This window comes from Taudactylus pleione, unplaced genomic scaffold (genome assembly GCF_031769625.1).
Source record: "Taudactylus pleione unplaced genomic scaffold, aTauple2 ptg000016l, whole genome shotgun sequence".
Taxonomy (NCBI): domain Eukaryota; kingdom Metazoa; phylum Chordata; class Amphibia; order Anura; family Myobatrachidae; genus Taudactylus; species Taudactylus pleione.
In genome coordinates this window covers 419,951-541,846 of record NW_028284418.1, presented here as the reverse complement: position 1 = coordinate 541,846, position 121,896 = coordinate 419,951, and the positions used below count along the sequence as shown (strand labels likewise).

General features: G+C 43.7%; 1 protein-coding gene across 4 annotated transcripts; it reads right to left on the bottom strand.

Moving 5' to 3' along the window:
* Positions 1 to 1,224: 1,224 nt before the first annotated feature.
* On the bottom strand, positions 1,225 to 110,716 carry ENDOV (endonuclease V). Of its 4 annotated transcripts, XR_015878432.1 has the most exons (9): positions 110,564 to 110,716; positions 104,406 to 104,577; positions 94,936 to 95,070; positions 80,990 to 81,029; positions 68,329 to 68,441; positions 65,083 to 65,151; positions 64,607 to 64,735; positions 47,905 to 48,168; positions 3,551 to 3,628 (listed from the first exon to the last, which is right to left on the bottom strand). XR_015878432.1 is itself a non-coding variant. In XM_088472817.1 (8 exons), exons 1-8 carry the CDS (start codon positions 110,617 to 110,619, stop codon positions 3,542 to 3,544), a joined length of 801 nt encoding a protein of 266 aa, XP_088328943.1. In that variant the 5' UTR covers positions 110,620 to 110,716; the 3' UTR covers positions 1,225 to 3,541. The 4 variants fall into 4 exon arrangements, 3 of the variants coding, with proteins under 3 accessions (XP_088328943.1, XP_088328935.1, XP_088328951.1); XM_088472817.1 differs by lacking the exon at positions 47,905 to 48,168 and having other exon boundaries at positions 1,225 to 3,628; XM_088472809.1 differs by lacking the exons at positions 3,551 to 3,628; positions 47,905 to 48,168 and adding an exon at positions 25,464 to 25,640.
* Between the last annotated feature and the right edge of the window lie 11,180 nt (positions 110,717 to 121,896).

The following is a 121,896-nucleotide window of genomic DNA, read 5'->3' as shown; positions in this document are numbered from 1 at the left end:
TAAATAGGCCCCTAAGACCTAATCTGTGCAGTATTTTAGGAGAAAAACTGAAAAATTTAAATACTGAACTATTTTGCCATCATGGTTCATTTAAATATTGTAAAATGTTAGGTTTTATTGGTCCTTTTGAAAAAAAATCTGAGTGATTTATTTGTTATCATAAGATTGACTATAACCTAAATCCAGGGCCCTACAGTGTGTTCAAAACATTTGTGGTGTTGGGAGTATTAACACATTGCAGTTTTTAATAACATTGGCAGTATATCGATTTTGCCAGTTTTATTTCTAGGGGCCGCATAGGTTAGTTGCTCTGGGGACCCCACAAATATTAATTCAGCCCTGATTTCTAAGAAAACAGTTAGCTTCATGGATTCCTGACTGCTTGTGAGATATGCAAAGTAAGTAATTTCCTTGTGGGTTAGGTACGGGATCCGGCAGTCGGGATGGCGGCGGTCAGAATACAGACAGCGGCATCCCGATGCCTAAAGGTAAGTAGCCTAGCACCAACCCACCTTTCCCGCAGCCTAAATCTAACCCTCCTCCCCCCGCAAGGAACCCTAACTCACTCCTCGCAGGGTAACCCTCCCCCTAGTGCTTAACCCTAACCCTTCCTCTAACCCTAATACATACCATTGGGATGCCGGCTTTTGGAATTCTGATGCCAGGATTACGACTGCTATAGGGATTCCGGTGGCGGTATTCTGAGCACCAGCATCCCGACCGCTGAGATAGTAACTATATCCCTTTACTTGTGTATGCTGTCCCCATGCTTCACAATGGTGGCCCCAGAGGAAGTGCTAGGTTGTAATTACCAGAGTTGTATTTTATGAAAAAAATCCTGTATTCACAAGCAAATCTAGATCTAGTAAGAGTGGTAGAGCATGGGTTTACATGCACTTCCATAGGCTTGGATGTCTGACAACACATACTATACATATAAATTGTTTTGTACAATAAATTACTAAAGAATTGTAAAAAAACCAATAATAAATGTGTGTATATAAGATATAAATTTCAAATATTTTTACTCTGTTGAGCCCAAAATATAGACAAAAACTATGCATATATTGTAGTTATTGTTAAATTTTGACTTCATGTAAATAGTGTAGGAGAAAAAAATCACAAAAGTACTTTTCATACACTCCAATTATTCTGATAAATGTAAAAAATATTTATTTGGTAAAAATAAAAGTACAAAAATTGAGATCTATATGTCCGGAATAACAATACAAAATGTGTTTGGGTAAAAAGAAAAAAAAATTGATATGGTCTATTATCGGTGCAAATGATGCAATAAAAACTAAAAAGTAACGTCACATTTTAAAAAATAATAAAAAAATGTTTGTAAAAATGAATCCCCATGTGCTTAACTGAATTTTGATAGTCCCTCCCTTGGACTTCCTCCCCGTTTTCTACGCTGCTGACACATTAAGGGCAATTCATTTTAGTGCAATGCTGAATAGCTCCTGGAAGGCGATCCTGGAGCTTATCAATTTACTGAGCTGTTACGTCCATCTAGAACCACTTAAGGCCTGTATTCAATTTGAGCCAAAAAGCCGTTTTCACGTGTTTTTGGCGGAAACTTTTCGCCAATGACGTCATTTTCGCCTGTTTTGACTTTCTTCCATATTCAATTTGAAAGACTTTCTGTCTAGGCGGAAAGTCAATGCAATGTAATAGGCGGAAAAGTTTCGCCTATGAATAGGAGGTGGAAAAAAGTGCAGAATTGAGGTTTTGGGGTGCAACGTTGTGGGAACCCCCGTGCAGCCTTCAGACTCCCCCAAAGGTAAACTGAGTCAAATTTTTTAAAAAAAAACACTTAAGAACACCCCAAAAAAATTACTTTGAATTTGGGGGCGTGAAAAAAAATGTTGGGGGACAAAGTTAAAAACTAGCGAACTTGACTCTGGGGGGGTCCCCAAGTATGCCCCAAGTTTTTTTTGATTGCAGGGGCTTGTGGCAGGTGGATTTTTCATGATTTTTCAACTTAACTTTAACAACTTTTAAATATGCTGGCCCCCATTTTCAAGTACCCCAAATTTGCTGGGATAAGTTATTTTATGCAAAAAAACCTCCTGAATACTATTCTGCACCACTTATACAAAGACGCTATTTAGCAGCTATTGAGCCTGTTTAAAAATACCAAATACCTTCAGCAAGCCAAATCGGGGGGTACCATAGCTAACCCCATGTTAGAGCATATTTTGGGGGGTGTCAGGCTGATTTCCCCAAATCTGACAGTACTTTCCGCCTGTTCAAGTTTTGCTGGGTCCCGTTTTCGCGTACTTTCAAATTGAATACGGGGTAAAGCGGGCACGCGCGCAATACTTTTCCGCCTACAAAACACGCGATGTAGGCGAAAAGTCTGGGAGGCGGAAAAGTATTGCGGGTCCGCTCAAATTGAATATGGCTCTAAGTCGGAGAATGACGATTACCGTGCCTTAAGCTGGGTGTTTGGTCTAGCTAACCGGCATTCTCTGACTAGAATGCCAGCTGGGAGGCTGTTAGCACCACGGTAAACTAGAAAACAGCATCACGGCTGGCCCTTAAGTCAGATTTCGGCTCACACCTCAGGAGAGTGCGAACAGAAATCCTCTAGTCAGACTAAACAGCGCAGTTAATATAATAGCTCTGGGAACTCCTTCCCGGGGCTATTCAGCATCGTGTTGAATTGAATCGCCCCCATAGATTAAAAGTGGCCCCCACAAAAGAAGGCCTAATTGGCAAAATATGCTGCAGTCTAGTGTTTGACATAACTAGCATGATAAATATTGAGGCTGGGACTTTCAATTGTAATTACCTTGGCAGCCTGAATGGTATCAGGATGCAGGGTGCAAAGAAAAGGGTCGACAATGTCTAGGTCGACATCAGATGGTTGACAGTCAGTAGGGCGACAAGGACAAAGGTCGACGGGTTTGAATGGTCAACACAAAAATGGTCGACATATGATTTTTTCCCCCAACATTTTTAAGGTTGGGGTTAGGCACTTGGGGGAGGATTAGGCTGCCTGATGGGATGGTTAGGTTTAGGCACCAGGGGTGGGTTAGGCTTAGGCACTAGGGAAAGGGTTAGGTTTAGGGTTAGGATTAGGCTTAAAATACAAAAAAAAGTGTTAACCTTTTTTGTGTCGACCATATGCGTCAAACATTTGTTCCTGTCGACCTTTTGCACTGTCAACCTTTTGTCAGTCATCCTGTTGACCATTTGGTGTAGACCTATGTATTGTCGACCTTATAGATCACACCCGCCTGACTTGGTTTAATGATTTGGCAGGAGGCAGAGCTGACACTTTACTCCAGAGTAACCTGTCATATTTATCAGGCCTTGCTTTCATCAAAGGTGTCCAACAGTAAGGAGTTCCATGGAAGGAACCACCACAAACCAGCTAAGGGGTGGGGTAATCAGGCTAGATAAAATGTTCTCTCTCATGTAAACAGGACTTTGGACAAAAACATATTTTTGCTAACTACATAGTGCATTAGTAATATTGTAGTAAAGGAAAAAATAAAGCTAGAGAACATTGTGACAGGTCAACTTTAATTTAAGAAGAGCAGTTATTGGGCTGTGTAGGTTGAGTCTTGTGTTTGCTGGTAATTTTAGCGCAGAATTCCCTTGACCGTATATCAGCCTATAAATAAAAAACAAACAAATTAGTGGACAAGAAAACTGAGATAATATATATTCAATTCAATTACATTCATATATGATTGAACATGTTTTATATTGTCAGCAGATTCCACAACCTGTACCTGCTATAATATACTTAGAGAAGTCATCATGTACATCGTTATTTGTATAACTGCGCACAGATATACAAGATCACATAGGCACACAGGGTATATGTTACCGTATTCATCTGCTCTGGTTTTATGGCATATGACAGAATTTTAAGATGTGCAATTATCAATGTAAATAACTGATGCCATCACCCAGAGCTGCCTACTTTCATATTAAGCTCTATCACCCATTCAGTTTTATTATCAGACATTTGCTAATAATTAGAGCTCATTGTCATGGACCTCCAGCCGATCTCTCCAGATACGCCAATCTGAGAATTGCCGCCCGTGACTTTTACAAGTTAACTCAGCACGCGTGGTTAAATACCTGAAAGCTGCCATCAGCAAAAGTAACTTTGATGCTTCAGCATAATGTGAGCTTTTGCTGTCACCTGCATACACGCTTAGAACAATAGGTAACGTGGGCCAAGTTTAGGCCTTGGGTCATAAAAACACAGTTCCAGAACTAGAATTAATGTTTTAATTCAAGAATACCTACAAAGCTTAGTTACAAAAAGTTACAAGATTATAAATAACATTTAATAAAAGGTTGCACACAAAGTTACTTATAATTTCAGAAATAAAATAAAATGGAACAAACAAACCACACTTTTGTCTTAAGTGATTTGTGGGACAGGTCAGCCCCTAGTGACGAACTCTGATTCAATCTGTACCACACGATAGCCCCTCAGAAATGAACACTGACCCAGAAGGCGGTTACAGTTTTATGCCTGTTTCTCCAGGCAGCTCTGGGTCACTCCCCTCTCTTGGGGTAGTTTAACCCTTCCATTCCTTAGGTGACTGAAACATAAGGTTTCTTGGTCAATTGAGCAGGGGATAGTTCATTTAATTAATCATTTCTCACTCCATCCTGTTTGGAGCTCAGAGATTAGGTCTGTGTCCACAGAACTGGACACTTCTTACAGCTGGCTAGGGGAAAGATTTGAAACCTCGCTGGTCGGTCTGTCTCTCCTCGGCCTGTAAGCCTGACACCCTGTGGGGTTATAACCAGACTCCACTCTTTGATTACTGCTTCAAGTGAGGAAACCACAGACATTAACAACTTATTTTTTCAGAGCCTGGTCAAATGGCTGGTAATTTCCAGGGTCATCTATCTTATGTGAAATATACACGTTGACACAATTATAACCAGGAACGCAATTATAAGCAAGAACGCAGAACTTCCTAACCTCTCTTCACTCTAGGTTCAAAGGCTTGTCACCCTTCACACACGAGTAACATTACAACCAAGTCAACAAAAGGGCAAGTTACATGTTTATACCAATTACGTATCCTGAGCAGTTATGCCCATGCGGACGCAAAAATCCATCTTTTCGCGACACTCATTATGTATTTAAGGGCAGAATTAGAGTTGCACACTAGTTTGTTTGAGTGATGGATTAGGCAGCAGAGCAAACTAGGCAATTCCAAGTCATACACATCTCAGTCCCATCTCCAACCATCATGTTCCTTATACAATGACTAGATGAAAACACTCCCATTGACTGGTCCCTATGTCACCTGTGGTTCCCCAGATGGTCATTGTAATAGCGTTGTGACCAGAGTTGGATAGAGAGTAATGACGTTTGGGAAAAGGAAGCACAGTGGTGAAGGTGGGAAAAAAGATGACATGTGGAAATGCACACACACATATTTATGTATCTATATAAATGAAATGTAAATCAAACTTGTTTGTCCCTCCAACCTCTGTAGCCTGTAAATTCTAGTTTGGTGTTTGAGCCTTTATAGTTCCTTTAGTTTGGTATAGTAAATACTGTATATAGAACCATTTTGTTTGCCAGAAGCACATATAGAATAAAAGTTGTTCAGGACAAAGTTGATTCTGCGAGAAATCTATGTACAAGAACATAGGCGGCATAAACCGGTCATGTGATTGTGGAGCTGTCTGGTTCTTAGACATATCTTGAATTGAATGGCACAACACTTTTCAGGTCAGGGATAGGGTATAAGTCATTGTATGCCTTTATCTTCCAGTATTAAGAGAGAAAAGGAATTTGGTAGCGCTTTGAAGCACTCCGCTTGTCACTGTTAATTTAATTAATGACTCCATTCATGTCACAGTGCTTTATCTAGACGGGAGTTGCATCTTCATTACTCTAATTCACAGAATAAAGACAGAGGAGCATGAAATAATCATTACAGAGATATACGCTGAATGGATAATTTAGATCACAAAGCAAACAAGATTTGTTAGAACAAAAGTTATAGAACACAAAATGAAATCTCGTATGAAGTCCCAGGGTGGAAGGACAGAGAGCAACATTTACTGTATCTGTTCAAGTCAAATAATCTAGATCAAAGGATTTAGTGGATGGTTAACACCTTAAGGGGGGTATCCATTTAGCGATACTTGCAGGCGATTGCACGATAATTACGTCGTTATCATGCAATCGCTTGCAAATCGCACATGTATTGGGCACATTTAGGTCGTAAACGACCAGCAATGCGCGTGCACGCTGGTTGTTTCCGACATCTATCATCGCCCGTACATGCTGGTCAACCTGATGATCACGTCAGGTTCAGTATGTACGGGGATGATGGATGTCCCTACACTGAACGACTGAACGTTCAGTGTAGGCACATCACAAACATAGAAACGACAGTACGAGTACAATGTCATAATCCTGCTGTCGTTTCTATGTCTGTGAATGGATAGGCACCTTTACATTATTACACAAAGCTCAGTGACAAGGCACTGTATTGCTGGAGCTCTCACCTCTAGTCCATACCTCCCTTGCCTACATCTGGGTGCCTCCTCAGATTCACTTTTCATCTTTATAGCTACTGCCCATTCCCATCCTAAGGGGCCTATTTAGCAAGGATTTTTTCATACATTTGCTTGGTACTGATGGCACAATGCAGGAGACTTCCCAGAAATCTCTTGACTTTGGGCCTGATTCCGCATTGCACGTTTGTCGATGTTTTGATTAGGATATACAGACTCTGAACCTGATGCTGATATTTCCTTATGCAATTTGCGCGGCATAAATGATTTAAATTCACACTGCACATACCCACAATGCATGCATATGCGCCAATACAGACTTTTGTGTATCTGCCTCTTGTGCCTCCTTATGTCTGCAGAGGTGGAGGGGGAGAGGGAAGGGCAAACGCTGGCTGAGTAAAGCTGCATCGCACAAATCTGGCTAGTGTGCTTTTTTTTTCCCCGAGTAATTTAGTGACCAACTCGGCATCAGGCCTTGATCACAGTGCTGGGATCACAAATGCAGCAGGGGGTGTCATGGGGTGTCATACACCTCCTGCTATATTTGCATATTAGCAAGATGGGAATAGCAAAGCTGCCCGTGTGCAGCTTTGCAATTCCGTCCGATGCTGCATCCCCCCCAGAGTGCTAAGTAGCACTGCAGATCGCAGTCCCCATTATTATATATGGGGACTATAATCTCAGCCCTATGTACCAAACTCCAAAAAGTTTTTCAGAGTTTGCCCCCGTTAGTTTCCACCATCTTCAGATACTACCCAATGATCATTGATATTAACCATTATTGCTTAGAATCAGTAAAGGTAGAATCCTTGAGTTTGCAAAAAACTGCTGAAGCTAGGAATGGTAATTAATCATCAGATACTATTCTGTATTATGTACACAGCAACAGAACCGGTTTACATAGAAATCAATGTATTCACACTTATTTTCTGGATTATAATAGATGATTCATGGCTTGAATCAAAGTTGAATTTAAGCCGCTTTAAAACAGGGCAATCCCGCATCTACACTTGTACTAATGCACTCAGTCTACCAACTAACTGTGTGGATTTGAGGGTCTGTGGGGGGAGTTAGGCAGAGTGTGGGATAAGCTAGGTACCACAGCGCAATACTCGTGTCAAACAGATCATTTTCGGCCGCTCAGTCTGGTTATTGCACAGCACCCATTGAAGTGCGAATGCACCAAGCCCCCTCTGCAATCCCATACACATACTTTCAGGGATCACAGTGTGATTGACAGGAAGGCACCAATTTGGGGTAGGAAAGGGGGGAGTGGTCAGCAAAACGCAGGCGCGTCTTGCCATTTTGGGTACGGGTCTCAGAAAACATCTGCGAACTTTAGATGGCTCCAGCATCTCAGTCCAGGCGCCCATGCTGCATGACCATAAGGTTACACACATGGGCAATTTTCGGAGAACCTGCGTATGGGCTGCAAATGTGTATGCAGCTGTGGAGATGTGTGGGAGTCTCAGTACTGTTAGGGTAGGGTGCTAATTTACAAACAATCAAACCTCAGCAGTTTATGAAACGGTACCTGCGATTGCAACACAGTACATCTCTGAATCAGGCTCCCTATGTGCACTGGGCATCGGATGTTCTCAGGATCGTTTCATCTCTCAGAAAAAACAATATTGTGGATTGATCTCATATTTGTCAGGTGTCTGACTAGCTTCTGGCACATTAATGTGCCTACTTATTATGTCACTACATGCACAAATGAGATTATTTAAATAACATAAAATGGTGGAGAGGATGCAATTAAGGGAGAGTTCACTGACTTGAAGGTTGAACAGCATTTGTATCCCCGTATAAGGACTTTGGTTCACCATGTGGGTTTTGAATCTTACAGTTACAGAAAAGCACATTTCCACATACACTACGACCAATGCAATAAAAACAAACATTAACAAGAAAAAAAACAACAACATAAGTAATAAAGTCAGTGTCAGGGTCCCTTCACTATCACCAATAACCCTTCCACAGTGAGGGGTTAACATAAGTCATAGATGAACAGGGACAGATTGATTTTCTTGAGGCACTTCCAAGGACTGGATGCACCTCGGTAAGTGCTTGGCTGTTATAGGTGCACATTTGTATAGGAAACATCGCCGTGGTCACATATTTTCAGCCTTATTGTGTTTTCATTATTCTATTTTTTTTTCATTAATTCAGAAGACAAGATTCAAGTGTTTTTGTTAATATTTGATTTCTGCTTTTATCAAAATGAAGGAAGCCTGTCCAATGTATACAATGTTGGCTCACTTACAATTAGGCATACTAATTTAATCACTAGTGCAGAAACATGAATGCACAAATTCACTAAAATAGATGTTTATTCTTAAAGGCTAATTCCAGGCAGAAGCTCCAGATACAGCTGTTTAGCTGGTCACATGGGGAACTTCAGTCTATATAGGCTTAGGTTACCACCAGGAAGAGATGGTGCTACAAAAGCTGGGGACCGGGACAGAGGAGAGGAGGTCCCGGGATCCCCCAGTGTTCTGACTAACAGGTCCATGGTTTGCTGCCATGTGGGCCAAAGAGTATTAGAAGTAGGGAGAGTCCCCATACAGTACCTGCATGTAGAAAAAGGGGGATTGCTGTAATAAAGAGACTGTTGTGAAGCCAGATGCCATAAATAGAGGAGGTGGAGCCCTCATACATACAAGTGCCCATGAAAGGAGGAGGGAAAAGCCCGTGGAGAAGAACCATAGATAGAGGAGAAAGTGGTTCAAATTAGTGTGATCCTTGGAGGGGTTAAGAGAACAGAGAGATGTCAAAGTAAAAGACTGAAAGCAACCATTGAAGAGAGTGTCGGAGTCCATTTGAAAAGCCATCCCTGCAGAGAAGGGGTGTTCCTGTGGTTGAGTGTATACTAGTGAGAGTGTTAAAGATGTGTGGAAGAATTATAACCCGAAATGAGATATGTTTTACCAATGTAAGGAGTGTTTTTACCTGGAGCCTGCATGTATCAAAGGCACAAGAGAGAGTCTGGAAGAGAGCCTGCCTTAAGAACTGTGCAGGAGAGGTAGGGTGCAAATGCTGTAACCTTATTCATAATGAATACCTAAGACATGTGAAGGAGGAGAGGAAGGTATGCATATACTGTAACCATGTTCATGCTGAGCATCTCTGCAGGAGGAGACAGGAGCAATATATATTCACTTTAGTAACTGAAACTTAATCATTGTTCTGGAGGGGAGGAGGCATGTAAATAAAGAGATTTATTTTGCAATACAAAGATGGTCTGGTGCCCAACGTATTGTGATATCTTATGCACTGCACCACCATGCAACACACCTGTGTTTACATCGATGTAATGGGATCGGTATGAAATACAGCCGGACCGGAAGACCAGCACCAGTGAAGATCCCGACAGCTCCAAAGGTAAGTGTTAACTATCCTTACCCCCCCTAACCCTCCTTTAGGGGTGCATAACCCTAACCCCCCTCTAAGTGCCTAAACCTAACCCCCCCTTCCCTGCAACCAAAACCTAAGTCTCCCAGGGGGGGGGTGCCTAACCCTAACCTCCACTCGGGGGTGCCTAACCCTAACGCCCCCTTCCCCTAGCCTGAACCTAACCCACCGGGTGGGTGCCTACCCCTAAGTCCCCCCCGGGAGCCCTAAAACCTAAACCTCCCCCCCGCCCGGCTTACCATCATTCGGTACGTTGGGCGTCGGGCTCCCGGCGTAGGTCTAATATCAGGCGTCGGGATTTTGACGCCTGTCATTAGTACCTTGCCGGGATTTGACAGTCGGGAAGCCGGCGGTCGGCATTTTGACCTTCGGCTCCTGACTGCATCCCAACGTAATATGTACCTGCATGAATGGGAGCCCCCTAGTCACTTATGTTTACACCCAATAACTATCTGTTCTCGGGGAGGAAGGTAAGGATGGTGCATACAGGTGGGTCGCTGGCTGGATACAGCCCCAGCAGTGGTCTGGAAACATCCAGATGGAAGAGACTGATGAGGGGGGGCACAAATCCTGTGTGGCCGGCACCGGGAAACAAAAAGGTAGAAGAGATGCAATTAAAGCGTGAGGCTCTGGATAGCCCCTCCTTGCCTCCCTGGGTACAGAACACTGAAGCCAGGCAGTTCAGACCCACCGTGCACACTTCTCCTAGCATACCATGCAGCCGGCTCCATACGGGGCCCTAGTGTGATGGGGCACGGGCTCCTGCGGAGACTGTCAACTGGAAGAGGCTGTGCAGGATCCTCCTCTCGTGGGACACCAATGTCTCTTGGGCCGGTCTTGTCTCTCCACAACTGGTTACATTAACATGCAGTTCACACTCCTCCAGCTAACCAGAGCCTGGCCCCACCCTGGCCATGCTAGGCAAGGCGTGTTACAGTCAATCGCTGCACCATTGTCCTAACGTGGTGTCATGAGGTCACTAGACACAGGAGACAATTGTCACCCTCCCCTTGTGGTTCCTGGGGAAGCCTTCCACCCAGGCTGCTCGGCGCTACAGCCAGCCAATTAGGAGACGGGATGGGAGGGGCCATCTGGCAGCAGAGAGGGGAGGGCAGGGGAGACAGAGCAATAGCTGTCTGGTTGCTGTCACTCAAAGTAATGTGAGGCCTATAGGCTCTGCCCCCCCAGATTACACAATGAGCTGCTGCTGGAAGAAGCCCAGTAAGTTATCTCTGTAATGGCTTCCTGATGAGAAGAATGGATTGGTGTGTGTGTGTATAGCCAATGTTACTCGGAGGATCTTAAGGAACATTTCAGAGAAAACCCGATCAAAATCAGTTCAGTAGTTCTCGCGAACATACATACAAATTAAGTTTATATTATATGTATACAGTGTTTAAAGTGGTCCTAGAGAAGTGGTGGAACCCCAACCCTTGGCATTTCTTTTATAAAGGGACACAGCGTGCCTATAACATGCGCCGAAAAAAGGGGGTGTGATCTCAAAAGGGACATGGTCACACAATAGTATTCCCAATTCAAATTACGCCACACAGTAGCACAATCTTATCCACATTACACCACATAGTAGTGTCCTTTATTCATGTTATGACACATAGTAGTGCCCCTTTTACACAAAGCCCACAGTAGTAGTGCCCCTAATACACATAATGCCGATAGTAGTGCCCCTTATACACAATGCCCACAGTAGTAGTGCCCCATATACACATAAAGCCAACAGTAGTAGTGCCCCTTATTCAATTCCCACAGCAGTAGTGCCCCTTATGCAATACCCACTGTAGTGGTGCCCCTTATGCAGAGCCCCCAGTAGCGGTGCCCCATATACAGTGCCCCAGTAGTAGTGCCCCTTATGCAGTGCCTCCAGTAGCGGTGCCCCATATGCAGTGCCCCAGTAGTAGTGCCTCTTATGCAGTGCCCACAGTGGTAGTGCCCCTTATGCAGTGCCCCCAGTAGTAGTGCTCCTTAGGCAGTGCCCCTATGCAATGCCCCCAGTGTTAGTGCCCTAAGCAGTAGTGCTCCCAGTAGTAATGCCCCTATAGTAATGCTCCCTGTAGTAGTGCCCCCGATAGTAATGTCCCCAGTAGTAGTGCCCTCTGTAGTAAGGCCCCCAATAGTAATGCCCTCTGCAGTAGAGCCGTTTGCACAAAAAAACCCAAAACACAATACTTACCTTAAACCCCGCTACTGCGTCCGCCCGACAGGCTGCTCCTCGGAACTATGGGAGAGACGTCATGACGTCTCTCCCTTAGTGCACACTGCGGGAGCCGGAGCTCAGGAGCCTCTCTGAGGCGGCACAGGTTCCGTCTCTAAATAGAAGTGACGGAACGCAGTTCCGTCCATGTTCCGGCCCACTTTAACCCCTGTATGTATATTTCTTTATATGATATGCACAAAAGTGTGTGTGTCTGTCCTTTATGCACGGCCAAAGTTTTGTACCTAGCTCCACCAAATTTGGCAGGGTGGTGTAGTTGGACCAGGATTAGGTTTTTGCCTAGGTTTGAACTTTGTCAGGACAACACACTGTCACACAGTCCCATAAAATAGGGACACTCGTAGATTACACAAGTTCTGTGGCTGAGGGGCCGGCTTCATACACATATTGTCACACTCTGGCAGGCTCATGAGCAGCTCAGCACTCAATACATTTGACTCGATACATTCAGACAGCATAATCAATCCACAATCTTTGATCCTGGCAAAGATTAACATATGGAGATTATAAACAGCAGAGGAGATTGATTGCAGACACACTGGGCCTGATTCAGAGCCGGACGCTATTTGCGGTCATTCGTCCAGAAAATATGTCTGAACGAGCGAACAAAACTTGCGGTCGTTTTTTGGAAAAACACACCCCCTGGCCGCTCGCATCCTACGTCATGTCCGCTATTTATTAGATTAATCGAGTACATCGACCAGCGTATGAACTGCTCGCTATTCTTGTGGTTGGTTTTTGCTACCACAATTTTGCGAGCAGTTCTGACTATAAAATAACCCAGTGACGTGGTCAATGACGCTGCTGTATTAATTATGCACACCCTTAAAATGCCCGTTTTGACCTTTAAGCACGCCTGCGTTCGGATCTCCACTCCCCGTTTTCAAGCACCTTCCCCAGTTACCACCCACATACGCCTCATTCTGTCACTCAAAATAGCAGGCATTCGCTATTTAGCGAACAAAGGATTTTCGGTCGCACTGAATGGTTCGCGCATGCGTATTAAAATCTGTACGCATGCGCAGTTGGGCAAACATCGCTCGGAGTGAACGAGCGGCCGCTTACGAGCGGCTCTGAATCAGGCCCACAGTGTCACTGTGGACGGGCCCCTTCTGTCCAGGATTGTGACTCCAGTCCCGGCATTCCCCCGATGGCAGTCCTGCTAGACATAGTACTCAATGTTAGTCTGCAGACTGATCTCAGGGGATGATTCAGCTGCAGAGACACTGGCAGTGATCACGCAAATTCCCGATGATCGATAGCATATGCGTCCGCAGCTGAATAACCCCCTCTACTCTGCAGTGATATCTGAAACTCAAGTTATTTTGGAGGCTATACTGATTTCTGTCCTGTAAGTCAGTCTGCTCCTGATATACCCCATTCCAAACGATATGAGCATACACTGCCTGCACTGTCATTTACTCCTAATTTACATAGTTATCTAGGTTATAGGCGAGGACAATGTAAAAAAATGGAGGCTGCAGGTGTACTTCAGGGTCCAGTCTACAACCCAGGCAACACCGGGTATCCCTAGTAAATAAATAACAATAAATACGTTTAGGAAAGAGGTAGGAGGGAAGGAGGCGGAAAACAGAAAAATGTTTGAAAAGAGTAAGCTGGGGTACACATTAGGCGACATATTGGACAATTTGTCATTTTGAGGCAAATTGGAACCTCATATCGTTCTCATCGCATAGTGTGTATGCTCAATTTCACGTTCGCGTGCATTGTTCATCACATCTTCACATGATGTGCTGAATGTCAGATGGGAAGATGTCATGAACAATGTGGTGCACATCATGCAGTATGTACGCTCAGCCAGAAGACCACATGATATATTGGTCCAATCTTTCCTCTGAAGACATCACCTGAACTGCCAGTGATCTACATGATGATTGCATAGTGTGTACAGGAGAAAAGATTAATTGGATCCAATCCTTTAATATGATATGTTGTGCCATCGTTTTGGAAAATTGCATAGTGTGAATGCTCTATATTGTGTGTTCTGGGATGAAGGGAAATTGGAATGACCATTGCGTCTTTTAGAGCTTGTTTTGATGTGTACCCGGCCTTACTATACCTATTATAAGTGCTGATTTTTCTTACTGTCATAAGCTGACATAAGGCCCCCACACACGATACGATATTTGAAACGATTTGGCCGTTTCCGATCGATTGGAACAACCTATCATTTAAAAAGTGCCATTTGTGGGGATGACCACGATCCAGTGCTCGCTCCCGCGGGTCGTTCGTCGTGGTCGTTATCTTTACAACAATCAGAAAGATCTCGACTTGTCGTTCACGATATGCCACACATCGTTTCTGTGCGTATGCACACGGAATGATGTGATGGCCAACACAGATGCATGTAGCATCTATATGTCAATTACACAGATGCAGGCACGGACCCGTGCTACATGCATCTGTGTGTAGTTGACACAGAAGCACGGACGGGATCAGTAACTGTGCTTCTGTGTTAAAAAAATTATACCTGTTAAAAAAAATTTAAGAAAAATTCCGATCGTAGTGATGCCGGGCGCCGCGAGCAGACAGCCGCGGGTGGGAGGGTTAGGTTTAGGACTCCCGGGGGGGACCTAGGGTTAGGCACCCCCCTGGGAGGGTTAGGGTCAGGCTAGGGGGAGGGAGGGTTAGGCACCCCTGGGGGGGACTTAGGGTTAGGCACCCCCCCGGGGGACTTAGGTTTAGGCAGCGGGGAAGGGGGTGGTTAGGGTTAGGCACTTAGAGGGGGGATTAGGGTTAGGCACTTGGGGGGGAACTTAGGGTTAGGCACCCCTAAGGAGGGTTAGGGAGGTTAGGTTAGTAGATACTCACCTATCCACGATCGGGATTTCCAGCGCTGTCGGGCTTCCGCTGCTCCGAACTCTGCTCATGTCGGGCTGCTGCTGTCGGGAATCCATGCTGCCGGCGTTATTTCATACCGATTCCATTTTCAATATCCCTCTATTATAAATTCTCAAGGTATTTAATATCCTCGTCAGGTCTATCGTTATAAACCTGGGTATTATATAGTACTCCTGCTTAAGTTCTATGGAAGTATTTATATTATTAATAAAGTCATTCATATATTAACCAATTTGTGGTATTCTTCCTAGGTAATTCTTATAGCAGGTATACCCAATGTTATATATGGTATATTTTCAGTATCCCTCTATTGTTGGCTCATATAGATATTACCAGTATAATTCTGAAAGGAATATATTATTCAATCAGGTATTTAGTATCCTCATCAGATGTCTGATCTGTTTTATTTACTATTCAGAATAAAACTGGCTTATAGTGATATGAGTATCCTCTTCAGATATCAAATCTATTATTATACACCTGAGTATATTTCAGTATTTCTGCAGTGATTCTTTAGAAGTGCTTATATCATTAAAGTCACTGAGGTATTAAATATGTTACTGACACCTTAAATATTTTTGGATCAGCCTTATATCACAATAAATATAATCAAATAATATGATATATTTATTTAATGCAGTAGCCCTCTGTTATTCTATATATTGATTAGGATTTATCCAAGTGCTTCTGGGAGAAATATGCAGATCATTCAACTATACAGTATTACATATAAGCTGCGCCCCCATCAGGTGTTATAGAGGTTACAGCCATTATATGATCATGTAGAGTATAGCTCTCCGCTTGGAGTGGGGCTAACTTCAACTAGCATGAGGGATCTATCAAAGTTCAAGGTATGGATAGTGCGATTAGCAGGTATAAATAACATAACAACAACACATAGACATATTAGCAAATGGTAGGCAGCGCCGCGTGAGCGACGCGGCGTTTCGCTAAGAAGCTTTTTCAAGGTAAGCCGAGCTGAATTACAGACCTCCCTTAAATACCTACAAACATATTGTGTCACCAATCAGGTATCTGACGCATCCATATGCACCAATCATTACTACCTATGCTCTCTAGTTCCGCCTCCCTCCCTGGATTGACATTGTGCCCACGTGTCCTGGGGCTGATGACGTCATCATGAGGGATCCTAATGGATCTTAGATACATAGATACAGTCTAAGTCTGGTGTAATCAAACGCCGAGTCACATTCGTTGTACATTATTATTTATTGGTGGAACTTCGTGATACACAGCACTATTTGAAGGGTATTAATACATGTAAGTGTGATATTAAACCTCCTTCTTTATTACTCAAGCGAATGACAATAAATTCGGATAGATCCCATAAGTCACATGATCAACGCTAGTACTAGAGTCTATCCAGGATTTATAATAGATAACAGATAAGACAATGAAATCTAGGCTGGATGATCATACCTACACAAAAATGCTCTCATTATAGTCATAAATTCTATATTAACAGACAATAATAAACAGTAATTTAGAAATTTATAATTCCAATATCCCACAGTACTACTACACCAAATGTAAATATACAAGTTAGGATAAATAATGTGTAAATATAAAAGTAATTACATAACCTATACTAAATAATAAAAAATATATATAATATAAAAATAAAAAAATGTTTTTAAATAAAAAATATACTATATGAAAATTACAGTAATACATGATAATACATACATTAAATTCATGTGAAAATTCTATAATAATATCAAAATATAGCACATTAGATGGTGATAAGTGAATGTAATTTATTATCCACAATAAAGTGGATTAAAATAAGTAGTGAATAGTGACGTGTCTATATTCAGTTATGAAAGTGAAATACACTTAATTCATGATAAGTGAATAAAAATAATATCTAAATGTGTGAAAAAAATATGAAAAAAATATTATATATTGTTATGAAATATTAAAACACAAAAAAAATTAATAGTGATGTATTGTAATATATAAATATTACATTAAGTAAAAAAAAGCAAAATAAATTAAAAAAAACGCGTAATTCGTGCAAAACTAAAACATAAAAATATAAAAAAGTGTGAAAAAAAACAAAAACTGTAAAAAGTGTGCATTGGATTGTGACAATATCATAGATATAGTATATCAATATAAAGACTATAAAGACATTAAAATAATAATATGATAAATAAAAATGTAGCATAGCTAGATAACTCTGCATGATTATACCATGTATATAGTATCATAGAATTATTAGTATAAAATATTAAATGATGTAAATAGCCCTTTGGATATTCCTAAGGAAGAGAGATATATAATTAACCCAAAAGGACACATATTCTCTCCATTTAGACCTTCATTGAGACCATAAGGACATGTAATTTTATTCTAGTGAATAAATAATACAAAATAAAAAAATATAAAACAATGAATAATTTTTTTTTATTTTTAATAAAAAATAATAATAAAAAGAACAACTAAATTACTCCACATTATTGTACCATATATAAATTACAAAAAGACCATTTTGATAGGATGTTTGATGATATAAATTGCCTTTTAAATGTTCCTAGGGGAGAAAATTCATATTTGATTAACCCAAAAAGGACACGTAACTATTCTCTACATTTAGACCTTTCGGTGTAAGAGTGTCCATAAGAAAGATGAATTTGGTCTCCTGTTGCAGGAGTTCACGATCCACATCACCACCTCTGATGTTCAAGTTAATTTTCTTCATCCCAAAGGCTGCTAGGCCCTTCGGGTTGCTCTCATGGTATTTGAAAAAGTGCCTAGCCACTGGTGTCAAGGATTTGAACATCCGTCTGTCTCTTTCCACATTCCTTATACTCCCTATATGTTCTAGGAGTCTTTTCTTAAGAGGCCTCTTGGTCTTACCGATGTAATTCTTACAACATGGGCATTGTAAGTTGTAAATAATTCCTATTGAGTTACAGTTGATATGCTCCTTAATGTGCCAGGTTTTATTGTATCTGTCTCGGAAACTGGTAGTGGTGGCCATAATTGAGCAAGCTTTACAAGTACCACATTTTCTGGATCCTTTTTTCAAGAATAATTGTTTTTCCGGGGATTCTAGATGGCTTCGGACTAAGATATCTCTAAGGTTTTTAGATCGTCTCCAGCTCATCTGAATTCTATCTCCAATTATCTTTGCTAGATCTTGATCAGTATGTAATACATAGAGATGTTTGTGTAATATTTCTTGAATGCTTCTCCATTCATGACAAAAACTCCAAATGAATCTTACGCATTCCTCTTCTTTTACTCTCTTCCTTGGAGTTAGGAGTTGTTCTCTCGTATACATCTTGGTGTCCTTATATGCTTTTCTGATCATTCTTCCACTATATCCTCGAGCTTTCAACCTAGTACTTAAGAGCAATTCCGTTTCATGCGTAAGAATTCTCCTTTTGGTAATCCTACAGGTGGAAAATGTGAGCTCTTATTATGTAAGATGCTATTTGTAGAGTTTTTTTTGCAAAATAGATCTGAGGAGATGTGTCAATCCTTTTCAATTATCAGTGAGACATCAAGAAAATTAATTCGCTCTTTATTTGCTTCAAAGGTGAGTTTCAAGTTAAGAATACTAGAATTGAGTTGAGACAGAAATTTTTCAAAGAGTTGTATATCACCCTCCCAGATTATGAGATCATCGATATATCTCAGCCATAATAAGATATGGTCGGTATAGAAATCATTCTGATCGTTAAAGACATGTTCCCTCTCCCACCACCCCAGGTACAGGTTAGCATATGTAGGGGCACACGTAGTCTCCATTGCAGTCCCCCATACCTGGAGATAAAAGTTATTACAAACAAAATAATTTTTAGTGAGAACAAAACGCAAAAGTGAGATGAGGAAACGGTTGAATTCACTACTGCTATTCATGCTTAAGAAGTACTCTACAGCATGGATTCCATATTCATGGTTAATGCTCGTGTAGAGACTCTCTACATCACAGGTAATGAGCCAAGAGTCAGTATTCAGGAATATATCCTGAATCCTGCTTAATACATCAGGAGTATCCCTTATATAGGATGGTAATTGTAGGACATGCTTCCTGAGATGATGGTCCAAAAATTTACTTGCATTTTCAGTTAAACTGCCCATCCCGGAGACAATAGGTCTACCGGGTGGGTCAGTCTCATTCTTGTGGATCTTAGGCAGTAAATATAGAGTAGGAGTTTTAGGGTTCTCTGTTTTAAGGAAATCATAATACTTTCTGGTTATGATTTCACTATCCTTAGCCCCTTCTATAATATTATATGATTCCAAAAAATCTCTCGTGGGGTTAAAAACCATTTTTTATAGCAGGATTTGTCCTCCAATTGTCGGTTAAGTTCTTTCAAATATTTATCCCGAGGCCATAGGACAATATTTCCCCCTTTATCCGAAGGCTTGATGATTGTATCATCCCATTCCTGCATCTATTTTAAAGCCTGTCTCTCTCCTCTATTCAAGTTGTTATCATAATCTTTAATTCTTGTTCTATTATTCTGCAAAGAATCTAGATCTTTACTCACTAAGTCAATGAAAACCTTCACCGGTGGACAGATGGAAATATCTGGCATACATGAGGACTTTTTTTTTAGGGGACTTGGTGGAACAACCAGGGATTCTTGTAGAATTGGAGTACTATCTGAATTGATAGATTGTTGTAAAGATTCCTCTTCCAATTCTTCCAGAATGGAGATTGCATGTAGATCTTCTTGTGAGAAGGCTTCGGTGACAGGTGTCATATGTTTCCCTTTAGTCATGAAGAATTTTTTAGCAACAATTTTCTAGCAAAAAGATTAACATCTTTTTCAAATTCAAACCTATTAAAAGATGTTGTAGGTGAAAAGGATAATCCTTTATTAAGGATTTCAATTTGTGATGGTGTAAGGTTTCTGCTTGTTAGATTTATGATCCTTAGCGCATCTTCTATTTCCTGTATCAACGATGGTCCCGGGGTTCTTCCCCCCATTCTCGAAATCCTCTTTTTCTTTGCCCTTCTGGTTTTCTTGAACTTAATCCTATATTGTGCCGGGTTTCTCTGGGAGTCACCCCTAAAAAATCAATCTGTCGTCTATATAAAGGAAATCGTTCACCGGTGGATTCATTCTCAGAAGAATCTAAATCTGAAGTAGTATAGTTGGATCTACTTTCTGGTGTTCTTTTTCTTATATGACTTCATCTGTAGACCGTATTAGACAGAAAATCACTTTTGTCTCTTTGTAATTTAGATTTCTTTCTATTAATAATTTCTTGTTCAATTTTTTACACTTCCAATCTATATTTATCAGATGTTTTTTGGAAGATTTTCAAAATTCTTCAGTTTAGTACTCAGTATAGAGATTTCTTGTGAGTATTTATTCAAAAGTATTTCATCATGTTTTATCAGTATATTTATTAAATTCAATGAGCAAGATGTGAGGGTTTACTAATATGACTATGTGTTGTTGTTATATTATTTATACCTGCTAATGGCACTATCCATACCTTGAACTTGGATAGATCCCTCATGTTAGTTGAAGTTAGCCCCACTCCAAGCGGAGAGCTATACTCTACATGATCATATAATGGCTTTAACCTCTATAACACCTGCTGGGGGCACAACTTATATGTAATACTGTATAGTTGAATGATCTGCATATTTCTCCCAGAAGCACTTGGATAAATCCTAATTAATATATACAATACCAGAGGGCTACTGCATTAAATAAATATATCATATTATTTGATTATATTTATTGTGATATAAGGCTGATCCAAAAATATTTAAGGTGTCAGTAACATATTTAATACCTCAGTGACTTTAATGATATAAGCACTTCTAAAGAATCTCTTTTTAAATCACATTCTTATTTCTTTTCACATTATCTATCTGTATTTTATATTTATTTTCGCTATTTTGTCTTGATAAGTTATTAGAACCTTATTATTATTTATCAATAAAAGTTAAGTTTTAAGATATATACTAGCTCAGTGCACCATTCTAAGACATTTCCTCTTTCTCTCTTCTTTTCTTGCTGTAATTTCAATATCATGTCTATGGTAGCACCCCCTTGACCACATTATTATTTTAAGGGGTTATTACTGTCTCCAAACTTGGGAGACGTACATATCCTGTGCGACTGGAAAACCTATATCTATTAAGAACCAGCCCTGGTTGCCAAAATACAGGGGACAAATGACGTAGGGGCCCCCTGTATTCAGCACAACCAGCACTGGGCTCTTAGCCGCTCCTGGAAATACAGGGGAAAAAATGCGTAGGGTTCCCCTGTAAATTCCAGAGCCAGTACCAAACTTTTTCTAGGGGGGGTAATACCACAGCCAGGGGAGCCCTTTCACCGGGTCCCCCAGCCAAAGAATTACCCTGATCGCTAGTCAGCCCAGGCCGGGGATCCCAGATCCCCCCCCCAATAAAGGGGTCCCCTCCTCCATGGCACCCTAAGCCTAGGCTGATAGCCCGGGGCTATCCCCGGCACCCCTGGAGTGGTGGGTGCAGGTTGGTAGTGTATAGTGTGGTGCAAGTAAAGAGTTAAATATATTGTCTTTTCCTGTGGAACTACAGATCCCAGCAAACCTTCCTCCGCATGCTGGTACTTTGAGAACCACAAGTACCAGCATGTGGGCATTACGGGCCCGCTGGTACCTGTAGTATCACAGCAAAAGAAATATAAAAAAAACCCACAAGACACACACACTGTTGCAAGTAATAGTTTATTAAAACATACATGCACACACACATGTACACTCACTATCTCACAAACTCACCTATGTATCCCTGTAGCCAATCACGTCCTCCTCTCCAGTAGAATCCATAGGGTACCTGTAAAGAAAATCCATACTCACCTCTTCTAATGTGTAGATTGCGTCCTCTTTGTTCCAAGAAGGCATCCCCGGTCTTGGCAACATAAAAAACTAAAATACCCGGACCCGCGAACTAAGTACCGTCCTCTAAGGATGGTACTTCCCGAATAACTGCTCCGCTGCAGAATTTCACTATAGAAATCCTTGTGCTGATCGCTTACTGGCTGAGAGAGGCGAGCCTTCCGCCTCTTAGCCAATGAGCGGTGCCCATCATTGACTTCAATGGTGAGAACCGCAGAGGTAACTTAAGGTTACTTTGGCGGTTCCCACCAGTGACTTCAATGGTGGGAACCGCTCATTGGCTGAGAGGCATAAGGCTTGCCTCTATCAGCTAATGAGCACTCAGCACCGGGATTTCTATAGTGAAATCCCACGGCGGAGCGGTAATTCGGAAAGTATTTCGAACGAAGAGGACGCGATCTACGCATAGGAGGTGAGTATGGATTTTTTATTACAGGGACCCCATGGATTCCTACTGGACAAGGGGACATGATGGCTTCAGGGATACATAGGTGAGTTTCATTCAGGCCCGCTCGCGAGCACATGACGCTCACATGCGGGTCGATGGTACCCAAATGCGCATGCGCACGACGGAGGGAGCTCCGTCGTGCGCATGTGTGAGATCCGGATAGCGACAGCCAAGCTGTCGCTCCGGGTCTTCGCACCAAAGGGAGCGTGCGGTCGATGGTGAGTGACAGCACGCCCTCTTTGGTGGGGGCGTGGCTGCCAGACAGAGGCGTTCCCATGGGAATGCCTACCGTCTGGGTCCGGCCCCACTGACATCACTAGTGATGTCAGTGGGAGTGATTTTGGTTCTGATTTGACTCCAGGGCTTTCGGTCACCGAGACCCTACCGCAGGGTCTCGTCGCAAGCCCGATGGTCGCGATGGTCTTTACCATCGCAACCATCATCATGGACGCTCGCATAAGCTATGCGAGCGTCCAAGAGGCCGCTCCATTTTTAAGTAGGAGGGCCCTGATTCAGAGCGAGCGCTCTGGTCAGAGCGTCCGGCTCTGAATCAGGCCCACTGTGCAAAGCGGACCTCGGACGAGCTGAAACTCCTCCCACCTCCTGTTCATCATTCTGAGGTCGATCCGGATTGGCTCCTGCGTCTATGTCCTTCTGCTGTGAACGCTGCCCCGATGCCGGTGATAGCGTTTCAAGTGTTTCTGGTTCTGGCATTGTCTCCTGTAATTCAGTCGAGTATCCAGTCCTCCTGTCTGTCTTGTATACCTGCTGTTTGCATCATATGGGCGTCACGGTTCGCATACCATCTACTTGCAATTTGTGTCATCCAGGCGGCACGGTCTGCACTCTAGCGTTCTCAGTACGCAAGCCAGCGTACTCGCGCTTGTGTCAACCCAGCGGCACAGGCCGCACTCCAGCATCCTAAGTACGCAAGCCAGCGTTCTCACGCTTGTTTCAACCCGGCGGCACAGGCAGTACGCTAGCCAGCGTACTCGCGCTTGTGTCAACCCTACAGCACAGGTCGCACTCCAGCATCCGTAGTACGCAAGCCAGCGCACTCATGCCTGTGTCAACCCGGTGGCACAGGTCACACTTCAGTTTCAGCCAGCCAAGGCACTTCCAGCCCTCAAAGCTGCTACATGGCCCAAAGGCCGCAGATCATCTTAAGGCCCACAGGTCACAGCCAGCCAAGGCACTTCCAGCCCTCAAGTCTGCTGAACGGCTCAAAGGCCCATCACATTTTACTGGCCACAGGCCACAGCCAGCCAAGTCATCTCAGCTCTTAAAGCTGCTCCACGGCCGCATCTAGCCAAGACCATACCAGCCCTCAAGGCTGTTGCGGGACTAATACAATATTAAGTCGTATCTGAGGCTTAACATACAGTGTGTGTGTTCTGTGGTTTATTAATATTGCTTTTGCTGTGGAACTACAGGTACCAGCAGGCCCGTAATGCCCCGCATGCTGGTACTTGTGGTTCTCCAAGTACCAGCATGTTGGGGAGGCTTGCTGGGACCTGTAGTTCCAAAGCAAAAGACAATCTTTTTAACTGTTTACTTGCACCACACTATACACTATCAAGCCGGCACCCACCGCTCCAGGGGTGCCTGGGATAGCTCTGGGCTATCAGCCTAGGCCTTTATTATGGGGGTCCCCAGCTCCCCAGCCTTGACTGACTAGCGGTCAGGGGTAATGCTTTGGCTGGGGGACCCGGTGAATGGGCTCCCCTGGCTGTGGCTTTCCCCCTCCGCTAGAAAAAGTTTGGTGCTGGTTCTGGAATTTACAAGGGAAACCTATGCATTTTTTCACCTGTATTTCCAGAACCAGGACTAGCTCAAAGCCCTACGTTGTTTGTCCCCTGTATTTTGGCAACCAGTACTGGCTTTGATTAGCCCAGTGCTGGTTGTGCTTAATACAGGGAGCTCCTACGTTGTATGTCCCCTGTATGTAGCACAACCAGCCCTGGGTCTCCAAAGCCTGGTGCTGGTTATTATTTTTATTTTTTTTTGGGGGGGGGGGGGGGGCACGTTTTTTTTTTTAATAATTTATTTTATTTTACACAGGTTTTCATTTTTTTTACAAATATTTGTTTTGCTGTGTACAGGATAAGAATAGCACGCTTTGGTTACTGTCTCGGGCAGTAGAATGGTAAGGTACAAGTTAAGATTTAATGTAATGCAGTATTTGAAGTACCATAGCAATGTATTATGTCCAGCAGCCTGAACATGTAGAGAGATGAACTTCCTTATGTCAGTCATGAGGGCACTCATGTTGATGCATCTGCCAAACAGCCAAGTATGCCTGGAGATTTTACTGAAATGTTGGCAATTATGACAGCGGTGCATAAATCTAGGCTGTAGTTGTACTCAGATATTGGCAGTAGAATGAAAACATAATAACTTTGCACTTGGGCAAATCATGTTACAATGCAAGAGGTGCAGATACATTATTTATGCATGCAGGGTAAATACTAGCTGCTGTTGTATGTAGCCCACAATTGCTGGACAGCTTTATTGTTAAGGCAGGTATCCACTAGACGATATGCTCCATGAGCGATATCGTCTAGTGTTTCTAGTGATGTGCTCAATGTCATTAACGACATTGAGCACCCACACTGAATGATATATCGTTCAGTGACGTCACCCTCCCTCATCCCCGTACTTGCAGAACCTAACAATATCATCAGGTTGCCCTGCAAGTACGGGCAATGAAAGATGCCATCAACAACCAGCGGGAATCGCTGGTCATTGACGGCATATACAGGGCACGATATTGCAGACGATGAACGTGTAGTGGATATGTGCCTTTACACTGTAAATTAGATGTCAGCTTGGACACACCCCTCCCAAATCTAAATCTCTCTGCACATGTTACATCTGCCCACCTGCAGGGCAGCATGGTTTTACCAAGATGCACAGTTATATGCTTTTTTTTTTAGCTTTGCTCCAAATTATGAATATTATCGCTCCCCTTGTGTAGGAATAATATTGTAGCCCAACAAAGGCTTATTATTTTTTTATACTGGAAAACCTACCATATTAAGGGGCTGATTCTGAGTGGCACCCAAAGTGGCAATAGGCAGCCACGAAAGCCTGATGGTAATACAAGTATCCGTATACGCAAGTGGAAGCCAGTGCCGCCCACTGATTTTACAACCGTCATTATTGGTATCTGCACCTGCACCAGGTCCGTGCTCGGTGCAAGCGATACGACTGAAACACTGGATGTTCTTGTTCTTTTACTTGTTCAGGATTATAGGAGAAATCATGTGGCAGTCCTGTACAGCTCTGTTGAAAAGATAGGATCTTAAACTGCAAGTCAGGGTCTCAGATCAATAAACCATTTTAATAGAGTACAAAATGCACTTTTACTAGCTGTAAAACTGGACTGCATGACATTGCCATCTGTTTTACAAACCAATGCACATTAATGATGTTTATAAAGAACATAAAAATATAATTACCCTTCAATTGGCTGCTGTAGTGTTTTGGCATTTCTCAATAGAAATGGGAACATGGAAAGCTACTTGCCAGAAAGTCTTCTCTCTCAGTGGCACCTATTTCTTTTCCAGCAGTGATGGAAGTAGAATGACTCTACGGCTAAATGCTAGTATCATTTTCCCATTACCTCAGTTATTATTCTTCTGAGCTCTAGGGGTTCATATGGATCACGGGACTTGTATTTCTGACAGAATGTTCATTGCACAGATTCAAATTACTTATTCTACTCATCACCTACACCCAGTGGAGACAGCCATATTGTGGGTTCAAATAATATTGAACCTACAACTGACCATGAACTAGTGACATAATTAAGGTACACTGTGCCTAATGCCTCAGTGATGTCACTAGCTCTTAGTAAACTGATTGCCGCATTTTCATAAAAATGGTTAGACTTGCTAAATGACTGGTTCCCACGAGTTTAGGTGACTGATACACTTTAAGATGTGAGTGTCAGGGGCGTATCTATAATGAGTGCAGGGTGTGCGGGCACACGGGCCCCTGGGACCAGGGGGGCCCGCACCGCATGCCCTGCACCCATAGTATTACTTACCTCTCCGGAATCCCACGTTGGAGCGGGGGTCCGGGCCAGGCCATTTTCCCGTGACCTGCACATACTCTATAGACTGGGTGCACTCTAGTGCCCAGAGTCTATAACTCTGGCGCTGGCCGCGCACAGCTCAGTGCGCTGCCGGCCACCGGACAGAGAGGAGGGGGCCCACGTCGGAGACTGCACACGGGCCCCCTCCTCTCTAGAAACACCCCTGGTGAGTGTGTTCAGGTGCTAAAGGTTAGGCTGCACAGATTGCCCTGTAAACTTAGCTTGAGGTAGTTTGTGAAGATTGTTCTGGATCCTGTTGCTTTCTGTTGTCTTCCTTGGATGATCTAAGTTTTTTTCTATCATTAAGGGGCACAATTATCATTCAACATTTGCGGTGTGTTCCCGAAAACAGACATTTTCAGAGGATAGCCGCAAATATTAAGTATCCTAATAATGTATTATGGAGGGATCGCACCAGATATTTCCAATATCTGCTGCTGTCCCTCAATTTCCGCCGTCACCGCAACTCCCATAGGCTTCTATAGGGGACGCGATGCTGTCAGATATATTAAGTTCCGGAATGCGAAGATGGCATAAGCCACTGTAGCTACACATCGCAAATCTCATGCGCAGGTTCCCCGGCACAGAAGTGAAGTGACCGTTAACGCTCATATGGTGCCCAGATCGCAGTGGAAATCGATAAATGGGCCACTAAAAGTGAAACACACTATTGAACATACAAAAGTGATCACTTAAGGGTGGATGGCTTTGAAAGCAGTACAAAAGATTTTTAAGTTTATTGCTTTCCATGATTGTTTCAGTGGTGTGACAAGCATTCAGTCGGCTTCTAACCGTAGAGGCTGCTGTATTGTAGAATGTCCGTAACGTAGACTTTGGTTCTTTTGTTCAGGGCTTCTAATGTACAGTTATTTGTTTCAAAGCTTCGAGTGAGGCGGAGGTCTAGTTCAAGATCCCACTGTGAATTTAGCCTTCCGGCAGTAGTGTAACCAGAAATTCTGGGTACCCTCCACTTAAAGCCACACCCCAGCACCATAACCAAAACTACATCCCAACTAAGTCCTGGTCCTTCCAAAGACATTACCAAAACCTTTTTTATCATGAAAAATTAACATGCACACGGACTGAATAGAACTTAAAGCAGAGGTGCATTAAGACATGAGGGGTCCCACATGCAAATATTTGGTTCCACTCCACCCTGAAAATGTCTAATGTGCTGAAGGTAACAAAGACCCAGACACAGCTACATTTTGTTCATGCACCATATTCTTTGGCTACATGGTGCCATCGCCATATATCTGAAGAAATGAACCGCTGGGTAAGACCGTGCAGTGGGAAGCAAACAAACTATTCAGCTTTATGGGCTGCTTTTATAGTTATGCTTTAGTAGTGTAAAATGACATTTATCCTTGCCTGGATAATAACATTTATTATGTATAATGTCTGGAGTTTTTGTTGTATGAGGTTAGTGTACAGTACTATGTAAAGCCGCGTATCCACTTGCCGACAATGAAGAACTGAATGATAACAATATCATTATCGTTCATTATACTATGCAGTGCTCACACTGAATGATATGTCGTCTAGTGCAGGCACCCTCCCTCATCCCCAGACATGCTCAACCTGATGATATCGGTAGGTTGACCGTCATGTTCGGGCAATGAGCGATGCTGAAGACGACCAGCGGGAGCGCGCATCGCTGGTCGTTGCCAGCATATCTACTGCACGATTAATGAACAACCAAATGATGTCGTTATCGTCCAATCATCCATTTATATCGGCAAGCGGATACGTGGCTTAAGATGCTAGAGAGAGAATCCCACAGAGAATAAATTTATATAAACTAAATAAATATTGTGAAGATTAACCCAAAACTAAACAATCTGGGGAAGCTACTTAACTGTTCAGTAGCACAGAGTAACGTTTGGTAGATTGCAGTGGCGGAACTTGTGAGTGGTAGGCCTAGGTGCAAAAATATGCTCTAGGTCCCACACTGTTCACAATATAGCACACGGTAGTATGCCACGTGATCACCAAACAATACAGACAGCATCCTAGAGTCTAATAATAATCTGTGCCCCCTTTAATCAAATAATAATATTATGTGTCCCCTTTAAAGTCACCAGTGCCTTATGTCAGCAGCACTGCTAGAAAGCTCCACAGATGGTTCTGCTGGCAGAGGGTGATAGGCAAAGGGTGACGGGGAGAAGCAGAGGATGACAGGGAGCTCAACAGGGAGGTACAAGAGGTATACTTGTACCAGGCCTGGCCACAGGGAGGTACAAGAGGTACACCTGTACCAGGCCCTGGAACCTCGGATGGGCCCAAAACACTAAGGTGCCACCAACCGCCGATATTTTGTAAAGACATATTACATTTAGAACCGCGCTGGCTATCGGCGCAATAATGAGAAAAAAATGAAACTTAAGCAAACCCCCAACTCCCGGTTACTCCCCACAAGTCAATAAGTGCGCATGCACAAAAATCAATGATGGTGCGGTGCCTGTGTAATTATGTGAGGTGTTGGCGCTTCTCTCTATCCCTGCCTCCTTGGATCCAGCTGCGGCCACCTAGCAGAAGCAGAGCAAGCACCACTGCACAGTGCACCACCATCAAATTATTCACATACACAGCACAGCAGCTGTGACAGATCATGTGAGTGTGTTTATTCAATTTCCATTGGCAGCTGCATCACCTTAGTAAAAGTTATTAAATCAACTCCCATACCACACGTGATACACATGGTCATGCAGAAAATAAAGATATAAGTATGTAACATAATCAATTGGTTTATTATTGCCTGCATTGCTAGCCTTTGTCATGCTTTGAGAGAAATAATGTCCATAATATATGTAAATTATTATGTCTTATATTTGGTGTTACATTTTTTAGCATACAGCCCGGGGTGGTTTGCATTGGTGAGGGGGTGGGGACAGAGACATCAATGTACGAGACCCAGAGATTTCTGTTGCCGGCCCAGACAGGGAGTGGATGACGGGGAGGCAGACGGTGACTTGAAGAGGTAGACAGGAAGAGACAGAGGGTGACCTGCAGTCTGGGCAACAGTGGGTCACTAATCAAAGGCTCTCTCCACCCACATGTAGCACTCTTGAGATCATCTCAGCGAGTCCCCAGCAGGCATGGCGTGTGCAGCAGTCCATCCCGTCTGGGATTGCTGACAGTCCAGACTGTCCAAGGCAATCCTGGGCGGCTAGCAGCCACTGACAGCTGTCAGTCTGAGAGCGCTGCAGATCATAAGTGATGATGATCCTATCAGTGGCTAGGTGCCCGGCGACATCTTACTCCCCAGGGGCCCCACTGCGATTGTACCAATGGTAGATCTGCCACTTGTACATTGGTTTTGTAGATATCAGTGTGTGTTAATGTGCCTATTTAGCTCGCTGCAAACAGTGCATGCTTTTGCACCCTTCACATGGGATGTAGTTAATAGACCGGCGGACGCGATGCCACCGGTCTGAATCCAGACTCGTCCTGCCCGACAAGGGACTTAAGATAGGTGTCGACATTTCGACGCCTTCTTAATCCCGATGCCGGAAGACCAACCCCCTGCAATCCCGATCGTCCTCTGACAGGTAAGTAGAACACTTAGCCCGGGAATGGGGGGGTTAGGTATAGGGACCCCCAGGGGGACTTAGGGTTAGGCATTCCCCTGGGGAAAGTTAAGGTTAGGCTAGGGGAAGGAGGGGGTTAGGGTTAGGCACTGGGGGGGAGGTTAGGGTTAGGCACCCCCCTGGGAGGGTTAGGTCTAGGGTGCGGGGAGGGGGGGGGAGGTTAGGGTTAGGCACTAAGGAGGGATGTTAGGCACCCCTAAAGGAGGATAAGGGTTGGGGGGGAGGGTTAGGTTACTTACCTTTACCTGTCGGGATTTCACCCGCCAGGCTGCTGCTGTCGGTATTTGATCTGGCAGCTAAACAGCCTCCGGCATTACATACCGATTCCCTTCACACATATCGGTCAGCTCAGCTATAACATTGCATTTCAGAGATAGGCCTCCTCACAAAATGAATTTGCAAGTTGCAAATGTTAGACTCAGCAGATAGATTTGCTACTAACTCTGTATCAGCTCAATTTTTTTTCTTTTTATTTGAGGCATTACAGTACATAATAAAAAAAATATATAATGAAATACTGAGAATAGAACAGGATCTTCAAATTACACAATAATAGTGTAATATTAACAAATAAGCAGGGAGAAACTGTTTAAACAGGAACAACAACTGGTTAAGTTCTGGAGTTTGTATATGCACTATATTGCTTCACTGTGGAATGGCATTTCTTTAACCTGGGATTTGTGTTCTGCGGATTAACGATGGTTGTAGGCGGTATAGTCATGGACAGATATTGTTACTTATTGCAAGTGTGGAATCTCTGACAATAGTATTCATACAGGAGTCATGTATAGCAAGGTTGACACACATTTGTTTTAGTTTGTCAAAAGACAGCTTCCAAGCAATGTTAGAGGTTTGTTTCCTTTCTCATATAGGAAGGAAAGCATATATATAGTATAGTTAGATTTAATTACATAGACTTCCTGGGGGAGTTATGCAGGGGGCTGTGTGGGGCAGCTTGGACAAATCATGTAATTTAGACACACACACACACAAATCTCTACGTCACGCAGAGGGGGCGATTCTATGATGGAGATAATTGAAAATCATGTCATTATGCCCCTATCCCATCCATTTCACTAGGAAGTGGGTGGGATGCAGGATGAAGCCCTTGGGGGGTCGGGGTCCGTAGAACTGCACAAAAATCTGTGTGTTTCCTGGATTTGCAGAAGAGTGTTCAGTTATGGTGCAGTATCTACACCATAACTGGTGCACAGTGCACATAATCCACAACTGGCAGGAGTCAGTGCTTTATTTACAACTAGTAAAAGAACCCTCTCTATACTTCTATGCGCTGCCCCATCCACTCATCCGCCCAGGCTCTGGGTCGTCTCCCTGCTCTAAGCTCAGCCCCATACTTACAGCATTCCTGGTGGTGTGTTCCTTGTCCTCCTCCTCTCCTGCTAGGCTAGGGTCTGCTCCATCTCCCTAGCAGTGGGAGCCGTAGGGTCACAGCCTAAGGTGCACTGCGGATGCATGTTGCAGATGGGACAGACCGTGATGAATTATTATATACTGTAGATTACTATCTGTCCTGAGCCAGGAACTACAGTGCTTATAATGACCAACTGCCCAGAGACAGGAACTAGTGCTGTACCTGTGATTACCAACTGCATGGAGTCAAAAACTAGCACAGTTCCTGTACTAATTAACTGTCCAAAGCAAGGAATTAGTGTTATGATTGCAGTTACCAGCTGCCCAGAGGCAGGAACTAAGGGCCTGATTCAGACCCACTCGCGAGCGGCTGTCCGCTTGCAAGTGGGTCGATGGTCTGCACTGAGCATGCGCACGACGGAGGGAGCTCCGTCGTGCGCATGCGCCAGACGCGACGAGCGAAGGACTTTCCTTCGCTCGTTGTGTCTGATCAAAGGGGGCGTGCTGTCGATGTTGATTGACAGCACGCCCCCTTTGGTGGGCGTGCCTCCCTGACGGGGGCGTTCCCAAGGGAACGCCTCCCGTCAGAAGCCGGCCCACTGACATCACTAGTGATGTCAGTGGGAGTGATTTTGGCTCTGATAGAGCCAAAATCACTCCGGGCCTTGCGGTTGAAAACCTCAACCGCAGGCTCCGGCTCGCAGTTTCGATGGTCGCGATGGTCACGACCATCGCGGCCATCAAACTGCACGCTCGTATAGGCTGTGGGTGGTGACCCACAGCTATACGAGCGTCCAGGAGGACGCTCCATAGTTATGGAGGACGGCCCTCATTCAGAGCGTGTGCTCTGCTCAGAGCGTACGGCTCTGAATGAGGGCCTAAAACCGTGTTAGCAGTCATTAACTGCCCAGACCCAGAAAGTAGTGCCAACTAGCAGTTATCAACTGCTTGCAGTGAGGATCTAGCTCTGTGTCTGCAATCACTGTGGTGAGAGCTAGTGGGTGGGTTGTGGAAAATACCAGTTAAGTCCGTCTGAAATCCACTCTTACCAATATACGTTAGGAGAGACACAGTTCTCCAATGCAGCTAAGTTGGTTGTCTATGCACTGCTTGGTACTTTAACCCCTTTGCCTATTTGGCACTTTTTGCTCTGGTCACATTCCAACGTCAATATAATTATTTATGCAGTAGCCACACTCAGGGAGAACATGACTACTAACCGGTTTCAATTGTTATTCATCTACATTATCAATTAGGTATATCCCCTGGGAGCTCTTTTAGGATGGGTCATCTTCACATTCTTTAATTTCTCAATATACAGCGCTGAATCAAATGTTGGTGCTTTATAAATAAAAAGTAATAATAATAATTAAGATTTATTTTTTAAGCAATGGAATTTTCTTAACCCACTACCAATATAACAATGGGTTTCCCATACCACCATATGAGTGTCCTATAATAAGGCAGTTTGTTGAGCTTCCACAGACACTGCACCTGATACTTTGGCCTAACTCAGTGGTTCCCAAACATTTTTGATTTGCAGTGCCCTGGAGCATCAGCATTTATATGGCACCCCTAGGCCAAAAGTTTCTTATTTGATGTTTGTCAGCCACCAGCACTGGCTTTGACTATTAGATTGACCATAAAATAAATCCAGAGGATCCCTCTCTGAAAAAATCCTTGACAGAGTAGCCCATAGGCTACTATAGGCTAACGAGATCTTCAGATGGTATTAGCTGCCAAGGCCAAGCTTTGTAAATCCGAAAAGCATAGCAGCCAAAATAGAAATCTATGGGGGCTGCTTTATGGTCGGAAAAGGAGGTTACACCCCAGGAACCCTTATTTGTAGGTACCTCACAAAAACAGGTGCATATCAGTGGCATCACTATGGGGGGGTGCGAGCCGCACCCACGTGTCACCCTCGGAGGGGGTGATACCAAAATGCCGGTTGCCCCTACTCCTGTCACAGAAGGGGAGCTGACAGTGCAGGCACAAATATCCGGGGGCAGCCTAGCATCTTAGGGGACATTGAGCACGCCCCAGGAGTGATGCAATTGCGATTTCCCATGAGACCACACCCATTTATATTAGGCCACACCCTTTTTGGACGCACGCAGCTCTGCAGGCGGGGTGGGGGGATGGATGAAGTGCACACTGGACCAGTGTTGCCTCTGAGGGATATTAGCAAATATTGTTTAATAAATATGCCCTTACTCATAGAAAACTTGCACCCTGATTCCACAGCAGCCCTTTTAATATACTGTATCTGCTGTAATGAGGCAAAGTAACACTTTTATAGACATCTTAAACATATTTTAAAGTCTAAGCACAAAAAAGTCTGTCACATGCTGTAGGTGAGTTACAGTGTTTAGTCTACACTATACTTGGATTATATATATTTTGTAACTTGATCACAAAAACCGACATCAGACAAATTTCAAGGTCTGAATTATTACACAATATGTACTAACTTTTCCCTGTGCATCTGACAAAGATAACATGTTGGAAACTGTAAAATATACACATAAGTGTTCTCACCAGCTCAGACATTGCATACTTTGGCAGAGACGTTAGAGATTGTAACGGCACTAGAAATGACGTCTCTCTCACCCTGCAATGATCTCATTGACTCTCTCAGTGAAGGTTGGACGGGATTCAGAACTTGCTGGGTAGCAGCTGGGCCGTGATCTCAGCTATTTATTCCCCTTCAGCATGGCCCATACTGGGTGTATAATCAAATACACTGTGTGAATGCAGCACACAGAATAACAGTTTATCCTGTGATTTTACTGTTTTCATACCAGAGAGCAAATGTTTCACTTACTGTTGAACATTTTATTCTCTTTCATATGTATTAGTATAAAACAGGCTAAAAGCTATAGAGAAGTGCATTGAATGAGACAATGTAACAGTATACACTCAGCAGGGAAGCATAATCAATAAAGTAGTGATAGAGTGCAAATCATATAAGAAAGAATTATGGAAACAATGAAAGCAGCGCTAGAGAATACTGAAAAGTGTATAACAGCTTTATCGAATAATCACATATATAAAATAACAGATTACATACATTCTAAAATATGAAATAGATAAAAAGAGCAATATAATAATAATAATGAGCAGCAGTATGGTAATAGAATTACCCTGAGACACTGTTCAGTCACAATTAAGCCCAAAGCACTGATATAGGGTGAAGTAGATGGAAGTCCAGCAAGTAGATGAATGGAGTATAATTACCCACTGTGAGGAAATGTTCCAAGGATAACCTTAATTAGCGATGGTCCCACACTGAGGAAATTCCAACGCAGAGGAACGAAGCCTTGTAGTGGTGAATGTGCTGGGAGCAATTCGCTCAAAATCCAAAAGCCAAGGAGTGTGCCCAGGTAAAACCAGTGCTTGGTAGTACTTGTAATCCGGTGGCAAATGTCCAAGTGATCTCAGGGTACGCAGACCTAAGCGTTTCGTTACCTTGAAAAAGCTGCCCAGACGTAACGAAACGCTTAGGTCTGCGTACCCTGACATCACTTGGACACTTGCCACCGGATTACAAGTACTACCAAGCACTGGTTTTACCTGGGCACACTCCTTGGCTTTTGGATTTTGAGCGAATTGCTCCCAGCACATTCACCACTACAAGGCTTCGTTCCTCTGCATTAGACTTCCATCTACTTCACCCTATATATACACGTGATTATTCGATAAAGTTGTTATACACTTGTCAGTATTCTCTAGCGCTGCTTTCATTGTTTCCTTCTCCACATTTCCGAGAGACTATCTCTATTTTGCAGCTGCTTGGAGCAGCATCTCATGACAACGCCTTTCTATATTCATTTATAGTTCCTTCGCCAAGAAAGAATTATGGGTCTGATTGAGCAAGGATCGCAACTGCTAATACGCACGTAATCGGCCGATTGTTGCATACTGTGCATGCATCGCAGTGCGCTGCGAACCGGCCACTGCGATCGCAGTGACTACGCAGACCCATTGCAGAGTGATTGACAAGAAGTGCCGTTTGTGGGTGGTGGTCGGCGAAACGCAGGCGTGCCAGTGCATTTGAACGCCGTTGCAGGGGTGTGCATAAATTATTCACTGTGATGCCTTATGCAGCTTCAGTACTCATAGCATGCGACGTGGTTAGCAATTTCTGAGTAAGGTCAGAGCTTGTGCAAGTGTGCGTGAGGCTGCGATGGTACTCGATGTTACCGATGGCTTTGCAGTCTTGCTAAACACTACGGATGTGTGTAAGGTAAAGTGGGCGTCCTTGTTGTGCTGCGGCGGCATAGTGATCGCAACTGATTAGCATACTATCGCAGTGAGACTGCGTCTGTAATCGCTATTGCAATAGTAGTTGCGATCCTTGCTGAATCAGGCCCTATGATTGCACACTGAAAAGTACAATATAACTGCATGCCAAAAATATTATAAGGAGCGTTTGATTAGGGTCAGAGAATGTTCTTATCATCAACTGTAATCTCTGTGTGTTCCAAGTTCTACAATGAGCAAGAATAAACATCTGTGGATTATCATATCAATGGAATGGTAATAGCAGCACAGAATATTTAAGGGTGCACTAATGCAATGGGAGACAGTGATCTGTCAACTTGTGTATTTGTGACAGTGAGATCAAGACTGTATGTGACATGGAGCCTGATTCAGAGATGGACACAGTGAGCATTGGTTCTGCGTCTTCGGCATATATATAATATATATAATAATGCATAATATGTGGTAAGGCAACACGAGAAGTCTGTTTAAAGAAGACGCCTCCTGCCAGCATCTGTGGTCCAAGTGCTGCGTCCGAAGACGCAGCATCGCATAACCATTATGACCATTGGGCGCTGTAATCGCCCACCTGCGTAAGCTTAAAACTTACTCAGAATGGGCAACTAAACTGCTCAGCCGGGGTCAGGAAGTCTGCATTAAAGACGCAGACCATGGCCCCAGCATTCACAGAATATGGGGGTGACAGTGCGCCATCTCTGGGAACACAGGCCGGATCCACCCACTCCTCGCCCCCAAACGGCCGCAGCCTGTCAAGAAGGCTGCAGCTCTGGGGAACTGCGAGAGATCTTCCAGTTGAAGACCAGCACATGTGCAGTACAGATCCAGCACATGTGGCAATTTTCTAACATCGGAGGTGTACGCAAACCATTCGGTTTCTGTACATCTCTGAATGAGGCCCATGGACTGTATCATGATGTAACAGAGGAGAAAGCGGGTCCCTCAGAGTTATGTAGTAGAAGGAACAGGTCCTACACCAGGGCAATGTAATCATGTGAGGCCGCTTTCACACTAATGCAGGATAATGAATGTACAGTAACAGTATGTTCAGTTTAAAATACCGGTACTTGTTATGCTTTATTTTATTCAGTGGGTAGTGAAATAAAAACATAGAACTACAATATTTCCAGACAGGAGATCAGCCCTAGGATATCCGAGGAAAGGCAAGAGAACAGCTCCCCACATTAGGATATGCTTTGAATGTAGTCCCTCTCCTGAACCATGGTAATATCCGTTTAGCATTTCATATACACATTTCATTACAAAGGAAGAGCATTTAATATCAGTGTCAGCTGGGGAGAAAAAAAAATTCAACAGTGTCTATGGAACAACTGAGGAAGATGCAACAAAATCGCTTTAAGCAGATTACAAACATCTTATTTTGCATGAGGGGCTTTATGTGGAAATAATCTTCTCTAATCCCCAAAAGACTGATTCTATTTTAGCCTTACTGCTGACCATAACTTGAGGTGGGTCCCTGACAACCTGACTCTTATTCTAAAGACTGTGCAGTGTGTACTGTACATGTTTTTCCATACAGACCATGAAGAAATAGCACCACCGGGTCACCTATATGATCCCCCAAGACTACATGGTCAGAATACTGTGTATAAAGTAGGGAGAGGTACAACAAAATCCTCCACAGATCATTTACGATTGAAGTTAATGCTATACTTCAGCGTTTGTAGCTTCTATATTATATCATGCAGACAGTTTTATGATTGAATAAAAGTTATTATATGCACTGTAGGAATTCAACAATGTTTTCTTTACTTGATTCTAGAATGTGGATTTCATTGTAAAAATAAAAACTATCTTAGAAGGAGCAAACATATGGGATCCTCTATTCAACCAAACTGTTCTGAAGACCAGAATGTGCTATGGCACTACATACTGTACGTTGCAATACAAAATTAGGATTGATCACATCTGTACTGAATAAAAACAAAAACATTGTGTAGAGTTAAAATGGACAATGTTTCCTTAGACTGTACTGGCAACTTAGGCAAAGTACACATCAGAGGGTTCCAGTCAGTACATCTACATTAAAAAGGCTGACAAGGTCTAGATAGACACCACATGGTAGACAGTCAATATATTGACAGGGACAGAGGACCTCATTCGGGGTCGGTCATTGCGGCCGCACGGTCGTACGCCACCGATGTTCGCTAAACAGCGGTCGACCATTTTTGTGTCAACCTTTTGTACCAGTCTAACTTCATTCATGTCGACCTATTAGCTGTTTACCATGTGGGGTCTATCTAAACATTGTTTATCTTTTTCATGTAGATCTTTTAAACCAAACCCCACATCCGAACAAAGACGCAATAGACGTTCCAATTTCCCTTCATCCCAGAACACACGATATAGAGCATACACACTGTACTATGTGCACCACATTTTTCAGAACATCTTCCCATCTGACGTGCAGCACATCAGATGTGAAGGTGCAATGAACAACGCACGTGAATGGTGATTGAGCATACACACTGGGCTCGATTCAGACCCGCTCGCTAGATGTGTATGCAAATTCATCAAGGCAGGCGATCGTACGGCAAGGCATTAGCACACCCACTATGTCTTGCCATGCGATCGCTCTGTGTATGCAGACACTCACCAGCCTGTCTGGAGACGCCCACTTGAGCATGTCATCTCCAGGAAGTGTATGCAACCATCGGTAACATCGAGTACCATCGGATGCATACACAGCACTTGTTGTTGGCCATACCCTACCGCAAGCACTTCAGTGTAAAATACAGCCAAGTGACGAGTACTATGACGCTGCGTCTTAATTATGCACGCCTCTACAACAGCATTAAGACGCTCAGGCACGCCTGCGTTCGCACCTCCACTCCCGTTTCTAGCGGCCAGCCTGTCATCACCCACAAACGGCTTCTCCTGTCACTAACTCAGCCGGGCTGTCTATGCGCAGCGAGCGAACGCTTCCCAATCGCTCGGACTGGTTCGCGCATGCGCAGAATGCAAACGTCGGCTGGCTGCGTGGCTTCTTATCGAGCGGGTCTGAAATCAGGCCCACTATGTGATGTGAATGATAGGTCATTCCAATTTGCCTGAAAACTACATATTGTCCAATATGTCGCCTAATGTGTACCCGACGTTAAACTTTGCACCTTTTGTTTAGTAAAAATACTGACAAGAAGTATCCTGCCTAAGCTAATCCACTTCATTTAAACCAGTGATTTTCAACCTTTTCAACTCGAGGCACACTACACAAGATTTTAAAATTGCCAAGGCACATTATCTGGCTATGTGGTGTGCGTGACCAATGAAAACATCGGCTCCCACATAAAAATATACACACATAATGGCCTCCACAGGAATAAAACACACTACATTGGCCTCCTCAGGAATAAATCACACTACATTGGCCTCCTCAGGAATAAAACACACTACATTGGCCTCCTCAGGAATAAAACACACTACATTGGCCTCCTCAGGAATAAAACACACTACATTGGCCTCCTCAGGAATAAAACACACTACATTGGCCTCCTCAGGAATAAAACACACTACATTGGCCTCCACAGGAATAAAACACACTACATTGGCCTCCTCAGGAATAAAACACACTACATTGGCCTCCTCAGGAATAAAACACACTACATTGGCCTCCTCAGGAATAAATCACACTACATTGGCCTCCTCAGGAATAAATCACACTACATTGGCCTCCTCAGGAATAAAACACACTACATTGGCCTCCTCAGGAATAAATCACACTACATTGGCCTCCTCAGGAATAAAACACACTACAGTATAAGTGGCCTGAGCTGACCACCGCGGCACACTTGACAACCGCTCGCGGCACACTAGTGTGCCACGACACAGTGGTTGAAAAAAGCTGATTTTAACAGAAAAAAAACTCACGCTCTCCATACAGGACTACTGAGCTCTTTTACTGACCTACAATGTTTCATTAGTCATGGCAGCTGCTCTCATAAACTTGTCCTGTGCTAGAAGTCTTTCCTCCTACATTATAGAGATGTCTTGTCTTGCCATCACTGATGTATAATACAAAATACTCTTTCAACGCCTTACATACTTCAGCCTTCCTAATTCAGCATCTCCACAATTAGCTGAGGCATGTGGATTAATCACTTAAAATACATTGATTATCCTCTGTCACTGCACTATATAACTACATATTTGCAGGTAGCTGACAAAAAAAAAGAAAAAGAAAAAAAAAGGATACGCACAAGTAGGAAACACTAAGCCATACATGCTGACTTTCTGGCTGCCAGGTCGGCGTTGTAGGGGGCATGGCGGCAGCAATGGTGGGCGGTGTGGAGGTGCAATTGCGTCATAGTCGCCCCGCTATACAATGGCATTGTAAAGCAGGGGACGAGCTACGATGACGCAAATTGCTTTATCCCCCCCCCCCCTCCGGGCCACCAACTCTTAAGTGGACGGCTTCCAGGGGAGAGAGTTTCCTTCGGTGGCCATCTGAACTGGGAGACTTGCCCTCTCTTGCAGGGGAGCCTCCATCCATTGTGGGAGAGTCAGCAATTATGCACTAAGCTCATGTGCTGACTGAGCAAATAACATTCCAGCATGGTCAGGATAGGCTCAGACTGGGCCACTGGGAAGTCGGGTAAATCTCCAATGGGTCCTCCTGCTTTGAAACTCCTCCCACTTTGACTGGTGGTCAGGGCCATGCAGGGGCAGACTGATTCTATGGGCAGGGCCACAATCAGTGGTTACGCGCAACATATATTATGGGGCAAAAAGTGATAAGGTATCTCCAGGCCTCATCACCGACAGTAGCGATTCCCCCCTTCCCTCAGCTCTGGCAGCCGCAGGCCACTCCCGTCCTCAGCAGTGGCAACATAAGGAGCCCATCATCAGCAGCAGGACCCCAGTGGCTCCCCCTGCATCCTTAGCGACCCCCATGTCCTCAGCACCAGCAGCATAGTTGGACGGGTGGGACCTCATCTCTCTGAGGGTCCCCCAGACCAGCTGTACTTCCTTCCTCCCCCAGTACGACCCCACCTTCTGCCCCTTCACCACCAGCTGTCCCTCTACCCATCTATCCCCCCCCCTGTCCCATTTCCCCTCTCTCTGGCTGTCCCTTTGTCTCCTTTCCCAGCTGTCACTTTGCCACCTTCTTCACCTGTCCCACTGTCCCTCTTCCTGGCTATCCGTCTGCCCCCTTTCACGGCTGTCCTGTCACCTTCCATGGCTGTTCTTCTGCCACCTTCTACTGCTGTCCCTCTCCCACTTTCCCCACCTGCCCCTTTCCACTGTTGTCCCTCTATCACTTTCCCCACCTGTCTCTCTGCACCTCACCCAGGTGTCCCTCTGCCCCACTGTCATTTGTACCTTTGCTCACTTTTCCATCTGTGCCTCTGGGGCCTATTCATAATCGTATTCAACCTTGCAGTGGAAATATTTAACACCGAAGCAATTCAGCATTGCTCCGGTGCGGGGACAGCTGCTCTGAAAAGCAGCAGTCCCAACAATTAGTAACACTGCTACAGAAGTAGCAGCGTTACTTACCTCCCCCAGCGGCCGGCTTCTGTACATGCGTGACCTGAGGTGACATATGCGCAAAGCCGCTGGGGAGTCAGTGAGGACGTGGCAGAGGGATCCGCTCGGATCCCTCTTCGCAGAACTCCTTCCCATAGGAAGGAGCAGGGCTCCAAGAACAAGCGCCATCTAAAGACGAAGCTTGTTCTCGCAAGCAAACCCAGAAAACTTTACGTTTCGCAGTTTGCTGAATATCAGGTGGTCCTATCAGACCCCTGATGATGAATGGCCCATTAACAGTGGCGTATCTATAAACGGTGCAGTGTGTGCAGGGCACACGGGCCCCCGGGTCCAGGGAGGCCCCGCACCGCACACCCTGCACCCATATTAGTTTAAACTTACCTGTCCGTGGTCCCGCGTCAGGTGTCAGCGCTGCTCAGATCGGAAATGGCCACCGCAGTAAATTTTTCTGGCGTTCTGCGGATGTACAGACACGTGTCAGTCGGCTGCCGGCCACCGGGGAGAGAGGAGGGGGCACCGCATGGGGAGTGCACACGGGCCCCCTCCTCTCTTAAGATGCCCCTGCCCGCTAACAAATATGTGGAAACTAGCGTTTCTGCATGATTAACAGGCCATTTTAGTTATCATCAATATGCCCCTCTGTCCCCCCACACATCTATTAGACTAAATTGGGCATTATGCTGTCTGACAATGTATAACATTATATTTCCTTTGTGGAATGGTCACGCCCCTCCCGTTAATGACCATACCTACCCAGTGGTTGGTCACACCCCTTCAGCAGGCACCTACCTCTGCATTTCCCTGGTGGGCCTTTAATGCCCCAGTCCGACACTGGGTCAGGGTTAAGCATAAAGGTGCATACACACACAACAATTTTTTGAACGATTATCGCTAACGATATCGTTTATCGTTCAATCGTTGAAAAAATCGTTAACTTTCTGAGTTAAAACGATGAATGATTATCGTTCATGCGCGTTCACGTTTGTAGTTTAGTCAGACTGACCAACTCAACGATTTTCAGTAAGGGAATATGCAAAAATAGTTTGTAGTTCAAAAACATCGTTCATTACACTTTAAAAAAATCTGACAGAAAATCGTTCATAAAATTGTTGGTAACAAAATCGTTGTGTGTGTATGCAGCTAAAATGTTGAATCCTGATTCCCTATGATTATGGCTGCTATATCTATAATAGAAGACATCTGATTGGGGTGCGTACACTGGGCCCGATTTAGACCCGGACGCTATTTGCGGACAGTCGTTCAAAAAAAGGGGCCCGCTATTTAAATTGTGAGCTTGCTCATAGCGGTTTGTTGACGCCTCTATGTCTGAGCGAGCGAACGAAAAATCCGCTCGCTATTTTGTAAAGACGCCCCTTTGCCGTTAGCATCACACGTCATCTCCGGTATTTATTTGATTAATCGGGTACATCGAAAGGCATCTGAACTGCTTGCAGTGCTTGTGGTAGGTTTTTCCTACCACAATCACTGCGAGCAGTTCAGGCTAAAAGACAACCAAGTGACGTGGTCGATGACGCTCCTTTACTAATTATGCACTTCCATTAAACGCCCTTTTTACCGTTAGGCATGCCTGCGTTCTTATCTCCACTCCCCCGTTTTCAAGCACCTTCCCGTTACCACCCACAAACGGTACATTCTGTCAATCAAATTAGCAGCCCCTCGCTGTTTTGCGAGCGCTCGATTTCCGACCGCAATGTCTGGTTTGTGCATGCGCAGTTGTGCGAACATCGCTCAGAGGGAACGAGCGGCCGCTTACGAGCGTCTCTGAATCAGGCCCACTGAACTGATTGTCATGTTCATGGAACCAAATTGAAATGAGAGGCCTGATTCGGAGTCGCACGCACTGCCGATGGTGGGCGCAGTCGGGGTTTTCTTTGGCTACTCTGCACATGTCTAAGCCGCACTGTGTCCCGATTGTATCCGTACACAGTCGCAGTTGCGTTTTTATACGCACGCACAGAGAAGTATATTGAAACTGTAATAGACATTCTTAAGTGGTGACAGGGAGGTCACACGCACGGAGATGGTCTGTATCATGGGCATGTTAAGGGAGTGTAGCGGGTGTGTTGGTGAAAGGGGCTGTGTGCACAGACGCTTAACTGCTGGGATAGGAGGCCATACTCGGACAGAGAAACTGCACCTGCCATAGGGTTGGTGCAAGTTTCAATGGTCCGTCTAAGTACAAACCAATCGGTAAGACAAGGGGATGTAGTCGGCACCCCGGTAGTCACATCCCAGCTGCTGACATGCCGACGGTGAGTAATAGGCTTAAAGTTAGAGTATGGGTTAGGGTTAGGCACTAGGGAGAGGGTTAGGCTACAGGGGGGGTGGGAGAGTTAGGGTTAGGTTGCGGAAAGGTAGCATTAGCATTAGGCTGTAGGAAAGGTGGGTTAGGGGTACTTACCTGCATGTGTCGGGGTTCTGACTATCGGAATACCGCTGTTCTAACCACCAGGATTCCATACCCAACCCATTACAAGGTACAATGACACTGAAAGTCTTAGGGCCTCATTCAGAGGCGGTCGGAGGATGCAAGCGGTCGCTCAGAAACTGGGCGGCCACTTGCATCCTGACCACCCGCCTCTGTTGCGGTCGTTAACCCACAGCTCTAACGACCGCTCCGGTGATGGTCGCGATGGTCAGAGACCATCGGGGCTTATGACGAGACCCTAGGGTAGGGTCTCCCTTGTCGTAAGCCCTGGAGAGCTTCTGGCTCTGTCTGAGCCGGAAGCTCTCCACTGACATCACTAGTGATGTCAGTGGGGCTGCCCCCAAACGGTAGGCGTTCCTATGGGAACGCCTCCGTTTGGGCTGCCACCCCCCCGGCCCGCCTTCCAAACGGGGCGAGCTGTCAATCAACAGACAGCTCGCCCCCTTTGGATCGAGACCCGCTACGACCGGCGCAGTCGGTCGTAGCGGGTCTCACGCATGCGCACGACGGCGCCGTCGTGCGCATGCTCTGTGGGGGGCCATCGACCCGGTCCGAGCGCATCGGCGCTAACGACCGGGTCTGAATGACCCCCTTAGTCCTTGCACACTGATAATTACGGAAATACACCATGGAAAGACTTTGTAGCAGAATTTGCATAAAGTTGCAGATGGGCGACCGACAATAGATGCAGCCGTGACCACTTCTGACTCCACGTGTGGTTTGTGATGTGGCGCTTTATCCTGCTGAAAGTAGGCAGAGTATGGGTAGCCAATTATTTTTTCTCTTGTGCACACTATGCAACCATCATGTAGATCACTGGCAGTTCAAGTGACATCTTCAGAGGAATGAATGGACCAATATATCTTGTGGTCTTTCGGTTGAGCATACACACTGCACGATGTGCACCACATTGTTCATGACATCTTCCCATCTGACGTGTAGCACATCAGAAGTGAAGAAGCGTAGAACGACACCCGTGAACACACAACTGAGCATGCAATGTGGACGTATGTCATTCCAAATTGCCTCAGAACGTCAATTCGCCCAATATATCGCTTAATGTGTACCTGGCCTTACTCTTTTCCAACATTTTGGTGTATGCTGCCTCCTCCCCCCCTACCACATTCCTAAACATATTTATTATTATTTATTTATTAACAGTTATTTATATAGCACCAGCATATTCCATTGCGCTTTACAATTATGAACAAAACTACAATAAAACAAGAGGGTAATAACAGACAGACACAGTGATAAGGTGGCCCTGCTCACAAGTTTACAATATATAGAGAAATAGGAATTTGATACATGAGAATAAGAGCTACTGTATATAGTGTAAATGGTCCAGTCAAACTGCAAGGGTTCTTGATGGGCAATATGATCCAGTCACACAACAATGTTGGCCTGAGGTCAGTGGGTTGTGTGAGTGTAGAAAAATAACATAGGTAAAACTTATGTGGAGACTATATAAAGGGGAGCTAGCTGGGCAGAATAATCTATGGAGGTTATGTGGGTGGTTCTGGAGTTTGATTAGCTTGTAGGAAGAGGTGAGTTTTCAGGGAACACCTGAAGGTTTGGAGACTAGAAGAAAGTCCTGTTGTATAAGAGAGGGCATTCCACAGGGTGGATGCAGCATGAAGAAAAAAAAAAAAAAAGTCCTCTAACAGTGAATGGGAGCAGGTAATGGGTGGGAATTAGAGATGCAGATCTTGGGCAGAGCGAAGGGGTTGAGTTGAGAGATATTTTGAGATAAGTGAAGAGATGTATAGGGGTTGAGTTGAGAGATATTTTGAGATAAGTGAAGAGATGTATGTTGGTGTAGTCTTGTTTATTAGTTTGTATGTTAGCAAGATTATTTTATATTGGATTTGATAAAGATACTGGCAGCCAATGTAAAGACTGACAGAGCAGAGCAGCAGCAGCAGAAGGTATTGTGAGGAAAACCAGTCTAACCAATTCATTCAAAATAGTTTGTCGGGGTGAAAGTCTGGTTAGGGGAAGTTCAGTAAGGGGGCTGTTGTAATAATGTTAGCGAACACAAGGCCTGATTCATTACGGATCACAACTGCGATTACAATAGCGATTACGCACGCAGTCTCACTGCAATTATATGCTAATCCTCTGCTATCACTAATGCGTCGCAGCACACATAAGGACGCCCACCTTACCTTACACACATCCGTAATACTTAGCAAGACTGCAAAACCATCGGTAACATTGAGTACCATCGCAGCCTCACGCACACTTGCACAAGCTCTGACCTTACTCAGGAATTGCTAACCTCATCGCACGCTGTGAGTACACAAGCTACATATGGCATCGCAGTGCAATTTTATGCGCGCCCCTGCAACGGCGTTCAAACACACTGGTACGTCTGGGTTTCGACGACCATCCCCCGTCACCACCCCAAAACAGTACTTCTGTCAATCACTCTGCAATGGGTCTGTGTAGTGACTGCAATGGCAGTTACGATCACAGTGGAGTGTTCGCGCATGCACAGAACAAAACAATTGGAAGATTGCGTGCGTAATCGCAGTTGCAATCCTTGCTGAATCAGGCCCACAATTTGTGGCATTATAGGACTGCCACAAACACTAAAATCTGCAATTAAAAACCCACAAAATTGGGACAAATTTAACATTTGGGTGCAGTCAGATAGCGGTAGAGCCTCGTCATCCCAACCCAAAAGCTGCCATTCCTGGAAATGTATTGGAAAGACTCACTGAACAATACTGTAGTGCAGAGAATGCAAACAAAAGTCAGAGTCCCTTTATGGGCCGAATTCAATTAGCCGTAAAAAGCCGAGGTCGGTGAAAAGCGTGATGATTTCTCATTCCCCTGTTTGGACGCAATGTTTTTACCATGCGCGTCACCTCTTTTCTCCCTATTCAATTCCAAAATAGGCGAAGACGCGGATAGGTGAATGTAGTAAATAGTGAAACTAGCAAAAATTACAGCATATTTTTTGGGAAATCAGTCTGTACTCCAAAAATATATTTTGGAGTCTCTAAAGTGGAGATTTAAAAAATCGTAAAAATACACCTGCAGCAGCCTCCTTCAATCCTAAAAACACCTGTCTCAACCTCATAGCCCCCCAAAAGGAATCAGTATGAAATACCGGTGGCTAAACTAGCCGCCACTGGTTCAAATCCCGACGCCGGCTGGTAAGTACCCTAAAAGCCCTCCCTTTAGGGTGCCTAACCCTAAAACTCCAGGGGTGGTGCCTAACTCTAAGTCCCCCCCTGGGGGGTGCCTAAACCTAACCTCCCCTTCCAGCACCCTAAACCTAACCCTCCCGGGGGGGCCTAACCTTAACCTAGCCCCAGGGGTGCCTAACCCTAACCCCCCCACAAACCTAAATCGCTGCACTCCCTAAACCTAACCCTTCCCCCCCCGCGGTTAACGCTAAGGACGCCCTGGACTTACCTAGTTCGGGATGTCGTCCTTCAGCATTCCGGCATCGGGATTAAGATAGGCGTCGGTATTTCGACATCTATGTTAAGTCCCCCGTCTGGCTTCTTCTGTCAGGATATAGACCGGCGGCATTTAGTCCGCCGGTCTAAAAACTGCATCCCCCACAAAATAGTCATTTTCAGGGTGTTTTAATTCTTTATTTTTATGCCTTATTAGTCATTGGAGGGAGAGGGGGGTGACCTAAGGGTTCTGACCAAATCCCCACATTTGTACCCCAAAATAGAGATTTTGCACCTCATTTCGTCTGCCTCTGGGTGGAAAAACTTATTCTCCTGTTTTTGCCTATGGAGTTTTAGCAAAGGCGAAAAAGTCCTGGAATTGAATAGGGCGAAAAGCGGAAAACAGGCAAAAAGCGCCAGTCAGCGAAAACTGTTCCCCGATCGCGGTTTTTCGCCTCTACGTCCCTAAGGTGGGAAAAGTACAGCAACAGTAAACGTAATGCATTAGCAACTTTTGAACAGAACAGTGTAATAATTATATTATAGAGTACTATATCATGCATTAAAGCACAGTATCACACCTATACACATAATACACACCACAGCAAAGGCAACACATGACATTAGATGAATGCATGCAGTGACTTGTACACAGTGATACGTACAGTAGTACAAGTGTAATGGAGAATAGACCGGAGACCACAGCTATAACCAATAGATCAGAACTTCATGCACGTCAAACTCACTTTACCAGACTCTACTTACTCACAGCCAATCCTTTCAAAAGCAAAAAATGTGCAACACACTTACAATCTGTAAAATAGACATGAATACATACATATACTGAGGAACAGTATGGAAACGATTGCTGCACAAAGCACATGTACTGTATATTTGTCCATCTCTGCTCCTTGACACACGAGCGTTCCACCTCTCCTATCACAGCATAACCAGCATTCCCAGAACAGGAAACTGGGTCACCGATCTGACAGAGAGTTTTCTCAGTCAATTATCACTTCCGCAGGCCTCATTGTTGCCACCAAACACAGTAAAATAGTGATCCCAGCATATCTCCACAATGTAACTTAATTGTCAGTTTGACCTGTGGGGAAATTATTGATTCATGTTAGGAAACACAGGGGAGCGAAACATGAAAGCATGCAATGCAGAATCTCATGGTGCCAGAGGCTGAAGTAACGGACATCATTCAGAATTGGCAACATGAAGGAGTATTTTTCAGCCGCTCTGGCTTGTAAACAAACATATAATGGATGAATAGCATGCAGGTTGTTCTGTAGACACATCCACGAGAGCCTTTCAAAGAATAACCCTGTTATAGCAGCACCTGTCCCCAACATTGCTTAATTACTGACCATGGTATTATGTATCTGTGTCTTTACTATCTAATTATTATTCTGATGCAGATAACTTTTTATCCTCTGCTGCCCCCTGCTGTGTGTTCACCTCATTTTCATCTTCAAACTCTTCCGATGCAACTATAGGGCAGAATTTCTCCACTCAGGTACCTCCGGCTCCAACAGATCCTATTTTGTGTCTTTCCATCAGTGAGAACATATGGGATAATTACTGATTCAGCCAAATAAATTTACTCAACTGCATATGATAAAGGAAATCCCCAAAGCATGACCTGTTTGGGTACTTGATGAGCAGAGTCCAAAAGCCCTGTTACAATGTTTTGTAGTAAGGAGGTTTAACTAAATCTAGACTACTGGTCAAAAGTATTAGACTACCCCCATTTTTCCGGTTTTTATGGAAATTTACAGTTGAATGCCTCAATGTAATCTGAAATTAAATCATAAAAGAAATAAAAATTTTTTAACAAAATGTAATCTAAATTTGTTACTGATCAAAATAACCACCTTTTGCAGATATAACTGCAGAACACACTTATGGCATTCTTTCAACAATGAAAAATAAATATGGTCAGGGAAGTTCTTCCCAACACTGTTGCAGAAGTTCCCACAAATCTGTTGCACTTGTAGGGTTGTTTGCTTTCACCCCACTGCCCAATTCATCCCTAACCAGCTTAATGGGGTTTAAACCTGGTGCTGGACCTGATTTCAAGCCCTTCATCCAGTTCTTTTTCTGAAAGGTAGTTCTATCATACAATTAAGGTATGTTTTGGGTCAGTATCTTACAGTAGGATGAACCCTTGACCAACTAGGAGTAGAATAGAGGGTGTTGCGTGGTGCTGCAAAATGCTATGGTAGCCCATTTGGTTTAATCACTCTGCAAGTCGCCAACTTGGAATCCAGAAAAAGAGCCCTGACCATCACTTCCTCCTCCATGTTTGACAGTTGGAGTCACAGGGGTTTATTTACTAAGCAGCAGCTTGTTAAAGCTGCCGCTTCTCGATGTATTTAAAAGGGCAATGATGGGAAATATTTTTATACACAAATCGATTGCAAATTGCAGAATTGCTGCAACCAATTGCTGATGTATGGGGGCCTTTACATTCTAGCACTAGTTTTTATTTTTAGAGGAGACCCTACACTATTACTCCTCCTGATTGTACTGCTGCCATGTTTTTATGCTACGCAAGCAGGGCACTCTGCATCAGCCGTGAAATGTTTAGACATCAACTACAGTAAGCCAGAGGAGGTTATGACTGTATGACACATATGTGAGGGGTTCGGAGCATTTATTAGACAGTCTTGAGGCTGGGTAGACACTAAAAAGACAGGCAATCGGGACAATGGTCGGGAGAATTATCTTTGTCCCGGGCCATTTGTGATTGCCCATACACACTGTCCAATTCAATGAACGATATCTCATTCCATCCTTCATTAAAGTGCACCACCTTGTACACGATATCTTCTGATTTGGCCGTGCTGTACGGCCAAGCAACAGATATCGTGTATGACCCGCAGGAGCGCTCAATTGAACATACACACTGCACGATATGCACGATTTGTTGTTCCAATTTGCCTGGAAAAGACAAATCGTGCAGATATCGTTATAGTTTGTACCAAGCCTTAGACATTCAAAACATAGGCACCAAGGGGGCGATTCAATGGTTTTAAACGTGGTTATTTCTTTTGGGCGCCCGACGGAGCAATTCAATTGTTGCTCCGTTCGGGCACAAATAGCCTTGACTGAAAACATTTCAGTGGCAAATGCAGGATTTCTACAGCGGGGTTTCCAAATGCATGATTTTAGAGTAAGTGTGGCCAGTCCATGAAAAGCACTAAACCAGCATTAATATGCGTCATAGAAAGGGTATTGTGTTATAATTCCAGCATAAACAGGACCAGCGATCACAGTAAGCCATTAGATGTGCCAGTAAGGCCATCCTGCCTGAGCTAAAAGTTTTTTTATTTCAGATGTGGGCATCATTCCAGAGCATGGGAGCAAGTCTGGGGGAGCAGCAGAAGAACCTAGAACTGCCCTGGACATATATGTACAAATTGTTCTCTAGCAGTGCACCCCTTACCTGTGCACGTTTTCCAGATCTCCTAGTTGGTGCACATGTGTATTTATTATTGGCTGACACATGTTAAAAGATCCACAGGTGGTGGTAAATATTTCATTTGTGATACTGAAGAGAACCTGCAGCACTAGTAAAATTATATTATATTACTATTTCTATTGGTACTGGTGTGGGCTGGGGAGGGGGAGTTTCCAAGCAACCGTAACCTTCCCTCCCCCCCCCAGCGTTTGCCTATGCATTTCTGCTTGCAGCCTCCCAAAGTGGTGAGCAGAAATGTGTGAAAAGTCGGCACTTTCGGCACCCAAAGCATTACTTTAGACAGGTTTAGCCGCTTTGCGCGGCTAAGGCATGTGCTTCTGGACGCGCACTCGCACCCTAACTCTGGAACAATTGAATTGCTCCAAAGGGCGCCCAAAACACAATTGAATTACCCATAATATTCGACAGGTACAATATTTAGATAACCAAAATGTCGACATGGACTATATTTTGACAGTCAATATGTAGACCAGTGGTTCCCGAATTTTCTTTGAACACGGCACCTTAGAGCAGGGTATACGGCCAGCAAGATGATTTCATCAGGCCCGGCCAGCTGTGGCTCTCTCCCCCTCAGTGGCAGCAGAGTCAGTGCTGTGGGCGTGCAGGACTCAGCAGCAGACAGCGGCATGCAGGGCTCTCTCCCTTTCAGTGGCAGCAGGCAGCACGATTGGGGTGTATGTAAAGGAAGGTTTGTCATCGGGCTGGTTAGGTCACAACAGTGCTGGACTGAGAGGACCCCAGGGCTGCCTGTCACACGACCAAAGGGACTGGCCCTCCAGACTCTGCCTGGTGACATACAGACAGCCTCTCCCTACTCTTTGCTGCAGAGCCCACAAAAAAGTAAGTGTGATGGTGGCCCATTTGCCAGTGTATTCAGTGTATTGCAACACTGGTTTCATCTATCAAGTTGAAAATAAATAATTTGAATTGGTCCTGGACCATCAACCTGTGGCACCCCTTCAAGTGCCCTGAGGCACCCCAGGGTGCCACTGCACCCAGTTTGGGAACCAATGATGTAGACAGTCGAAATGTCGACAGGTACATAATTTAGACATGTACAGACATTCAATATATAGACAGTTTGAAATGTTGACTGGGTCAAAATATTGACAGTTATGATTTGTCTATATTTTAAATGTCGACATTTTAAGGTCAACAACCAAAATGTAGTCATTGTTAATATGTTGACCAATCAAAATGTCCAGAGAGCTAAATAATAAATAACTAATGAATCCAACAGATAGTGTCCCACTGAGAGCTGCTGTGAAACCACACAGGCCAGCATGCCCTGCCACAGATTTGCTTCTGAAAGTGTTGCAGGGCATGCTGGCATGTGTAGTTCCAGAGTAGCATACATTAATTGCAGTGGCCATAATTGCCGCAGTCGCTAAACCTTATTACAGTCGTGATGATGTTGGTGCATGCTAAAACTGTTGAAGGGCATGCTGGCAATATATGCAACCGTAATTACTACGGCTGCTAATCCAGGGGCGAAATCAGAGGTATGGGGGCCCAATAGCAAATATCAATGGGTCTTCATATGCACCAATCCCCCTTCCCCGCCCACGCATACCCCCACACTACTTATCTTCCCCTGAGCCTGGCGTGCCAGTCCATCTCTCCTTACTGAACCTACTGAAGCTGGGAGGAGGTGTGGCCGTGGTCGGGGGATGTCATAGCCACGCTTCCTCTCAGCTTCTTAGAGAGCCGATGTCATTTTTAATCAGGCGCTGGTTGGGAGCCAATCGGAACTCGCAGACCAGCAGCTGTTGTGGATTGGCTGCTGGTCCGCGAGTTCCAATTGGCTCACGATCAGCTCCTGATTAAAAATGACATCGGCTCTAGTGAACTATAGAGGGTGCAGGAGGTTGCTTGCTGGGCTGGAGGGCCCCCTAAGCCATTGGGCCCCATAGCACCACTTGCACCCTCTATAGTTACGCCAGTGTGCTAATCCCCTTCATAGTATCGCTAAATAAATGACAAACAACGCATGTACACCTGACTATATTTTGACTGCAGGTTACAATATTGTGTTGTGACCTATATTATCGACATTTTATCTGTTTATATTTTGATTTGGTCAAAATGTTGACATGCAAAATATAGACATGCTTATATTATAAATGTTGACATTTTGACAGTCTATATTTTGATATGGTCAAAATGTCGACATTCCTATATTTTGAATAAAGGGTAAACCACTATACGTGCAGTTAACGATATTGTTACTGGAACCTTCTAACTGCAATACTAACTTGATATTAATTTAATATAAGTCTATACTCATGTCTGTTAATATTGAAAGTCGGTGTATGTTTTGTTCTGGTCTTTTTTTCTTGCAACTAAAATGTAATAGACGGTAAATAATATAGGCTTCGTCCAAAATATAAAATGCTATGGTCCGTTTGTCATTTTTTCTTAATAGAAAAAAATTAAAACATGGTTTTCATGTTCCTGCAACCTTCCAACATTATTTAAAGGAACAGACTGATATTGCTGTTGGCATGCCAATTATAATCAGGCTAATACTACTGTTGGAAAGTTGCAGGAACATAAAGACATGTTAATTTTATTAATTATTAAGATAAAATAAACTAACCATAGCATTTTACATTTAGGACATAGCCTACACTATTACTGTCTATTACATTTTGATAGCGGAAATAAAATTGCAACTGCAACGCTACTGTAATCAGACTGACTGCAATTCATAACTCTTATGATACTACTGTCATATGCTAATTGCAATTAGACTGTAAAATACTTTTTTAACAGTTTCATTACAATAAGCATATGAAGGGTAGTATCACCCAAGTTGCTAATTGCAATCACTATGACATGACAGACTCCCTGTTTACTGGGCACCATTAGTTGTCGATATTTTGACCATCGACATTATGACTGTCTACATTTTGGTTGTCAACCTTATAATTTGTCTATATTTTAACTGTCGACATGTTAACCGTCATCTGTATGACCCTGGTTGTCCACATTTTGACCATGTCGACATTTAAATATTGTCTATGTTTTGACTACATCCCTCTGTGAGGTGTTCATGAAGAGTCATATGAAACAAATAGCACCACGATATTCCACTTCCCAGCATTTCATCTCTAACAAAGATCCTGAAAGGGTTAACAGAGCTGAGCAGCGCCCATGATGGAAAGCAGCCGTAAGACACAGCTTAAGAAGCTTACATATAACAAGATTTTCCAGTTACACAACGCCTCCACAGGTCTGTTATAGTGCTTCTAGGAACACACGTTTACACAGATAGAAATAAAGAAATAAAGATGGTTACTTACATGTAATAGGTCACCTAAATAAAAGTTAAATTAAATGTGTTTTTAAAACCTTTGACAAACTCAATAGTAATTTAGATTTCTCACACCCTCCAGATGTTCCAGTATGACCTGTTCTATCTGTGAAAAACACTCTGCTCCCAAACGACACTCTTTCTTGACTTGCACTTACTGGTGTGGAGTTAGATAACTCATGTTTGAAAACATCTTTTTCATCAATGAAATAATTTAGAACAGGTAACTGCAATGATGGATTGCGAGTAGGATATGTTATGGAGTAGTCTGTACCCAGCGAAATGGAAACGATGGAGGGTCCGACTTGGGTCAGTGTATTACATCAGCAGATTGTATGAGATAATTATCATCAAGGTAATTGACAGCAAGAGTTTGCCATGACATTTGGCATGGCAACATAATAGACCCACAATCAGCTCAAGACACGTTCTAGCAGTATAGCCACACAGAGGGCGCACCAGTCGGACCACCCACTACAGGCACAATAGATGATGTGAGCGGCTCTGCTGTCTGTTGGACATCGGCCACCACTTCTTTTGCTGGCCTGTAACATCCAGGTCCCAGTGTTTATTTTTCTTTTGTTACTGTTCGGTGTGGTTCAGCATATGTCATGATGTCTCCACATTGTGCTGCCGAATGGAAAGTGAGCCATTAAGTAAGGCAGGCTGGCACTGGGCAGCCAGAAGGCAAAGAAGGAGGTAAGTATGGGTTGGGGTGGGTGGTCAGGGGTGCTGGAGAGGCAGCAGGGGCGGTTAGGATTTGGAGTGACACAGAATGAGGTTGAAAGTGACACAGGGAGCATGAGGTTGGAAGAGGCACAGGGGGCATGAGGCTTGAAATGGCACAGGGGCATGAGGCTAGAAGTGGCATGGGGGCATAAGGCTGCAAGTGACACAGGTATCAGTCTCAACAGCCACTGGCGCTGATCTTTTGGCTTCCAGTGACTGCGTAGTGTCTGAGAGGGTTCCCCCACTGTGCTAGTTTGGGGTACTCACATCAAGTGGTAAAGTCACTTGCCACATCTAAGGGGCGTAAACTGGAATGGGGGCAAGTAATTGCATGTAAGCCCGAAAAGAGGTCACTAGAAGTCCTGAGGGTTACAATGCTTGCAGCGTGGTCTTGGGATGGGGGAATATAGACAACTAAAAACATTACTTTAATTCAGTATTCACACAACCAGCTACAGAATGGTGGACTTTACTTTGATGTACAACAGAGTATTGAAAGTATGCTACAATTTGTGTTGGGATGTGCAATTTGCATTAATAATGCTAGTGATTTCATCCTTTCCCTTAAGTCCTTCCTAACACATTTAACAGTGTGTAACCTAATCTATCTAGTTATCTAATTGTGGGAGCATGTGTGGCACTACTGGTGGCATAAGGAGCACTATTGCGGGGACATATAAAGAGCACTACTGTAGCAGCATATAGAGACCTAATCAGTGGCGGGCTGGGCCGGGGGGCAGGGTGCCATGTGCCCCCCTGGGCCGCAGCGTCATGTGGGCCGCGGGCAGTCTGTGTCATTGTGACACAGACTGCACCGCGTGTGTAGCGCTGACCAGACGGAGTTCGGTCAGCGCTACACAAGTGACAAACACACCGCCGCCAGAGCCGGCAGCTGTGTGTTTGTTGTGATCAGCAGCCAATGAGAGTCTGGCAGACTCTCATCGGCTGCTGCTCCCACTGCCAGAGCCGGACATCTTCCGGCTCCCGCAGTGGGTAATGGGAGTGACGCGTCACTCCCATAATGCAAAGCGGCGGACGGAGGAGCTGATCTCGGCGGTGGGACCAGGAGCAGGAGCGGGTGTCAGGTAAGTGGTTTTTTTTTTTTTTATATTATGTGTGTCTACTGCGGGGGGTCTGGCACTATAAGGAGGAGATCACTACTGGGAGCACTACAAAGGGGGGGGGGGGGGTGACTACTACTGGGGGCACTACAAGGGGGGTACTACTACTGGGGGGGACTACTACTAGGGGCACTACAAGGGGACTACTACTAGGGGCATTGCATAGGGGGGAGGGGACTACTACTAGGGGCACTACATAGGGGGGAGGGGATTACCACTGGGGGCACTGCATCGAGGGACCACTGCTGGGGGCTCTATATAAAAGGGCAATAGTGGGGGTACTGCATAGGGGGAAGACTACAACTGGGGCCACTATTTAAGGGGCACTGCATAAGGGTTACCACTACTGCGGGCACTATATAAGGGGCTTACTACTGGGGGCACAAGGGGCACTGCATAGGGGGGGATCACTACTGGGGGCACTACTCGAGGCCTGCATAAGGGTGTCCTCTCCTGAGGGGGGCGCAGTAGCACGCACGTTCTTTCGGGCACCCTGGCTACACGCTACTCCTCTGCCAGGGCCGCCTGCATGCATTTGCCCCCCAGGCTAAAATTTGCCAGCCAGCCCCTGGACCTAATATAGGGGCATATTAACTCTTTATATGGGGTACTAGTGTGGGAACATATGTCTGTGTATATGGAACCTTCGTATGTATTTGTTTCTCTTTTTTTAAATGTTTTTAATTAAAAACAAGTAAATATTGTGTTTGTTAATAATAGAAGTATTATTGATAAAAGTGGTTTGATGTGGCGGGACACTCCAAAAAAACTTGCACAGGGTGCTAGTAGACCTGGGGCTGGACCTAGTCCTACTCCATCATTAGGTGTAGTTAATTACTTTGATTGCTTTCATTTATTTCTCTGAATGGCCAGTGTACTGTATGCCACAACAGCTGGGTGAAAGGTTCCTACTTACGCCTATCCTAGTCCACGGATTTTGTCCTAGTTGTGTAATTAAGAATGCAGGCTTCGGGTTCCAGGTTTGATGGAATGAGACATGCCACAGCAGGGCTCCACACATCACCCGGCTGCTCACCCTTTTCACGGCCGTTCGCAGCCTCTCAGATGCCACCACCGCCGCCCCCCCCCACCTCCACCTCCGTTGCCACTCCCCCTCCATTGTCCGATAGACCGCTACATGACAACGGCTCCTCAGTCTGCCACACAGCAATCCTGCCAGGAGAAGCACCAGGTGAAGCCCAACACAGTGCTGGATTTGGAGATGGACGTGGTTTCCCCTTCTTTCCAAAAAAGCCAGCAGCAGAGCTGGACCCCACTGCTGCTCAACTCATATATGGAGATGTTGTTGAGGCTATTAGCCTGTGTGAGTAATGGGCCTATAGTCAAGTTGTGACAGACATTACACAGCAGCTGAAACAGGTCAATCTTGTGTTGTGTGCACCCGCGCTAAAGATCACAGGGAGGTTCGCTGATAATGAGCAGAAACTCCACTCTTTTACTCATGAGGTAGTGGATCTTAAACATACTGTGAAAGATTTGCACACAGAAAATTGTCAGTTAGAGAATAAACTAGAGGATTTAGAGAACCAGTCATGCTGGAACAATAATCGTCTAGTAGGTTTACCAGAATCTGTGTAAGGCTTGGCTCTGGCCCATTTTGTCCTGAATGCAACTCCAATTACATTGAAAATAGAGCAAGATTGCAAAGTCTTCGATATCGGCATATAAGTTGTAACACACACATTTACCCTTGCTAGGCCCCATTGAGGTTTGCAAACAGATTGTATTCATGCAGTTGCAGTCTAAGCCTAGAATGGACAGAATCACCTTGGAGGTCAAACAAGCCATAACTTGAGGGGCCTAACTTGTACCTGTCATTACGATTAGTAGATGTATAATGAGCCATTCATAGCTTATGTGGTGTTATCAGTACACAGTGAGCCACATTCCAATAGAGTGACCATTTTAAGATGTGTAGAGACGCTATGCAGTGATGTGACAGTGATGTCCATATTCTACAGACAAAGGAGCTCTGACCGTTTATCTCCAGACATTAGGATACATAATTACTGTATTTCTTTGTCTGAGTATGTTAGTGCTTACAAAGCATGTGCAAGAGAGATAAGTTTGGTCAATGCTATGCTGTACCAACCAGTGCTTGATATCCAGTATGTAACTAATATGGGCTTAATATCCGGAACACCAACACCCCATACTAGGGTATATAAATCAAGACCTAGACAAAAGGCTCTTGGCTCGAGCATGGACCTGAGACTGCAGTATATGGTGCCTGCAATGTAAATTGAACTACCTGGGCGTTATTGGAACAAGGGCTACCCAGGTGAAGATGAAGTACATCTTATGTTGAAGATGATGAACTACCGGTGTCATCTGAATATATAGACAAAAGTTGAGTATACTGTATACTTTGTATGTTAATTGTTTGTTTGTTACTTGTAAATAAAGTGTGTTAATTTGTACTCACTCAAATGATCACGTGTGTGTACTATTCATTTAGATCAGAACAAAACCCACCGTTATGCAATTACACACCCGTATATCACATTTACATTTTCCCTTGTGTGTATAATGCGCACTGTGATTCAGGCAGCCAATTATGTAATTTTAGAAAAAACTGCCCTAAAATTGCTACATTTATTGAACCAATGCGATGACCAATTCTGATAAATATCTGATTAGGATCTATCAGCTTCTTATCTGCAACAGCAAGGACACAAATAAGTAACAAACAGAATATGCAAATATCTTCATATGGTATAGATAATAATAGAGCCAGATGAAGCTCTATAAAAGTAAACGTGGCACACCCACACAAGTAATGAAATGCAGAAACTGCACAACATGCTAGTTACAATAGCCCATCTGTTATGTGCACAGATCATTAGAGGATGCAAGCAGAGAACAAAGTACAATGGATACAAATTTATAGATGGAATACAAAATCAGATTATAAATCTGAAGAACTAGACTGACCCCTCAACCCGTAGAGAACAAACACAATGTATCGCTATGATCCCTACGTGTCTTCTTACAGTCACTGGGCCTGATTCTGAGTTGGACTTAAGGTGGGTACACACCTGACAGATATATCTGCAGATGATGGTCATTCATACACACTGAACGGCCATCATCTGCTTGTGCCCTCGGGTCCCGGCGGCTGGTGGGCGTGTCCCACTCCCCTCCTCACGGCTGCCACTGTGTGTGTACGGGCGGCCTGCAGTCCTCCCGTACACACTTGCCGATGGACAGGTATGTCTGCAGACATATGTCCATCGGCTCTGCAGCACCACTGGTCAGATGGTGCCAATGCGATAGGTCGGTGAACGACGTTCACCGACATATCGCGGGTACACACTGGCCGATGGGCAGCAGATACATTGGCAGATCAATTGTTTGGCCAATGTATCAGTCAGTGTGTGCCCTGCATTAATGTCTAGGTCACCAGAGTTTGCGTGATTTATTAGTACTGCACAATGCCCTAAGTCACATTGCACATGCGGCCAGAATCCAGGCACACAGAGTCACAGCTGTGAGATGCACCATCTCAGAATTGTCTGGCAAAAGTATTGGGCGGTGACTATGCAGACGAACGGATATGGTCCGACTTATAAGAGTGTCGCAGCCGTGTCACTAAAGTGGTTGCAAACCCAGACGCACAAATTGTTCACACAGAAGGCCATACTCTGATGGACAAGCAGCACCTAGCATTGGGCAGCTACAAGTTTCAGTGGTGCGACCGATGGCTGCATCTAAAGACACACCAAGCGGTATTTGAGCATCTTAAAGACACAAAGTGAGCATCTTAGTCTTTGCACATTCAGATACTCGGCTGTACATCAGGAAATAGCTTGTAGCAGAATACCGGGATAGACAGTAAGACACACAAATGGATGCTGCAGCACCCAACTCAGAATCAGGGCACTGTGAGGAGCTCCAAGTCACTTCAACTGCTGTCAAATTCTGTGGTTTAGGTCTCTGGTTCTGTAAACACTCAGACCTGACAGAACCTGGTGACCTATATATACACAAAACATCTGCCTTTCAGAATTAACTTTTATTTATTGCACCAGATCTCCATTTTGTGAATTAGATTTAGCGATTGCCACAATGTGTTTTCTTTGGCACTTTGCATAAATTACGTTGTTACAGTGACATGAGGCACAGGTGACAGCTGGCTACATAGTACACTGACACCTTCATCCACAGTATCTGACTGCAAACTGAGCTGTGGAAATCCCCATTACATTTGTTTTACATTAACATTTATAACCATTACACGCTGTAGTAAGCTTGCCCTATGTAATGCATTGTGCACTTTGGGGATGATTCTGAGGTGGGAACAAAGCACAACAAGCAAGAAACTTTGTCTGAAACAAACAAAGTTGTGATGCAGTGTGTTAGCCAAATATTTTGGTCCTATTGCTTCATCCCCCTCACCAGCCAGCCCTCAGTGGCATTAGCTGTGGGTGCTCTTTTCTATTACTTAGATGGAAATGCCTCTGATCACTCATGGTATTTATGCATTTTTTTAAATTGGCATTTCCAGTGCTTGGTGATATCAAAGTAAGGTATACAGAAATTCGGTAAGTGATTTTAGTTACGACAAAGGGGCTGATTCTGGCACAAAGTGTCTGTTTTGCTTGCTGCTCCAGAAGCCTGATTCACCACCTTATACTAATGCAAGTTTTCATAGGGCTAATGCGCGGATCTGTGTGGCAGGTAGTAACTCCGTCCACTGTTTTTCCATCCACAGCCACATCTGTCATCATCCGTATCCGCACTTGCACCAGCCCATTGCTAGGTGCCTGAAACAGGCTTCCCTTCTTGGCATCAAGAAGGGAAGCATTTGTATAATTTAGTGAGTAAAGCAAAGGACTCCACTACGCATAGCACAGATGCACAGGACTCCAGCTATGCTCCCACAGGAAAGAACAGTTCTGTGTGATCACTTTGTTGCCGCCCCAGTTCCCATCACAAAACGCCATTATCACAGAAAGACATTCGGCAGAGATCTGCCCAACTCAGAATAGGACAGGGATTATATACAGTACTCATATATATATATATATATATATATATATATATATATATATACGGAAATTCGAATTTGCAGCTCTGAGGTCGTGGGTTTGATTCCCACCACGGCCCTAACTGTGTGGAGTTTGTATATTCTCCCTGTGCTTGCGTGGGTTACCTCCGGGTGCTCCGGTTTCCTCCCACATTCCAAAAATATACAGGTAGGTAAATTGGGTCCCAACAAAAAATTAACCCTAGTGTGTATGTGTGTGTATACATGTGGTAGGGAATATAGATTGTAAGCTCCACTGGGGCAGGAACGGATGTGAATGGCTAAATATTCTCTGTAAAGCGCTGCGGAATATGTATGCGCTAGATAAATAACTGGTAATAATAATAATAATAATTTGCACTTGCGCTGCACGCAAGAGCTCACCATTTATATCCGTGCACAGAGATTCACCTAATTCAGAATCAGCCCTTAAATGACTAACCCAAAGTGTCACGTAACATGTAATGGCATATATACATATTTAATCAGTCTATTTGATGTACAATTTAAAGCGGTCTATATTCAAGCAGATCTGACTGCAGGGTTCAAGCACCAATTAAGCAGATATAAGTTGGTCACATACACAAGCAGTCACAGTTGACAGGTTGGCCACATCCATTGGTGTGCTGATTAACAGTGACCACATGCACAATATTTTAGGGGGGATACAATTAGCTGCGGGTTGAGCTTTGCCTCTATGAGGCTAATTCGTAGTTAGGAGAAAGCAAGAAAGAGCAAGTAACTTTGCACTTTGTCAGAACCATGATGTACTTCAGTTGGGGCAGATTTAAAATGTGCTGAGAGATTTAGATTTGGGTGGAGCTTGTCCAAACTTACATCTAGGGGTATATTTACTAAGTGTCGATTTTAGTAGATTTAAAATTGATGAAAAATCAATCAACATTGTATTTCTGGGGCTAATTTATGTATTTACTAATACTTTAAAGAAAAAAAACAAATAAAAAATAATTTGTTAGTAAATGTGTCATTTAGCCCCAGAAACACAACATCAATGTTGATCAATTTTCGATTGATTTAAATCAATCAAAAATCGACCCTTAGGTGGCTACTTGCAAAAGTAGCCAGTATTAACCTGCATACAAGATATTTTATATACACAGTAGGTGTGCATGTATGTATATATATATATATATATATATATATATATATATATATATATAGTAAGATTACAACCCATCGTGTACGATGTGACGCACATCGTATGCTGTTTCGCTTGATGTATGATCCGATGTACAAGGTCTTGCATTATCCCTGGCCACTCCCCCCCCCTCCATTTTGTGAGAGACGACGCAGCGGTATCGTATGATCATATGTACAATCATACACCATTTGACCAATCATATAGATAGTTTCAAGGGAAGAATCTCAAGGGAAATCATACCGACTTTACATGCTCTTTCTTGCTTTCTCCTAACTAAGAAATAGCCTCATAGATGCGAATCCTAACCCAATGGCTAACTGTATTTCTCCCATATTGTGCATGTGGTCACTGTTAATCAGCACACCATTGGATATTGCCAACCTGTCAACTGTGACTGCTTGTGTATGTGACCAACTTATATCTGCTTAATTGGTGCTTGAACCCTGCAGTCAGATCTGCTTGAATATAGACAGCTTTAAATTGTACATCAAATAGACTGATTAAAAATTCATATATGCCAATACATGTTACGTGACTCTTTGGGTTTGTCATTTAAGGCAGAGGTTCCCAAACTTTTTTGAATCACGGCGCCCTAGTGCATCAGTATTGCTTTCACAGCACTCCTAAGCCCAAAGTTTGTTATTGAGAATTTAAAAAAAAAAAAAGTAGTAAAGTGCATTAAATTGTGATTACCTGTCATCCTTAGGCTCAGCTGTGTTATGGTAGACAGGGTTTGCACTTCTGTTTGTCCACATAATTATATTACAATGACCATAAATAATTTGATTTGGTGCTGGACCACTAACCTGAGGCACCCCTGCAAGTGTCCCGAGGCACCTCAGGCTGCCATGGCGCACAGTTTGGGAACCACTGATTTAAGGGCTGATTCTGAATAAGGTGAATCTCTGTGCACGGATATAAATGGTGAGCTCTTGCGTGCAGCGCAAGTGTAGATTCAAATTTATGCATTTATATATATCTCGGTCCTATTCTGAGTTGGACAGATCTTTGCTGGATGAGTCTGTGATAATGGCGTTTTGTGATGGCAACTGGGCGGCAACAAAGTGATCACACAGAACTGTTCTGTCCTGTGGGTGCATAGCTGGAGTCCTGTGCATCTGTGCCATGCGTAGTGGAGTCCATTGCTTTACTCACTAAATACAAATGCTTCCCGTCTCTCTGCCATGCGTACGGAGAAGGGAAGCCTGTTTCAGGCACCTGGTGCAAGTGCTGATACGGATGTGACTATGGACGGAAAAACAGTGGACGGAGTTACTACCTGCCACACAGATCCGCGCATTAGCCCAATGAAAACTTGCATTAGTATAAGGTGGTGAATCAGACTTCCGGAGCAGCAAGCAAAATAGCCACTTTTTTTCCCTCGAATCAGCCCCTTAATGCGCAACTAAAATCACTTACCGAATTTCTGTATACCTTACTTTGATATCACCAAGCACTGGAAATGCCAATTAAAGAAAAAAAAAAAATCACAAATACCAGGAGTTTGATCAGAGGCATTTCCATCTATGTAATAGAAAAGAGCACCCATAGCTAATGCCACTGAGGGCTGGCTTGTGAGGTGGATGAAGCAATGTGGCTAACCCACTGTAGAAATGCACAACCAATAACTCTTTGTATAATGTGCTCTACATATTTACATGCGATTTGCATCATTCGCTGAGGAAGAGAAAATATGTGACAATCTGCAATTTGGTGGCGCCAATTTATTGCTTACATGGTGACAGGCAGGTACTTTTCATTTACACAAAAATAACTGGATGGAATAATTGAAGATAAAATCTGAGATAATACAGAGTCTTTACTGTGGATATTCTCATAAAAAAGAAACCATGTCTTGGGAAACATTAACCCCCCCTCCTTCCTTTCCCCCACTAACAGATTATAAGCACACATGAGCATAGCCCACTTTCCTGATGTACTTTTCCTGTCCACACATAAACCCTTCCTGTCCACCCATTTGCCATGATATGCCCCCAATGCTTACAGTCGCCCTGAACCTGTCTGCCGCACCCAACAACTGATTTTGTTATTGTGTCTATATACGCACAACCGATTGTATCAATTTTATGCAAAATAAAAAAATTACATACATATATATATTAGGGATGTGCAGGCTCGGATAGGTTCGAGTTTGCACGTGGAGTTCGGATTTTTCCCTCCAAAAAAACGGAACTCAGAACGAGGCAAAACGTCATCTTACATGGACGAACATCATCATTCCTGGTCTTTTGTCCAGGAATGATGATGTTCGTCCATGTAAGATGACGTTTTGCCTCGTTCTGAGTTCCGTTTTTTTGGAGGGAAAAATCCGAACTCCACGTGCAAACTCGAACCTATCCGAGCCTGCACATCCCTAATATATATATATATATATATATATATATATATATATATATATATATATAAAATCGTATTTGGCTGGATTAGATCTGTATATGCACTCTGTAATGTGCTGCATATCCTTTGTGAAAAGGTTAATAATAATAATAATAATAATAATAATTACAAGCATTCAATCAGAAGATTAACTCACCTTATTGAGAAGTGTCTTTAAAAGTAACCTATATGTGTAGTGGACCCATTGCTTTACTCACTAAATTATACAAAATATTTCCCTTTAAATACTTGTGACATCCCTATGCATGCCTTACCTGTCTAATGGGCTCGGGCACACGGTATTTGCAGCAGGAGTGGACCAAGTGCACAGCTGTCTCCAAGCTTATTTTGAAGCCAACAGAGATATAGATGGGTTTGGAGCTTTTGATACAGCTTTTCAAAGCCTGGGGAAAGATGATGTGGAAGGAGAATGTTAAAATGATGTTACCCCGTCCAAACATGGGCAGATCTGATTGCTCTGTATCGTCCCAGCTTTGATTAAGTCATCAGACTTCACCACGGAATGACTGGTGAGGAAAATTGCACAGATTGTGTCATTCGGTGGTTGGATCACAGAGGAACCTATGGAATGCAGTTGTAAGCAAAGAACACACAGCACCATACAATGTCACGCCAATAAGCCATTGTTATCATTATCCACTTGTCTGAATAAAATGCATACCTCCCTGATGGGGAAAGTGGAGACTTGGGTAGCTTTAGTTATAGAAAAGGAAACTTCTTGATTACTTACTGCTCCTAAAATATTGCCCGAGTCTCCTTTCAGAAGAAAGAAGTCTCCTCCATTCTGTAGCTGCTTTGCCTGGAAAAAAAGGTTATAGTATCAAATGCTAGAAATGTCAGGGAAAACATTAATCTTTTACATAATGAAAGATTATTTACCGTATAAATGCACAATATAATAAGTATTAGTAGTTAAAAAAATAATAATAATAATTAAAGCATTACAGATCATAACAAACAGGATGTAGTCAGGATGCCAGCCGCAGATATCCCGACACCGGAATACCATACAGGACGAGGATCCAGACGCCGGCATTCCAAGGGTAAGTAGCTATTGCATTTAGTGTTAGCCCGGGGATGGGAGGGAGGGTTAGGTTTAGGTACCCCTGGGGGCAGGGAGATTAAGGTTAGGCACCCCCCTGGAAGATTAGGGTTAGGCACCCCCAGGAGGAGGTTAGGGCTAGGCACCACCCCGGGAGGGTTAAGTTTAGGGTGAGGGAAGGTTAGGGTACTTACCAGCCGCAGTAAGGATTTTCAACAGTCAGGCTTCCGGCGTCGCTATTTGAACCGGCAGCTGAACAGCCCGACTATCATACCCAACCCTAACAAACTACACATATGATGCAGAGAAGCACAATCTTGCTGTACCACTACCACAGGATCCTCACACCACTACTCTGCTGGTCTTAGAGCTTGATTCAGAGGTGCCACAGCTGTGTCTATTTGTGGTTGCCAGTCTGCAACTTTATGCAAATGCCATTAAAAAGCCCTTCCATTGTGTATATCCGTGCGTCAGAATGTGAAGGACACTTTCAGCGCCCATGCATGTAGTAATACTGATTGGTCAGTCTTTAGACGCAAACGTTAATCGCACCATAGAGACGTGCACCAGCCCTTGGACAGGTGCAATTTCTCTGTTCGTGTAATGGCCTCCTATTTCAGCAGTCTCGCGTCTTTGTATGCAGCCAATAAGGTGGACCATCTCTGTGTGTCTGTTTAGCCACCTCCCAGGAATGCCCACTACATTTCCAATACATTTCTCCCGGCGTTCGCAGGAAATTAGAACTGCCATTCTCCATGGACAAAATCAAGGCACGTGTGCGGTGCAACTTAGACACATGCATGGTTAAAAAAAAAAAAAAAAAACTGCTCCACTTAGCAGCTAATTGGCTCACCGCCTGTGTGTCTCGCCTGACACTGCATTACAGCCGCTGCCTGCACTGTATGAGTGATGGTCCTCAATCGTGCAAACCATCAACGGTTCACAGTTTCCTGCCATCGATGTAATACACTGATGGCACCATCGACTGTGGCCCATTCGATGGCCATACCTAGGCCCAGGGTACTTTGTATCCGCACCTCTCAGTGCCCCTGACAGCAACACATGGAATCAAATCTAATCAAAGCAATACAGGGAGGGACTTGAAGGAGGAAGTGTTATAGGACAGATAATACACTTATTCACTCACAAAGCTGTGGGAGTAGTGGTATTATTATCATTCTTTAGTTATATGGCACCCCAAGGTTTCCGCAACGCCTTACACAGTACAAAGAAAACAGTGACTTACAGTACAAAAAACTGCAGGACAAGTATGTAGTTTAATCAACACTGCTGCAACAGAGGTCATAACACTCAAATAAGCAGTAGGGTGACAGAGACCAAATGTTAGGTGCCGTTGTAGGGAGTATGGAAAAGATGACAGAACACTGAAGTGCCAAAAGTCAAGGGATACAGTACATGCCTAATATAGTGTATAAGATAGATGCAGAGTATCAATTTGCTGCACTAGCTCGTCAAAGTGCAGAAACTCGATGGCATCTATTCCACAAGTGGATGGACGACCGCTGGAGAGATGTTGACCCATACCATCTGGATAGAATCCCACAGCTCCCGGATACTTGTAGGTGCAAGATCTTGGGAGCCTCTCCACCACGTCCCATAAATGCATTATTGGGTTCAAGGCGGACTAGCGAACCCAACCCATGCCACATGAACACACCACACACCATTATGGAATTACCACCAGCCTGCATGGTGCCTTGTTGACAACTGGGGTTCATGGCCTCATAGGGTCTGCGCAACATCCGAACTCTACAATCAGCCCAAAACAACTGGAACAGTGACTCATTGGACCATGCCACATGTTGCCAGTCCTCCATGGTCCAATTAGCGATGTCACAAGCTCAGGTGAGGCGCTGTGTTCAGTGTCGTAGTGTTAAAAGGGGCACTCTGGTGGGTCTTCGACTCCCATATCCCATGGAAGCTAAAGTACGTTGCACTAGTCTGTTGGATATGCATCTGGTACCTCCTGCATTGAATGTGGATTTAATTTGAGCCAGTGACACTTGTCAGTTACCACGGACAATTCTGCCCAGACGCTGCTGGTTATAATCATTAGGCACCCGTGGTTGGCCACTGTTTGGTTCACAGTGGGTGGTAATGCCTTCCATGAGGTATTTGTGGTACACGTGACAATGTAGATCGTGGAATGCTGAATGTCCGCACAAGTCTGCAAATGGAAAGTCCCATCTGTCGGTGTTCAAAATAACTCATGAGATGTCAGATTACAACTGATGCGGGTCTAGGCATTTCCAAGACATCACAGTACAGTGATGCCACCTTCCATTACCTTTACATACTACATTCATGGCTTTTGGCACTTCAGTGTATATGGAAAGGAAGGAAAAACAATGAGGGAAGAGGGCCCTGCTCGCGAGAGCTTACACACAATTGTATTGTTTGGTTTTATATTTTCTTAAACAATAATACACACACACACATATATATATATATATATATATATATATATATATACACACACACACACACACACACACACACACACACATACATACATACACGCACACAGTATCTGTCAGAATAATAAAGCAGAGCAGTGCTGGAACATTGAAGTCTGCATGGGTACCTAGCAGAGTGGTGACTAAGTGAAAATTAACACTCACGATTTACATTTAAATATGATTTAGGAGTATTTATTTTCTCAATAATAATAAATCTAGCTTTTACTCCAATGATCTGAAATGGTAACAAATTGTTTTCTCCAAAACCTTACTTCTTTAAGTAGCCTACAAGTTGGGTCACAATTGCTGGTACTATTGAACAGGTTTTGTGTTAAACCATGAAGTGTATTATCAGAATAAATCATACAAATTTTAGATAACTGATATTAACTAATAGTACAAAAAAACGCTCCATATTTTGCCCAATACGTAGGGGAATCTGCTTTGCAATTACTTGTTCTTTATGTGCTTCATCATTTCTTAAGCCATCCACTTGGAGCAAGTTCTTTGCGACACCAATGGTGGGTATACCAGTGAGGATCCCAAGGTGACATGCAACGCCGAAACCTACAGTTCAAGACACAGAAACTACAGGTCATGTAAAATAAAATGATGATGTATGCAATAATGATAATATTAATGATATTATTTATATACATGTTAAGATTGTAAAATGGGACACTGGTACCATGGGTACAGAGGGCAGACGTTTGGGCACTTTAACCCTATTGCTGCAGAGGCTTTTTTTCAACTCTGTACTGAGTCTACTTTCAGGTTGATCACATTCCAACATCAATTTCAGTCAATTTTATATTCCATAAAGGCAAATTACACCTTGTTTTTACACTATGAATTTTCAGTTAATATCATTAGCTTGTTTATAGCTCTTCACACAGCATGACTAATCTACCCAAAACGGCCAAAAATAGTTTTTACATTGAAATAGAAAGAAAGTGAACTAAAAGCAAGTGTGTGTATTTTTGTGGTTTTCTATCCATCACCAAGAATTAAGCATCTTCCTTAAGCATTAATTCAGCTTACCAAAACCGCAAAAATCTAAATTCTACACATAAGTTATCATAATAAAATCCTAACAAAGAAATGCATTTATATTCTTTGCTAGCTTTAATGAAACACCTAAAATATGTAACAATGTGCTAGGTCAGTGGTTCCCAACTGGGTGCTGTGGCACCCTGGGGTCCCTCAGGGCACTTGCGGGAGAGCCTCGGGTTAGTGGTCAAGATATTATTTTTAGGCAGTGTGATTGTCAGTCTTTAGCACTGGTTTTGCCGATCAAAAAAATATGTGGACAAAAAGAAGTGCAGCCCTGTCAACCACCACATATATAAAAAAAAAAAAAAAAAAAAAAAAAAAGAGAAAAAGAGAAAGAGAGAATCAACAAAACAATTTAAACCTTAAAAGGATACAGCCATACGTAAAGGATTAGAAGTGGCCCTTAATATACTCAGACAAAAGGAAACCGGTTATCTTCATCATCTTAATGGGGGGATTATGGAACTGTCCCAAAGCTGCTCCTATGGGAGGGTAAACTCTTAAGTTACTGTCCACAACACTTTACATCCAAAACTAGCATCTTGGGACGCAAAAACAATGGACCTGTATCTGTACGTAGGAGGACCAGCTGAATGCCAGACATAGCTGCTCAGTCGAGGTACTACCCAATAAGGACAATGAGCTCACATTTTCAGAAACAGGTCCCCACCTCCAATCTAAGCCTGACAAATAATTTAAGTAATTCATTCAGCATTATTCTGCTTAGACTCAGGCCAACTTCTCTTGTCGGTATAATAGAAGCTCTTGAGTCCTTAAAGCCTTGACAACTTCCAAAGAGTTAAAAAATCCTTGCACTTCCGAGGATCTACCATGACCTAAATTTGGAATAACAAAATCCTGACTTAACTGTAATGTCAACAATAATTTTGCTCTGTCTTCATGATGAATTATATATGGAGATTTTAAAGGTAATATATATCCCTCTGTTCTGAAAATATCTACCCTGTAGAGATGGCCAAAAGAAAAGGGGGTCTTCCAAAGAAATGTAATGTCCGCTGACTCCAAAAGTAAAAAAAAAAAAAAAAAAAAAAAAAAAAAAAAAAAGAGAGTCTGCTGTAAGGCTTTTTAGGCTAAGTTTAGGTCCTAAGGGGCTAAAGGAGGACTGTACAGCAGTTGCACATACAGCACTCTGCAGAAAACTCTGTACTTCTGGGAAAAATGCCAGCTTCTTCCACAAGAAAACAAATTGAGACATGCACTTTTAAAGACCAAGGAGCATATGAATTAAAAATAACGGAAGAGCCGCATTTCTTTTCAAAGCACATTGTAGCAGGAATAATTATTTTTTTATTTATTTTCCCTGCTATGAACAAACTGTAACTCGCAGAGACAGCGGCAGTAATAACTGCTGTCCCTGTGAGTTACATCCCCAGGGTATCGTAAGAATCTTGCACATATTTGAAAAACTCCCCCTGAGAAACTGACGCATACCCACAGCATCAGTTTCCGAAGCCAGATGGACGCTAGAGGAGAGGGATAGGAAGATCCCGCTCCTGCAAGGATGCTTCCATTGGTATAAAGCCATTAACACCATCTGAAGAGGACATAAGCCATCTGGGCCAAACTTTGGTATAGGGCTGAAACCCTAGTCCCCATTCATAATAATGAGGACTGAAATCTGCAGCGGTATTTAGCCTTTTGAAGGAGATTTCTGTGAAATCTCCTGCATTAGGCTATTATATGGCCTGGATACATAAAATGATGCAAAAACTTTCGCTCCTGCAAAATTTAAAGTTTCAAACCACTGTCCAGACTCCTCCTTCAAAAACTTTCTGCAGGGTCACCATCTGCAAAAAAATCTGAATTCTAATCATCAGCTTTGATTTGTACTACAAGGAACACACAGATGCCTCAGTGCTCAGATGACCTAAATGTCCTAAAATGTCTGCTGCCCATCCCCATAGCCATTAGCGTTCAGCACAGGGAGAGCGCGTGGATGTACCAGGGGACAGAAGATATCAGAAGCAGTGAGCAAAATTACAGGCACCAACAGCAGCAATTTATAATATTGCCCCCTCTTAGAGGTGGACTCCGGACACCATAGAAAGGGCTTGAGAGGAAATTATTTGTGAAATCAAAGTAAAAGACTAAGAACATTAATGCCTGTGGCTTTTGTCCAACAATGTTATTCAGGGTCAAAGCCTTACCAATCAACAGGAAACTGAAAAATTCCCTTGGAGACCCTGGAAACTAGGAGTTGTTTCACCTCAAGTGTTCCAGTTGTTGAATCATAACTGCAGGAGGAAGACTATCAGACGAAGTCAAACGGTATAATAAGCAAATTGCGAAATACATTGAGAATCTGCAGATTGTGAGGCAGATCTAGTCTGTAAGCCACTGTATAAATACCTTGAAGTATTTTGTAATGCCTAATAAAACAAGAATCAAATTGCATATTGGGAACAGATGGACATCCAGACTTTGTCTCCAGGGAGTAGTTTGGGAATAATTTGCCTTTTCTTGTCGGCAGATATTTTATAACATTTGGAAGATGCCTGGAGTGTATTACTAACTTTGCTCCAGATTTCAAAAACATGTGTAACAAAGAAATTGCAGCAGGAACTTTACTGTCTGTCTGTAGGATGGGTGCATGTATGAAGGCTTGTTTGAGATTATTGAAGGCTTTTGCATCTCTGAGTCAGTTTGTGAGTGAATAGATTTTCAGGTCATGGCAGTGCTGGGTGCAATGATGGTAATCTATAATGAACTGCTGATCATAACTAAGAAACCAGAGAAACCAGTAAGTGGCTTTGGGACCACATTTCATTAGCACATTTTTTAAATATTGCTGGAGCATTGCAAAGCCCATCACTAGATCTTTGTAATGGCCATCCTTTGTACTGAAAAAATGGTCACCTATTCATCCCCATATCTGTTCTAACATAGTTATAGGCTCCTCAAATCTAATTGTGTGAAAATTAAAGCCCTCTTTGTCCATTTAAAGAGCTCAGAAATGAGTAGTAGAGAATCTATAGCTAATGGTAATGTGGTTCAGATCCCGGTAGTCCATACTTAGCATGAGACCATTCTTCTTCTTAACAAAGATATTAACCAACATCAGCTGGCGATGCTACTTCTAGATAAGGCTCAGTTTCAACTCGACTCTGTGGAGGTATCTCCTCCGATATGAGATCTATGGAACTGTTTAATTTGTGGAAGTGGTGAACAGAAATAGAACTTTGAGGCTTTACCTTCTGTAGGCAGGGTGAAAAATAGTAAGCATCCCAAGACAGTATGTGGGTCATGTCCCAGTCAAGAATTTGGGAATGCTGATAACATCAAGCCACAGAATTAAGAGACTTATAGCAGTACGTATCACTAAAGCTGGCCCATACACTACGTGATTTCCAGCCGATTACCAGATTTTCAACGCGAAAGATGTGGAAATAGTGTGTGGTTTGTTTTTTTTTATAGGATACAATGCGATGCGCGCTCCCGCAGCCGTCAAAACTTATCGTGTGATCAGATGTGCAGTCCATCTTATCCGTCATGTTCGTATGCTGATCATCCCGTTTATTTCAGCATGTGATGCATCGTGCGTCAGAGCGTGCTAGAGGTGTCATTTGATAGTCAATTTCCTGCCAATGCCCACTGCAAACAGCGAGCGGGGGAGGTATTTATACCCCCCAGTCAATCCCAGCAACTCTCTAGTGAAGCACAGCCCTCTATTTAAATTTAGGCGCGATCTATCGCATGTTTTTATGTGCGGCACACGATCAATCGCATCACGATCCGTCGTATAGTGACGTGTGATCCTACGAAGGATCGTGTGTAAATCGTGTGTGCAATTAGCACGAAAACGTACGGCTGGGACTGCCAGGGAGTTGAAGGGAAAACGGCACGGTGAGTCGCATTGGCACTCATCGTGTAGGTGTATGGCCAGCATTAGAAGGATTGGGTACCTCTATGTAAAACTCCAATCTGCATTGTTTACTTCCATTTATGGTAGTGAATTGGAAGTGGTACTACAAGGAGTGTCAATTCAGTTACTATTAAGAAGAGGTTATAAAATTCCCATCTGCCCCAAATCGAGGAAGGCAAAAAACAGAACCATGCACTGCGGCAGCTGCAAATATAAACGAGTTGACATGTTTTTGCATGTGGGGAGTGAAGGATTATACACAACCTTCTCAGTGCCAGTTATGTTCTCCCATTTGGGATATGCGGTAAGAATTTACTCTGCTACCTCACAATAAAGGCACAGCTTATTTTTCTTTTTCTCATAGTCTTCCAGGGACATACAAAAACGGCTTGGGTTCCTGCGGATGTCTAACTTCAACCATGATACTACAAGTTCATCCAAACTTGATGGCAATTTTGTTGAGGTAAATTTGTCCTTGACCGCTCAGATAGACCTTGTCAAAAGGGCAGCTACAAATGCTTTTGTTATTAGAGCAAAGTTCGGATGCAAGAGTCCTAAACTGGATATTATATTGTCCGAAGAATTGGGTGCCTTGTCTGAGGCATAAGGTTACTGGACACAGGTAAAAATACTCAACCTGACTCAAATATCTTGCAAAAAAAAGTCTCCACAAAAGGTCAACCCGCTTCCACAGGGGAGTCCAGTTAGCAAAGATATTATCTAAGCAATCTTTGCTTTTTCAGAGCAATATTTACATTACAGGCCAACTCCCCTATAAGCTATAGGATCACCATCACATTTAGGGTAGGAGGAGGGTATCTTTCATTTAGAGAAATATCCAGATAACGTAAATCTTCAGACAGTGCATAATTTAAATTTGATCATTCTCCTGCTTTTCATACAAGCAATGAAATGCTGCAACAGCTCTTTCAGTGAGGGATTATCAGCCGAACCTATTATGGCCAAAACCAATCTGGTATTATACAAACATTGCCTCTTTAAATTGGACTGCTAACTTGCCAAAATCGCTGCACTTTCAAAAATCCTCTACCCATTACATTTGGCCTTGAGTTTAACCAGTGGTCTTTGCTCTGGACCCTCTGAAGGAGGTCTGGACTTTGTAGGTCCTGGAATGCAGGCTGCATTATATGAATACAGAATGATGCCAGCAATTACTTGTACATGGAAATAGGAAGGATATGCCACAGGGATGTATAAAAGAGCAGTCAAAGTAGCCAAGGCTCAGAACCGATGAATCACTAAGGGGCCTATTCATCAATACGTAATTATCGTTTTGGAGGTTTTTTTTCCTCAATTTAGTTTCTTCTTGTATTCATTAACAGACTTAACACAAGAGATGTCACGGTTATTTCCTGGTTAAGTTCATCTGCGTTAATTTCAACACTTTCCATACATTAGTATGGGGGATGTAGAAATAAGGCTATTCATCAAATTCCAAAAATTATGTATTTTTGGAATTTGATGGTGTTACTATACGCCACTCTCAGGTGGCATATAGCCCCCGAAAGTATACACAAGCTGCAGTCTACACGGCAGCTTGCATGAGCAGGTCCAGCTCCCTGAGTTGCTCTGTCCTCCAGCTCCAGCTGTGTGTTCTGCCTGCCGCTGCTTGCTGATACTGCCAGGAAGCGTCCCTCCCTTGTGCACCGGTGGCACTTGTAAGTGCTTTTTCAATTAACTGTTTAGAGGGGAGACTATTCCTGTCAGCAGCTGCATGCAGCGACGGGGTGAATATGGGAAAGTATTTAAAAAAAAAAAAAAGAAGTAGTATAAGAAGCCCCCTCTGCCCCCAGCTCCTACCTGCAGCCCGCAGACTTTTTTCCCCAGTGACCAGCTCCAAACTGCACCTGTGACACGGAGCAGCAGTAGGTGCAGAAAAAGCATCTCACTGCCGGCCGCGTGTGAGATCCATACACCTGCATCATGTATGTAGCAGTCAGGTAAACCGAGCTTTTGGTCGAGGGTCCGTGGCTGCTAGCTGCCTGAGGACAGAAGATCGCGGGGGAGAATTGTGGCGGCAACAGTGGATGGAGCAGGCAATGGAAGGGGCCCAACACGCCGTCGGTGGACAGAGCTATGCACAGTGCAGCAGTGGGTGCTGGAGCTGGCAGACTGAGGACAGCAGTGTATGCAGGTAGGGAAAAGTATCTATTCTCCGAAGAGCTGTCATCGCAAAAATTACAGCTTTTCAGAATAGATACTTAGAGAGGAGGAATGATGAATTCCTCCGGTTACTAGGTTTAGAACTCGCATGGAATTCTACCTAATTATCTCCAGAGAATTTTAAGTAATAATGAAAAGGACCCTAAGCTTGGTACCAATGTAGCAGTGTGAAAAGTACCACCAAGAACAGACTGGGTCTTACACAGGTACACCAGAAATGGTCAAAGCACAGAAGTGCTGTAGCAGACAGAGCACAGATTACATAGGCTGCATCATTTTGAAAGAGTGGTGCCTCTCTAACATCAGCGATCACATGCGACCAACATAAATGCAGAGCGAAGGATAGTGCCAGCAGTAGAATAGTTTTGGCATGCAGTCTGAAGAGGGATCAAGGAGGCACCAGGGAACAACTGATGTTGGAGGCAGTAAGTTAATGCCGAGCTCCAAGCACATCATTTTGTGGATTAAATGAAAAGTAGAACTAGGAAACCTCTTCATCTTGCACCAACAGATAGATCTATCTATTAGACAGTGTTGCTTGAAAGTATGTGAACCCTTCAGAATTTTCTATAATTCTGCTAAAATTTGGCCTAGAACTACTTCAGATTTTCACACAAGTCCTAAAAGGAGTTAAAGACAACCAAATCAAACGAGACAAAAAAAATTTAGACGTGCTCATTTTTTTTATTGAGGAAAATTATCCAATATCACATATCTGTGAGTGAAAAAAGTATGTGAACCTTTGCTTTCAGTATTTGGTATGACCTCCTTGTGCAGCTATAACGGCTCTAAATGTTTCCGGTAATTGTTGATTAGTACTGAACATTGGCTTGGAAGAATTTTACCCCATTCCTTCATACAAAAAACAGCTTCAACTCTGTTATGTAGATTGGTTTCCTCCCATGAACTGCTTGCTTCAGGTCCTTTCACAACATTTTGATTGGATTAAGGTCAGGACTTTGACTTGGCCATTCCAAAACAACTTAAAATTTATTCTTCTTTAACCATTCTTTGGTCTAATGACTTGTGTGCTTTGGGTCGTTGTCTTGCTGCATGACCCACGTTCTCTTGAGATGAAGCTCGTGGACAGATGTCTAAAAATTTTCCTTTAGAATATTCTGGTATAATTCAGAATTTATTGTCCCAGTAATGATGGCAAATCGTCCTGGGCCAGATGCAGCAAAACAGGCCTAAACCATGATACCACCACCACCACCGCAGATGGTATGAGGTTTTTATGCTGGAATGCAGTGTTCTCCTTTCTCCAAACATAGCCCTTCTCATTTAAACCAAAAAGCTCTATTTTTGGACACATCTGTCCACCAAACATTGTTCCAATAGTCTTCTGGCTTGTCCAGGTGATCTTTAGCAAATTGCAGATGGGTAGCAATATCTTTTTGGAGAGCAGTGGCTTTCTCCTTGCAATCCTGCCTTGCACACAATTGTTGTTCAGTGTCCTCCTGATGGTGGACTGATGAATATTAAAATTAGCTAATGTGAGAAAGACCTTCAGTTGCTTAGAAGTTACCTTGGGTTCCTTTGTGACCTTGCAAACTATTAGGACACCTTGCTCTTAGCGTGATCTTTGTTGGTCGACCACTCTTGGGAAGGATAATAAATGGTCTTCTCTAGAATTTCCTCCACTTGTATACAATCTGTCTGACTGTTGATTGGTGGAGTCCAAACTCTTTAGAGATGGTTTTGTAACTTTTTCCAGCCTGATGAGCATCAACAACTCTTCTTCTGAGGTCCTCAGAAATCTTCTTTGTTTGTGGCATGATACACTTCCACAAACAAGTGTTGTGGACATCAAACTTTGATAGATCCCTGTTCTTTTAAAAAGACAGGTTGTCCACTCACACCTGATCCCATAGATTAAAATGACCGGACTCTACTTTCACCTTCAAAATATCTGCTAAGCCTAAAGGTTCACGTACTTTTTGCCACTCACAGAAATGCAATATTAAATCCTTTTCCAAAAAAAAAAAAAAAATGGAAAAAATGGGAGCACATCTAATTAATTGGTCTCATTTGTTTGATTTGGTTCTCTTTATCTACTTTTAGGTCTTGTGTGAAAATCTGAGGTAGTTTTAGGTCAAATTTCAGCAGAAATAAAAAATTCTGAAGGGTTCACAAACTTTCAAGCACCACTGTATATATCATTGAGAACCTTTATGGCCTTCCCTCACACTACAGACTGTCTTCTAGTCAATTAATGGGGAAATTTGTCTCTTCTTGAGACCAAAGGCCCTGAAGATGGCACTAAAGATTTATAGAACACCATCTCTGAGAGCTGGCATCCATCATCACAAATGATGACATCTGTTGAGGTTGTCGACTTTAAAGCACCAGAGACTGTCTCTGTTGGCTGGAGACAGCCTGATGAATTGCCTGGTAAAGGGAAGGGCAGACATATTCCATTTCAATATGTGTTAAATCTAGAACACTCAAGTACAATTGTGCAAATTGCACCTCCTTGAACATTGAGACAATCTTCCCCAAGACCTTCATAAAAAACAGAACTATATGTGTATTTTAGAGCCAATACAGACATTATTAGTCTATGTAATGAGAGAATCCAGTCTTTCAGCAAGAAAACCATCTGCTGTCTGTAGTTGAGTAGGAGACCTAGAAAAATCATTTGCTGGGTCAGTAAGAAGTTAGATTTCTGAGAGATGATAATCCACCCTGGAACTCTAAGGTCTGGGCTATCGCTCCTCCAAGGCACTGGTGTAAAGTTGAGCATCAAGGTAAGGATTGATCATCACTCCCCTGAATCTCAGAAGAACAAAAATAACAGACAGGAACTTTGAGAATATCCCAAGTGCTGTAGCCAGATCAAAATGGATAATGCGAGACTGGAATGTGAATCGGACTAGATAGTGAATCAGAGAAGGCATTTTATGACCTTCCCAGATTGGAACATGCAAATACACATGCAAGTAAGCATTCCCAAAGTCCATCCACCTTTGAAAAAGACTCATTTTACAGTATCCTCACCAGGGACAGGATGAAGTGCCTGAAGTCTATGTGACACCTGCCAACATCTTGTCAGATTTAACGCCAGCCTTAAAAAAAAAAGTAAAAATATTCCAGTTGAGGAGAGGAAAGAAAAAAGAAATGTATTCTTCCTTTTGAACAAAGAAAGTCTGGAGTAACAGGCCCCTCATTGTACTGAATACCTTACTGTCTGCACAAAGCCGCCCACACCGGTCTGCTCCTACCAATATACATTAGCAGTGTTTAGAACAGACACTGCTGAGCTGATAACCTGCAGCGAAGAATAAATAAATGAAAAGTAAAACAAAAAGCTAAAGTTTGTATGCTACCATAGCAGCACTTAGAAAAACTGATTCACTGCTGGCTAGGGGTTATACAGGGAGATGGAGTGTCAGGGGTATATTTACTAAAGTGCAGGTTTTTAGAAGTGGAGATGTTGCTCATAGTAACCTATCAGATTCTACTTAACATTTATTTAGTACCTTCTAGAACATAAAAGCTAGAAACTCATTGGTTGCTATAAGCAACATCTTGTAAGGTTCTGATTTTGTTGTGGGCCCGGGGTGGTAATAGGAGCAGACACTGAAGCAGATTTAAAAATAAACGTGGAGTTTTTAATGAGTGGCTTAACAGACATGAATGTGGCAAAACAAAAAGCCTGTGTATAGCACTAAAGTGCACTTGGGAACTGTAGTGAGGCAATGGGAAAAAGTCCAGGTAGTGATAACAGAAGGCAGTCCAGTATTCCAGATTTTGTGAGGCTGAAATGAATTGCAGGGTGAAGAAATAATGTCCAGAGGAAATGCAAGTGGAGGCAAGGTGCAGGGTAACAGCTGACACAGGTACTCAGGCAAAGGAGAGGCAATGGAGGAGGCAGGAGAATCCAGCGGGGCTGGAACAGGCAGTGTGAAGCAGGCTAGGTAATGATCCCAACAGACAGGTGAATGAGCACAGGAACTCTCTCTCAGCTCTCGCTGAGAAACACGTTGCACTGACAATGAAAGGAAGCTCTGCACTCCCTTAAATACCCAGTGCCGCCCTGTGACAGGCCAGAGAGAGCATGTGACACACCAGGATAGGGCAACTAAGTCACATGTCCGGAGGCAAGATGGCGGCGCCCATACCAGAGCGGAATGGAAGCACCACCAGGCCTAACCAGACCAGAGTGACAGCATGCCTGCACAGGACTACGCACAGCCAATGCACCCAGCCAGACACCAGCGCCACCGCCAGACGCCCCCCGCCATAGCGTCCTCACAGGTATTACCTGCGGGCCGGCCTGCAGAGAAACCCTGTTCGTGACACATCTTCACTTCTGAAAACCCGTACCTTACTAAATATATCTCTCAGGCTTCTGTTAAAAATAAGAATTCCCAGGTGCTGCAACTTTAGGACTCGGAGAACACAAATATGCACTACAGATTATAGCCCCGCCATACCTATTAAAGTATTAATGCGACCTGTTCAATAAAGTATTTTCCTCACTTATGTATAATAGCTGAGAGGATAGTGAAGGTGCAGGGAGCTATTTTATATAGTTCTCCCGAGCTATCTGTGTGAATGTACTGACTTGTCTGAAGTGACAGAGTCACTTAAGAGTTCTAAGTGATCCTGAAATGCCGCTGCTCAAGCGAATGAGGTTGGACATGTCTTAAGGTAGGTTTACTCCTTCTAGTTTGTAAACTCTCACTGGCGGGGCACCTTATGCATACCTCTCAAACATTTGGCAGGTTAGGAGTGGGACCAAAAAGAGACGTGGTCTTGTGGCATGGCAGTCATTTATTGTCATGTTGTGGGCATGCCCAGCACTTCCAGACATGCTGGGCACAGCCAATTTCAGTTAATGTTATAATGCACAGATAAGCTACAGGTTGATCTAATGCTTTGATTGGCTGTATGTTGGTTTAACCCTTTAAATAGTCTGATGTTCCAATTGGCTATGGCTGGTGTTACATTTGTATTTTGAAAACAGCCTTTCATATTTCAATAACAAAGCAGTTTTTATCTACTGTCATATAAATGAAAGAATATGGGATCTGTTCTTTGCCGACACAAAAACGTTTCCTAAGTGTCTAATACCCATCAACATTACATGTATGGTTTTCACCTTACAGAAAGATAAAGATGCCGATACACAGGTCGGCAGAGGTCAACGCAAAATTCTTAGTCTAGCTGTAAAATAAATAAAAACAATATGCACTAGCATAGTGGTCACCAACCTTAATTGTGGTGTGAGCTACTCGAGATAAATGAAACGTCCTGAAGAACTACTAAAATTGTAGAAAAAAAAATATCTGTAATGTGTCCACGTTGAGTGGTCTAGCAACTTACATTGTACTACTACAGGCTCTTATTCTGGAGAAATGCCTTGCCTTATCAAGTTAATTAAATCCAGGCAGTGCTGGGCGGGAGTCACTCCCGGTGTCAGTCATGTATTTTGCTGCTCCACCGTGGCATCAGTGTTATGGGCAGAGCCACAGCAAAGCGTGTCAGGTGATTACCGTAGCAGCTATGTCAATCACCTGACGCGCTTCCCAGAGTCGACACCACAGGGGAGCACGCATCAGAGACCTCATCACTTCCTCATAGTTGACTCAGAGCTACCGAAATTATGACCCCGAGCTACAGGTTGGCGACCACTGCTCTAGCATGCAAGAAAAATACCAAATAAAAGTTTAATAAGTGCATGGTCCTAAAATATTTCTGCGTTTTTATAAGCAAACAAAAAAATTGCTTAGAAAACAGATGATACACCAAACTACAGGTCAGCCTAACCTTCTGCACACTGTAATAATCTGACTGGCTACTTATTTACTGCAACCTTGGAAAAGTCTAAATCTTTTAATTTTGATAGGGTGGCTCTAGTCTAATTTAAAAGTTCTTACACACGGACATCACTGAGAGAAAAGTAAACAACAGGCGCTCACTCAAGCGAAATGCAACAAAAAAAATGCAAGTTTTCCGCTATGAATATCAATTCAGATTCATGAGTTACCCCTATGATGCAGGATTCCATTACCGTCCACAAGAAGCACCTGGAAAACAAATAGGTTCACGGTCACATATAGGAAAATATGCACTAAACCATTGCTGTAATCTCGTTCTTTACATTTGAACTAGTGTTTTGATTTACTAAAGCACAGAATTCAAATTTATCTATGAGTAACATTAGCTTTTTAAGTAAAATATAACAAAGAACCTGGTATCTCACAAACGGGATGATGGGCTCATATCTTCCCTAAAAATTAAGCTCTAAAAAGCTACATGTAAAATAGTGTATTTATGCCCATATGCTTGGGTGTACACATCGTAACATGCATATAACTGTGCTAGAGTATGCGCCAGATTTATGTCATGCGTACATACCGCCAGACACACTCATTTACAACATGGTTCCACCTAAATCACAGGTTCTCAAACTCGGTCCATAGGACCCCAAACAGTGCATATTTTGCAGGTATCCTCACAGAATCACAAGTGAAATAATTAGCTCCACCTGTGGATCTTTTAAAATGTGTCAGTGAGTAATGATTACACCTGTGCTCCTGCTAGGTGATCTGGAAAATGTGACCTGTGTGGGGTCCTGAGGACAGAGTTTGAGAACCACTGATCTAAATAAAATATCTTCTATGAAATATAGATTTTAATTATTTCGCTGGCGCGAGTCATTTTGTACATTATTTTTTTTCAAATTATTAAACAATAAAAGTTATGTTTTAATTCAGCATACACATTATACTGGCTTCCCTTTCTAATGCTAAGCAAATGAGCATTCTCTCAAGCCAGCATAAGGTCTATTAAAATTTATTTAATTAGAATTTACAAATGGAGTCATGGTTTTCCACTAATACAGTGGTTCTCAAACTCGGTCCTCAGGACCCCACACAGGTCACTTTTTGCAGGTCACCCAGCAGGTGCACAGGTGTATTCATTACTCACTGACATGTTTTAAAAGATCCACAGATGGAGATAACTGTTTTACTAGTAATTATGTGAGGAGACCTGCAAAACATGCACTGTTTGGGGTCCTGAGGACCACACCTCTAAAGCTGAATACACACTTTTACAATTGCAGGCTGATCGGGTGAAACTGCCCTGATCAGCTGTGCAGTCTGTCCCCAGTGTGACCCCCTGTCAGCCGCGTACACACTGTGCAGACATATCACAGTATGTAAGGGGTTCTATGGGATCTGCAAGTCAAAACGATAAATATTAAACTGTACATAAGATGCGACCTCCCGATCCCGACCGTTGCAGTCGGCTGATGCTCTTGCATCTGGACAGGGTACACACCTATACAATCCAACGGCTGTTCTCTCGATATTGGATGAACGGCCCGATGATTGTATAGGTGTGTACCCAGCATTACTCACTGCTATAATAATTGCTTAACATACACCTCCCAAATGTCCTGATTTAGGTGGGACAATGCCAATCTGGGGCTCCATCTAGGCTGCACATAGGATTGTCCCACAATGGGAAAGCTGGCACGTGTCTTCGGTTTACACTTCTGCAGAGCAGAGGTAAACAAGTCACCGTGTGGACTAGTAGTAATTAGGAGGGGAAGTGGTTAAGGGGCAGTAAAGTCCTTCACAAATGCTTCACATCCCTGGGAGTGTGGCCCCTCCCATCCTGCTTACGGAATGTGAAATGTAGGGAGGCCCATCCTGCTTACTGAATGTGAAATGTAGGGAGGCCCATCCTGCTTACTGAATGTGAAATGTAGGGAGGCCCATCCTGCTTACTGAATGTGAAATGTAGGGAGGCCCATCCTGCTTACTGAATGTGAAATGTAGGGAGGCCCATCCTGCTTACTGAATGTGAAATGTAGGGAGGCCCATCCTGCTTACTGAATGTGAAATGTAGGGAGGCCCATCCTGCTTACTGAATGTGAAATGTAGGGAGGCCCATCCTGCTTACTGAATGTGAAATGTAGGGAGGCCAATCCTGCTTACTGAATGTGAAATGTAGGGAGGCCCATCCTGCTTACTGAATGTGAAATGTAGGGAGGCCAATCCTGCTTACTGAATGTGAAATGTAGGGAGGCCCATCCTGCTTACTGAATGTGAAATGTAGGGAGGCCCATCCTGCTTACTGAATGTGAAATGTAGGGATGTATTTTTCTATCTATATTAAGTATAAAATAAAGTCCCTGGTAAGCATCTGTCTGTTCAGGCTAATCTTGAGAACCACTGGATGGATTTTGATGCAGTTGTCACTATTCTATACAGCATTTGTCGGTAAAGGTTCAGGTGTACGAGACATTAAATGTATGACAAAAGGGAGCCCAGCAGTGACAATTTTAGTGAAGCAAGTCCATGAAAAATATGAACGTTTAAGCGCTTTCTTGGCTTACGCTGCCTAAACAGTTACTGATATATCACACTGATGGACATTATACCATGCACAGATTGATACGTATTATCTGGTTTCTCCAAAAAAAATTGTAAGGCGTTTACCGATACAAAATGTCCGTTTTTCCCTTTTTATTTTATGGTTTCCATTTCATTTATGTCCAATTCTCAGTAAGAGTTTGCTTTGGCATGACAAATAAAGCACAGGGACAGACATGTAACACGGCTGTAGCTGACCTAAGTGGAGACAACTTTACGTGGCCCTTTTGCATGTCATGTCAAAACTAAATCTTTTCGCGTCGAAGTCAGGAGGAAAAACGACTAATGTTGTCTACAAGGCAATCTTATAAGGCCTCGGTTAAAGAAGACTATCGCAAGTAAATTAAAAATTGCCTCCGTGTGAAGCAGGTCGCTAGTATGATAATATAATTAAAGGTGATGTAGGTTACTCGGAATTTAGTACAGATAAAAAGGTATATAAATCAGTCATTTAGTAAAATAGATAGGTCTCACCAACATGTGTCGAGGGCTCAGCAGGTTGTGGGGCCCAGCCAGAACTGGATTATGTGGGAGCACATGCCCTGCTCCCCTATCAAGGGCTCCTCCCGGACCCAGCACCACCAGTACACTTGTTAGGCTGTGTCCGCATCAGATGTGCATCTAGGCTAGCATAGCTGCACAAGCTGAGTGAGCTCACACTGACAGAGCAAAGCTCTGTGTAAATGGAAGGGGGTTTACAGTACAAATCAAATGAAGCCATCGTTGCCATACCTGTAGTTCATGGAGATCTGCTGATGTTTAGTAAGGGACGCAGTAACTCTTCTCCCTGTATTTCAATGGCAGCAGTTAAGAGCTATGGGTGTGGTATAAATGTCACCATCCACTATATCGACACCGTAATGTTGGCATTTCTGAATGTCAACATTTAATATGTCAACACTGATATGTCGACATTGTGAACATCAACAATGCAATTTTAGTCTAACCCTAACCGTAGCTTAACTCTAACCCCCGCAGTGTCCTGCTGATGGGTTAAAAGGTAGTGCCGCAGTCACCGCCGGTGAATGGATGCTGGGCACATGCATCCGGCAACTATTCACAGTGACCGCAGTGCTTGGGGGCACACCCCCAGGAGTGACGAAAAGGAGACGTGTCATAAAGACATGCCCCCTTTTCGGGCACGTGCAGACGTGCCCTTTCTCTAGGGCCGGCGCTGGACCTAGAGTGATATATAACAAGTTGGCACTCCTCCACTATAAACAAAGTGCCTGGGTGCCCTCGGATATAGAAAATACAGGAAGAGAGGTGCCGTGTCACTCACAGGACTTGTTGCATCAAAAAAATGCGGGTGACATACCACCTAAGCCTCTTATATGTCAACGTTTCAGTTTTATTCAACTTACTGTCCTGACGCAACAAGTACTGTGAGTGACACAGCTTTTCTCTCTCTGTTATATATATAAAAAAAAATATTTTCCTCAGAGACCGCACACACAGCAGTGTAATAAAAATGGATCGTGGTTCATAAGCAAAAGTACAGTTACACTCACCTAATCCCTCACAGACAAAATGTACGACCAGCACTCACAGTTTCAGTAGATAATGTAAGGCTTTATTCAGTATAACAAAGATGATATGTGCAATGACAGGGGGGCAACAGCCATTTTAACTGATCTCCATCGGTCTTCTTCAGGAGCCCATGCCCTGGAGGAAGACTGATTGAAATAATATAAAATGGCTGTTGGAGCATCTGCCCCCGTCATTGCCTAGATCATGAAAATTGAAAATTTTGGGGACATAGTTGTAAACAAATATTTGCCAGTTACAGTGCCTTGCAAAAAGTATTCACATACCTTAGTTTTTTACTTTTTTTGTTACATTACAACCTGTAATTTTTTTTATCTCAATTTTATGTAATGAATCTGCACAAAATAGTTTAAATTTGGTGAAGTGAAATGAGAAAAAAAAAATATATATATTATATAAAAGAATCTTTACAAAATAAAATTCTGAAAATTGGCATGTGCATATGTAATTACCCCCTTTGCTATGTAGCCCTTCAAAAGTTCTGGTGCAACCAATTACCTTCAGAAGTCACGTAATTAGTGAAATGAAGTCCACCTGTGTGAAATCTAAGTGTCACATGATCTGTCAGTATAAACACACCTTTTCTGAAAGGCCCCGGAGGCTGTAACACCACTAAGCAAGAGGCATCACACCATGAAGACCAAGGAGCTCTCCAAATAAGTCAGGGACAAAGTTGTTGAGAAGTACAATTCTGGGTTGGGTTATAAAAAAAATATCCAAATCTTTGATGATCCCCCCAGAGCACCATCAAATCCATCATCATCAAATGGAAAGAACATGGTACCACAACAAACCTGCCAAGAGAGTGCCGCCCACCAAAACTCACAGACCGGGCAAGGAGGGCATTAATCAGCGAGGCAGCACAGAGACCAAAAGGTAACCCTGAAGGAGCTGCAGAGTTCCACAGCAGAGACTGGTGTATCTGTGCATGTGATCACAATAAGCCATACACTCCATAGAGCTGGGCTTTATTGAAGAGTGGATAGAAAAAAAGCCATTATTTATAAAAATAAGACACGATTTGAGTTTGCCAAAAGGCATGTGGGCGACTCCCCAAATGAATGGAAGGTGCTCTGGTCAGATGAGACTAAAATTTAACTTTTCGGCCACCAAGGAAAACGCTATGTCTGGCGCAAACCCATCACTCCAAGAACACCGTCCCCACAGTGAAACATGGTGGAGGCAGCATCATGCTGTGGGGATGTTTTTTAGCAGCAGGGACTGGGATAGTGCTAAATACAGGGATATTCTTGAGCAAAACCGGTTTGTCTGCCTGTGATTTGAGACTGGGACAGAGGTTCACTTTCCAGCAGGACAATGACCGAAAGCATACTGCTAAAGCAGCACTCGAGTGGTTGAAGGGGAAACATTTAAATGTGTTGGAATGGCCTAGTCAAAGCCCAGATCTCAATCCAATTGAGAATCTGTGGTCAGACTTGATGATTGCTGTTCACAAGCAGAAACCATCCAACATAAAGGAGCTGGAGCAGTTTTGCCTTGAGGAATGGGCAAAAATCTCAGAGGCAAGATGTGGCAAGCTCATAGAGACTTAAGTGGCTAAGGAGAGGGGCACAGGATTAAAATTTGTCTGGGGCCCCATCATTTTCAAGGATGGCCTCGATTGTCCATAAACCTGATTAGGATAAATTTACTATGCAATTTACAACATAAATTGTTAAACACATCTGCCATATGAAGCTTAAAATTATTATACCAAATACATTTCCTCTAGTCTTTTTCACCGCATGCAGTACAGTATCTGCCAAGTTTTATTGACTTAATATAAAATGAGATATTTGATGGTCTCTTGTAAAAAATAGTTTGTCCACACAACATTTTAAAACAAAAAAGCAGCAGACGCATTGCATGAATGATGACAAAGTATTACACAACAGAAGTGGCATGTCAGTAAGTGAATAAGAAGCTGTAATAATGATATTGTGACAGGAGAAATGACTAACAAGCATAAAGAACTAGACCCTGATCTAACAGGTAACTAGATCTAAAATACAAGTTGTTCCAATGTGAAAGGTATTACGAGATGCTCACAAATCTATTATGTCCCCTATGAGACAGTCTTCACTCCTGTAATATAGTTTTTATTGAACCTTCAGGTAGTAATTATTTTTGTAGTATACAGGGTTAATGGCTATAATTAGGAGTCTGATCCCTATAACAGACAGGCTTGAATTTACCATTAGACACAACAGGACTATTGTGTCTAGGAGCAGAAAGGCGGCGCTTTCCTTGTACAATACATATATCAAAAGGTCTTTTTCTCCTTTTATCATCAAAGATCATCTGTGCGATTGAGAAAGATTAATGTAAGGTTTTCTATATATATTCTGCTTTGAAACAGGACCAGCTAATGTGCAGAATGTTCTCTGTAAATGAGGATGCGGAGAGAGGAACTTATTGGACTTAAGAAGCTAAAGCAGAGGTGTATTTGGTCTTCACAATTCTCTCTCTGTTAATAATACAGAACTTTTGTTTTTGATTAAGCATTTAATAAAAGTATTTCCTTTTAGATATAAAAATAAAAAATTGAAAACCTATTGAAAAAATTGACACCCTAGACTTAATGGCAGCAGAGCCTTTGGCTAAAATAACTGCAAGTAGTCACTACCTATACCCATGGATGAGTTTTGTGCAGTCTCCTGGCAATTTGGCCTATTCTCCTTCTGCAAACTGCTCTAGTTCTTCCAGATTTGCCAGTTTTGAAGGAGGCCATCTCCAAACTGCTGTTCTCAGGCCTTCCAAAGGTTTGGGATTTAGGTCAGGATTCATTGCTGGTCACATTATAAAAGGCCCGTATCTTGTCTTAAACCATTACTGGGTGCTTTTTGAAGTGGTTGCGACCATTGTCCTGCTGTATAAACAATGGCCTTCGATGAAGGCCCAGCTTCCTAACACTGGGTTCAACATTGCGCTACAATATGGCCTAAAAATATCCAGATTTTAAGATGCCATGCACACTTTCACGGCACCCACTGCCTGATGCAGCTCAGCAACCTCAAAACATAAACCTGCTCCAAGTTTGACTATAGGAAAGGGGTTTTCTTTGAAAACATAATATTGTTTTCTGTAAAAAGTGATGGTGTACTTTACTAAAATTCACTAATTTGGTCTCATCTGTCCACAGAGCATTCTCCCAGAAGGATTTTGTGAAACTACAGACAGGCTTTCATAGGTCTCTTTCTCTCAGCGGAGGGGCTTTCTAGGGCCTCCTGACATAGGTCCTATTCATTGAGGTGGCAATGGATGGTGCGTGTTCAAACGGTCCCATCTTGTGTCAAATGGTTGACTTGAAGCTGTACTACAAATAAATTTAACATTGGATCACTTTGATCAATAAATTAATGAAGAAGTATATAATTGTGCAGACGTGGACAAATTTGTTGGTACCATTCTATGAAAAAGAAATACCCAGATTTTTCTCTAAAATAGCTTGAAAGGGACAAAAGTTTTTGGCATCCATCATTGCTTATTCCCTATTCAAAAATTAATCTTTAGATTTGATTCACCAGAATATTTGAAATAATAAAACAAATGAAAATGGCATGTTCAAAAATGATGGGACCCTTAAGGCAATCACTGCAATTAAAAGATTTCTGGAGCTCTCAATGAGACTTCTGCATCGGTGAACATTTAGTTTAGCCTACTCTTCCTGAGCAAACTGCTCCAGCTGTCTCAGGTTTGATGGGTGCTTTCTCCAGACTACATGTTTCAGCTCTTTCCATAGATAGAATTCAGATCAGGGCACATAGAATACAAACCTCCTCCATGTTTCACAATAGGTATGGTGTTAAGCTTCATATTTTCATCTGTGATCATAAAGCTTATATGATTTGCCAAAAAGCTCCTGTTCTGACTTATCTGTCAAAAGGACAGTCTCCCAGAAGCATAGTGGCTTGTCAATATGCATATTAGAAAATTCCAGTCCAGTATATATAGAATTTTATTTTATTTTTTAAAGTGGAGTTTTCCTGGGTCATCTTCCGTAGAGCTCACAGTTGCTGAAAAAGCATTAGATGGTGCGGTCAACACTGACGAAAATTGACCTTGGCATTCAGCTTGTGTCTCTTTGGATGCTTTCATTGGCTCTTTGTCTACCATTCTCCCAATCCTTCTGTTATTATCATCATCATCATCATCACTTATATAGCGCAGAATATTCTGTAATAACAGACAGATGTAAGAGAGCCCTGCTTGCAAGCTTACAATTTAGAGAGAAATAGGCATTGATACACAAGGATAGATGCTACCTATTGCATAAGAGTCCTGCCAGTTTGCAGAAGTTCTAGGTGAGCTGTATGACCCAGTCACACAGAGGATGTGAAATTGAAGAAAGAGAAATATGTAAAGTTGTATGTACTGTATAGTGAGGATGTAATTTGGTAGGATAGCTTATGACTTACCGTATATACTCGAGTATAAGTCGACCCGAATATAAGCCGAGGTACCTAATTTTACCACAAAAAACTGGGAAAACTTATTGACTCGAGTATAGCTACTGGTAATAATCCCCCCTCTGGTACTGTCCCCAGTAGTAATCCCCCCCTGGTAGTGCCCCCAGTAGTAATATCCCCCCCTGGTAGTGCCCCCAGTAGTAATATCCCCCCCTGGTAGTGCCCCCAGTAGTAATACCCCCCCTGGTAGTGCCCTCAGTAGCAATATCCCCCCCTGGTAGTGCCCCCAGTATTAATCCCCCCCCTGGTAGTGCCCCCAGTAGCAACATCCCCCCTGGTAGTACACCCAATATTAATCCCCCTCCCTGGTAGTGCCCCCAGTAGCAATATCCCCCCCTGGTAGTGCCCCCAGTATTAACCCCCCTGGTAGTGCCCCCAGTAGCAACATCCCCCCTGGTAGTGCCCCCAGTATTCCCCCACTCCCTGGTAGTGCCCCCAGTAGCAATTTCCCCCCCTGGTAGTGCCCCCAGTATTAACCCCCCCTGGTAGTGCCCCCAGTAGCAACATCCCCCCTGGTAGTGCCCCCAGTATTCCCCCACTCCCTGGTAGTGCCCCCAGTAGAAATTTCCCCCCCTGGTAGTGCCCCCAGTATTAACCCCCCCTGGTAGTGCCCCCAGTAGCAACATCCCCCCTGGTAGTGCCCCCAGTATTCCCCCACTCCCTGTAGTGACCCCAGTAGCAACATCCCCCCCCTGGTAGTTCCCCCATTATTAATCCCCCCCCCTCTGGTAGTGCCCCCAGTAGCGATATCCCCCCCTGGTAGTACCCCCCGGTAGTAGCCCCCCCAGTAGAAATAAATGTAAAAAAAAAAAAAAAAAACACTTACCTGTAACCCCGCTCCTGGTCCCGACGCTGCTACAGGCTCCTCCGCCGCTTTGCATAATGGGAGAGACGTTGTCATGACGACGTCTCTCCCATTACCCACTGCGGGAGCCGGAAGATGGCTCCCGCAGTGGGAGCAGCAGTAGCCGCTGAGAGTCTGACAGACTCTCAGCGGCTGCTGATTACACCAAACACATAGCTGCCGGCTCCGGCGGCTGTGTGTTTAGCAGTGTGTAGCGCTGACCGAACTCCGTCCGGTCAGCGCTACACACGCGGTGCAGGCTGTGTCACAGTGACAGTCTGCACCGCGGCCCGCATGGTACGCTACTCAGCAGCGTACCATGCGGGCATGACTCGAGTATAAGCCGAGGGGGGCTTTTTCAGCACAAAAAAATGTGCTGAAAAACTCGGCTTATACTCGAGTATATACGGTATGTGGGTGATTCTGGAATCTGATAAACTTGTCTGAAGAGAGGAGTTTTCAGTGAACGCTTGATGGTTTGGAGACTAGAGGAAAGTGTTACTGTGTGTGGGAGGGCATTCCACTTAGTGGTGGGTGCAGCCCGAAAAAAGACCGGTTACCGTAAATAGGAGCAAGTAATGCATGTGGATGAGAGACACAGATCTTGTGCAGTGGAGAAGTCGGGTTGGGAGATATTTTGAGATGAGCGAAGAGATGTACAGAATGTCGCTCTAGTTTGGTTAATAGCCTAATGTGTAAGTAAAAGTATTTTATATTGAATACGGTAGAAAACAGGTAACCAATGGAGGGACTGAGAGCGGAGCAGCAGACGATGAACGTTTGGCGAGAAAGATTAGCCTCACAGCTACATTCAAAATGGATTGTAGCAGTGAAAGTCTGCTTTGGGAAAGACCAGTAAGGAAACTATTGCCACAATGAGTGCACGAATGAGTGTTTTTGCAGTATCTTGTATAAGCTTTGGTCTTATTCTGGATGTTTTTTATATGTGTGCAACATGATTTGGAAGTACTGTATACTGAATGTGGGGATCGATTTTTCTCTTGTGGCCATATACAGGGAGGTTGGCTACAGTCCCACGGACTTTAAACTTCTTAATATTTGCATCTGTAGTCACTGGAACATCAAGCTGCTTGGAGATGGTCTTATAGCTTTTACCTTTAAGATAATTGTCTATCATTTTCTTTCTGATCTCCTCAGACAATTCTCTCCTTTGCTGCTTGGCATCACTAAGTCATACATGCCTACTCTCCCGATTTGGCCGGGAGCCTCCCGAAAATCGGGTGCCGCTCCCGGCCCCCCAGAAAAGTAGGCAGTTCTCCCGACTTCTTCAGTCCCCCCGCAATGTAGCGCTAAACCCCCGCTGCGGGGGGGCTGATGACGCGATTCGCAATGCCGGAAATATTGGCATTGTGTAGCGGGGGTGGAGCCTAAATGACGTGATCGCGTGGCTCTGCCCCCAACCCCGCTCCTAAACAACGGTAATGTGTCCGGCCACGCCCCCTCTCTACAGGCCCCGCCCCCCTGCTAAACCGACCTGGCTGCTTCCTCCCGGAGGAAGCAGCCAGGATGTAGGCAAGTATGCACTAAGTTCACCACACTGAATATGAACCAGAGAAAGCAGCGTGACTAATTCTCTCCCTTTAAATAGGGTGTTAGACTGATTAGAAGATTGATGACGTGTGATGCTAACAGTGATGTGCAGCAGAGCCTTTCCTGTCATATTTCAGTATACTCCAGAGTTTTCACTATAATAATGATAAGAAAAACTTAATGTATTATAAAATATCTTATTTGTATTATTCTAATCCTTTTTATAGTCAACACTCTGGAGTAAAAGTGTGTGGCAGGTGAGGCATGCCTCCCCTGTCTACCTTTTCCACACATCCCTGATCAAAACTCACGAAATTTTCAGCACTATATACTGCGGCACCTTTGTATAATGCCCACATGAACCTTCAGGTTCACATATGTATGTGTAAATCTGGCTCGGATATTAGCCAATGCCTCCCCAGCCATTTATCTCACCACACGTCACTGGATGCTAATTCAAGAAAGTAATTAGTTTTGAAATATTACTATAATTCAATTATTTATTCTTTTTCTAAGGGGTACCAATAAATCTGTCCAGGCCATTTCATAATATCTTCTTTGGAGAATAAGCAATAATTTCTCTCTTTACACAGTTCCTTTGCTTTATTCTATGACAAAGCAAAGGCATGCAGAAATACATAAGACAACAGCTTTTAGTTTCATCCTGTTTCAGGGAGAAAGGAAGCATGGTCAATGAGCTGCAAGAGAACCAAAAATGTGCCCACGTTTATATCCTATGAGCAATTATCCGATCAGTGTGTCTCTGGGCCCCAATAGCAGCTGCAGCCCTTGCACCTATGGTAGTTACACTCATGCACGGAGCTATATCTAGTTCAGTGTCTACGTTTTTCAATGGCTCTGGATCAAACCGTTCCCAGGAGCGTTTTATCAGTTAATACTCCTGCATACACACTTACACAATTATCGGGCCGATCTACCGATATCGGGTAATTGGCCTGATGATTGGATGTGCGTACCTAGCTGACATTTATGCAGACATTTCAAAAATTCTCAAGCGTTCACAAACTTTCTAGAACTTTATAAAATGGATATTTTTATATTTACATCTATGATTTTTGTGGCAGCATATTACATTGGTGTTGTAATTTTATTGTCTGTGAATCGGTGGTGGTTGAGATGTGCTAAGGGAAAGCAGCGGAACATTAAAATGTGCGTGAATGTTTGTCAAGCATAGCTTAATGGAGAAGCAAGAGGGAATTTAATTACTACATAATGTAGTAGAGCCATCTGTTTGCTGTCATTTATAAACTGCTCCTTGGAACATTAAAATATCTTGTTAACATTGCAGTTAGGTTCAAAATGTGCACTATGCCACAGCAAGCATGTTTGTTTTCATTGCCTAAAAACGAATAGCTGATTGATCGCTGTGATTCAGTGCAAATGTTGCACCTAAATGTAAATGTTAGTAAAGGTATCCGGATGAGGATAGACAGACAAAAAGGTTGACAATGTATAGGTCGACACCAAATGGTCGACAGGCAATAGGTCGACAGATAAAAACAAAAACCATTGACACGTTCAAATGATCGACACTCCAATGGACGACACAACAAAGGTTGACGCATGATTTATTTATTTTCTTCAACATTTTTAAGGTTAGGTTTAAGCACTTGGGGGAGGGTTAGGATTAAAATTTTGAATAGTTTTTTAACCATTTGTGTCATCCAAGTGTGTGTGTCGACCTATTATCCGATGACCTTTTAGTGTCGGCCTATACACTGTCGACCTTTTGTCTGTCGATCTTTTATACCACACCAGTTAGTAAATGAGTCCTTCTGATTGTATAAAGGGGTTGGACTACTTGCAGTTTAATTTGACTTAATAACCCTATGCATGGTCTGCCACTGTGCACACTAATATAACTGTATGTCACCTTAGTGCCACTTTTTGACTAGCAATTCTCTTTCAGGCATCAACCAGTCTTGGCATCTACTAAACCAAGACCAGACAGCTGGAACGGCCACAAGCGGACAAACTGAAAAAGAACCAATTAGTGCTAGGGTAGAGAAGATAAGCTCTAACTGCTCGTGTGCGACTATTTTCTAACAAGATCATTACTTGCCATTGCACTTTGTTAGAGGCCATAAATGTGCACCTAATCCACCATCAATTACAAGCTATGCCAGGGGTACCCAAACTGTGCGCCGCAGCACCCTGGGGTGCCTCAGGACACTTTCAGGGGTGCCTCAGGTTGGTGATGCAGCACCAAATCAAATTCTTTATGGTCAATGTAATGTAAATATGTGCACAAACAGAAGCACAAACCTGTCCACCACTATATAATCAAACCTAAGGATGACAGGTAAGCACAATTTACTTCACTACATTTTTTTCTGAATAACAAACTTTTGGCTTAGGGATGCCGTGAAAACAATGCTGATGCACTAGTGCGCCACAATTCAAAATAGTTTGGGAACCCCTGATCTAGGCATTCAAAAATAATAATCATTTAGAAAGGTCTTGAAGAAAGCAAGATCACAAACCCCCCAAAATCACAGACACCCAGCATCTTTTGACACACAACAAAACAGAAGAAATTCATACACATTAAATATAGTAAAGGCCATCTACAAAGCACACCCAGTGTCTTGCAGTTTGCATGGATAGAGGTACTAGAGGCCACATCACTGAGGAGCAACCTCTGCAAATGAAAAGTGCATCTCATTTTGAAAAGTGTTGGAAATAGCTTTGGTAGAAAACTCACATCAAAGCCATAAACTTTTAGTAGAAAATTTGGACGGATATTGACGAGCATCTTGGGTTTCTTTTATTCAATTAAACATTATTTGAAAAAATATGTATGAGTCTCAACATTTGTTTTACCTTTTATTAAATTGGGCAACGGTCTTATTGACCAAGGTTGAATTATATTATTTGTCCATAATGTCCCAGTTCAGTGTTCCTTGCTTAAATGTCTGTAGTACTGTAAGACTTTTGTGCAGAATCTTCCTTCAAAATGTGGATGCTTGCTAACATTTATTTTTGTAGCCTCTGACTCTCCCATAGACTGTGCCATCTATCCAAACTGCTTAGAAAATGTGCAAAAAAGGTAGAAAGAGGCATTTTCCGATGACTATCCAGTTATAAAGTGATAATTGACAAAGGAACAGCCCACCTGAGGTATTAAATTGGGGTTCTTTTCCAGCAACCGTGTAACTGCATCCACCAAGGCTGGCACCTCTCGAAAGGCTAGAAATCCAGCTACGTAGGGGGCATCGAGGGTCACCATACAACAGTCCTCATAGATAACCTAAAAAACAGAAAGTGTAGTACAGGTACTGATAACCACTAACCTACATTTTTTACAAAAACAAAATATTTATATAGTAAATCACATCTCCTTACAATAATTGCCATCTATAAATCCACCAATATATAATCGACCTACTCCATGCGGTTGTGTGTAAAATATATAGGCTATTCTCTTTTCCCATTCCTGATGAACCTTGACCAACATGTCTGGCTGAATCTGAGCACAAGGATCAACAATTTGTTGCTGCAGATGATAATGATCTTGTATTTTCATAGCATAGACACATTCCTTCAGGTAACTGCACAGAAAAAAATCCAACAGAGTTACATCTGATAATCTTGGTGGCCACTGGACTGTTCCTCTAAGGCCAATCCACCTTTGGGGAAACTGCACATCCAGATATTCCCTGACAAGGAGTCCTAAATAAGGTGGGGCATTATCTTGCTTGTAGAAATTAGTCTATGACCCATCCTCTGATAACAATGAGGGAAAAGCTCTTCATCTAACCTCTTGTAATGTGCTGCTGTTAATGTTCCATCAATGAAGAATGGTCCCACAATACGGATACCCCACAAACTACACCATCCAAACTGTTTTCTTGAGGCTACAACCCTACAGGCATCCATCCAGTAAGAGTTTGTCTCTGAGCAGTACCTGTGGTTCTGTTTGTTTACCTCACCAGTGACAAAGAAATCTGCATCATCACTAAACAATACCTGGTGTGAAAAATGAGAGTTCAGTTGAAGTTGCTGTTTTATCCAGTGTGCAACTCCACTCGACGGTCTGGGTCATCCTCAGTCACTAAATCTTGTAGGGGTGTTATTTATGTGTAGACAAAAATTCTCAAAATGGGTGTACGACTAACCCCACAATCACGAGACAGATATGAAGAGTGCTATGCTGTGGGCGCTTTGAAAATTATGCCAGCACAGTAGTTGTTGTTGCTTCATCTGTAACAGTTTTTGGGTGTCCACTTTTTGGTTTATCTGCAACTGATCCGGTTTCTTTAAATTTGGCAAGGAGTTTGGCAACTGCAGTTTGAGTAATGGTATTTGGGTGACGTTGATTGAAATAATATGCAATAGCACATGTACTTCATACTACAGATATCAAAGATCATCTCTACACATTGTTTGTGTTAGTGCCATTGTCATTAAAGTCACTACCTGCATAAAAGAAACTCAGTTAAAACTCGAGAATGATTAAAAAGATATATGTTAAAACGAAGATCATTGTTTTCCTTATGAAATTTTTCATGTTTCATATGTGACATGACTACCTTCCCAATTAAAAAAAAAATAAAAAATTAGAGTTGCATCCAAAATGGCTGACTTCAAGATGGCCACCATACTGGTGACATACCCTAAAAAGTTTTCCCCCACTCCCATATCATATGTGTGGACAGTAGATTAATATTTCCTTATTCATTTCCTCTTTATAAGGATGTTTCCATACTAAAGGACCACCCTGTATATACGGTGCATCCGGAAAGTATTCACAACGCTTCAATTTTCATGTCAGAGCACAAACCAAGCATGAAGTCCAAGGAATTGTCTGTAGACCTCCGAGACAGTATTGTCTCGAGGCACAAATCTGGGGAAGGGTACAGAAAAATATCTGCTGCTTTGAAGGTCCCAATGAGCACAGTGGCCTCCATCATCCGTAAATGGAAGAAGTTTGGAACCACCAGGACTCTTCCTAGAGTTGGCCGGCAGTGTAAACTGAGCGATCGTGGGAGAAGGGCCCTAGTCAGGGAGGTGACTAAAAACCCGATGGTCACTCTGTCAGAGCTACAGCATTCCTCTGTGGAGAGCGGAGAACCTTCCAGAAGGACAACCATCTCTGCAGCAATCCACCAATCAGGCCTGTACGGTAGAGTGGCCAGATGGAAGCCACTCCTTAGTGAAAAACACATGGCAGCCCGCCTGGAGTTTGCCAAAATGCCCCTGAAGGACTCTAAGACCATGAGAAACAAAATTCTCTGGTCTGATGAGACAAAGGTTGAACACTTTGGCGTCAATGCCAGGCGTTATGTTTGGAGGAAACCAGGCACCGCTCATCACCAGGCCAATACCATCCCTACAGTGATGCATGGTGGTGGCAGCATCATGCTGTGGGGATGTTTTTCAGCGTCAGGAACTGGGAGACTAGTCAGGATAGAGGGAAAGATGAATGCAGCAATGTACAGAGACATCCTGGATGAAAACCTGCTCCAGAGCGCTCTTGACCTCAGATTGGGGGCGACGATTCATCTTTCAGCAGGACAACGAGCCTAAGCACACAGCCAAGATATCAAATGAGTGGCTTCAGGACAACTCTGAATGTCCTTGAGTGGCCCAGCAAGAGCCCAGACTTGAGTCCAATTGAACATCTCTGGAGAGATCTGAAAATGGCTGTGCACCGACGCTTCCCATCCAACCCGATGGAGCTTGAGAGGTGCTGCAAAGAGGAATGGGCGAAACTGCCCAAAGATAGGTGTGCCAAGCTTGTGGCATCATATTCAAAAAGACTTCAGGTTGTAATTGCTGCCAAAGGTGCATCAACAAAGTATTGAGCAAAGGCTGTGAATACTTATGTACTTGTGATCTTTTTTTATTTTATTTTTTTTTATTAAATTTGCAAAAAATCTCAAAAAAAGCTTTACACGTTGTCATTATGGGGTATTGTGTGTACAATTTTGAGGCTTAAAATGAATTTATTCCATTTTGGAATAAAGGCTGTAAACATAACAAAATGTGTAAAACGTGAAGAGTTGTGAATACTTTCCAGATGCACTGTATCAACACTGCCCAGTTAGGTAGAAGTATGTGTGAGCAACCTAATTATGAACAACCCATCAAACAATTTTGTATCAGCTGCAAGGGGTGCAATTCTTTTGCTGGGAGACCCAGATAGAGGACACTTCAGTATCATGATTACACAAAATGCATGTATGACTTTAGTTAGATCTTCTGAGGGAATTAAGTGATTGATTCTAGCTACGTTCCTCAGAAGGAGGATGAGGATTTGAATGTGGCCGATACCTGATGTTTAAGTGTCAAGCCTCTATCCAGGACATCACCAAGATTCCGCACGCGTTTAGTGTTTTGTAATTCTGAACCCCGAAGTGAAACTCCAGTTGGCTGGCTATGCTGTAGTCTTGTGTTTTGACAGTGAGCTCCTGTCATAAGAATCTCTGCTTTAGTCACAGCCAACTGCCACTCCTCCACTTCTGGAGCTCAGCTAGACAGCCTGTCACGGCTGCTGACACTTGAGACTCCTGGAGGGAGGCAGGCCTACTAGGCACAATAAACTGGGAGGTCTTAGGATTGACCTTTCCATAAAACTTAGTAGCACAGGATAAAAGTAAAATAGAATTTATTCACAAAAGAATGATAATCAGCAAGGTCTCAAAGTCTCAAACAGCACAGAGGTTCACATATGCAATAAGTATAGGAGAGAATCCCCAAATATATATATATGCAGTCTTTAACACATAAGAACTAACGTGTTAGGGAACCCAGAGGACAGAATGAGGCCAACACCTCAGGATGGCACTGAGGACCTTTGCCACGGTAAAACCCTGTAGTAATGGAAATCCGGGGCAGAGCAGGCCCTGCAGAATAATATAGTTCCAGGACAGGGCCGAGCCCTGTAGCGCAGTGAGAGATGAAGCAAACTTGAGCCTTGTGGGGCAGTGAAGTCGGAGCAGGGTTAAACCCTGTAAGGTGAAGAGATTCCAGGACAGGGTTGAGCCCTGCAGCGTGGCTAGAGTTCGGAGCGGGGTTGGGCCCCGTGATGCAGAGAAGATTGTAGCGGGGTTGAGCCCCGTGATGCGGAGAAGATTGTAGTGGGATTTGGCCCTATGGTGTGGCTAGGGTTCGGAGTGGGGTTGAGCCCCGTGATGCGGAGAAGATTGTAACGGTGCAGTTGACAACTGTGACAAGGATGAGTTCAATATCCACAGGAACGGAAAGACAACAGGCAAAAGGTAAATAGTACAGGAAATGGTGAAACTGCAGTGATGGAGCAATAAATAATACTTAGGCAATAGGAATGCTGGGTCCTGTAGTGCAGCGGGTAGCTGACATCAGAAGTTCATTTGGAATATAACAAAGTCCACAGCAATCCACAGGCACAGCGGGGATCTGGCAGGAGTCCAAGAAAAGACCTGAAAGCAACGTTGCACAGACACTGAGACACAGTTAGTAACAGGCTTTATAGTAGAGGTCTGTGAACCATTGGAAGTTTCATGACATGTGACCCAAATGGATTCAGGTTTGAAATAATGAGCAATCTAGGAATCCCACAACCTGACAACACCTTGGAAACAGATGATCACTTTAACACTCTATCCCCTGAATGAGAAGCATGCCAGCAAGCAGGATAGCTCCTCCAACGACTACAATGGAACTTTGGCAAAGGTAGTCTATCTATCTTTATGTACTGAAATAGTTGCAGTCCTGACACAGCCATTTAGGATTGGTATTGGGTTCTCAGTACCAGAAGTAAATGACAGGTACAGTTGTGTATCATCTGCATAGTACTAACAGACCAGGCCATGACTTCTGATTATTTCTACTAGTGACAGTATGTATACTGCAAAAGTGATTGGACATAATATAGTACCTTGCAGACCACCGCATGGCAATGGCAATGTATATGTATGCTCCAGAAACAACTCTGACTTGCCGGTGAGAAATCATTTCAACCAGCCAAGGATGGTGCCATCTAGTCCACGGAAAGTTTTCAAGGGCTCAATTAGAATCCTATGGTTCATAGCATAAATTCTGCACAACTATTAAGGTTGAATAGTCACCTCTGTCTCCTGCCATCAGAAGATCATTAAGCACACATACTAGGGCTGTTTTAGTGCTTTGTCTTCTCCTGAATTTTGACTGGAATGGAGAATGAATCCAACCGAAGTCCTCATCAGCTGACCGCCAAACCCGGAAGATATTACTGCACCCGCTGGATCTGCCGTACCATTAGACCATCAGAAACATTTTGTCAACATTCTAATCATGTTGACTTTTCAACAGTGTCGACGTGGTAAATGACAACATGCTACAAGTCTGTATTACAACCATGTCAACACGATGCATGTTGACAAAATATACCACACCCCTCCTGCTATACAACTGTCTGTGCAGAACCCAACTGTTCCAAGAGAGAAATTAACTGGCACTTGTCACCTACAGATGTAAAAGAATAACATTTTATGTAAAAAATTTGAGATATGGTAAGAACTTACCTTTGTTATCTCTCTTTCTACAAAGTCCATAGGGTCCACAGGGTGACCGTGGGGTATAGGTGATGATGGGAGTCATCACCTATAACCCAAGGTCACCCTGTGGACCCTGAAGTAGAAATATATATTAAGAAAACAGTGGAAGTAAAAGCAATAAACCATGTACCCACCTCCCATGCAGGGCACTGTAAAAGAACCAGAGCATTGGTAAAAAGGGGGCTATAGGGTAGGGAAATCCAGTGCCCTGCCTCCTAGACTGTGAAACATATCCAACCATTGTTTTTTATTATCATCATCAACACTGTAAGAGTGCAGCAAATATTGGGGGATCCATCAACTTTGGTGATTAATTTATGGTACACAGCAGAAAATTTGGGAGAGTCATACACAGGGCCTGTTATGATTATAAATAAGATGACTGATTTCCTGCTCTTTGACTTCTATGAGATTTAGAGGTCTGTAATACAGTAGTAAGTAGGAAAGGCCAGTGTCAGATTAGGGCATGAAAGGCCTACCAGGGGATTGCGTTAATAAGTGCCCACTGAAGGGCGGTGGCCATCTGCTTGAGGGGGATGTAGCCAGTCAGAAGAGGGGCAGAAGGCAGATGCAAGGAAGAATAACTGACACAGTCACCTCATCTTGAAGATTCTGGCACAGGGAACATTGTTGTAACTAGGGTTGGGTAAGTGTCACCACCCAGGATGCAAGGCCTAAGGGCCACTGTTCCTGCACAGTGGAACCTGCATTTGGCTAAAGAGAGTGGCTTTATAAAGCTGAACGATGATTGACAACCAGAGCCATAGCTAGACTTTTTGGTGCCCTGTGCCAGTAAGAGCATTGGCGCCCCCCTCATTTTTCAAAGGGACATAATGCACCCAAAAAAGGGGAATGGCCTCATGGGGAAGGGCCAGGGAAAAGATAGGGGAGGCCAGGAGATGCTGGGGATGAAATAAGAGTAAGCTACAAGTGAGAATGATAATAAACAGAAATTTGACAGGCCCAAACAGCGCCCCCCTGACCTGTGGTGCTCTGTGCAATGGCACCGGCTGCACTACCCTAGCTACGGCCCTGTTGACAACAGTAACTTTCAAGAGGTTATCTGTGTGATCAGCAATAGCCTAGCACGATGCATGCTTACAGTCCTTATCTGCACATTGGATGAAGGAACACATTGCACCCCCAGTTTTGCAACATGCAACCTCCTGCATTTAAAGCACCAGCCACCCCCACCTGTAATATTACCAACCTTCCGCCCCTGCTCACTTTACCAGGCTGGCCAACCTCCCTGCACACCCAATGCCCCCTATTAATACACTGGGTGCTGTCGCCTCCAAAGCCTGCACATGCAAAGTGCCCCCAGATGCTCCTGCTGCAGGTGACTATCTACAAGGAGGGCCGAGTAACAGTTCACCAGAAGCATGTAGTGGTGAGCTGCTGCGTGCAGGTAATGATAGACTCTCCAGGTGTAGTCTGCAGTCAATGTGTGCAGAATTACTATCTCACATGGCAGCAGATAGCAACAGAACCCGCTCTGAAGCAGCCCCAGGGAAGTCCCGGAGTGACCCGCTTCAAGTGAGTTAACATGAGAGGATGGGGCGTGGCCTGGAGTAGCTAGGAGAAGGAAGCATTTTGCCAGCTCTCCTGCATATATCCTTCAATTATCCTGTTTTTCCTGGTTGTTTTTCCCCCAAACTGGATATTCCAGTATGTTACCTTTTCCAGACTAACTGGGCTCCGAGGTGGAAGTTTGCATGCAGTGTCTCCCAGTTTATTTCTAGGAGTTTGCAGTGGCCAGGTCCTCTCTCACTGGGGCCTGCTTTTCCTGTCTCCGACTCCCGGGGCGGTCTCCTGTTATTATACTTACCTGTGGACTCTATCCTGGTGCCTAGCTGCATCCTGCAGGATCCGGTGTGCGTCTCCTGACGGTTCTTATTTGTATCAGTTGGAGTATTGGAAGCGGACGTCAGCCATTTTGTCTTCTTGGGCGGTGGCTGCGAGTCTCCCTGCGCACCAACATCTCTGCTGCGGCGGCTGATCTGCCCTTTGGTTCCTGGCTTCAGCGGTCATCTGAGGATTTCTCCTGGGATTCACCTTTATAGCTGCTGCCTGCTACCTCCCAGCTGTCGATCTCCTTGTGGCTGTGTGCAGGTAAGCTCTGGTGTTGTGCTAGCCGCCATCACCTTGCCACTGATTTCCCTCCTGGCTGCTGCTCAGGTTATCCTGCCTTGCTGTGACTATTATACCGGTGGCTACGTACCTCTAAGATGGCTGGCTCTATGCAGCAAATTACCCAGGCTATTAATGCCCTTACTCTGGGGCTGCTTACCAAGCTTGAGGATGTGATGATGATCGTGTCTGAGTTCTGCAGCTGCTGTTCACATGTCTCCTGTAACAGTGCAATATTTGGATGTATCCTGTCCGAGGTCTGTGTTAACCTCTGAGTCTGATGCCCTCCCAGCTTATGGATGTCTCAAATTTGATGAGGTTCGTACAGAGATCCGTTCCCCACTTCCAACATACAAGTTAAAGTTCCGGGACTTATCCTTAAAGTACTTCAGGACCCTTTTTATTTACTCTCCGAAGGCAGAAAGTTTACAGAACTTATTGCTTCCATGCTCCATAGTGTGTCCTTGGGGAGATGGAGACGGGACTATTTCTATAATTCTACAAGAGGCTGAGGCCTGGCCAGATTAAGATTAATATTTTGAAACTTAATATTTTGTTCTAAGGTCTTTGGATATTTTCTGTTTATTATTATTATCCAGTCGTTTGAATTATTTCATTACTTTGCTTATTTGGTTTTCATATACATAAGTATAATGTTATATATTTTATATGGAAGAAACACCATTGCTTTTAAATGTGGGAGAGCTGGGCACAACCTATCTTAGGGTCATTAGTCTATTGCCCTCATCAGATATATGGGTTTCTGTTATCCTGTATTTCTGTGATGGGCGTGTTTATGTAGTTAGTGTAGAATGGGGAAGGGAATTAGGGATCCAGGTATACCTAGGTTGGTGTTAGGTTTTACAGGGTGGGGGGTTATGGGGTGGGTTGTTTTGGTTTTTTCTTTTAATTTCTTTTATTTATTTGTGTATGTAGTTTTGATATCCAGGCAGATCTGGAAGTTTTCCCCTTCTATTTGACACTCTATAATGTGACATATGCAATCAATATATCTAAAAGTGGCTAGTTTTTTTGTATTTATATTTCCGGATATATGAGCCCGAAAGGTGCCTTCGGGCTCTTCATATTCTATAATATTATTATATAATTAATATATATATGTAAGACTGTGACGTACTGTATATCCTATTTTTAATATGACAATTGCTTGTGTAACAGGTCTTATGCTAATATATACTGTGTATTGTGTCTGTTTATTCACATCTGCTGTGCTATATATGCCATTTTTTATTATTGTATTATGTTTTGTTTGATTTATTTTCAAAATCAATAAAAATTTATTGCATTAAAAAAACATGAGAGGAGGATCTGTGACATTTGGTGAAAAAACAGCGCTGCCCGGAGGTATCACAGACAGGTGATTTGCATCAGGCTGGGCTCCCCCTTGGCGAGAGACAGGCGAGCACTCCGTGCTCACCCACCCCTAAAAATGGCCCTGCTTGTATAGCATTCATCCTCCGTGCTCAGGAGTGATTCCCACCAATCTGCTGCTGGGAGCCACAACTTAAATTTTGGAGGCAGAGCTGGTTGTGGCATGCTGATATGTAGAAAAAGAAAGCTTTGTAGGAAACTTGGAAATAACAGCTCTGCCAGGCGGCGTCTGTCATAGTGTGCTTGACTGTCTTACTTTGCAAGCAGTCAGTCAAGTGCAACACACTGTGCCCCGCCCTAACATGGCAGGGATGAGACTGAGTTAGTAGGGCCCACTGGGAATCACTCCAGCCCTCTACTGGGCCAGTCCAGCCCTGGGAATGGTTAATAATACCATCATCATTGATGGTACCATCAGTGGTTCCTATTAATCTGATCAGTGAAGGGGGTGGGGCAAAGCACACAGAGGACTAGGTCAATCACTGGGAGACGGGGGGGCATTGAGGTGTCTTGGTATTTGTTTTAGGTTCACAGTGACCATTACCTCCAGATCTGGGTAACTCAGTACTATAAGTGAGGCACATGCAGCAGTGTCATCTCCTTTTATGTATGATAGGTCAACTCCTCCAACATGCTTCAGACCAGAGAATTCAGGGTGATTCTGCCATGCCTCAGTGTTGCTGGTGATCAGGCTGTCTTTCAATACTGTCTGTTCCCTGAAATTAAATAAATACAAGGAAAATAAAATTACATAAAAACGAATGAACTTACATAAAACAAGACAAAGTATTTTTATTTGTGGTCATAACAAAAGCATTCAGTCAAAAGTTGGAATGGCAGCTTATAACCCTGCATTACCAAAGGCCGCGGAGGGCTCTTTTCCAGAACACAGCATGTTAGCTTTCTTTGATATCAATGTATGAAAGCAACAATGCATGAAAGCAACAATCTGCAGCATTTACAGATCATTTCACAATGATGTAAGATAGAGACTGCAACGTGAAAACATAATCCGTGTGTTTTTTAGGTTGTGGTGAATTAACGTTTCCTTTTTATGATATTCTCCTCAGTATGATTTGAGTGGAGAACAACACTTATATACAGCCTGCAGATGTCACTGTAGATGGTTTAGTCACCACGGAGACCTTTTACCAGACAGCAGCGAAAACCATAAGGAAAATTTACCAACCAAAAAATGTGCAGTCCTGTAGCGTAAATGCTATGTAAAACCACATGCCTACCATAGGCGAAACTAGACATTTGGTTGTTTGAGTTCCAACCCCTTGGCGGAACTTGCGTTACCCTGACAGATTGCCTCTCTGTCTTATGACCATTCATTAGGTAGTAATGTTTTCTAGCTTCATCTTTCTGATATTTTTTTTTTGTCCTAATTTTTTTTTTTAATTGTCGTCAAACATCACAGTAGCAACCACAGTTCAATCATACCACACCACACAGAACCAAGTGACTGGCCGGGGAGACTGGGGGCTGCCTAGATCACAGAGGTGTAAGGGTTTTTGATAAGACAAAACTAATTTTAGATTTTTTTTTTACACTCCTGTCACCAGTTGAGACCTAAATGTCAGGTCACTTAAAAGAAAAAGTAACTATTTGCTTTTATCAGTCTGCCAGTGTCACATTCCCCTCTTTTTCCTTCATCTTTATGTCCCCCTCCCATTTCTCTGCGAGCTTTATCTCTCTATATATCTCTCTCCAGGGTGTGGATTAACTGATAGTATTATTATTATTATTATTATTACCAGTTATTTATATAGTGCACATATTCCACAGCGCTTTACAGGGAATATCTGACCATTCACATCAGTCTCTGCCTCAGTGGGAGCTTACAATCTATGTTCCCTACCACATGCACACACTAGGGTTAGGATATTTTTTTTGTTATGGGCCAATTAATCTACCAGTATATTTTTGGAGAGTGGGAGGAAATCGGAGTACCCTGAGGAAACCCACGGAAGCACAGGGAGAATATACAAACTCTACACAGGTAGGGCCATGGTGGGAATCGAACCCACGAACTAGGTGCTGTGAGGCAGTAATACTAACCATTACATTACACAGTCTGTGCTGCCCCACACAGTGTCTAGATAGACACCAGATGTTAGACAGCCAATAGGTCAACTGGGACAAAAGGTCGACACACTAAAGGTCACCATGTAAGAAGAAGGTCACCCTAAACAAAAAATGGTCAACATAATTTTTGTAATTTTTTTTTAGCGCTAATTTTCACCCTAACCCTCCCCTTGGTGCCTAACTCTAAGCCTCCCTCCTGGTGCTTTCCCCTAACAGTCGGGGTAGGTGCCTGACCCTAACCATCCCTTCTAGTGCCTAACACTCCCTCTTGGTGCCTAACCGTAACCATTGGGGTAAGTGCCTAATCCTATAGTCTGGAACCCCTCTCTCCACAGCTGCCTCTTTGATGAGCCCCTGAGATACAAGGTATCTGATCTGAGCCCCAGACAGGATGTCAGTCTCCAGCACTGTAACCGATTACCTCACTGCGAACATCCTAAACATACTTAAAGGAATTATATTATAGTTTGCGATGGCAGACCTATACCTTTGCTATACACTCCCACCAAGGCTGACAAAACGTGCACCTAAGAGAATCCTTGAGCCGGGTACACACCAGATGATATGTTGTCCGATCCGGCAGATTGGACGACATATCGTCCACATCGGGCAGTGCGTACCCGCTATTTCGCCGACTATGCGCACTCCAGCTCGTCGTCAACGACATTGCCCGTCTGACCTGCATGGGGCGATATCGTCAGCGGGGGCCATGCTGACTAGTGCAGCATGGCCCCCACCCTCGCTCCCGGCATCAGCAAGTGTGTACACACTTGACTATGCCGGCACCCCGCCGGGACCACCCTCTCGCGATATCAGCTGGGTACACGTCGTTAAGTGTGTACCCAGCATTAAATGGATCTCAGTCATCACATTTCTTATATCTCACTATGCAGACATGCTTCTCTTTATGTGCATGCTCTGTGTGCTTACGCCCATATTCTCTGTATCTGACCTGGGTGTAATAAGTGTCTGCTGCCTTCTGTGAAAATCATTCAGTTGTCCTACACTGAAGCCATAGTCACCTTCATGTTTGATTTTTCCAATTAGTTGGGGAAACTGGTTGATCATCGTTTTCTCCCATACTCAATATTGTTCCAACCAGCCAACTGATTGGAACTGTATCGTTCTGATGTATGGCCAGCTGTAAAAATGAGAGAGTGAGGAGAAAACAAGAGATATGGTAAGAACTTACCTTTGTTATCTCTGTTTCTACGAAGTCCATAGGGTCCACAGGGTTGACCTTGGGGATATAGCTGGATCAGGATCCATGGGCACCACACAGTTAAGCTTTTAGCTCCCAGTATGCACTTGGGTCCCCCTCTATACCCCGCCCCCGAGCCACAGGCACCTCAGTTGGTAAGCAGCCTAGGCTGGAGGAGGAGACTAAACAGAGAGAAGTAAGACTGGAACACACAAGAAACCATACTCACAGAAATGGGAGACGGAAAACCGGTGACCAGCCACACAGCCCATTTGAAGCCAGGTGCATCAGGGCGGGCGCCCTGTGGACCCTATGGACTTCGTAGAAACAGAGATAACAAAGGTAAGTTCTTACCATATCTCTTGTTTTCTACTTCAGGGTCCATAGGGGGTCCACAGGGTTGACCTTGGGGATGTCCCAAAGCAGTTCAACTAAGGGCGGGGACGCTCCTGTGCTGAAAGGAGCACCCAGCGCCCAAAGGATGCATCCTGAGAGGCGAAGGTGTCAAATGCATAGAACCTCAAAAACGTTTGGATCCTGATCCAGCTATATCCCCAAGGTCAACCCTGTGGACCCCCTATGGACCCTGAAGTAGAAACAGACGATCAGTGGCCATGTAGGAGGTGGAGACTACTGATCCCTTGCTGGGGTTCATGGGTTAGGGTGGTGGTTCTCAAACTTGGTCCTCAGGACCCCACACCGTTCACGTTTTCCAGGTCACCTAGCAGGTGCACAAGTATATTATTACTTAAGGTGCATACACATGGGACGATTCGCTCCATAAACAAAATTGTCCGGTGTGTCCCCGGCAGGGGTGTGCTCAGTGTCGTTAATGACACGGAGCAGAAACACTGTACGAAATCATGAACGATTTCATTCAGTGCCAGCCACCCTCCCTCATCCCCGAATATGTTCAACCTGACATTATCGTCTCGTTGGATGGGAGGTTCGTGCGATGAACAATAACTACCAACTACAAACAGAGCACGCATTGGTAGTTATCGTTCATCGTTTTGGGGCAGAAACTGAACGATAACATTGTCGTTCAGTCGACCAATAAATTAATTGCGTATGTACTGCCACATTTTAAAAGATTCACAGGTGGTGCTAATTATTTCACTTGTGATTCTGTGAGGAGACCTGGAAAACACACACTGTTTGGGGTCCTGAGGACAGAGTTTGAGAACCTGTGGAGTAGGCTGTATCTGCAGCTTTAATAATTGGTCTAGTATGCAGTTGGGTTTATTGGTTCCCGCAGACATACAGTGAGGTCAACAGCAATGACAGTTTAGCTTATGCAAACCTGCAGTAAAGCAGAGAGAATAGTTCAGAAGTTCCTAAAACAGCCTAGTTTTAGGATTGATGTTAACATCATCACTATTGTATTGTGTTTATCATCAGTATCATATTCAGTCGGTTATATTCCTGAGAATATAGGAATTACATAAAGTCTTGTCACTGGCTGACTTCAAGGCTCCATTTCACCTGGTTTTAATGAGCCTCAGAACCTGTGTAATTCACGTGTCCCGAACTGGGATGAAGTTTATGACCCGGCTGTCTGCGCTCAGAATGCCAGCACCGGCATAGGCAAACGCAGGGAGGGTTTCCGTCTGCCTGGAAACCCCCCTCCCCTGCCCATAGCATGACCACAATAGAAATAGTATTATAATAGACTGTTACTAGTGCTGAATGTTCTTCTCAGTATCACAAATGAAATAATTAGCACCACCTGTGTATCTTTTAACATGTATCAGCCAGTAATAAATAACCTGTGCACCAACTAGAAGATCTGGAAAACATGCACTGTGAGAGATGCACTGCTATAGAGCCCAAAATGTACATATATGTCCAGGGCAGTGCTAGGTGGTTCTTCTGTTCCTCCAGGCTCCCAAACTTGCTCCAATTGTCTGGAATGGTGCCCACATCTAAAATAAATACGTTCACCTCAGGAAGGATGGCCTACTGCCGCATCTAATGGCTTACTGTGATCACTGGTCCTGTATATGCTGGAATTAATACAAACAATACAGTTTGTATGACGCTTATTAAAGCTGATTATGTACTAATTCTGCCCTCTTAATTGACATGCCACACTTGCTCTAAAATTAAGCATTTGGAAACCCCCCTCTGGAACTCCTGCGTTTGCCACTGGCCGTAATCCCAACACTAGTCAGAATCTCAGTGCCAGCATCCAGACCAACAGTAACCCACTGGTAAGCATTGGTGTTAGGGGGGAGGACTAAGTCGATGTTAGGAGAGGGTGTGGGGTGGTTGTTGGTGGTAGGGTTATTTACCAACGGGTATTGGTACCCTAACCCTGTCGGGATGTTGCCGTCGGGATTGAGCGCCAGCATCCTGTACTCAACCCCCCAAATTAAAGGGATGATATTAAAAGCCGACATATAAGATTTAAAATTGTATGTGTTTGGAATCAGATATATGGTAACTCCCTTCTGAAGATCATGCATTTCCTCCTGCCAGGGGATTACCTACTACAATTACATTCATGTATTGGTTTCTACCTGCCCTTTTAAAGCGGTTTAAAACTATGTGATGCTGCAGAAAAGTATAGAGTGTTACATTGGGGATTGCCATTTCCAAAGTATTGGGCCAAGCCCGCTCCATAAAAACACCTCTTCATTGATGTTTACTTCTGCCGCTGGTACACACAGCATTGAAGGGGCTTATCTCCCATCTATCCTGGAATTTGGAAGACAGTCCTGAAGCGCAGGATTGCGGGACAGTCACTTTGATTGAAGCACACCAAACTCCATACCTGCCACTACCCTTTAAAACCTATGTGATTTAAAATGTATGTACTGCAAACTTGTCACACTCAACTTATAAAGAGTATAAATAGAAAATCAATAAACTAGTCTGCGTACCATACCTCCCAACATAATCCTTTCCAGGAGGGACAAAAAAATGCTCTGCTCCTGAATTTACCTCCTAATGTATGATTGCTGTCACCTGTGTTGACCTAGCTAATTGATAAGAAAGGTGTTTCACCACAGGTGATGGCAATAATAAAATAAAGAGGGAGGTACAGGAACAGAACATTTTGTCCTCCTAGAATGGATCATGTTGGGGGAAGCGAGTACAATATGTGGATATGACAGTGACTGTGCAAGTATAACATAAAACATGACGTGCCACAATAAAATACTTCTGTTTTACATTTTAAAAACGTGCTCTTTGTCTAAAACTTAAAAAGATGATGATATTGCAGGAATGTGTTGTTTCCTCCACTGCTTTAGTACCTATAGACTGTTTGACAACCAGCTGATGTGGAACTGCAAGTACAAGCATGCCCTGCCACATGGGCTGGAAGCCCCAGTTTAAAGCCTGGCATGCTGGATTGTGTAGTTCCACATTACCAGTGGAACATTAATTGCTCACGAAATACTTGCCTCTGCCATGACAATAATGTGTCTTCCGGGCATCCTGCTCCTTCCTCAGCCTTCATAGTAACACTGTAGTACTAATACTGTATCAAAGTGACTGACAACTACAGTGGATCACCACTCCCGGATTTCCATGCAACATGCTGCAATGTGATTGTGTTTTATGTGTCACCAGTATGTAACTGTCAGCGCCCCCTACCGTTACCAGGCGTGCTGGGACCGTCCGTATACCACGGGTTAGATCACGTCACATGACAAACTTCTCCCAATCAGCAAGCAGTAGCACCGTGGACGTTATTGTTGCCGGAAGTGCTGTTACAGTGCAGCTTTCTGTGTGAGGAATATTTTTTCCTCAACTCACTATTTAATGAGAGGGGGACATCTCTTATTATAGAAGGCTTATGTAACTGTGAACTCTATGGAGAGCCATGGGGCTACCTCCAAACTTCGTGAGAGGGGGAAGGGTACAGGGTGAGATTTCTCTGCTGTAATCTGTGCTCCTTGCTTTGTTTATTCTTATCCCCTGTACATGTTACTATAAGCACTTCGTGCCACAAATGCAGGTTGCAAGATCATCCCTTTAATAAGGGACACATTTAAATTATGCAGGTTCTATGGCTGATTAAAACCAGGTGAAATAGAGACTTGAAGTCAGCCAGCCACAGAATGTGTGTAATTTATATGTGTACCTTATTAAAGCATACTTCCCGAACTTTGGCCTTCCCCCTCCGGACGGGGGCAGTCAGGTTGGCAGTGTGGGGGCGTGGAGCAGCTGAAGTAGATGGTGTCGGGTGTGTCATCTGGGCCTCGCCCCTGTCTAGACAATGCCGAGGTTACTGGCATTGTAAGGCGGGGGGCATGGTCAAGAAAATGTGATTCACTGCTAATTGCGTCATCAGCCGCCTGTATCGCCCACTCAGCTTGGGAAGTGGGTTGGCTGCAGCCAGGATAGCAGCCGCGACCCGGAGACCTGGATTTTTTTTCCGGGCGGCCGGGCAAGCCACCCAATTTTCGGGAGCCTCCTGGCCGTTCCAGGACGTAGACAAGTATGTATTAAAGGGATGCGGTGGCAACCCATGCACCTTAAAAACATGTATATAGTAATCACCTATACAATAAAATGAATAACATTGCTAGTTTTACTTTAATATTTTACTTTAGTCAACAATATTTTATAGGATTTGTGTTTTTTGTCTTATGTTTGGAGGGTAATGGTGGCTGATAGCCACAGTACAGATTTCCAAAATATTCTCCATCTCTTTAGTATATTCCAGGGGGGGTAGATTTATTAAAGCTTGTAAAAATGAAAATAGGTGGTGTATCATTTTCTTGGATGGAATAGAGAAATTATAGCTGAAATCTGATTGGTTGATATGGTCAATATATAGCTGAAATCTGATTGGTTGCTATGGCCATCTCCGCCACTTTTCATTTTTACAAGCTGTAGTGCTGTAAATCTACCCCAAGTATTGCATGTGGAAAAAGTGTTTGAGAAAATAATGTAAAACCAATAGAGGGCACTGTGTTTCTATTTGAATAATATTTATTACCAGCTATTTGTACAGCGCACACATTCCACAGCGCTTTTACAGTGAATATTTGGCCATTCACATCAATCCTTTGCCCAGTGGGGCTTACAGTCTATGTTCCCTATCACATGCGCACACACACATCATCCTGCTTCATAGGGAGTGTGGCCGGGGACATTCGCTGGCATTACGGGTGGAGCGGAGGGTATGGCCACGCGTGTCCCTGCCCACGCTACACAATTGGAGGAGCAGGATAATGGATGAACTTGGGTGCTTGTTTTGTTTGTATGGAACCTACACCAATATTAGCCCTCCTGCTAATTAATGTGGTTGCCCTGACACACCCCTGTCCCCTACTTTATTAAGGGCCCCTGTTCTTTACGTATATTCTCAAATGGTCAAGTTCCTCTGTGGTGGCTGGCCACACCCTCTCAGGTGGCTGGCCACACCCCTTAAGCTTGGGCCCCTACCACTGCATTTCCCGGTGGGCCCTTCATGCCCCAGTCCAACGCTGGGTGTGGGGGGTAGGGGACCAGCCCAGCTGGGAGACTTGCCTTCTATTCTGGGTGGCCAGAAACGCCACCCAATTTTTGGGAGAGTGGGCATGTATTTGTTGTTTATATGGTAGTTTTTGTCCCAATAGGACTCAGTGCTCTACATTTGCATTTAAAAAACACAAGATACAAAATAAACAGAAAAGAGAACTAAGCATTTGGGTTGTATTGTTTTAGTAACTAAAGAGACAATAGTAAAATGCTGAGTAAACATACACACTATACAATTATTGAGCGAATTGCGAATAATTGGTTGATCGGCCTGATTTATAGAGAGTAATAAGGATCGTTTCAGCGTTTCACTGAGAAAACGGTAAGAAAACATCCACAAATGCATTCCTTCCATTATCTGATCTGTCAGTAAAGAATGAAAATCTCGACCTCAAATTCCCGATATAGAGCTGTATGTGTGCATTCTCAATAATCTGCCCATATTTCCTATGTTCTCCTGTCACTATGTCTTCCTCCTTGTGGGTGGACATATGCAAAATCAGTGTGGTGTGTTGAAAAATCGCTAGCTTCTATGGAAAAAATGCAGAATGTGTAGCACAGGTATTGGGGCAGGCAATTTGGTCAAAAATTGCCCTGTTTTTCGTCCCCATCAAAAAAATCTGACAGTGTGTTGCTAGCTTAAGTCTTGAGTATTTTTTTTAAGTTTACTAGAGTGGAGGCCTCTAGAATTGTTTAAGGAAGCGAGTACTATAGTCTGGGCTACACAGCTAAAAGTTCAACCCGACAGTGTCTTCTCTAGGGGGGTGAGGGTCGCTCTACTATTTTTGTGTCACCCCCTTGGATGGTGTCACCGAGCAGCACTGCAGCAGTGTTTGATGCATTCACACGTCATCCACACACCCCTGTGTTTGGAGAAGCTGGGGGTTGGGCTAGCCCTCCCTACAAAATGGACTCAGCACTCCCACAAAATGGGACGATCCGCCCCCATTTTAAGAAACACTGCCCAGTGCCACCCCCTTCCTGCGCCAAAATGGCTGCAGCCTGTCAATCAGGCTGCTGCTTAGGGGTCACTGCATGCGACGATGCAGGACTCATTCTGCACAAGCCCCTTTTATTGGCTCAGTCCTCTCTTCCTCTTCAGTAGGCTGCAAATGCAACTGTAGTCCCTGCAAAACCTCCATCTGTGTCGCTGGGATTTGAGGGAAGAGCTGAAGGAGACCAAAGTTGGCCTATGGATGGACATCGGTTTCCAATGATTCTCTACCATCAATGTTTTTTTTTTTTATGCTAGTGTTTTCCCCAATCGATGGCGGCTTTCCGATGTTATCAAATGGTGTGGAAGTGATAGCCATACAATGTTAAAATACAGATGTGCAAACAATGTTTTTTTCCATCAAATTCTTTTGATGCGATGGTTAATAACCATTGCATTGAAAATTTAGTTGGCGGGGGAGCAGCCATAATTTGATGGTGGGCTTCCGATGTCCTTCCATAAATTGGCCTGAAAAGGTACTTTGTATAAGACTCCAGATTCATCATCTTCTGTTACAAGGTGGAGAGCCTGGAGAAGGGTACAAAATGTGACTCCTTCTTTTTCAGCAAGCTTCGCCAATCTGAAAGGGCCTTAAGAGGCATAGCTATAGTTATTCACAGATTTAGACCTACAATAACTATTGCCAGTATTCACAGTGATAAGAGATGTAGTTTTGGGACATTATATTATTTTTTTTTCATGACGTAACAGCTGTTAGAAGCTGAAAAACTTCTGGATGTAGAGACCATTCTCCTGCGTGCACGTCATGATGGCTGAGGAAATCCACCTCCCAATTGAGAATCCCCAGGATGAACACTGCGGAGATGGCTGGGAGATTGCGTTTAGCCCAGGTGAGAATGCGGAACACTTCTGTCATTGCTGACTGACTTCGAGTGCCCACTTGGTGATTGAGGTAGGCCACAGCTGTGGCGTTGTTGGGCTGTACTTGTACTGGCCTGTTTTTCTGAATATTCTGAGTCAGAGTGAGAGCGCTGTAGATGGCTCGAAGTTCCAGGATATTGACTGGCAATACTGCCATGACTGGGGACCATCGGCCCTGGAAGGAGTGCTAGCCGTTACTGCGCCCCACCCTCCAAGGCTTGCGTTCGTGGTGAGGAGAGCCCAGTCCGGGATCAAAAGGGACAACCCTGTTTCAAATGGGAAGTCTGTAGCCATTGACGGGCTGATTCTGTGTCGCATGGATCTCTGATCACAGATGCAAATGGCGGTTCCTGCATACAGCACATGTGCTGATACCACTTTATGCATCTCTGTGTATACCCGTCCTTTCCTGAGTCAGACAGACTTGGCTGGATCTGTCTTTTCATGAAATTAGGCATTTCGGGGCGTGACCTGGGCAGTGGCAAAGTGATCGCATGTAACCGCCCGGACTTGTGGGAGAGTCATGAGAGGGTCATGGGCATTTATCAAAGGTAATGTGCAATTCTGAGGCATTCATACAGGGAATGGAGCCTGTCTCACATGATTATCTTGCATACAGCATGGGGCTGGCGCAATGCTGATACTAATGATGATGGATGCGGCGGCCAGCGTAACATCATTGGGAAGCACAAGCATGAACCACCACATTAGCATGAAGTAGTAAGACAAGCTTCCACTACTGCAGACACTTTGCCTACTACTCAGAATCAGCCCGAGTCTTCGTAATCTGGGACTGGTTTTTGCTGTAGGATGAAGTGAAAAGGAAGAATAGGAGTAACACTGCTTCATGATTTATAGTCATAGTTATTTACGTCTAGCTAGATAAAAAAAATGTATGTTGTTTTTAAATTTTGAGTGCAATATACAGCAGTAGTTGTACTTGCAAAAGAGCAAGATCATAAATTATATCATGACTTATATATATTTCACCATAACCTTCTACTAATTTAATCAGTTTAGCGCCAACTTTGGAACGTTTTTGGATGAAATATGCAGAAATTAAGTCCAAATAAATAAAATAATTGTGAATAATTAGTGAATTTTGTCTGTAAACTAATAAAGTGCTAGTCTCAGCTTTACTGTACTCATAAAAAGAAATAGGTTAAAAGTACAGGATAACCTGTAGTATGCATTACCGAAGCAAAAAGTAATTCCAATGCCGTCAACTACATTTGCAACCAATAGAAGGCGCTGTGGTCCTCATCAGGATAGCTGTTGTGCTCCCCCCAAAAAAACAAAAAACACATAGGGGGTCATTCAGACCCGCTCGCGAGCAAAGGACGCTCGCAAGCAGGTCGATGTTGCCCCACTGCGCATGCGCACGACGGAGGGAGCTCCGTCGTGCGCATGCGCGAGACCCGGACTGCGACAGCCAAGCTGTCGCTCTGGGTCTCGCACCAAAGGGGGCGTGCTGTCGATGGTGACTGACAGCACGCCCCCTTTGGTGGGCGTGCCGGGGGCGTGGCTGCCAGACGGAGGCGTTCCCATGGGACCGCCTACCGTCTGAAGCCGGCCCCACTGACATCAGTAATGATGTCAGTGGGAGTGATTTTGGCTCTGATAGAGCCAAAATCACTCCTGGGCTTGCGGAAGCGAGACCCTACCGCAGGGTCTCGTTGCAAGCCCGATGGTCAAAGACCATCGCGACCATCTTTTTGGCCGCTCGCATATGCTGTGGGTGGTCACCCACAGCTATGCGAGCGGCCAGGAGGCCGCTCCATTTTCAGGTAGGAGGGCACTGATTCAGAGCGAGCGCTCTGGTCAGAGCGTTCAGCTCTGAATCAGGCCCATTGTTTCATGCCAACAGGGGGCTCTGTGTTACAAAGTAGTTGAATACCTGTACCACACTATGGGCCTGATTCAGACCCGGTCACTAAGCTGCGCTCGCTCGCTGCTGAAAGGGGCCGGGTATACAAATACTGCGATCGCACTACCTTAGAGGGCGACGGCAGTTAGCGTACGCACGAGTGTAAAGCCGCCCACCTCTCTCTCTTAGCACGCGTCATCTCCAGGAAGTGTGTGATTAATCGGGAACATCGAGACCCATCGGAGATGCTCGCAGCACTTGAGGTAGACCCTACCCCACCGCAAGCACTGCGATCAGTTGAGGCAAAAAAAACGACCAAGTGACGTGTTCAATGACGCTACTTTGCTAATTATGCACAACCATTAAACTCCGTTTTGACGCTCAGACACGCCTGCGTTCGCACATCCACTCCCCCGTTCACAAGCACCATCCCCAGTTACCACCCACAAACGGCGCTATCTGTCACTCAAAGTAGCGTCCAGTTTGTGTACAAGGAGCGCACAATTCCTGGCCGCAATGACTGGTTCGCGCATGCGTACTTTGACGCATACGCATGCACAGATGTGCGATAATTTTCCCGAGCGAGCATTCGCAGCTTAGCGACCGGGTCTGAATCAGGCCCTATGTCTAGTGCAATGGTAGGTTTACAAATACTAAGAAGACTTTTGATCACATCTCCAATTTTTGGGTGATATAAATGGTGATTTACAATTCACAATCTACCACAAGAGACAAATTGCTAGGTAAATCTCCACTTTTTAAACTCCCCCACCTCCAATAATCATACATCGTACAATCACAGAAATTACCGATTTCTGTCCTCTGAAACATAGAGTCGGTGAAATCTATTAAATGGCGATTACCGAAATTGATTTGAAAATCAGTTGTGATTGCAGAGTTATAATTTGGTATTCAAAAACAATGGACACTGCTTAGATAGGGTGCAAAAGGTCCATGGAAATGCAATGGTGATTGCAATTGCACCTGTATAATTATCCATTACCAAGACTAGCTTGCAGGGACTACAAATATTATTACTGTTTATATATTGGCAGGCATATTGCACAGCATTGTACAGAGAGTATGTAAATATCCTAACACATGTGCATGTAGTGAAATCCATGTTTATCCAAAGCCACTTAAACTAATGGTACATACACACGGTCAGAACGATTGAACGATTTTACCAACGATTAGAACTATTGAACGATTTCAGACAGTATTAAAATGAATAATATCATCAAAATCTGACTGCAAACACGGAAGATGTCAGATATCGTTATCGGACATGCCGGAACGCGCATCGTTCATCGTTGCAGGCCCACATGTCAGATTTTCTTTCAGATATGAACGATTTTTAAAATCGTTATCATTGATATCTGACAACAAATCTGACCGTGTGTATGCACCATAAGTTTTGGAATGTAGGACTAACCTGGTATATTTGCAGGAAGTCCGCTCCGCTCAGATATAATTGCTTATTAAGTGTAAAAAGATATAGCAGCAGTAGAACTAGGCAGGAGTTAGTTAGTGTAAAAATATTATAGTGGTCAACTTGAATAAAAAAAAATTTATGTTAAAAAAAATGAAACATTAAAAAAATGTTTGAAGCCTTCAACTTAAACATCAGGAAGAGGACGCAGTGCACGCTGGCAGGAAGGGATATGCTGTATATATACCACCAGTCTCAGATGTTATCCCCGGGAGACAGAGCGCCGCTGCATTGAGCTCACCAGTAGCGTGAAAAAAAGGGACCACGGACTGCGCATTCCCTACCATCAGCCCCAGACGCCCGTACGCCCGCCGGTGTTACTGCACACCCTTGTAACTACACCAGGTACATCGAGTGCCGAATGACTACATGAACCAGTCCAAGGTAGGCGGCTATTCCGAATATCAGCTATACATAAACTTGAATGGATTAGATAAAGACTGTGCAGCCTTCTAATTTGTCCCAATATCTACTTATGGAAAACAGACTCTGCAGAATCTAACAAGGAGACAGACTCCCTGGTGTACTTAATACTGACTTTTACATGAGGAAACAACAAGTTTCTTCTCTGAGCATCAAGGAATGCTCCTTACTCTAGACCTTTTAGATTATGGATTTTAATGACCAATACAGACTGTTGATTTGTTTTTCTTCCTAATACAAAACATTTATATCTTACAATGTTTAGATTTTAACAATTTGATTGAAAGGTCTTTGTTTTTATTTTCATTCATTTATCATTTTTTAATAACTCTTTTTATACTACTTACTTACATCCTGCTGTTCACTTGTGAAACATCTACACATTTTAACTTCTCTCTTTCTTTTCAATAAACCATATACTATTATATTAAATTAAATTGAATTCATTTAGTTACATTTACGAACCCCACACATACTAACTCAGGGTTGCGCCAATAAGGATTTATTTCTGTATATCTTACCATGTATAGGGCAGGCTGAAAAGACAGTCCACTTATTCTAGGCAGCATCCTGTCAACACATACAATTTTTGCACATCCAATAAGCCTGAAGCACAACGTATTTGCACTTCTTACAAGAATGGTACCACCTGTTGGTAAGCTCTTGGGAAGACCATATCGCAATGTGTCCACTGTTGAAACAGATCCTTTGCTAAAGTCAGCGACTTGATGATATAATTCTACACATCAGACTGCTGTAATCGAGTTAAAGGCCCCCATACATCTTCCGGCTGTTTCCCCAATCGGAATGGAACAGCCAATCCACCAGTCTGAAATGGCGATAGGGGGCCAACGGGGAATCTGAGGATTTCGGGGAATCTGAGAAATTCTTCATATTAAATATCTCTGATTTGCTGATCCCAATCATATTTTGGTCGGGGTCGGCAAATCAGTGAAATCCAACATGGGTCTGGGGACGGGTAATTGGCCCAATACATTGCAGTTGTATGGAGGCCTTAAGTTGTAAATGGCTCCGATAAGAGAGACTAGATCCATAATATTACTCGGACATACTACTCTGCGGGTGAATAGTCATCTGAGGGATTGCTGTTAAGCTGCATACACACGGTACGATATGCACAACCAACGATATCGCTGAACGATTTTCCTTGAAGTTTTCTGTAGTGCAGGGCAAACAATATTGGGTGTACACACTGAGAGACATCTATGATAGATATCTGTCAGTGAAGTCATCCCGCCACATCTCTGAACAGGCAAAACTTGACGATATTGTTCAAATTGGCCTGCATGCAAGGACGACCACAGACATCGTTATTGTCCATGCGGGAATGCACATCGTTGGTCGTTCGTTGCATAAAAATTAACGATATGAATGATTTATCATTGAACAATATTGTTATCGTTCATAGATATCGTACAGTGTGTATGCACCTTTAGTTATCAGATCCTGTAATACGGTAGCACTGGAGAGGATGGTAATCTCTCAGGTGGTGTTTGAAAAGTAACCTGTGAGCTGTCGTCACACAAGTAGTGCCCAAGGAACTATATGGAAGCAACACGTAGCTAATCTTGCTGCAACTCAAGCAGCTCCGGCTCTTCACAGATGGGTGGCAGCGGGTATATTCACGGAAGTATAGATAATCAGCCAAACAGGGAGAGGACACTAACCAGGAGTCTGTGAGATCAGTGAGGATAAATACGTTTCAAACTGGTATATATATATATATTTTTTTTGCAGTTTAGCATCAAAACTTAGGAAAGTAATTTGCTGAAGCTTACAGTAATGAAAAAATAGTCCACATGAGCAAATAGGATAAAAGTACCGGATAACTTGTCAAACAAAATAAAGTTCATTTTATGTTATCTAGAATTCTTTACATATATGTATTTTATGTGAGTATCAGAGAAAGTAAATCCTTCGCAGGTTAAATACAATTAAAACCAATAGAAGGTGCTGTGGTCCTCAGCAGGATAATGGCTTTGCTCAAAAAATAAACATAAAACCAACAGAGAGCGCTGTAAACTCATTACATGTGAAAAGAATGCTTGCCTTACATTTCTGACCAATAGAGGGTGCTGTGATAGTTGTATCACAAAGCATATAGCATATTTTATTTAGCTGAAAATGGATGCAAACCCAATAGATGGCGCTATATAGCTCCAGCAGACACATAGCATAATGTATAGCTCTATTAGTAACATAACACAGTACGGGATGCAGTTGGGATGCCGATGGTCTAAATGCCAACCGTCAGCATCCTGACTGTTTAATCCCGGCAACTGTCTAATGACCAGCGTCGAAATCCTGATGCCGGTCATTAGACCTACGTCGGGAGCCCGACACCTGGCTTACCGATCAAAGGTAAGCCGGGTGCGGACAGCCGCGTGGGGCGGGGGGAGGGTTAGGTTAGGGGCTCCCGGGGGAGACTTAGGGTCAGGCTCCCCCCGGGAGGTTAGGTAAGGGGAAGGGTGGGTTAGGGTTAGGCACCCCCGGGGGGGGGTTAGGGTTAGGCACCCCCCCCGGGAGACTTAGGTTTAGGCAGCGGGGAAGGGGGGGGTTAGGTTTAGGCACTTAGGTGGGGATTAGGGTTAGGCACTGGGGGGAGTTTAGCGTTAGGCACCCCTAGTTTTACTTACCTGAAGGACGATCGGGATTTCCTCCTGTGTCGGGCTGCCGCTGTCGGGCTTAGAACCGCTGGCCATGCGTATGTATTCCCACAGTACATAGCTCCAGTAGACATATAACACAGGGCCTGATTCAGAGCCGGACGCATGGGTGACCACCCACAGCTATTGCGAGCAGCCAGGATGATGGTTGCGATGGTCAAGACCATCAGGGCTTGCGACGAGACCCTTGTGGTAGGGTCTCATCTGCCACAAGCCCCAGAGAGCTGCCAGCTCTAATAGAGCCGGAAGCTCTCCCACTGACATCACTGGTGATGTTAGTGGGGCCGTCCACAACCGGCAGGCGTTTGCTTGGGAACGCCTTCGTTTGTGAAGCCACCCCCCGCCACGCCATCAACATCGACAGCCACCCCTTTTGTAGTGAGCCACGGAGCGAGAGAATTTCTCTCTCGCTCCGGGGCTTGTGCACGCGCAGTGCGGCCGCTGCGCATGCGCCGAGCCCACCATCGACCCGCTTGCGAGCGCTCAAGCGCTTGCGAGCGGGTCTGAATCAGGCCTACAGTACATAGCTCCAGCAGTAACATAACACAGTATATAGCTAGAGCAGTCACATAACATGCTATATAGCTCTGGCAGTCATTTAACTCGGTATATATCTTCTGCAATCACATAATACGGTATACAGCTCTAGCTGTCATATAAAATGGTATACAGCTATAGCAGTCATAAAACACAGTATGTAGCTCTAGCAGTCACATAACACAGTATATGACAGCCTGACAGTCACTCAGCAGCCCACTTACTCCAGATCTGCCCACACATCATTATATACACACATGAAAGAAAATAAAGAATAGTTGAAAATTATGATAAATATCTATTTTAAAAACCTTTAAAGATTGACAAAAAATAAAGCATTTTTAAAAAGTCCTAATGACTTGGTAATAGAACATTGGGCCTGA

Coding starts and splice junctions, on each gene's coding strand:
- ENDOV (XM_088472809.1), bottom strand. CDS start 110,619: ATGAAGGCTGAGGAAGGAGCAGGATGCCCGGAAGACACATTATTGTCA. Junction 68,442..80,989: donor TGGAATCCTGCATCATAGGG/GTAACTCATGAA, acceptor CTTGAACTGTAG/GTTTCGGCGTTGCATGTCAC. Junction 25,641..64,606: donor TGCCCGAGCCCATTAGACAG/GTAAGGCATGCA, acceptor TCTTTTCAACAG/AGCTGTACAGGACTGCCACA.